Genomic DNA, 138,668 nt, shown 5'->3' on the forward strand with positions numbered 1-138,668 from the left:
GTAGCACTTGCTGTATGCTGCATTGTCTAAAATTTTAAAAATTGTTAAATGTTGAGCAGAGACTTTGGTTTTGGAAGTACTGTAGACACTTGTGTGCTAAAATATTGTTTTGAAAAGTATTGTATTTACAGTACTGATTATTGCACTTTGTCAGGTTCAGTGCATGTGTTCACTTTTACCAGCAGGTCCAATTCACTGTACTGACATCTTCAAGATATACACTATAATAGCATTTTGGCTTAACACAGGCATTAATGTGATTTGAACATTCGTGTTTTGTGTTGTAGTAACAGAAGATGGAACCACTGTCCACAAAGAAAGAAAGGTATCCGAATACTGAAAATGAAAAAAGGTGTCCAAATGCTGTGGCACAGTGCAACGCTGACGCTCCATCAGTTTTCTCTTGTCGTCTTGAGGTGGGTTTGCTTGCTTTGTTTAGTTAAAAACAGCTGCTTTAAATTACTGCATAGATAATGTGGCTAAAACAATAATTTACTAAAGTAAAGGGGTTAGCAAAGGTTGCATACAGTGATTAGAAGGCTGAGGAAAATGGGGCAGGTCTTGAGATGGGTCTGATTGGCTCAGTCCTTGATGTTGGCAGGGTTTTCACATCCCTGTCCTGTAGTAGGGCACACAGCTTGTATCGCATACTGGGTATTGTACAGTATGTTACTATGCAGAGTAGCATGCAGTATACAGTAGGGGTGGGGGGAAAAATTGATTCTTAGATGCATTGCGATGTGGACGTGGACAACTCTGAATCAATTCACAAATGTCAAAAAATGATTTTCTAAATTTTAATTGATAACGTAATGTTAACGGAACACAAAAGGTGGAACTTTGCAAAGTGCGGAAATGCAGCGTCCGGACAGTCTGTGGCGTGCACACTACACTGAAAGCTAGTGCAGGGGTCGGCAACTCTAATGTTAATAAGAGTCATTTTGTCTTTTTAACAAAAATCAAATCACCTTGGGAGCCACAACATTTTGAGTCCATTTTACCATCTTGGCTGTACATATGTCTCAGTACGTGCTAATGTCCTAGTGTATCTAAAAATGTAAACTGCTTTTCTTGCATCACCAGCTGGAAACTTTTTCACAAAAGTAAAAGAGTTTCTTGTAAAATGTCTCTCAATGTTCTACTTGTTACGAGGCTAAAGTCTGCTTCTTGTTCTCCAGCTTCTCGTTCAAATTTTCTCATTCCACCTTAAATGGTACCTGAGGTGCCAGAATGTAACTGCTGCACCATTTAATGTAAAAAGGGAAAATTCAAACAAAAAGCTGGAGAACAAGAAAATGATTTCAGTTTCAAGTGTTTTTTTTTTTAGCGTTTGACAGTTTCTCGTTACAGACTAAATGTATCAGGAAACCAGCTGAGTGATTATAAATGCAAATAAGTGTATTCGTCTCCAAATTAACGATGTTCTACAATGGATTCTACAATGGCACCAAAACTGAAGTTTCACTGAATCACTGAAGAAAACGGGTAGGACAGCTGTAATCTGCTGCGTGGACACCCATTGCCACAGGACCTTATTTCACCGTAACTGCGCATTTTATCACAGATGAGCGGCAGCCTGCATCTCATGTGCTCCAAACAAGAGCAGTGAATGAGACCCTTCCAGTTGACTTGCCACATGACTTCCATTTGATTTATTAATAAAAGATATTGGAAGTAAATTCATTATGGATCAGAACAAATACTGTACTGTAAACGTTCCAAGTTGTCACAGTGAGAAAAAAGAAATCCTGTATAGAAAAAAAATGCATCAAGATGCATCGATAATCATTTTATAATCGCATCACAGCCCTCCAAATCGTAATCGAATTGTGAGGTGCCTAGAGATTCCCTAGTATACAGTATATACTGGTCCAGTATGCAGTATACAGTACACAGTATGTTATTTCAAACACAGACAATGTTCACATAAAGCATTGAAACAGGGGAAAACATGATCTGTGTGACTTTGACTAATGACGTTGTTGGTGTCAGACAAGGTGGTTTTAGTATTTCAGAAACTTTCAGATCTTTTGGAATTTTCACAGTCCTTTCTGTAAGAAAATTAATTATACGGACAAATCAATAACTTTATTCTTCACCACATGAAATTTTAGCTTTTCCTTTTAAAATACAACTATACAAAAAACTATTTTATGTTTGTTATTTTATGTTAACTACCCCCCACATTATAAGTTCAATTCATCACTAGTTTTTATTATTGTCTCTTCATTATGCAACTGTGCCATTGTGTCTCCAATTTCACAATATATTGTGATACCCCAGCTCCTATATATATATATACATATGCATACATGTTGGCGTGGAGGGGTATGGTACCCTGCGATAGACTGGCATCCCAATGACCGCTGGGATAGGCTCCAGCACCCCCTGCCACCCAGAAGGATAATTCAGAGGATTTGAATTTGTTAATCAATCCTGGACATAGTTGGGCATTATCCATTGCTTCTTTATGGACATAAGAGAAAGTGATTGTACTCTACAAGCAGTTCATCTTGATTTTCAGCACACATTTAGCTTCAGATTGCACAACTTTTACCAGAAACGGCAAAACATGGCTTGCAAGGCAGAATCTTTCACTAAATTGAAATCTAATTTTGTTGTTTAATTAAATATATATGGCATACTGGCACACGCACAGCCAAACACAGCATACACTGAGAAAATATGAGAATTTAAATAGGTTTTTTATGTTTACATAGGATATATAGGACATAGGATTTTATGTTACGATTTGATGAGGTTACATTTTCGAAAATTAATATTGACATTTCTGTAGAATTGTTAGCCTATAACACGGACCTAAATGCTGCTAAAATGCTACAGAAAAAAATAAATTCATTTGGATGTTTGAATCGGTTCAACCAATTCATTGAAAAGAACCGGTTCAAAAGAATGATTCGTTCACGAATCGGACCTCACGGCTGGGCTGCAGACAACGCCTGTTTGTGCGAAATGCACCTGCGTTTCATAAAGCGGGCAAGGGAAGACTGTTCTTCTAATTTCAGTTGAAACAGAGGATATCATTTTAGGCCGAGACAACGGTGCCGTCGTTCCCGCTTCGCCTCCATTTGTTCGTCTTTGTATTATCTTCACAGAGGAGGCTGCCGACAGCACGGCGTGAAGATGATTTTCATGGCAGACAGATGGCTACATTTGATCCTGAGGTAGACATTTGGACACGTCCTCATGTGTCGATATTGCAGAGGAAAAGACGCGTCTGACATCTTTTCGGTTCAACCATAAGAAAGAAAAGCAGCGTAGTTGCTTGACGTTGTAGTTGTTGACGTGATTTTAATTTCAGGAGAGACAGATGAAGAGCGGCGTGGGGGAAAAAATTAAATGCCATTAAGGAAATAGATTTTCAAAAAACATTAAGGGTCTATTTCCTCTTACCAGGCGAAATACAGGCAATCAAGAGAGGCCAGGCCACTGTAGCGCTTTACAATGTGAGGATGGGAGGAAAGGTGAGCACTAGGATTCTAACAGCGGAGAGATGCTGAACTGCAGGTTGCAGGAGCACTGCTAACCTAAGGCTGTAATATTTAATTACTATCTTAAAACGTAACTCAACACGCTAAAGCAAGGCTCAAGATCTCGCACTCTACAAGTTTATTTTTTTGCAGAGCATGGTACCTGGAGCTCCGGCAGCAATGCTCCCTGCCTCTGAAGCAGCTAAAATCTACCAGACTAACTACATCAGGAACTCTCGTGCTATTGGAGTCCTGTGGGCCATTTTCACAATCTTGTTTGCTATTGTGAACGTTGTGTGCTTTATTCAGCCGTACTGGATAGGTGACGGTATCGATACCCCCCAGGCCGGTTACTTTGGCCTTTTCCATTATTGCATTGGAAATGGATTGTCCCGGGATCTGACCTGTAAAGGTAGTTTCACTGAGTTTGGCTCTATTCCTTCGGGTGCTTTCAAGGCCGCATCCTTTTTTGTCGGAACGTCCATGGTTCTTGTGCTGTCCTGTATTGGCTGTTTTGCACTATTCTTCTTCTGTAGCACTCTCACCGTTTACAAAATTTGCGGCTGGATGCAGCTTGGCTCTGGTAAGTGTTTTGACATTATTAATGCTATCAGTCATTTGTATACAAATCAGCCATTCTTTTTAGATTGTTGGTATGAGTATCACATGTCTAAAAAACATCAAATCCCACTGTTACTGACTCATGTGCATGTTGAATTTTTTACATGTGCAAGTACATTTCTGGACAGGATTTTTGTTGCATTTCACCTCTTTGACCTTTCTGGCTCTTCAATGCAAAAAACTAAGCTTGTTTAACCACAAGTTTTCCATACCATTTCCTCACTACAAGTCACTTGCAGATACATGAAGACCCAACTGTGAATTTGAAAATGTGCTTGCAATTGTTACTAATAGAAGTAAGAAAATGTGTTGCTATTGAGTTTTTTTTTCTGCCCAACATGCATATTTTTAATGACTTTCCTCATTGTAAATAAACTGATAAATACATACATACATACATACGGCTAAGCCAAACACCCAACAAAATATCTTATCATCGGATTAGCAACTAATCTGTTGTGCACACTATTATTCATTTAATTAGGAAAGAAGAGTGTGAACAAAGGGTGTATGTTTCTGGAACTAAGGTTCTGTTTAGCATCTTGTTCTAGAGAAATGCATCAGCAGGTAGAGTAGGATGGTGTGTGCTTACCAACGTGTTCATACCTTAGTTATTCACTGAGGTTATTCAAATTTGGTACAGACATACACAATAATACTGTAAAAATAAAATTTATTTATTTATAATATATTTAAAATATAAAAGATAAAAACACTTTTAAATTAAGTAACAGCACAATTATGCTGCTGCTGCTGCTGCAGCACAGACTCAAACTATTTAATTATAACTATTGCTTCACCTGTTTTTCCCCGTTTCTGTATTTTAATATTTTTCACCAATGCTGTTTGCTACCCAATGTCGACCAGAGGAGGATGGGTTCCACTTTTGAGTCTTGGTTCTTCCCAAAGTTTCTTCCTCTTGCTCTTAGGGAGTTTTTCTTCCCACTGTCGCCATTGGCTTGCTCACGGGGGCTTGGACCCAGGTTTTTTCTGTAAAGCTGCTTTGAGACAACACCTGTTGTAAAAAGCACTATATAAATAAACTTTGATTTGACTGGACAATTGCAGATCACAGGTGAAAATGAGCCACAGTATCTATGTTTATGATAGCCTAAACAAATATGTTTTAATCTGGATTTAAAAACACCTAACAAGTTGCATTTCTGATATTCTCTGGAATGCTATTAACAGCTTTAAATGTTCATAGACAAAACCTTTTCATAAAATTAAAACTTAATAGGACGCTTGTATAAACTGAATAAGACCAGAGTAACTTTCTTTTCTTGGTAAGGACACAGGCTGCTGCATTCTGAATCAGTTGGAGCCTATTTAGAGAGATAGCAAGGCAACTAGCCAGTAACATGTTACAGTAGTCTAATCTATTAGTTATAAAATCATAACCTAATTTCTCAACATCTTGTAGGGTTAGTTTCTTATCTTGGATATATTTCTCAAGTAATGAAATGTAGTATTAGAGATATTACTAATATTTTCAGCTCCCTGTCACTAAAGGTCACAGAAACAGGTATGTTAAACCCAAGGCCTGCATTCTAACATTGAGCTGTGATGTCAGCATAAGTGAGTAATTCAGCTCAGAAAATCACCGAGACGCTGCTCTGACTAGCTAGAGTGAGAAATCCCAGCTCTAGTCAACCCACAGCCAGAAATATAGCACCAAACACAGCCAGATCCACTGTAAACCTGCTAATAGTTCTCTGCTTTAGCCTTCAAATGGCAACAAAAGTTTTAAAACAACACAATTCACTCATCATAGCAATCAGCAGGACTTACCCTGTATGTCCACAGTGACTTTATGGAGGTTCAGCAAAGATTCAGTCAATAATCCAGTTCAGAAAACCATCATTCAAATCCTGCATTTACGTCCATTTTAATGTCCCATTTAAATGGCTCACTGCACATGTAAAATCTAGAAAATTTCCTTGTTTCTCAAACAGGCCCTTCACTGTTTAGTGCTGATAATCAGATATTTACAGGTAAAGATAATGGCACAAAATGCAGTTACACACTAACCATGTGCTCTGTGCATGCTTCTAAACTGACAGTGGGGGTGGGAGGGGGGTATGTGACAAAAGGCAGTGTTCTAAACCACTACAGTGAGTTCACTAAAAACTTTCACTCAAAATAACACAAACAGGCCCTAAAATACATTTTATCAGATAAATAACTGTAAATATGGCAAATGTTATTATAAAATGAGTAATATTTAGGTCCGTCTTTCATTTTACATTAAATTAGAGTCACACAAGATATGACTTGTGTGACTATATCATGTAAATACTTAATAATTGCAATTGTAATAGTAATTGACCCAAATACCAACCAATTACCCCATATTACCCTAGGGTTCTAAAGGTAAGATCTAAACAGATTGGAACTAGGTGCAGATGACAGAGCACTGTTCAAATACAGACTGGACCACTGCAGGTTTATGTCACATCATGCTCCTTGATAAAGAACTTCATTACTGCATCTAATCCCCTGTCTTTCTTCATTGTCGCAGAAAAAGATTTAAAAAGGTAAAAAGTGGTAGGCTACTATAAGTAACCCCAATAAAACTCCAATGAAAATGCACCACTAGATCAGGGGCGTACACAAGCAGGCATGGGCTTGGGTGGGCTTGGTTTGATAGATTGATACCCAGTCAAATGGAAATGTTTTCTGTGAGTGCTGTCATTGTATTATGAACAGTCAGAATCATCACACCCTCCACCTTGTTCCAGAAATTGATCCATAAACATTTTTCATGCCTGCTGTAGCAGAATCCCTTAGCTTAGAACAGTTCAATTTAGGGTTTTGAGCTTGCTGTGTTGTTTTTCCTCATCGTTGTAAATCTCAGCTGCCTGAAAACTATTGCTGTGTTGGTTGTGTTTGTGATGTTGAATCCTGAACACTGGTTGATGTGTACACAGTCTTACTATTGTTTTGTATCACTCTTGGGTGGTTGGATTAGGTTGTATGGTGACTGCACTGCTGTCAGGAATAACCTGGTGTTATGACACTATGGGACAGCGTGTTACAGAATGTATTACCTTATGTGTTACCTTATGTATTTCTGCCTGCACCACTGCATTCATGGTTCGTACAGTCATGAAAAACCAGGAAAAGTCATGGAATTTGCAATTGCAAATTCCAGGCCTCAATAAGTTTTAGAAAAATAAATAAACCCAGAAAGTTTTGGAAAAGTCATTGCTTCACAAATAACTGTATATGTGGTTAAGTTAATTGACTGAGAAATTGTATATTGGTTAAGCAATACTTTAATGTTCTGGCAGATCAGTCACGTCACTTGACATTGTTGTTCTCTGTGTGGGGTAATGTCAGACTACGACCTGAGTTACAGCTTGTACTTTGATGAAGTGTAAATTCGCACAATGCCAGAAAATGCTGATTTAATAATGTTTGGCTTAATTTGGACAAATGTAAGGCATGGCTTGAGAAAGACCAGGACGTGGGATATGTACTGTGTAGTAAAACGTTTGACATTTCGAACATGGGAGAGGCAGTGCTAGCTAGCTCTGCTAAAGAAGCTAAGCTTCAGGCTGCTGCTTCTGTACGCGAATCAACTTTTAACACCATCACCGGCTTTTTCGCCCTCTGCCCCCTGCAGTGCTTCCCTCTCATCCACCATCAAACAAGGGAACATTTCGAGTGTGTCTGTGGCCAGAAACGAAGCCCTAACTGATGAGGTACTGTGAGCGTTAGAGGTGGCTAATTCTCACTGTTCCTGCAAGTCATGTGAAGACACAAGTCAGCATTTTCAGATCATGTTCCCTGACAGCCAGGTAACTGCCAGATTAGCATACAGTAAACGGAAGTGCTCATATATTTGTACCTTTGGACTGGCTCTTTCTTATTTTAAAAAACCAACCTTGTCCAAAGTATTGAACCAAAGATTGTATGTTATGTTTTTTGATTTAAGCACTGATTGAAACACTGTTTACAGGCTAAACAGTTAGACATGCATGTCATGCATGTGGGACGGGCCTGAGGTGATTAAGACATCGGCTCAGAGTTTATGGTCAAGATATCGCTGAGATAATGAAGGGCTTTCCTTTAGATGGATGGGCCATGCGTGAATTAACAAGTGTTCGAAATACTTCAGAAGCAAGTGCTGAATGGCGGGGAAAGACGCAGATCAACATCAGTTCATGCAGGTTGCATATACTGGACAAAGCATTTAGGGATGGATGTGAACACGGACTCTCTAGCCTGTACTGGCTGTTAAAGAATTTACAACAGCAACTGGCTATAGCACTCCCATGCTTAAGTTTTGCAAGGACCCTTAAATTGATAATGTTAATGTGTCAGAAAGTGGACTGCTGCTCTGGCCACATGTCAAACACTACGTCAACATGGTAGGGAGAGGTGAACTACCCAGTCCAAAAGTGAAGTCGTTTCTGGAGGTGAACATTTGATGTGCTGTTCCTCACTTCACAGTGAAAGTGGGAATATTTAACAGCATTGCAAGATAAATCAACCCCTTCCTCACCATGTATTAAGCAGACCAATCCATGCTGCCGTTCCTCTCTGAGGACATGCACAAACTGATTAAAGGTAAGGATAAACATATTGATGGTGAAATTGCTAATGTTTTATGTTATACATTGCATAGTCAGCTATGAATGTGTAATATTCACTCATTTGATGTGTTTAACTCAAAAGAGAGATGCACTTCACCTGTTTGTAAGTTTGCTCATTGAGATAGATCAAACTGAAACATAAAATCCGCCCATTTTAATTGTTTGCAGGGCTCAATTGCAGAACAATTTCTGAATTTCCTGCAAGAGGCCACATCCACATTGAAGCTCCTCCTTTTTAGGACAGTAGTCTGCACAAAGACAAAGATTTTTAGATTGATATTGGATTTGCAGCAGAAGCCACATTAAACCAACTCAGTTCTTCAAATAAAGTTTTTACTCTTGATCACACTCCTTGAGAAGTTGCTGAAAAAGTCTCCAGTGCATCACACATTAGTGAGAAGCATGCAGTGCCTAGGCCCAAGACGCATGGCTGAATCTTAGGAGCTGTAAGTCAAATGAAAAAAAAATTCACATACTTGTTGAAGCTAAACACATGGTTGAGCCATTGTGTTATAATATCCTCAAAGAGTTTAGGGAGTTTTGTGATTCAGCTGTTCTTTAGGCTTAATTCATTAACCCCAAAACAGATTGAATGGACACCCTGCTGTATGAGACAATGGGGACAAAATCATCATTTTCCAAAGTGTGTGATGTGGTGAAGATTCTACTTGTCTCATGGACAAGTGTGGAGAAAGGATTTTCCATTAACAAAGAATTGATTGTGGAGAATCAGAAGGAGACCATGTCAGGTCTGTTGGAGGCATAACCAAGGTAGAGATCACAACAAAACTGCTCCTTTTGGCTGCGGGAGCCAGGCAGAAGTTCCATAGCTACCTGGATGAAGAGAAGAGAAGTTAAAAACAGCAAGCTGTTGACTGGAAACGGAAGGCCCTCACAGATGAGCTAGATGATTTGAAAAAGAAGAGGGCTAGGATGGAGGCTGATGTTTTCGCTCTTGAGAAATTGGCAGAGGAATATGCTGAGAAAGCAAAAGCTACAAGCAAGCTGACCTTCATCACCAAATCCAACAGTTTTTGCCAAACTGTGAAAGAAAAAAAGCATCTGTTAAAGATTGAAAAGTGTATAGATGAGAAGCTTGCAGAAATGAAAAAATAAACTGTGTGTGGATTGTTTTTAGGGGAAAGTTATCTTCTGTTAATGCTCAGTTAGGTTTATCGTAAATAGAAGGCATAGTTAGTTTAAAAGCCTTATTCCAAAAGACAGTTTATGTCTTACACTGCTGCCTTCTGAAGTAAGTGTTAGTGTTACTGGACCCTTTTTTTAACTTAATTATTTTTCAAACACTTGCCTCCCAGTCATTTATTGTTATTTGGGGCTACAGAATGGAGTTCTCAGGGTTTGACACATTCTGTAAACATCAGTTTGTCAACATTACTTAATTAATTGTTTATTTTTGTATCACACCAAATAGCTTGTCATTAATTTTACTTAAGATATACTGTAAGAAATTTTTATGTAGATTTTTATGCTTATTCTTCATGTCTACACAGATGTTTCAGAGAATGAATAGTTGTGAAAATTTGCTTCAAAGGCATGGAAAAGTCATGGAAATTTACGGGTAAATTAAATGTGTATGAATGTACTGAGAAACAACTGTATTCAAACCACTTTAAACCAGAAGATTTCAGGAAGAATTTAAAGTTTGAACTGGCATTCATTTCAGATTAGAGCTATTTTTTCCATAGGAAGTCAGAGAAGAAAACCCAAGCTGAGGTAGGTAGTCTGAAATAAGTGAGATAGAATTGCTAACAGATATGCTTTAGCTTCTAAAAAGAGTCCTTGCTTGACAACATTGCAAAATGCTTGTCTCCAACCAGCAAATTGTCTTGAAATGGGCTAGTTGTCTGTGCCGCTGTCTATCTTCCAACGGGAACTTCCATTGAAATGATATGAATTTATTGTTATTTCAAAATCAATTTTCATATCCTCTAAGAACTATGAAAATGTAAACACATTGCTAGACTAAGCCATATAAAAAAAAGTAGTAGTTCTGTCTATCGGGTGGCTTTGCAAGCTACTGTTTTTGTTGTTTATAAATTTGAAGGAGCTTGAAGGATGTGCTGGTGGATGGAAGTGGACATTTTCGAGAAAGTATCCCATGTCTTCTTTCTTGTCTGTTCATAAAGTGGGTGCTTATGAGCTACCTATGAATTAACACCACTTTCCCAACACAGCCCTTGAACTGGAGAAGCCCAAATTATTTGGAGCCGAAACACACAGAATAGTAATTATGCATGCTTTGTTAACTACTGCTGTGGTTGCTTAGGTGGAGAAGTAGGATATATATATATATATATATATATATATATATATATATATATATATATATATATATATATATATATATTATAGTCACATTTATTAGCTCCACTTACCATATAGGTGCACTATGTAGTTCTACAATTACAGACTGTAGTTTGCCCCCTTTTACCCTGTTCTTCGATTGTCAGGACCACCACAGAGCAGGAATTATTCGGGTGCTGGATCATTCTCAGTTCTGCAATGACACTGATCGGGTAGTGGTGTGTTAGTGTGTGTTATGTTAGTATGAGAGGATCAGACACAGCAGTGATGAGGGAAAGGGAGGCCCTGCCTGTTATTAGTATACTGTTCCTAATAAAGGGTTTGGTGAGTGTATATGTGGTCTTTACTGCTTTAGATGAGATAAATAATACAGTTAACAAAATATAGTTCACAAATGAATGCAAATCGGAATACATTTTTTGGTCAAAACTGTATGATCATCAAATGGCAACGGCCATGTTTCTGTGTTTTTTGATACTGAAAATTATGCCATATGTGGTAAAACAGTACTTGATATTATTTTGTCCATATCATCAACACAAGAAAATATTCTTGATGTGCTCCCTTTTTTTTCTTGTCCTCATATAAATGATGAATGGCGCAGTAGATTTGCATTTTCATCTCTGGCCTGAGGACTTCCTGCAGCATATGGAATCATTTTGCATATGGAATCATTCAGTTGGCTCAGGCACTGGTCCCCAGACATAGTTCTTTGCTTTCTCTGTGTTTCTGTCTTGAGATTTTATCTGAGACCCATAATCAAAGTGGCCTTAATGTCTGCTGTGTTGAACTGTTTTAAAGACACTTGAACCATGTAATATCTGCAGCTCCAGTGTTTAAAAAGTGAGCACATGGCTAGAGACGAACGTGAATGTCATGCTGCCAAAGCCACATAATAAATACACTGTATTATACAATAAAAAAATTAAGTCTGCCAACCAAAATATCCAGCCAACAGCAGTAGTGTTGTCAGAACCGATCACTGATGAAGGAAGTGGATAAAGTGGACAGCAAAACGGATGGTCAAACACACTGAAAAGATTGTCAGCATAGTGCAATCTTAAAGTATATATATCCATGTAGATTTGAATAAAAATATATTTAATAGATGCCATATTTGAGAGTGTGGATTGTTATGCAGTGGAAATTGTATTATTTTTATGCTGAGGTCTTCAAAAGTCTTGAAAAGCAATGAATTTGGGTGTGAACTATACTCTTTACATCAACATCCTACAAAAACAATTGCTTGAACATTGAATGAAACCCAACTATTTTTGGCCTCTTGGTCTTTTCAAAGATAATTGATGAATGCTGCCTCCTGAATTGAAGGTGATTTTGTGTTAAATGTGACTCATACTCATTCTGCCTTGTATAATTGCACACAGGATAATGCTAGTTTAGGCAGTCCATAACCTGACTTGTGGGTCCTATAACTTGGAAGCCATTTTATCGGTTGTCTGAATAAAGTTGGTGGTTCTTTCATAACCATTTTTCTGGTACAAAGGCCAGTTTTCCTCAAATCTTTTGATCATCCTGCCTGTGATCTTACACTGCACATGGCAGTGAAGGCACAGACGCATCTGGCCCTGTTATGTAAGCAGCTCTAACTGCTCACAAACTGCCTGCTTCGCCAGCAACCCCCAATCCTGCTCTACCTCACCTCAATGATAGTTCAGATAAATCATTTTAACTACATTCTGTCCCTAGATCTCATCTCATGTTATGCCATGTCCCTCATTGGAAATGCATCTTCTTTACTTATGGGACATTAATGCTGGCAGTACTGCATATCGTCACGTTTGACGATAGCATTCTGACTAAATTACTTTACACCAGGTTTGCCCTATTCCCCATATGACTTGGTCATTACTTTTTCCCCTTTTGATTTTTGACCCATCAGAATCTGAACAGCAGCAAGGAAGGAGCATATACAATATATGTAATCTCTGTAGCTCTTCCAATGACTTCAACCTATTTCTCTCTATCAGTAGAAACTTAATAATTTGGGAGCTTTGTGAATCGCCTCTGGTTCAGTGAGTCAGGAGTCCGTGTCCATCACCAGAGACTGCCATAGCCATTTCATTTCACATGTAGTTGTTTTTGTTCCAGTTTTGTTTTCTGCTATGGCTTTGGCTACAAGTGATCTTAGACTGCTGTTTGTTGGTCAGGAATCTATCTATCAATAAACTGAGGAATCCTGCCCAGAACTTTGAATTTTTGTTGCTGGTTGAATTAAGAAAAGTTAAATTAACTTTTTACATCAAAATTGTGGATATTACAGGTATTTTGTAGAGGTTTCTAGCCTGATTCTGCTGAACTTCAGCATTGGTGGCTCATGGAGGCTGGAGGCTTTTCTTCTATTGATTGATAATCTGAGGAATCCTGCCCAGAACTTTGAATTTTTCAATTGGAAGGAGTCAAATCAGCTCTTTGTATCAAGATTGTGGACATTGCAGGAATTTTCTGGAGGCTTCTGGCTCTATCCTGCTGAACTTTGGGCCTACTAGGTCTTGAAGTCGGATGATCAAAACATGCCACCTAAAACAACACTACTGAGTAGTATGTCACCATGGCTCAAGTGTGTGAATTTTTGGAACAGCAAAAAGATTTTTACAGAACTTTGCTTGAACAACAGGAAAAACGCTTAAAAACCTATGTACAGTTCGTAGTTGATTCTTCAAACAGGAAGATCTCAAGGCGGGTTAAGAAATGACTCAAAAGGAATTCAATGATTTTAAAGTTTCATGTAAAACTTGGTCCAAGAACAGTAATGAGACCAGGGCAGATCTGGACCAGTTTGCAAAAGTCTCAGACAAGATAAACTATTTGGATGGGAAGTCAAAACAACATAACATTGTTATTCATGGCATTCAAGAGACTATCAAAGAAAAGGTATCTGAGTCTGAAGAAAAAGTGATAAAGTTGTTGAGTAAAAAACTGAATCATTTGAAACTGCAGTTGGTTTGGGCTCATAGGACTGGGAAACCAGTGTCATCTTCGGGAAAGGCCCGACCCATTGTGGTCAGATTTCTGCAGTTGAAAGACAAACTTGCTTCTGGATAAAGTTAAAATCTTGAGGGGCTCGGACATCTTCATTAATAAGGACTTCCCTGAAGCTATCCGACAGCGAAGGACAGAACTGTTCCCAGCAATGTAAGCAGCTGGAGAGAGAGAGATTTTTTTTAGCTCATTAGTTCTCACCATTAGATATTTCAAAGTACTTATTTAATCACACATTCACATTATTTTTATTTACATTATGGACTGCATGAAGTGTGATTTTCAAAGCCAGGTCTTTAAGCCTTTTGATCTCTCTACAATTAACTCTAAGTCTCTAACCTGTGTAGTTTTTATAATGAAAGCCAGTTTAATGATATGTTTTTATACCTTCTAATATATACTCTACTTTTCATTTGAACATAAGATGCCTTTCCAGCAACTACAATATTTTTTTTCATTATTTATCTACACTTAAAGATGATTTTTCTGTTATCGCATTGTCAGAAACATGGCTTGCAGAGGATTCTAAAGATATCCTTAAACTTCCTAAATACAATTCGGTTCACTATGTAAGAGAAAATAGATCTGGAGTTGGAATATCTCTGTTTATTTGTGATGGCTATGCATTTAAAATTAGGGATGATCTTATTTTGAATAGGGCTGAGGTAAAATCTGTTCTCTGGTACCTTTAATGGAAAAAAAATATTGTTGGTGTTATTTATCTACCACCTGACTCTGTTATCAAAAATTTTGATGAAAGTCTGTCCAGGTCTTGATAATAATAGAACCCTTTTCAAAAATAAATTAGATACTGGGAATTTATTTAATATTTTTAATTCTAATTATTTTTTCCTCTCATTTATAAATCTACACAAGAAGATTCACTAACTCTGATTGATATTATCTTATTTAACTGTTTGAGTGAAATAATAAAATCTGGAGTCAAAGAAGAAAATATTGCACAACCAAATTATGAGAAAGTCAAATAATAAAGTTTAAAGACATGCTTGGTAATACTTCATGGGATGAAAATAATGCTGATTTTGCATATTAAAAGTTGAAGGTTATTATTCTTAGTTTCAGTGAATGTTTTCCAGCTGTCAATTTCAACAAGAAATATAGTCAAGACTTTAATAAGCCTTGGTTTACAGCTGATTTACAGAAGATGTTGAGGAAAAAAATTAATTGTACAGAAAATATACTGTAAATCCAACTCCCCTTACACATGGGCTCTATAAATCCTATAAAAATAAGTATATCCATTCTGTTAAAGCTGCAAAAAAGAAATATTTAGTGAAATATATATGAATAAAAGGTACCCAGAAGGCACCAAAATGAGGTGGAAAATAATAAGTCCGTTGTTACAAAGAGAAAAGACTACTAAAGACTTTTGTAAATATTGGTCATGAATTAGCTAACAATATTCCTGTTTGTCATGGCAATCCATTGGATTGTATTACAAGAAATTTCCTTATTATTTCGTCTTTTAAATATACTGATATCCAAGTAATAAGTGGCATAATTGATGGATTATATCTTCAACTGGTCATGACCATGTTCTGCATTTCTTGTCAAGCAGGTGAAGCAATGTTGTAGCCACTTGCTCACATTTTTTCTTTGTCTTTGAAAACATATGTTGTGCCAGAGGATTTAAAAGTTGCCAAAGTTATTCCAATGTAAAAGCGGGTGATCCATGTTGTTTTAATAATTATAGACCCCTATCCATATTTTTCAAAGATATTAGTAAAAAGGGACTATATAAAAGGATTAGATTCCATCTAGACTAATTCAGTTCTTTATAAACTCAAGTAAGTTTTTAGGAAAAATCATTCCACTTGCTCTGCTCCACCTGATTGACAAAGTTACCCTGCACTTGAAAAAAATGACCTTTCAAAAGCATTTTATGCAGTTAATCATCATATCTTATTGGAAAAGTTGCATAACTATGGTTTTCAGGGTGTTACATACAACTGGTAAAAAAATTATATCTCAAACAGAAGGTGTTTTTTTGTGTTAAGGGCTGCTATTCCAGGAAAGCTAGATTATTTTGTGAGGTTCCTCAGGGATCCGTTCTTGGACTATTATTATTCCTTGTTTATATTAATGATTTGTCTAATGTCTCAAATATTCCAATAATGTTTGCAGGTGACACAACCCTAATTGCTTCCCATTTAAATTTCAACACATTGATTAAGGATGCTAATGTTGGTTTAACTGTCTATGCTACATGGTGCAGATTAAATAAACGTACAAAATTAATACATATAAAAATAAAATTCTGAAGTATGAAGTAAGGATTTATCTAAAATTATAATTGAGTCTGTTAAGATGTCACAAGTTTCAACTGGGAACTATTGTTGATGAGAGTCTGAGTTGAAGAGAACAAATAGATAGGGTTAGCAAAAAAAAAATAAACACATTTATTGGTATTATAAGGAGGGTTGGTCATCTGGTCAACGCAAACTGTCTTCTTACTCTTTATTATAGTCTAATTCATTCTTATCTTTCAAACTGTAGTATGATTTGAGCAAGTACTTTTTCCACTACTTTCTACAAAATTTGGGTCCTCCAGAAACGTTAGGATTGCAACCTTGTCAGATTTATATATGTCATCTGCTCCTTTATTTCAGAAATTTCAGGTTCTTACTACTTATGATGTTAATATTTTCAAATAGGTTTTTATGTAAAAGATACATTCAAGTGAAGTGAATAATCCAGAGCCATTTAAAAATTATTTCACAGCGAATTCAGAGGTTCATTCATATTCAACTCGTCAATCGTTAAATCTTCATCCTCCTAAATTTCTCACTTGTAGTGGTCAATTTTCAGTAAGATTTAGGAGTACTAAAATATGGAATAGGTTTTCCAATTTGGCAAAAAATTGTTGTTCTTTAGAATATTACAAAAGATGTTTAAAAGATCATTTAATATCTGTACTGTAGTTGTTTTTCCCTATGTATTGTTGTCTATGTTTTCATTATTTATTTATTTTATGCTTATTACTTACTTATTGTTACATATTACTATTGTTCAGGAGTTAATATTGGTGTATAAATTTTCATCATTTCACAAACATATGTATCTGTAGATTTTATGTTTGTACACACAAACACCCTTGTGCACATTCACAGCACACATGTTTATAGATTTGCATATTTGTTTTGTGCATTATGCCAATATATGGGTTATTTGATGTTTATTTTGTCATTATTGTTTTGTGTATTATTTTGTATTTTCCTTAATATTGTGACATTTTGATATCATTTAGGTTTTGCCTCTTCCTGCAAAAGAAACACTATTATGTTATTTTTGTTTATTTGTGTGTATTTTAAATCATGTATAACAAAATAAAATAAACGGAGGTGAAGTGACAGTATGAAGAATTCACCCAGTGACTTCCTCAGTGACTGTCTGTAGTACCTTCAATTTTGGTCACAGATGTTCAATTTGTTTTTATTTATTTATTTATTTATTTTTTGATCTTTGGTCCACTGGTTGAGAGCTTTTATAGTTGGCTCTTCTTTTATTTTCATCCATAGATTTTTCATTGGCAAGACGTACTTGAGACATATTTGAAGTGACTGTTGATCTTACGTGGCTGTGACTGTGTAGGACAGGTGTACTCCAGGACCAAAGTTGGAAGTCACTGGTGCAGAGAATCACATGAGACCTGACAATTGAATTTTTTTTCCTGTGCATCTAGCATTGCAGTTATAAAATCGTATCTCAGTCACTATTCATGTCATCGTACCATAATACTGAGCTAGTGTTCAACTTAGCATGGCAAGAAATAAAGATCAAAAATCTAAATCAAAAATCTAAAACTAGAATTATAGCTTAATAAAATGTTAGCTTTATTTCATTTTAAATGTAGATGTGTTTGAAAAGTGCAGGGAAATCTAAAGGCCAATGATGTTTAACAGAAAACAGTGCTTACATTCTCAGAGCTTAATTCAAAAGGACAAAATAGATCAAATAAAAGTTGAGCTTACCTCAAAAGGGCAAAATGGATCAACTGAAAGGTCTAGTCATACAGACTGATCCAGGCGTTGTAGCACAGAAGCCTGGCTTAGAGACTAGAGATGACGGAGTAGTAATTTATATAAAATATTCAGCAAAAATACTAACTGTGTAACAGGACAGAATCAGTCAGACACACATGGTAAAAGTGACAAACTGCAGTTTCTAAAAAAATATTTTTAAGTCCTGTCTTTGAAAAAAAATCTTTTGTTTTAAAAGGGATATATAGTCCTCCTTCTACTTATTCTTCATCATTTGATTAATCAGCTGTTCCTTGGAGATTTTAATCAGTTGACTAATGCATCTGATCACAAATTTGTGTCAACCTCACCCACACACAACCCTCTACCCTACCAAAACAGTGGATAAAAATTATTGCCTTATTGACTTAGATTTAGTGAAGTTCACGTTACATCTGAAATTCCATTCAGTAATCTGCCTCTCAGACAGGTAACAGTGTGTCTGTCACTTGGTTTACTACAAATCAGATTTAAGGCCTGTCAATCAGGAGGTCCCACAGGGTTCAATCCTTGGTCCAGTATTAATTTATATATTAATGATCTTGCTACCTCTAATGATCCTCTGTATGCAGATGACACTATTCTGCAGCAGTAGGAAAATTTTAGTGCTTCTTCATTACCTTACAGATTGTTTATAGGCATACTCTAGTTGTAAATACAAAGAACAGAAAACTTCATTATTTCCCAATATTGATTTTAACATGGCATATACCTGAACAATAAGTTTGCGTTTAAATATTAGTTTAATGATCTAGTCAGTAAATGTAGACAAATGTTCAGATACTTGTACCAAAATAAGGATGATGGAAACAACATTTTTATCATCCTAGACTATGTTGAGGTGATCTATAGTCATAGAGTTTTTACTGAACTGGAGCAAAATGCTTTTGGCTACAATGCACCCGCTAACTGGAACACATTACAGGAATCTCTAAAGCCCTGCTTACTGGGTTCACTCGACTTGAAGCTCTAATTTCTAACCATGTCTGCTCAACCTGTAACTGTTTTATTTGATGTTAGCTCTTTTACTGTTCTATTTTATTTTACGTATTTATTTTACAATTTTATTGAATAATTTTGTTTGTAAAGATGTTTTAAGTTTTTCTTATTGTGTGTTATCTCATTTTTTAAATTACTTTTTATTTGTTTTCATTACATATTTTATTGCTGTTTTATCTTTATTTCTCATGTGAGCTTTTATTCATTTTAGTTTCTTTGTATATTTAGTCTTGTTAGTCTTGATTTGTTTTAGTTGGTTGAATTAATTTGAACTTTTTTATTCCCTATTTAACTTGCTTGGCTACGTTGTAAATGAGGGTCACTCTAAATGTGCATTCAAGTCAAAATAAAGGTTGATTGATTGATAGTGGTATTCTAGATCATGGTTCTAGCAGTAGTAATTGTGGGAGGCCCCATAAAGCTTGTCAGGTAATGCTTAGTTACCTGGCTAAAACTTTACGAAGGCAGTCTCTAGAGTTACACCCTCCGTCTTTTGCTAACTGGCACACCTATGAAGTATGCAAAACAAAAATGCAGTAACGGACATAAAATGATTTGAAAAAAGAACATGCTTTTTTTTAATCCCTGCAAATCTTGTTGTGCTCTTCTATCTTTATCAAATGCATGGTGCCATAGAGAAGGGTTAACTTCTCCTTAACCTTCAAACCTCTGTGTGAATATTTGCTGACTTTTTAATCACATACATCTGAAACTAACGCAAAACCATACATTGTCAACCAACATAGAAGCATTGCTGATTTAAATTATTTTATGGAAGAACAAACTATATAGTAATATATAGCAAAGTAATTTTACTGTTTTAAACTAGTGTGACCAGGATTTTCAGAATGTGGTGGCCTATGAACAGAAGTTTCTAAAGAAGAACACACATACCATCACTGCTGTCTGATTGACTCTAGGCTTTCAGATTTTATATATGGCATCTACTCTGAATTACCAAGGACTCTCATTTACAGAAGTCAGTATTAAAGTGATAGGTGGGCAAAAGATATTTACAAAGTTTTCTCCTTATGCAGACATGCTTGTTGTTCAAGGTCTGCTTCAACATTAGCATCTTGCAGTAGAATGTTGAAAACTGAATGCCTAAATTACACACTTCACACAGTATTTCTGTTTTCTTCAGTTCTTTCATATTACAGTTGAATCCATAATAACAGAGAAAACTCAATATGAAGAGTAAAGTTCTAATAAAATTAATACCCAGAATGCTTATATTTCAAAAATAGTGATTGAGGATTAAGTCAGATAGCTTAACATCAAATTGCTATAAAAAGATAATTACAGTATATTTCTTCTTGTTTAATAACATGGTGTCCCCAAAACACCTGAAATACCTCATAAAATAGCTTAAGATAAATCTGCAAAATTTTAATTATTCAGCTCAATTCATTAAGACTTGTGCTACAAATTCAGAATTTACAGTTTTGTTGTTGTTGTTGTTTTTTTAGCTAGACAAGTTTTTTTTTTTAATCTGTACAGCACATTTAGTTGATTGTATGTAAAAAGACCTAATTTACTTGTACTATGTGCACGTTACAAATGTTTTATTAACAAATCATTTCCATTATAGTACAGATGTATCAAAATGCTCATACTCACCAGCCACCATCATTTTACATAATTTCTGTCATCAGTTTTAAAATGTTGGTCCAAACCAACCCCAAGCAGGACATCTGAAGTCGATGGGTAAGCAAGGTGCAAAACCACTCTGAACCAGGGATGCAGGAAGTAGGGGTGCTGAGGGTGCAGTAGCACCCCATGATTTCAGGACTGCCATAGCTAAAAATAATAATACAGAGATCTGAATTTAAATAAACTAATTTGAACATAGTAAAGACTCGTTTGCTTGTTTTGGAGAGGAGTTTGTATTTTTCTATGTTTTATTTATGTATTTTCAAAATCTATAATAGTCGTGCACTGTTTAAGTTAACAATGGGGGTGTGACCAAATGCAGGATGAGGTTCAAAGAGAGGAAGTGTATGTACAGACAGAGGCCAGTTCTGAACCCAAAGCGGCCTAATACTTTTTTAACTTTAAAAAATCTTCTGATCTAATAACAACCTTTTATCAACCGTGTTAAATCTCACCATGTGACTGTGGGCATGACACAATCGGTTACCGTTTCCTGAAAATAAAGTATTAAAAAATGACAGTGCTATACATTTTTTATTGCATTCTGAGATTGAATTAAGCTTAATTTGATATAGAGGGAAAGTCCTTTGCCATGGGAAATCTCTGTAGAGTGCCGAGGGCACTAATGAATAAGTGCAGCTGAATTTGCTAACACCAAGGGACAAACAAATCCCACGATTTGTTCTCTTGTTTTTTTAATCATGTGTACGTTTTCTTTAATTTGTGATTACTTTTTTTGCACAATTAAAAAGAAAATGTGCATGATTAAAAGAAAACAGAGAACAAATTGTTAATTGTGGGAATAAATTAAGAAAACATACTCATAAATTACAGAAAATGTGAGCAAGATTAAAAGAAAATGAGAGAACAAAAACTGTGGGAAAGAATTAAGAAATTGTGGCTATGAATAAAAGAAAAAGTGTGTACAAATTGCAAAATGTCCCCTTTAAATGAACCACACATTGATTACACATGTTTGCTATGATATTCAATAACCATGTTTGGATCAATACAGTGTGTAATTGTAACGTCTGACCACTGCACTAAGGTGACCTTAGTTCATTTTATGAATTATGCATTATGAATATGAGGAATTGAAAAAAGAAGTGCTGCCTAAGGAAACATGTGGCCATGACTAGGGCAAATACCTGAATAGGAACCAGAGTCATAGGTCAAAAATAGAAACCCACAGGGAAGGTGAGGGGAAGAGCTAAAATAATCATGTGTTTGTGTGAGAGAGAGAGAGAGAGCATGGAGAAGAACTATTTTGCATATGTTTAGAATAATGCTTGTCATATTGATAAAATTCGATGTCACAATATTTCCCAAATAAAGGTTTTTGTTTTATTAGTCTAAATTTACTTAAAAATTAGACTTTTTCTTTTTTCCTCATATTTTCAGTGTCAGACACTTTTTTCATGACTTTTTAATCTACCTTTACAAAGGGTGCCAATCATTTTGGAATTGACTACATGTAATTGTTCGGTGGGATTATTATTAAATCTAACACTGTAAACACTGGTGTCATTTATTATATTTTTCACCATTTTATAAAATAATTAAATATATATATATATACACTATATTGCCAAAAGCATTCACTCACCCACCCAAATCATTGAATTCAGGTGTTCCATGGTCACAGGTGTATAAAACCAAGCACCTAGGCATGCAGACTGCTTCTACAAACATTTGTGAAAGAATGGGTCGCTCTCAGGAGCTCACTGAATTCCAGCATGGTACTGTGATAGGATGCCACCTGTGCAACCAGTCCAGTTGTGAAATTTCCTCGCTAATAAATATTCCACAGTCGACTGTCAGTGGTATTATAACAAAGTGGAAGTAATTGGGAACGACAGCAACTCAGCCACGAAGTGGTAGTCCACGTAAAATGACAGAGCGGGGTCAGCAGATGCTGAGGCGCATAGTGCGCAGAGGTCGCCAACTTTCTGCAGAGTCAATCGCTACAGACCTCCAAACTTCATGTGACCACCAGATTAGCTCAAGAAGAGCGTAGAGAGCTTCATGGAATGGGTTTCCATGGCCGAGAAGCTGCATCCAAGTCTTACATCACCAAGCGCAATGCAAAGTGTCGAATGCAGTGGTGTAAAGCGCCGCCACTGGACTCTACAGCAGTAGAGACGTGTTCTCTGTAGTGACAAATCACACTTCTCTGTCTGGCAATCCGATGGACGAGTCTGGGTTTGGCGGTTGCCAGGAGAGCGGTACTTGTCTGACTGCATTGTGCCAAGTTTAAAGTTTGGTGGAGGGGGGATTATGGTGTGGGGGTGTTTTTCAGGACTTGGGCTCGGCCTCTTAGTTCCAGAGAAAGGAACTCTTAATGCTTTAACATATTAAGAGATTCTGGACAATTTCATGCTCCCAACTTTGTACGAACAGTTTGGGGATGGCCCCTTCCTGTTCCAACATGACTGCTCACTAGTGCACAAAGCAACGTCCATAAAAACATGGATGAGCGAGTTTGGTGTTTGGAGTCCTGACCTCCACCTGATAGAACACCTTTGGGATGAATTAGAGCAGAGACTGTGAGCCAGGCCTTCTCGTCCAACATCAACGTCTGACATTATATATTTTAGATATGTATATTTCGTATACAATCTCATTTATTTATTTATTTTTTTAACTAGTGAACTGTGTCCCTCTCCTTATATCTAAAAGATCATGATCAGCCATATCAGTTTCTAACAATGCTAGTACTTTTTGTCCAAGAATATGGGAACAAATGCCCTGGATCATTGGAAAATGCTAGAGCCTGTAACACCAACCCCGTGTACATCTTACACAAGCCACACCCAAATTTAGGGTTGCTGAGTTTAAATCAAAAGGCAAAGACATGAAGATATTGTAAACTTATTTACAATGCTAGAGCCTGCAACATCAACCCTGTGTGCATCTTACACAAGCTTCACCCATATTTAGGGCTGCCGAGGCAAAAAATTACATGTAGATATTGTAAACTTATTCATGGGCCTACTTTGTACATAAATACTGTGTATCCTAAATACCTACTTTAACCTAATTTAGGTTCCTTTGGGCTTTTCAAACAATTTTAAACATTTTTTTTCAATCTGCCCCTGTCTCTGTGTACCTTCCTCTTCTTTTCTTTGTTTAGATGTAGTTCATCTTTGATTTTTAAATGTCTCTTCTTGAAGACGTTGATCATTAGTTCGGTTCATCCTTTCTACAGAAATTCTCTGTTCGCTTTTAGTGACAGTTCATCTGTTATTGAGTGGGAATGACCTTATCAACCCAGACTTAGGATTTAGCCCCACTACTTTTCAGTAGGCATCACAACCTTTTCCATCCATGACTAACATGACCTATGTTTAACAACTCTTTATGTTTAAATAAAACATTGCAATGAAGTTGATGAGTAATTGTATGGGAATGCATTGTTTTGGCACTGCCCATGACAGCTGTGTAAAAGACTTGTGGAAAATTGCATTTTAGCTTGATTCATATTTTTTCTACTGTATTATTTCTGCTGAAGCTCTGTTATGTAACATATGTGGAGTGCAGACAGAGCAGATTAGGCAGTATTGTGCTTCAGCATGACTGCTGGCAGGTGCCTTTCTGTGTTACAAGCACTTATATGCTCAGTTGAATTTAGGGGTGAGGTGGGGCATGGTTGCTGAAAACTGAAGCTTAGTTATATAGAAAAATTAAAACTTGTTGAATCTTTCTCATCAAATACTGTGATTAGACTATCCAATTGTTTGTACTGACCAAAGTATAAGCTTGATGCCTTTTAAGATTTATTTATGCAATTTTGATTAGCACAGAATTACATGAAGTAACACCGCAATAATCAGAATTTGGAACCTATTTTGGGTTATCAACTGCAATTGACAATGTAATAAGCCAGCTTCTGACAGTCTTATAATGACTTTATGTTGTGGCACATTTTCTCGGTTCCAGGGAACATGTTATAAAGCATTAAAAATGTGAGAAATGAGTGAAACTGGAGCAGTATATGCAGGTTGTGTTATAGACAGCATTTATACATTATACAAGTGGTGTCAAATCTTATCCACAAAAGAGTGGCTGCAGGTTTTCATCCCAACCAAGCAGACACACATGCGGTTCCACTTGTTTAATCAAATCTTCAAATGACTGTTCGTAGGGGCTCCTGCCCTTTGCAGATAGGATTGGACACCCAAGGATATAAGCATCTTATTTACTACTACTGGATATGCATCTTACGCAAGCTTTGATGATTAGGACCTCCCAATTTACACTGAAAGAAGAGAAATTCTGGCATTGGTACATTGGTAACTGTTGATAGGGCATACATGGGACATTACAAACAAAACACACTTTTGGGTTTGTGTTGAGCAATCTTCAATTTTTAAGCGAAGTATAAGCCGGTACTACTTCCTTGTGCAGTGCTAGATAAAATTTTAGTGCCTCTCGACAGGTCAGCTCCTTTTTTTTTATTTTTCCCAATGTTCTACCACCAGTTAGGACCCCCCCAGTCACACAACACCACCAGTGCTAGGAAGGCAAAACCTAGCACAGGCTTCCCCCGAGACCTCTGAAGTAAGTAACTACTTATTTTTGCTAACGCGACATCATGGACATTTCTTAGAAAGAATACACACACATCATCTAAATCGCTTATCCCTCTGGGTCACAGTGGGGTGCTGGAGCCTATCCCAGCTTTCATTGGGCAGAAGGCAGATTACACCTTGGACAGGTTGCCAGCCCATCACAGGGCAGACAGTCAGACACATTTACACCTAGGGGCAATTTAGCATGTCCAATTGACCTGACTGCATGTCTTTGGACTGTGGGAGGAAACCCATGCAGACAGCAGGAGAACATGCAAACTCCACACAGAAATGACCCTGTTCACCCCAGCTGGGAATCGAACCCAGGCCATTTTTGCTGTGAGGCGACAGCGCTACCCACTGCGCCAGTTTATCACTGCGGATTATAAACATTTCAGGAAACCAGCTGGATTGTTTATAAATGCACATAAGTTCATTCATCTCTAAATTATGTTCATCTTACATCTTTCTCTTTGCCTTTTCGTTGGCTACTAGCTAGTTGACTACTAGATTGTTGTCTGTGTTGCTGTGGTAACCAGCCGTCTTCGTGCAAATCTTCAGGGTGAATTAGCAGATATATGTTAACTTCAACATTTAAGACCATTTATTGTTGAAACTATGTTAGAACGATCAGCAGAGCTTTATTTCACAGCAAAACACAATTTTTTAACCTAAAAATCGAACTCTGCTGTGGAGCTGCAACAGGGCAGTAAAAGAGCCACATGCTGCAGAGCCGTGGCTTAGACAGTTGCACCATTCGGGAGTGCGACAGGTTAGCTCTTTAGACAGCACTTCATTATCATTAACAAAACTATCTGCTACAATTAAAAAGAACAACACATCAGGAATGAAGTCAACACCAAACACATTAGCACTCTTATTAGCACAGTGTTTTTTCAGCTTTGCCCTGAACCGTTCGATCTCTTCTTTGCCTCAACAGCCATGATCCAGCTCATCAGCAAATTAGTCCGTGAACTGGATTAGTTGTGTTTGCTGTGTCCTCAGCAATACATATTAAATTCTTGCCCTCTCCTGAGTATCAACACTTTCTTTGCTAAGTACCTGTCATCATCTTTCAATGTATAAAGGCTTCCTGATTTACATTGTGTCTCTACAAGGTCTTGCTGTTTTTAAGATGGTCAACCTTTTAAGTTCCTTCTCTAAACTATGGATGCAGCAGAGAGCCCACCACCAACTCAAGCCTACATTTTAAAGTTTTTTTTCCAACAACAGTTATTATAACAGCAGAGGCAAATGATCCAGCAACTGAGAACCACAGCTGAGGCATTTAGTCAGCAGCTGATCACTCTCTGCCCTCTAAACTTTACTAGGGTGTTGCTCTTCCAAGGGATTCTAAGAAGACAAGGCCCAATAGTTAAATAAAATATTTCCTCTAGTGCTCACTAAATTGCTCACATCCTTGCTACTTTTCCACAGACTCATCTAAAGTCTCTTATTACCAACCTTTAACTGAGTGAGCAGGAGACTGGGCTACAGCAATATGGCAAAAGCAGGGGGTGGAGACCTTTTAAGTGCTATGTAAGTACAACAAGCAAAAGGGATGCAAAGGGAAGCTGTTTTACAGTCCATCTGGATGTTCTACTGAAAAAATGAGGAAACATTATTTCAATAGTTTACCCTCCATGACTACCAGCTGTACACTCCACACCTAAGGTGAATGGCAAGACATGACTGTCACCTAAGGAGAGACAGCGGCAGCTACTGGCGGGTGTCTATACTGTATAGCAGGGGTATCCAATCTCACCTGCAAAGGGCTGGTGTGGTTGCAAGTTTTCATTGCAACAAAGAAAGGGCACACATGATTAGATGTTTCAAGACTGAAACAAACTGATTAAATGAGTGGAATCAGCTGTGCTCTTCTTGCATGGAATGAAAACCTGCACCCACACCGGCCCTTTTCGGATAAGATTGAACATGCCTGCTGTATAGGGTTGGGCCATCTCCATACTGACTGAAGAGCCTGTCTAACCTCAAAGAAACATTTCTTTCAACTGCCAGCTTGATAAACATCTCTGTAAATCAACAAATTTGATAGAGCCGCTCTTAGTTGGGAGAGGGTCTAAAAACAAACCTAGCTCCTACACCTGTTCATGGGACCCAAGTATATAGAATGCTTTCCCTGCTGATCATAGACTCACCACACGCTTGCCTAGCTTTTTTAAAATTTTTTAATTGTTCATTTTCAAGTTTTAACAATAACAAGGGACACAGAATTGAGGAGGGGGGGGGGAGAAAAAATAATTTAAAAATGTTATGTAGTAAAATAAATGTAAATGTAAAAAATAAAAAAAAAACTTAATTATGAAATGCAAAGAAGAAGAAAAAAAATACCCACAGTACATGTGTCTCTTTTCTACATAGTTAAGACACATAATCCAGGCTGTGCGGATGGTCAGAGGTCCATGAGTGGCTCCCACATTCTCAGAAAGATACACCCCTCGTCTTTTAAACAATGAAAGTGCCATGCTCAGCTCTTTGTTAAGACAATATGATTAAAAAATTACTCCTTGGGAGATTTGTCTCTACCTTTGTGTATGACACTGTATGTCAAGATGTGGAGTAGTCCATCAAAATTCCAGTTTTGGAAGTAGTGCCTGAGTGGATAATTGGGAGTCTCAAGAGAATTTCCAGAGGGGTTTTCAAGCTTTTCTGGAATACTGTAAATGTAAAGACTAAGCAAAATTCTTGTCAGATGTTATTCTTGAGTTATGTATTAGTTTTTGCCTTTACACATTTGCCTTGAATATATGTTGCAAACATAATTGAAATAGATCACTGTGGTGATATTATCCTCCTAGCTGCCAAAGGCTTGGCTTGTCTACTAGGACCAGGCTATTCTTGTTAATAGTGCTCTATCATTTAAATGTGCTATAGAGTCAAAGAGTAAGATAGGATTCTACTTATTCAAGCCAAATTTCAGGGTTAGATGTTATTACTATATATTTATGCACCTAACCTGGATGAGCCAGCCTTTTTTAGAGATTTAGAGTGGAGGACAAACAATATGGGAAACTATCCACTTATTTTAGGGAATGATTTTGATCAAGTTACAGATAAACAATTTTGATCAGAGCAGAGCATCTACTTCCCAGCCTCACAGGGCAGGAAAGCCTCTTAAGAAATTTTGCGATGCACTGTTAAAAATGAGAGGTCAGCTCAACTCTAAATGATATAGAAACTAATTTCATGGCTTTTTTTAGAGTTGACTCAACTTGAGGACACAACTCAAACTTCTTAGGTTAAGTTCTCTTAATTTTTTAGTTCTGCATCTCAGTAAGTAAAATGAATTTGTTTTTTATACTCAACTTCCCTACTAGCCAGGACTCTTTCCATCACCCAATACTGCTAGACAGCTTTTCCTTTTGAATTCACACTTATGGACGGCTATGGCGTTGCTGGGACTCACGATCTCCTGAGGAGTTGACTGCTTAGTCCTTTGGAGCACTCAGGAACACATGAAGCAATGTAAATTCTCAACATCAGGAGATTGTGAGTTTGATTCCCAACAATACCATAGTGGTCCACATCTGGAAGTCAAAGAGGAAAATATGCTGGAAGGCACTGTGAGATAGAATGAGTGCAAGCTAGTGGAGAAATTGAGTAAAAAAAACACAGTTTTTTTTTATCTAACTGAGATGGAGACCTAGAAACAGTAGCTGAGAGAATTTTTGACTCAACTAAGAAGTTTGAGTTTGAGCTCTGGTGTCCTCAAGTTGAGTCAACTCAAGAAAAGCCATGTAATCAGTTACTATATCATTTTAAGTTGAGCTAACCTCTCATTTTTTACAGTGTGCATTGGGATCCATAGATCTATACTGTCTCTTAAATCCTACAGCAAGAGACTATAAATTGTTCTCCTAACCTCAGCAAATTCTCTTAAATGTTAATACCTTCAGTTTTGTCATGTACATCAACAATAAAATCTCGCGAGGTGAAATCTCGAGGTGAACTCAAACTTACTTATGGATGGAGCATTTAGGACAGTGCTTAGTGCTGAGATTAGGATATAATTTGAGACTTATTTGCTTACAGCCCCATGGAAGCACTTTTGATTGGAAGGCTCTTTTGAGGAGACATATATTACAATGCTATACTTATAAGAAAGTAATAAAACAGCAAAACAGTTTGAATTAGAGCAGAAGATAAGTGTTGTGGAACCAACCTTATTCTATCACAAAAAGTGGAATTGTCTCTTTTCAGAGCCATTGGCCATAACAGATCAAAATGTAGTGCTAAGAACCTCTATAAAAGATATTAATGAGTATTTTTTTTATTTCTATACAAACCTTTACAGCACTGAATCACTGGCAAGGGAGGTAGAGATTAAGGCATTTTTTTGATAAATAAATTTATCTATTTTAACAATATAACAAAGAGAAGCTCTTAACAAAGTTATGTCTGATATTGAAATAGAAGATGTCATACACTTAACTGCTGGCAAGGCATCCAGCCCAGTTGAGTTGAGACCATTACTTGTCCAGCGTGGATGCAAAATCTTTTTTAAAATGTTTTTCTTCCCACTGCCTTATTTCAGACATTATTCTCTCTAATCCTTAAAAAGGGTAAAGACCAAAAAATTGTCAAAGGTATAGGCCAGTCTTTTTAATTGTCATGCAAATAATTTAGCAAAGAGATTAGATGAAGTGGTAGTGCCACGAGTTCAGTAAAGGCTAGCTTTTTTTGTCTTCTGTAGACAACATTAGGAAATTCATTGATATTATGAGTTACGTGTGGAATTAGCAGGAGCCCATAGCTGCCCTGTCACTGGATACTTAAAAGGTTGAGTTGTTTATTCCTGAGGCTAAAGCCCTTTGGATTTTGGTGATTTGTTGCAACGGTTGCCAGAAGCTGATTCTTTTCAGCATACTTTCATCTGGCATGTGGAACATGCAAAGGGGGCCCCCTGTCCAAGCTCTCATTTGCCCTGGCATTATAGCCACTTGCAGAGTTTCTTGGAATCAAGATTGGTTCAGTAACTCACAAATGATTTCTTTTTTCCGATGATATTTTAATATTTGTATCAAACTGAAAAAACTAGTCTAAATGCCATAAAATAGTCTTTCATTTCCATTATCTATGGCCCCAGAAAGGAATAAAATATCTGGGTGTTATATTTCCCCCAAGTTGTCAGATTTGAGTCAGTATGGAATCCCTCCCTGCCCGCTATAAATAAGTTATCGGCAAGTGGTCGCCCACTTTACCTTTTTGCTATGAGGAAAGGCCAGTGTTGTTAGGGTGACTAATAATTATGTAATCATAATATAATTGATGTAATTATGATAAATACTCAAATTCTGTCCCTTTGAAAGATTTTCATGAATTTCAGAAATTATGTAATTTGTTTTTGTGGAATGACAAACATTCTTGTTTAATTTTATATGCATTATAATAACCAGTAGATCAGGACGGGGTAGATATTCCTAATCTTTTGCTGTATCACTGTGCTTTCTGTGTAAGACACCTGTCCCAGTGGTCACTCCCTTTGAAAAAGGCCTCATCCTGGTCAAGCATAGAGAGCTGTGAATGCAGTGCCCTACTTGTTATTAATTGTCTCCTTTCTGTGCTTATCCAGAAGAATTTGAGTCACCTCATATCACATCTAGTAAATATGGGGCAGACTGTCAAGGCTAGGTGGTTTTAATTCTAAATTATGTGTTAGCAAGTTTTTAAAGTTGGAGGGAATGGTTGCAGTATGGCTTTAGAGCAGCATGTACACTCTCTGAAATCCTTTGAGAGTTTATGTCAGAAATATGGATTGCCCTCTACTCAGATTTGAAAGTATTTCCAAATCTCCAGTGTTTTGCCTGTGGGTTGGATGCTGGCCCCCTGCAGGCAAAGTATCAGGAATAACATTTGGGCTTGACCATGAAGCAGGCAAGTATTATTGCCTTTAACTACAGAGGTCTATCGAGTCATCTGTAATAAAATCATATTGTGAAAAAGATTTAAATGTTTCCTTACTAATGAGGTATGGCATATACTAAAGACATCCAAAATTATATCCAGGGAAATTAGAACTAGACTAATTTGTTTCAATTGAACTCTCTCAAAGCTAGGATTGTTGACTGTTGGAGGTGCCCTCAGGAGGGCACACTAGTTCACTTCTTGTAAGACTGCCCTGCAACTCGGGATTTAATGAAAATATAGAAACAACAGTTGATGTACAGTACCTCTGATGGCCAAGCCTATACCTATATGTGTTTTGTGATCTCGATTGCCTGTCTGGTTATGATTCTAGGTGGATCCAGACAGCTCTCATGGTAGGTAGGAAACCTCAAGTCCCTACCACATGTGAATGGTACCAGCTTGTAGACCAAGTGGCGTCCTCTGAGAATTTTCTTTCAGGCTATAAATAAACCCATTGCAAAGTTGGTTTGAAAAGATATAAACATATGTATTATTTCTTTACTGTCAGTTCTACAAGGTAGACTGATAACCTAGAAAGACAACCAACTATCCTGGCAAGCACACCATAGCAGTCTAGTTTTCATGCTCTTGTGCCTGCCTACTGGAGATTTTTGTTTGTCAATAACAACATCAGAGCCCAATATACTCTTTGGCTGTTGTAGCCCATTTTTGATACAGTCCAATATGTGGTGCATTCTGAAGTGAGATTCTGTACACTAGTTTTGAATTTGAATGTGATTGATCTGGTGGTGCCCCATTTCTTTGCTTGCATGATTCTTACCATTCTCCTTTGAGCCCTCTGATCCACAAGATGTTTTTATCCACAGGATTGCCAGTCTCTTGTAGTTTTTGGCTTTTTGCTCTATTTTTGATCAGCAGTTGTGCATGAATATCCTAGTACAAAAACCATTGGATGAATCTAGAACTGGCTACCTGGTAAAGAACCACTGCTAGAGCACTGAAACCTTTACAGAGGGTTGTCCAGGTTCTCTAACTTTAGATAAAGCCCAAAACATATGTAGTGCCCATACTGTAGCAACAGTAAATAAAGCCTGGCCCACTCCAATCATTTCCTGACATACCTTTTTAAGTCATATAATCCTAAACATGCTTTTTCAACCCATAGTTGCATACCTCTTTTCAGGTCTACGGATTCTGGCCCTGTGCTGGATGCTGAACCTTTACCATAAATGTCAAGTCAAAGTTTATTTATATAGCACTTTTTACAACAGCCGTTGTCACAAAGCTGCTTTATAGAAAAATCAGGGTCCAAGCCCCCATGAGCAAGCCAATGGCGACAGTGGCAATGAAAAACAAGAAGCAAATGAAGAAGAAGCAAGAGGAAGAAGCCTTGAGAGGAACCAAAACTCAAAAGGGGAACCCATCCTCCTCTGGCCGATACCAGACAGCAAAACAATTATACAAGAGCAATATGAAGAGAGAATAAGATTTTCTCCTTAGTAGGTGAAGCAATGGCTGTGATTAAATAGTTCAAGTCTGTGCAACAGCAGTGTCATCAGGAGGGTCAGTGGCATGCAGGTGAGGTTTGCATAGCTTTGTACAGGAGGAATCTCCATAGTGGTCAAACTGGTCCAGAAGGCAGGCAAGCAGTGGGCACCCGATCAAGGCAGATGAAGCAACAGCATCAGACTGCACAGGATGGGCAGTTGTTCGGCTCAGCAAAAAAACACAGAGACATTTAGTTCTGTTGAGAGAGACTGATTACAGCACACAGTGTTAACAGAGTGTAGCAGTGACTCCAGTCTACCCTACACACAGGTACCATCAAATATAAGGTTTGCTCAGTTTTTAAATTTCTAATAAACTTGCTTATGCTAGTAATGGACAAGCTATGTTGCTTTCCAGTGGCACTATGCTGTGGGTAACCACAGACTAGGCTATAAGTAATGGAATAATGATTTTTGTTATGTTCCTGACAGTGATGAATTTGATTTTATTTGTATTTACTTATTTTGTGAGGTCCTGAGTTTGGATACAAATTTCTGAAAGCATTTGTCTGGTATGCAGCACCTATTCTTTCCCCAAAATCTCTTTTTTGTAATCTTTTATAATCAGCCTTTTGCTAGGCTAGCAGTTGCTATTATATTGGGGCTGCTTTATGCGGGTAGCTTGATGGCAAGCATCTTGAAAAAAATAGATTTTTGAAGGGTGTGGTACAGTTAGAGAAATGAAAGAAGGTGATGAACAGTCAAAGCTTTTGAAACTCCAAAAGAAAGATATCTACTAATGAATTTTTCCTCCGTTTTCATGATTCTGTATACTTATTTTACCTCAACTCCCTTTTTCTTTCCATTTTCCTCCCATTTATCACTGTTCTGTCTTTTTTGATTAAGGTGTGTGTCTGGTGCTGGGCTGCATGATCTACCCTGATGGTTGGGATTCGGATGAAGTGAGACGGCTGTGTGGAGAGCAAACAGGCAAATATACCATAGGCGCCTGCTCTGTTCGCTGGGCCTACATCCTAGCCATCATGGGCATTCTGGACGCACTCATCCTCTCGTTCTTGGCATTTGTGCTGGGCAACAGGCAGGATGGGCTGATGGCTGAAAAACTTCTGGCTGAGAGCAAGGGTAAGAATCATTGCATATAGAAACATTATAATCTAGCATTAGAAACACCACATACATACTAGAGTGAAGACACACACTAATGGGCAGTGAGCACACTTGCCTGGAGCGGTGGGCAGCCCTGTCCGTAGCACCCGGGGAGCAGTTGGGGGTTGGGTGCCTTTCTCAAGCGCTCCTCAGCCACATACCTGTCAGCCCACGACTGCCCCATGTGTATATGTGTGTTTGTTCCTAATACAATATATACTCCGGAAATATTGGCACCCTTGCAGAATATAAATAATATACATTTATACAGAAATACAAATAAAACCAAAGGGATGTTTGTCTTTGGGGAAAAAAAAAAATGTTTATTAATATGGCTTTTAGTGTGTCCAGGATCTTTATTGTTGTCTATGACCACTTCCTGTTTCACCAAGGTATATGAGGTAACACACAGGTAAAATCCCTTTGTCATCCATCAAAATGAGTAAAACCCAAGAGCTCTTAGCTCAAATGAGAAAAAGTTGTTGAGCTGCATAGATTGGGCAATGGCTACAAAAAAAAATAGGTCAGCAGTTGATATTGTCAGTAAGCACAATGAGGGCTATAGTAAAGAAGTTTCAAAAAACTCTGAACAGTTGAAAGGAGACATATTAGACGCATATTGCAGCCACGCACAGTGAGAAGGATGCTAAACCAGTCAAAGAGAAGCCCAAAAATCATAGTTTCACAACTGCAAAGTTTAGTTGTATCTTGGGGTTTCACCATTTCAATTTCAACAGTGAGATGCCACCTCCATGACCAGGAGCTTTTTGGATTGATTCAATGAAAGAAGCCCTTCCTGAGACCAAGACACAAATCCTAGCATATGAACTTTGCCAAGCAACACTGGACTTACAACAGGAATTGTGTGTTATAGTCAAATGAGACAAAAATTGAGCTTTCTGGCCATGCACACCACTGTCATGTTTGGCAAAAAAAGAGAGAGTGATTAAGAATAGTACCTCGTACCCACAGAAAAATATGGTGGTGTCTCTTAGATGCTTTGGGGCTGTTTTGCTGCTAGTAGTCCAGGGGCTCTTGTTAAAGTCAGTGGCATAATAAATTCCATTCAATACCAGAACATTTTAGCTGAAAATCTGGTTGCCTCTGCCAGAGGGCTGAAACTGGGCCATGCTTGGTTTTGCAATGGCCATCTCAGTGTCCAGACTTGAACCCAATTGAAAATCTGTTGTCTTAACTGAAGAGGGCAGTTCACAAGAGAAATCCCAAGAATGTCAATGAGTTGGAAATGTTCTGCATGGAAGATTGGTCCAAGACCCCATCACAAGTGTTCTCCAACCTTAATAAACACTACAGAAAGAGGCGGAGTGCTGTGATATTTATGGAAACTGAATTTTTATGAAAATTTGTGTTACTAAAGGAAACTTTTTTGTTCCAGAAAAAATTTACACAATAAACACATGAGGCCCATAGCCATTTGTTTAGTATCACTTATTGTGTGTGTGTTTCTTCATATATTATGTTCTTATATTAATTTAGCTCATTTTCAAGAAGGGTGGCAATATTTCTGTATATATATATATATATATATATATATATATATGATGTAATATTACAAACCCAATTCCAGAAATGTTGGGACTATGTGTAATGGTAATAAAAACAGATAGCGGTGATTTGTAAATTCTGTTTGACTTGTGTTACATATTGTTAAATATTGTTACAAAACAATATTTTGTTCTACCTTATGATCTGAATTGTTTTTTGTAAATATACGCTGATTCTAAATTTGATGCCTGCAGCATGTTCCAAAAAATGTTCCTAATTTTAAATTGCCTCATCCGAACTTTTTTGGGAATGTGTTGCTTTCTGTATTTATTTGCATTTTACCTTCTGTCCCGTTTTTTTTGTGGAATTGAGTTTGTATGTTATATAATTGTTCATTGGATGATTTCATTTGACCCTTTATTCCTCACAGCCCAAGCTTCAAACAGCCTTGTACACATAAGTATTTCTGTACTTTCATTTTGAAAAAAGATAAAATGTCTCCATCTTTGGATATATTTCATTTATAAAGATGGTAGATGTAAACAGTTTACATGTTACATGTGTTTTGTGTTTGTAGTCCTGAGAAATGGAGGAATAAGTTTGCAAAACTAACTTTACACCAGAATGTTTTTATGGTCAAAAGAAGTCACCAACCCTCCACCTGGAGATGTTCCTGCAGGTTTCAACTCCAACCCTAAATCTAACAGACCTCATTCCGCTCATCAAGAACATTTGAAGGCAATGATTAGATGGATCAGGTTTGGTTGATCAGGGTTGGAGCTAAAGTCTGCAAGAAGACAGATCTCCAGGAGCAGGGCTGGTGACCGGTTGTCAAAGGAAAGATAAGAAATGTAGTCATTTACACAAAATTTGCATTTAGTGGATGCTGGTGATTTTATTCACAATGATTTTAAAGGTCTTTTATCTGTCTTTATTTAAGCTTTTTTTGAAAAGTAGATTTCCATTTAAAAACTGACCGCCTTAAGATTGGTGTGAAGATTTCTTTTTTTGCACTTAAAGGCTTACATTCCTTTCTCTCTCTCTCTCTCTCTCTCTCTCTCTCTCTTTGACAGAAGGTGGAACTGCCTAAAAAAAGTGAGTAGTAAAAATTCATACTTAAAACAATTTTCCAGTTATTCATTGCTAAACGAGAACAGCAATTATAACTGCAAACATTTCTTACTCCTTTCTGCTTGTCTTTTTACCCTCATAGTGTAGTAGGAAGATCATCTTTCATCTTTGCAGAAGAAAAAAGGATGGAAGGCCTGCAAATCAAGGATCCTCCCATCGTCCATCAAGTGCCCGTTACCCCTTAAGACATTGGGCCTCATTCACTAACCATTCTTTAAAAGAAATTTCTTCTTATAACCCACTTATGCAGTTTTATGACATTCACCAAGGTTTTTTTTATTTGGGATTTGTTCTTAGGTAAGTACAGAATCTACAACACTCAAGAGCATAAAGGTGCAGTCACCATGCCATGAACCTGACGTAGACTTCTTGAGGACCATCCTGAAGAACAATTTAAATAAAAAACTTATGAAGATATTGGTGAATGAGGCCCATTGTATCTACATATTTCAGACCTCTAAGAACCCTTATTCATCTATTCATTTAGCACAAGTCTATGATAATACTGACTGGAGAAAGTTTTGGAGGACCAGGAAAGAAAAGAGGGAAACATTTTATTTTTCCTTATTTGGTGACCAGAGAAAACATATATGTAGGTGATAACACACACCAAAATGTACTGAGCTTTTTAACTTTTTCATTGTGTACATTAATAGACAGTGTTCACACAGCCAAAAATACATATTAACATGCATTTGTATTTGAATGGTTCACTCTGTATCTACCTGATGGCCTCTTAACCTAGATACCCAGTCAAACACTGTGACATTATAAGGTAATTCATAAGATTAAGTATAAAAAGAATTACAACAATGCACAGGTTTTTCTTTTCGTTTAGTGTAGTACTGTTTTACTAAATGTTTTGTATTATGGTATAAACAAACCTTAGTAGTAATCACTTGGATTCAAACGTTTGACAATCCTTATTTTTAAAAAATCATTTGCCTACACTCTCAAAAGTGATGGTTCTTCAAGGGTTGTTTAGTAAAGAAAATGGTTTGAACACTTAAAGAATGCTTGCATGATTAAAGGGTTCTTCAGATTGATGAATGTGCTGTAGATGGTTCTGTATATAACCTTTTTTGAAAGGGGTTCTATATAGCACAAAAGAGTTATTCTATTGTTACAAGGTCAAGTTTGAAACAATAGAAGAACCATTTTTTATGCTATATAGGATCCCTTTCAAAAAGGTTTTATATTGAACCATCTACAGCATATTCTGCATCAATCTGAAGAACTCTTTCACTTAATCATGCAAAGGGTTCCTTGAGTGTTCATGGTTCTATATTGAACCAATTTCGTTACTAAAGAACTCTTGAAGAAACATCATTAAGTGTGTATTTATCCACTAACCATTTTAGTGTATTAAAGTTGCCAATGTTAGCAAGCACCCACAAGTATAATATTTGTTTTGTCTATTTTATTTCTGTTTAAGACTATATATGTACATTATCTGCTTGTCATTTTGCAGATACGATGTAAAAAAAAAAGAAATAGCTTTTTTAATTCAAACAGATAATAGATATCATTGCAATTATATTTCACTGTGAAATAAGTATTAACGTTTTAATGATATATATGGGAAGAAGTAGTTCTCTGAAGATGCTAATACAGGTAAGCTAACAGAAAGGTTAAGATTTACTTTTAGAAGTGTGTGATATGTATAGTGTCTACAATGTTATAATAAAGAGAGGCTTTTGGTAATACAGGAAAACTAATGCATAGTTTTCAAAATGTGAGCTTTAGCCATTTGCCAGCAAACTTGAACCAAAAGCCAAGAGTGTAGAGAGTCAGTTTTGTGAATCAATGCACCAGCCTAATCTTACTGACCAAATGAGTCTTTACATATTGGGAATTAGATTAGGACTTGAAAATCTTTTATCTGTCTGTGGTTGGATAACATTTGTTGTTAATGCACAACACTGTACATAAATCACTGATATGTCAAAGTGTGTAACTCTTATTAGAGGAAAGAAAAGATCATGCAGTTCAATAAAGGTTTTTATTCTGTACCCTCACTCAAACTGGCCTAACTGTCGTTTGCATGCATGCCAATATCACATACTGTGGCTCTAATAACTTTGAAAACTCTTTTTTTATCCAAAAACTTGGAACACAAATTAAATAGATACATTTTCTCTGTGTATTCCTTTCAATTCCAGGAAATTCTTAAACAGTTGTAGTCATCACTCGAAAAATAGTTAACCACAGTAAACTGAGTATTAACCAGTCAGTCAGTCTCAAAATTACAAGGGAAGCTGCTTTACTTCCAAATATATTAAATCAATCCTTCAGAGCCAGATTAGGTGTCCCCTTTGGTAGTAGCTGAATCGACTACAGTGACTGCTGAAGTGTAGAAATGCAGAAAAACAACTTTGGCTATATGTATCTTGAAGTTTCTCTATCCACTTCACCGAATTCTCCAGGAATCACCGTCCATTTGATCTATGGTAATAAAAACGAATGCATGTGTCTGCACATCTTGTCACCTCTTCAGGACGTGTTAGGTTTTGCATGCAGTTTATCCATCCCAAATGCAAAATTTACAGTGAAAATACAAACCTCAATCTCAGGCCTGTGTGACTAGTGCTCAGTGCTCTATCTTAAACTAATAACAACATATAGACAATAATTTCCCGTATATACATGTACAGTAACATGCAGAATAAAAATCAACTGGACCAAAAACACGGTTATTGCAGGAGACTAGGATCTTGAAGGAATGGGTCTGCCAAAAACAAAACATGCACAATTTTCCTTTTACCCCAAATCTTTAGCTTTGCACTACAGGTCCAGGTTCTACAGGCTAATCTAACCCACAAGTGAAGGAAGCTTATATGCATTCCCAAATCACCACACACTTACCTTAAATTGTGCAGAGATTTGCGAGTTCATGAGGACTTTTCAAACACACCATTACTTACTTGGGGGTGGGGGAGTACTCTTTATGGACATTGAATGTCTGAAGAGTTTGTCAATCAGTGCTCAGGCTACTCCTACCTCCATTCCCACCAGGCCCCCACTGTTGTTCCATAATGTGCCCTGAGAATTTTTTTTGGCCTGTAGTCATCTCTATAACCTAACACAACTTGTACCACTATTAAGTAGGTTCATGAGTTCATGGGTTCATGTACCAACCATGAAAACAATCCACATTATTGTATATCTGTATTTTTCCCATCCTGTTACTGTTATTATGTCCACACTGTTATATACAATTTTTTTTCTATAATTTAATGAAATCAGTAAAAATTATTCATATTTTACTAAATAATAAATAAAATCAGGTGTGTATCCGTAAAGAAATAAACTAAATATTTTTTATTTACCATTTTTACTGAAACAAAATTGCGAAAAGTACTATATTTGAAAAATCAGTTATAAGTAAAAAAAAAATAAAAAAAAACAGAGAAAAAGGACATATCCTTTAGATAATATCTGTGTTGCACAGAAGTGTAAATCATAACCCTAACTTATTTATATGCCGTTTAAAGAAAGAACATTCTCTGTCAGTCACTTCAAGCTATAATAATCCGACAATTAATGTGCTCTGTTGGATTCAGATGCAGTGACTGGATAGGCCAACTCAGTTTGAGGTGACCTTTGCTTTGTAACATTATCATGCTAGAAATTTCCGTTAGAAGATGTTAGAAGTTAGAAGAAAACATTCCCTACACCATTACACCACCTCCACCAGTCTGGACTGTTGACACAAGGCAGGTTGGATCCATGGATACATGCTGCCAGTGCCAAATTTTGACCCTACCATCTGTGTGCCTCAGCAGAAATTGAGATTCATCAGATCAGACTTGGTTTTTTCTAGACTTCAACTGTCCAGTTTTAGTGAACTTGTGCCCACTGCAGCCTAAGCTTTCTGTTCTTGGCTGACAGAATTTGAACCTAACATGATCTTCTGCTGTTGTAGCTCATCCACCTCAAGGTTCAGCACATGTATTCTGAGCTGCTTTTCTGCTCACCAAAATTGCACAGAGTGGTGAGTTCTGTCAGCTCCAACCACTCTGGCCATTCTTTGTTGACCTCTCTTATCAAAAAGGCATTTGCATCCACAGAACTGTTGCTCAATGGATGTCAACATTACAAAAATCAGTATGTGTTGTTCTTCGATAACCAATGTGTTATTTGCTGTGTACAAGATCTGATAGAACAGATCTTGTACAGAGCTCTTCTCATCCATGCTTGCACCACAAATAAAAGAGTTGAGAAATAATTACCCAGTTAACCACAAATTCATAATGTCTTAACTTTATTTCTGTCTTAAAGGAAGTAGACATTTGTTCCATTTATGAAATACACCTGACAAAGTAGAGGCAAGGTAGTGTGTGGCACTGGTACAAATGTATCAAGAACAGCGGTGTTGTTGGGGTTTTTACACTGTACATTTATAGGCCAATTTATTAAATACATTTACTGTAGAGTATTGGGTATCCATAAAATAGGGTTATTAATGGCTGCTTGGTGTACTAGTAATACCTAGTGTTGTTCTGGAATTGCTTTTGCTGTATACTCCAGCAGCACTGCTGTGTCTGATACACTCAGACCAGCGCAACACACACTAAAACACCACCACCACATCAGAGTTACTGCAGTGCTGAGAATGATCCACCACCCAAATAGTACCTGCTCTGTGAGGGTCCATGGGGGTCCTGACCACTGAAGAACAGGGTAAAAGGGGGCTAACAAAGTATGCAGAGAAACAGATGGACTACAGTCTGTAATTGTAGAACTACAAAGTGCACCTATATAGTAAGTGGAGCTGATAAAATGGACAGTGAGCATAGAAACAAGGAGGTGGTCATAATGTTATGCCTGATCAGTGTATAGTTCTCTATAGAAAAGAATGCATCGCATTCATGTTATTTGAAAACGTACCTTTTTCATTTGCCTTGTAGGTGTACAGTCAGAAATTACAGCTCATCTTTTTGTCTGCAACATTTGTGTTAGTCATTCTTTAGCCCTTCATCAGTAGTCAATATTTTTGCCTGTCAACACTATTCTTATCCAAGCAGTGACTAAGGTGTACAAAATCCCCAGCAACAGTGCTGTTTCTGATGCACATGCCAGTGCTACACACATCACTGTCACTGCTGTGCTGAGCACCCAAGTAATATGTGGTCAGCAGTGGTCCCTTTCCATTGCTGGGCGAGGAACTGATAAAATGGCCAGTGAGCATAGGTACAAGGTGTAAATCAGTATAGTTTGGCAGCCTTTTGTGCATCACATAAAATTATTTTTCATACATGTTGCTTGATAAGTGGTTACAGGACATTGTATTGTATTTTCATACAAACACAGAAAGTAAGCAAACAGCTTGCTAACAGAAAAGTCCATAGTGGGCTGCGTAATGCTGGTTTAAAAAGTGTTTAGAGACATTCAGTGGCAACTTTGATTATGGCGCGAAAAAGGTTACAGGGTTTTGCTCCCTTCATAGTGTTTATTCATAGTTGCTAATAATCTTTTGGATTAGATGAGATTAATTTACAAAAATTACCTTTACCTTTTTGAAAAGTTCTGTGCAGTCCCCACATATGCGATTGCAGCTCAAACGAAATTTCTGTAAAGCCACTATTTATTGGTTGAAAACATTATTCCTCCTGATTTTTCTTCTTTTAAGGTCTCCTGGTTATCCCCAGTAAAATGTTTGGCCAACCTAAACATAAAAATCACCTTGACTGCATCCAAGCTACACAAAGTATATATCATGTACATATCATAATGAATTAATTAGTGTACAGTGACCTAATGAATTTATTGCTAAACCAACATACTATTTAGAATGGTAGTACGGTTCTAGACAAGGCCCTTTTATTTCAGCTTGCAGATGATGATGCAATCTGACTAGCAGTTCGGTAGGCAAGTGCCTCACTACATCACAAATAATCTATATTTTGAATAATAGCGTCAGAGCAGACAGTCAGAGCAGACCGTCAGGCACCACTGCTAAGCTGTTTTGTTTTTAGCCTAGCTTTTAGCCTTTTTTTTTAGCCCAGCTTTTGTTTTTTAAATTTTTAAGCCTTTTTTTAAGTGCTAATTTTTTATCTGTCTGAGCCCCTGCACTGATTACCCTAGATTACGGACTATGGACTGCTTGTTTTATTTTATTTTAATTTACGCGTTGTTTTTTTGGCCATGCATCCCCTCAGCTTTCTAGTAAATAGTCAACTTAAATCTTTTCTAAACGAAAATTCTGTCCTGTTTAATTATCAATCTGGCTTTAGAGAAAGACACAGCACCATCTCTGCTACCACACTGGTTTTAAATGATCTCTATATGGCCATAGACAGGAAGAAGCATTGTGCTGCCATTTTTATTGACTTATCATAGGCTTTTGATACAGTTGATCACACTCTTTTTTTAAGAAACTTACAAAAGATACAAATGCTTTGATACAAATGCACTAAAATGGACCCAAAATTACCATTCAGACAGACAACAATGCATAGCACTGAGTAATTACAAATCAGATTTTTTGACTATACCCAAAGGAGTACCACAAGGTTCAATTTTGGGCCCAGTTTTATTCAATATATATATTAATGAACTTGCTGCCTCTGCCTCAGACTGCAAAGTATACCTGTATGCAGATGACACGGTTTTATACTGTTCAGCTGACTCTGTTTATGCTGCAATGAGAAAACTACAATGCTCATTTAATGTCCTTCAGATTGCTTTGTGTAAACATAAACTGGTTTTAAATGTGAAGAAAACATGCTGTTTTCCAGATCTACTAATACTGATTTTAATTCTATAAATATCACTACGCTGGCAGGATCCAACATAGAAAGTCACAGAGTATAAATACCTTGGTATATGGCTGGATGATATGCTCACTTTTAAATCCCATATTAATAAATTGGTTGGCAAATGTAGACAGAAGCTCGGTTATCTATATAGAAATAAATCCTGTTTCCCCATGTATGCAAGAAAAAGATTTGTTGAGGCAACCTTACTATCTGTCATGGACTATGGTGATGTAATTTACAAAAATGGTCTGCCCTCAAACCACTGTCTATCACTCTGCACTGAGGTTTATTACTGGAGACCCATATAACATTCATCACTGCAGACTGTATGAAAAAGTGGGTTGGCCCTCACTAGCAGCACGGCGGGAAACGCATTGGTTTATTTTTATTTATAAAACACTCTGCCACAATATATTACTTCAATGATGTCTGTAAATAATGGTATTTATCAGACTCGCTCCAGTGGTTGGATCACATGCCAGGTACCGAGGGTTTTTACTGAACTGGGAAAATCTGCTTTTAGTTACAGTGCACCAACGAGCTGGAACTCACTACAGGAAACACTAAAACTGTTGTCACTCAGTCATTTTAAATTTTTATTCTCTATCCACCTCCACTCTGCCTGCAACTGTTTTACCTGATTTTTTACCATTATTGTCTTATTTTAATTATTTTATTATTTATTTGTTTGTTTATTTATCATTATTCATATTCTTATTCTTATTTTAATTATGCTTATTTTATTATTATTTTCGTCATTTTTATTTTTTGATCTTATTCTCCTTTTATTTTATTTTGATTTGATTAACTTTTACATTTTAGCTACGTTTTAATTATTGTTTTATATTTTCTACTGTATTTTTATTATTAATGTTTCTTTTTTATACTTACCTGATTTGAGTATTTTTTATAGTAAATTTACTCGTATTATTTGATATGTTCTTACACATTATCAATCCCTTGTTCTGTATCAACTCGGCAACATTGTAAATGAGGGTCACCCTCAATGGTCTCCGAGATTAAATAAAGGTTGATTGAACTCAAGGAAAGTGTGGAGGCTTCACATGCACCTTGGCTGTCATTGGCTGGTTGTAATTCTTTTTATGAATATGCATACATGACCAGATTTAAGGTCTCCCATTGGCAGAAACCTTAAGAACGCGTTTACATGCAATTTTGTCACGACCAAATTTTATGTGTTGCTGCCAGAAAAATATCAATTTGTTATCGCGCATATTTCAACATGGTATGGCACCATTAGGCTTCAATAATCTCCACAATGACAGACGTAAACGCCACGTGCCTTTTCTCGTAACGTAACTTGACGCGGCGCTGCGTGAAGACAGACAAGGCAAACGACCAATGGCAGAGAAACGCGCATACCACGTGTACGGGCTGTAAATAGTCAAGCAGAGAGTCTTCGCCGTGTGTACAAATTTATACACGTCGCTGAATTTCGTTCAAGTAAGAAAAAGTCGTCGTTTTAGGTCGCTTTACCTTTTGCGGCTGAGCAAAGCAAACACGTTAATTGGACTGCGCTCAGTTGGAAAGGTTCACGTTGGTGATGGTAAGTGTTCTTTGCTGTTCAGCGACAAACAACTTATAATGTTGAAAGATACAGAACATATCTGATTCTCAATCCTAAAAGACAGTTTTCTGATCCTAATTTCAAATGTCAAAAATTGGTTAGTGAAATGTTTAACCATATGGAAACTGTCCTTCGCGTCGAATTGAATTGAAATGTTTTATATAACTAACTGTATTGTTGTCCACAGCAACAAAGGATTAAACCATAAAACGGGCAAGACGTTAATCCACTATGTGTTAAAGATCTCATGCTGTTCTGGGAGGTTTCTCTTTAGATCAACTGGAAACTCACAGGAACTGTTCGGAACTGTTGCATCCTCCAACTGGTGGATGTGGTGTCCTAGGCTGAACACTGTTGGTTGACTAATTTGGGGAAAGAGGCCGTGTTCACGTTAATTTAACCCTGTGAATGGGTTGCATGGTTCATTCATGGTTATAATACAAATATTCTCATCCAGGGTCCATATCGTACGTTTTGCTAACTTTTTTTCAACCTTCTAGAGGAATTGTAAAATTCCAAGTTTTAGAAAGCTTTTCTTGCCGTGGCTTATCCAAATCACTGGAACAGATCTATTGTGCAGTGTCTGTTTAATGATACAAGTGAAAATAAGGTTTTAAAAAGTAAGTAATACTGACATCACCAGTGTATATAAGGATGTTATATGTATTAGTTTATCATTGTGTGCACTTAGATGTGGAGAAACCCAAATATCACAGTGTGCTTTTTAGCATTGTGTCTCTGGGTACGTTTGGAAGCTGTTCCCATCGCTGTGGATAAGACCAAAATAAGCCCTCCAGAAGAAAATCTGGAGCCACCCAGAAGTAAGTAATGTGAAAAACAAAATCTCATGTCTGGAGTGTATCATGCAAACTGGTGCTAACATACAATAAGCATGCATGGCCCAATACAACCAATAGATTAGCAGCAAGTAGTAAATGAATTAATAATCTTCAAACACTGACCTAAATTAACCCTAAGTTCTCTCTTCCTGTAACATTGTTAATGCATCCAGCAAGATGTAATATATTTTGGTGGTTGATGGTTATGTATCATGGGCATAGAGTAAGACACAGGGGAGCCCATGATTCCACCACGAGAAGTGCTCTTTATTCAAGTGCTCCTCATACAGAAGCATGAACCCACGGGGGAGGTGACAACCAGCCATATGCCTCACCTTCACGGTAGACCAACCCCAAATACAAAAAAAAAAACACTATAAATCTGCACCCAACACAAAACAACACATAACATATCTTTACACTAACAAACAAAGACATTTAAACACACTACCTTAATTGATATGTTTAATAAAATTAATTATGTTTGTTTTTTTGTTTTTTTTCATATGCATTAGAAAACCACACTGGGTACTTGTCTACACAGAGGCTTAGAAACTGTTTGAGTAGGCTGTCAAGTTATGTTTCCTTGCAATCTAAACAGAAAAACAGATCTTTTCAAATCAAATCAAATCAAATCAGATTTATTGTCACATCACAAGAGTACAGGGACACAGGTGAGTGAAAAACTTGAGTGCGAGTTCCACAAATTATGCAGAGAACAGTATTTACACATAGATAAACAAAACTATAGATAGGATAGAAGAATAGATAAAACCAATTTAACTAAAATATATACATATAATCTTACACAATAACTTAAAAATAATAATATTGCACCGAGACATATAATATTGCACTGGGAATGTAGGGTGGGTGTAATCAACTATATACTATATATAGTAATGGATATTACAATGCTATGTGGATGTGCAAATAATCACACTAGGTGTGGAGGTAGAAGATGGTACAGTAGGTGGCAGAGTATTTAGTAAAGTGCAAGGTACAGGAAGTTAAGTGGAAGCGCAGGGGGAGAGTATTGTCTTTGGATAGGTATTCAAAGTCCAGCTATGCAAGTAAAGTGCGGGAGTACAGTGGGTGCACGTACGTGTAATGGGAAGGGTTGGGCTGGGCAGAGCAGTGATTACTGGCTGTTCAATAGCCTGGTTGCATGGGGGAAGAAGCTGTCTTTGAGCCGACTGGTTCTGGCTTTTAAGCTTCTGAGCCTCCTACCACTCGGCAGCTGAGAGAACAGACAGTGACTAGGATGGGAGGGGTCCTTCATAATCATAATCAACCTGCATTCCGCATTCATTATGGTCATTCAAAAAACAGGCTTTATTTAACCGTTTCTGCTGTCTGAACAGATCTTTGTATGTCTAACCAGGACACCGGCTTGCACTATGACCGCTACCTCAGGGAAGTCATTGATTTCCTGGAGAAGGATCCACATTTCAGAGAGAAGCTCCGTAACACAGACATGGAGGACATCAAAGTAGTGTGGCCTACATTTTTTTAGATTCTGTTTGTCTGAGGAAATAGGATTATACAAGATTAACCTCTTATTCAATGTTTTTATAAAATAGCAAGGGAAGCTTGCCAAGGAGCTGAACTTTGTCAGCCATCATGTGAGAACCAAGCTGGATGAGTTGAAGAGGCAGGAGGTGAACCGGCTGCACACCCTCATAAAAGCCAAACAAGACATTGAAGGAGGAAAAGGTACCTGAGTGAAATCAAAACACGTCATGATGTTGTGCTCAATTCATACTGGTTAAATGGATGTTTATAGTGTCATGTTTCAGTAGAATCAATGATTAACTTGTTACAAGCTATCAAAGACTGTTCATATATCACCTGCCTGGTACCCGTAATGCTATTTGACTTTCACTCTTGTGATGTTGTGTATCTGATATTAAATTTGTACATGCTTTATGTGAATGTAAGTCGCAGTGAAGCCATACTGTGAGTTTACAACTGGCTTGTGACTAACGTCTAGAGTGACTGGTTACAAACTCTTAATAAAAGAGCTTTTCACCCTGCAGAAGTGGTGATGTGGGTGTAGCACAGCAGTTAGAAGTGGGTATACTTAACAGTGCTTGTATTTACACTTTGTATTTGCACTAAGATCTCAGCAGATCAATATTCTACAAAATAAAAGGAGTGCCTCATTTAACAAGAATAAACAAATAGGCATTTGTGCAATTAGGCTATGCTCAAATTACAAGCGTTATTGCTCTATTTGGATTTTTGCTTAAATCTGCTCTTCTTGCCTTTGTGGTGAAAATTTGTGTTTTCTAAATTATCTGTAATTAGTATAAAGGCACCTATGCCGTAAAAGGTTTTGCATGCAAATATTTTGTCATCAGATCAGCTGTTACTGACATGCTGCAGACAATGAATGATGCGCCGAAGATGTATAGTGTGTGAAAAGTGAAAAAAAAAGAACTTTCCATCTGACAGTTCTCATTACAGTGTCTTAAACAGATTGAGGTTGAAAAGTGTGTGTATTTTATAGGTGGGCTCATGGGAGTGCCCATGTCAGGTGTTGCTGCTAAGTACCAACAAACTAAGTCATAAACCATTTTTTATTTTTGTTTAGGGATGGCAGTAGACCACCAAGCCTTGCTGAAACACTTCGAGCATCTGAATTACATGAACCCACACACATTTGAAGTGGATGATTTGGACCATCTCATTAAATCGGTAGGTTTTAACTAGAAAGCAGTTGTTTTTATTTGATGCTAGTAGCATGCCTAAAACTGTGTATCTAACCAAATAGAGGAGCATGTAATTGAGTATTAGGGCGGCACGGTGGCGCAGTGGGTAGCGCTGTTGCCTCACAGCAAGAATGGCCTGGGTTCGATTCCCGGCCGGGCGACCAGGGTCATTTCTGTGTGGAGTTTGCATGATCTCCCCGTGTCTGCGTGGGTTTCCTCCGGGTACTCCGGTTTCCTCCCACAGTCCAAAAACATGCAGTCAGGCCGATTGGACGTGCTAAAATTGCCCCTAGGTGTGAGTGTGTGTGTGACTGTGTATGTCTGTCTGTCTGCCCTGCGATGGACTGGCGACCTGTCCAGGGTGTATCCTGCCTTCCGCCCAATGACAGCTGGGATAGGCTCCAGCACCCCACCGCGACCCAGTAGGATAAGCGGTTTAGATGATGTATGTATGTATGTAATTGAGTACTGAAGTAAATGTGATTTAGACAAATAAAACATATAACTTCTGCACTGTGAATCACAGCATTAGGGAGGGCCTCACCTTGAGATTAGGGCTTCACTTAACATACATGTTGCACAACAAAACATGAACACATATGCATCTACACATTCTATACCTCCATACACATATTCACACGTACTCGGGGGGGGGGGAACCTAACTGAGGTAAACAATAGCAGGTTTTTCATCTTCTTATAAGAATAGGTAATTTTAATTTTAGTTGGGCTGTCATGTGTTCAGTCATATAAACATGCTTGACTTTTTGTAACCATTGAACAATCATTGGGGGATTAGGCTTCATCCAATTAATATTAATTAATTTTCTTGCAACCATCAACAAAACATGCGGTATTTAACAGTGGTACACACTCATTGGTAAACATGTGTTCGAACAAGAACAATAATGGGTCCATGGGAATATGAACTTGCAGAATTTTCTCCAACTCCGCTTTAATATTCTTCCAGAATGTCTTTATTTTTGAGCAATCCCAGAAGACGTGAGTATGATCACTGACCATACCACAGTTTCTCCAGCATTTATTGGTAGAATTAAAAAAAAAAAACACATGCAACCAGTGGGGTCCTGAAATACCTCATTTTAAGCTTCCAATCAAATTCTTTCCATGGCTGGCTCCCCACCCCCCGTGACATCTGGAACATACAGTTTCCCAAACTTCGTCCTCCACTACTGTATTCAGCTCCAATTCCCATTGTCCTTTGATATGTAAAGTGTTGTCTTGACAGTTGATCATTAGTTTTTTGTAGATATGAGAGATTCGTTTTTTTTTTTGATGCAAGGTGTAAAACAGGTTTCTATATTGGTTGGTTGTCTTTTAATAATATCCCAGTTTGTGTTTTTTGTAATATAATGTCTAATTTGTAAGTATCTAAATAAGTCACTTGATGGCGGAGCAAATTTGTCCCGGAGTTGTGAGAAAGATTTAAATATATTCCCATCAAACAATTGGTTAATTGTTTTAGACCCTTCTCCGCCTATCTTTTATACGCATTATCCCATATGGAAGGAAGAAATTCCATATTTCCTAAAATAGGCATCACCCGTGACAAAACTATAGCTCCCTTTAACTGCTTTTGAACTGAAGCACATACCTTCAATGTGCATTTAATCCATACATTATTTATTTTAATTTTTTCAAGATTGTTGATTTAAGAATGGAAGAATAGATAATGGTATTCCTGGTATAGAGTTTTGTTCAATAAAGACCTATCTATTCTCTAAGTCATTGACCATCCATGCCACCACTGCTCGAAGCTGGGCCACACAGTAGTAGAGTTTTAAGTTGGGTAAATTCAGACCTCCTTTCTCTTTTGAAGACATTAACATTTTCAATCGGATTCTTGGTCTCCTGTTTTGCCAAATAAATTTTGATATCCATTTCCCTAGCAGCTTGAATGTAGACTGTGGTACTAAAACAGGTAGAGAATGAAATAAAAAGAGTAAACTTGGTAAAATATTCATTTTCACCGACTCTATCCTGCCAAAAAGTGATAGGGGTAGTGTATCCCATCTATTTAGATCTTTTTTATTTCTTTAGTCAACTTGTCATAGTTTTAAGAGAATAGTTATGTTGTTTCAGGTGTTGAAAAATACCAAGATATCTATCCATGTTCAGACCTTCTAAAAGATACCAGATCATCTAGTTGGAAAGGCCATTCTCCAGCTATCATCATGGCTTCAGATTTATTTGTATTAACCTTAAATCCTGACACTGCACTGTATTTACTAAGGCTATGTAGGATAGGTCTTCTCGCCAGATTCTGTGAATATTTTTAGCTGTGCCGGGTAAATGCACTTGGCCTTGATGCTTTTCTGCTTTAGCTGTTTAATTACCTCCTGCACCCGCGCTCTCTTCTTTTGTAACTCCGGGGAGTACTCGTGATCAAAATAGATCGGCTGTGTTGTAGAGAACCTGTTTTTGACTCCATGCTTGTCTCAGAAATGCTTCTTTCACTGAATAGCCCACAAACTTGACTATCAGAGACCTTGGAGCAGCGGCAGGGTTTTTTGGTTTAGCTGTTAGAGATCGATGGGCTCTAGTTGAGCATTTTAATTGGATGATTGGTGAAGTTGGTGAGAGGGAGAGGTGAAGCATAATATTATTGGTTAATATTATGCATGGTGACATTACACTCAAAAGATGTAGGCAAAAATCAGAACAATTGGGTGTAAGAGAGAATTTTGTCTTTTTAATGAATTGCTCTTAAAATCACCTGGGACATGATCTAACAAGGTAAAAAAAAAAGTTAGTTTTGATTTCGGGTTGGCTTTAAAGCCTACAGTGTTAATATAGCTTTATATAGCTGAAGACTGATGAAGTCAGATTCAGAAATGTAGTAATTTTATGGAAAAAAATCATTTATGAGCATGAGTTGCAATAGATTTTTGCTTGTTCTGCCTATTCTGAGTTAACAGCAAACTTACCACTTCACAGGTTCGTTTCTCAGCTTATCATTCAAGTGTTTTATAATAATGCAAAACGTACCTGTGGCAGCAAGACATATTCTGTGAAAGCAGCCCAAAATGCCTTTTATTGGATGAAAGTCTTTTCTCAAACAATGCTAATAAACCTCATACGATGATGACCTAGCCTGGTATTCCCTGGATAAAGACATTATTAACAAATATAGATGGACATCGGTGCTTTGTCATTTGTCACAACTGTTGCTTATTACTGTCTTTTTGTAAGTAATGTAAAGCACCACAAACAAATAGTATACATCGTACACTTGATAAAATGATACATTGGATACATTGCATGCACTCTAACAAGATTCTTTTTGTATAAATAGCACTTATTTATGTTATTTATGTTCTTTATGTGTTGGTAAATTTTATGATAAAGATCATGAATAAACTGAAGATGTTCACACTTTAGTTCTTGTATCTCAAAAATGCAGCAGGCCTCAGTATGTTTATGGTGAGAAATTAGTTACTCTCTATGTCACAGAACAGCATATGACCCACTTTAACATCTCTGGGTAATTGAAGGCTACTCATGACCTGGAGAACTATGACAAGGAGCGACATGAAGAGTTTAAGAAGTATGAGATGAAGAAAGAGCATGAGAGGCGAGAGCGGTTGAAGACACTAGATAAGGAAACGCACAAAAAAGAGGAAGAACACTATGGAGAAATGAAAAAAACATGCAGACCACCCCAAAATCAACCACCCTGTAAGTCCAAAACATTGTCATTTAACCATAATACGGCCATTACAGATGCTACACTGTAAATGCATTACTATTTAACAATTAAAAAAATGTAATCATGATTAATCATAATTATATTTTATTTTTTAATCAGTGCAACAAAGTTATGTTAAGAAGTGTGGAAACAATATGCTTCATACAAATTTATGTAACTCGAACAAGAGAAAATAACCCTTGTGAGGGAGTTTCATTCACTCACCAGTAACTTAAGAGTAACCATTGCATTAGCTCCAACTCCTTGACTATGTTTGTTTTCTCTGTTTCATATAGCATGTGTATCTTAATGACAAATATGGCTCTCGAGGACAACTCCTAAGTCGTTGAATGTGATCTGAATTACGTTGCGCAGACCTTTGTCCTCCACTGTGTAAAGCATGCTGTGGCTGTCCATTTAGCAATTGCTACCGTTAATTTGCTGGAGGCCGACGCGCCAATTGTTTTTCCGCTGAGTACTGTCGAGTGTGGCCTGTTGCATATTACTAGAGCTAACACTGTTGGTGTTAGATGTGTGCTTCGCTTGCATGTGATATCATAGGCTGGATGTACTCCGGTGATAACTAAATTCTGCTCGACAGTAACTACAGAGAACCTTAGTTTTGTTGAGCACGCTGTCTGCCAAAGAAATGGAATTTCCCATTTAAGAGGCCTTTCTTCATCATTTACCGGTTCAAAGAGTATAGAGCAGCTTCCATTATAATCTGATTCACTTGAAGGCTAGCCATGTAGTCTGCCTTTACAAACATTTGTGAACGAATGGGTCGTTCTGAAGTGTTGGAGTGTGGTACTGTAATAGGATGCCACCATTGCAACAAGTCAGTTCATGAAATATCTTCCCTCCTAGATATTCCACAATCAACTGTGAGTGGTATTATTGAAAAGTAGAAGCATTTAGTAACCACAGCAACTCAGCCACAAAGTGGCAGACCACGTAGATTTACAGTGCTGAGATGCAGAGTGCATAAAAGTTGCCAACGCTCTCTGCTGACTCAATAACTGCAGCGTTCCAGACTTCCTCTGGCAATAACATCAACACAAAAACCATGTGCCAGGAGTTTTGTGGCATGGGTTTACATGACCAAACAGTCTTATGTCACCAAGCACAATGCCAAGCGTCAGATGGAGTGGTGTAGGGCATGCCGTCACTGGCATGGTTGGGTGAGTTTGGTGTGGAAGAACTTGATTGGCCCGCACAGAGCCCTGACCTCAACTCCATTGAACACCCTTGGGATAAACTAGAACGGAGATTGCAAGCCATGTCCAACATCAGTCCACAGATGCTGTAAGATCCTTCATTACAGTTGAATAAACAAGTGCACAGCATCACAGTCATCTGTTTGTTTTCACAGACCCTAATGGTGATGGCTACTTTGATGAACAAGAGTTAGAAGCACTATTTACCAAAGAGGTTTACATTTATAACCTTTACTGCCATTATGTATTATATGATAGTGTGCAAAAAGTAGAGGTGAAAGAGATGAAAAGTGTTCTCTCCCCCGACCCCTTATGTTCAGCTTGAGAAAATCTATGACCCCGCACAAGAGGAAGATGACATGGTGGAGATGGAAGAAGAGAGACTACGGATGAGGGAGCATGTTTTGAATGAGGTAAATGCTCTGAACAAAATCAGTTTGTTTATATTATATATATATAATATTTAATATTCAAGTAGTTGTAACCCCCCGTTTTCAGGTGGACACTAACAAGGACAGGCTGGTTTTGAAGAATTCATGATTGCCACATTAGAAGAATTCATGATTGCCACAAGGAGGAAAGAGTTTCTAGAACCAGATGCATGGGAGGTATGTTTTTTTCTCCCCTCTTAACAGTGTATATTTGACTGTAGTTACTTTATCAATTTACATATTGTTTAGTATTTTCTCAGTGATGGTCTTTGAAAAGAAACATGACATTTCAAATTGTGCACTTGTCTTTTTCCAGTAAAGCATACTGACACCTAAGGAAAAAGTATGATCCTCTTTTAATAACCACCCCACGGATGTAAATTCTCCAGACTCTGGAGCAGAACCCAATCTACACTGAAGAGGAGATGAGAGAGTTTGAGGAGCACCTGGCAAGAGAGGAGAAAAACCTGATGCAGAAAACAGATCACCTGCAGAAACAGAGACAGGAACTAAAGAGGCAGCAACAGCAGCTCGAGACCCAGAAACTCAAACTACTACAGGTAGGACCAACATAATGGCCCTTATTCATCAAAGTTGCGTATTGTCAAATCTGATCGTAAAATCTGCACCCGCAAATTTCACAGATAGTTTTGTTATTCATCAGCTTCAACATTAATATATATGTGCAGTCAAACTCACTTCTAGTAGAAGTATGTATACGTTTGTGATGTATTATCTGTTGATTAATAGTAATACTAATACTTGTGCACGAGGCAGTCCTTGTTTTAAAGTGGATGTATCCTTGTTTTGAAGTCTTTTTTTAATGCAATCCATTTTAAAAGATATTGCACTGTGCTTTTGCTTTATATTACTGATAGTAACTAAATAAAATACAAAACATAGCTCAACTACTGCAGTAGAAGACATTTCACATATTGACATAACATAGCTCAAGCACCCAGTGTTTTAGGCAAGGTATATCATGAAAAAAGAAAAATTCTTGAAATTGGTCTCGAATATGTTTTGGAACTAAACCTTCATATGTCATTAGGTAAGATTGGGGCATGTGTGGGCACAGTGTGGGCATGTTTCCATGCATAGAAGCGGATTCATCAGTTGCACCCAAACCTCTGTTCATTTCCATGTTGTATCAGAGAATTTTATGAGTAAAACTGACACTTAATAATGTCTTCATATTAATGATAATGTCAATAACACTACACATCATCATATTTTAATTCCAGTTACAGTCTAACGCTACCTTATATACATAATAGACACAAGTGAATGCATTGCTCAGCTAGTGAGCTGAAGAGCTTGCCAACTGATCAGGGTCAAGTAGCTGTAATACCAGTGTCCTGCTGGCCAAAAATTTGTTTGATGTAGAAAAACGGGAAGATACTGCTTTTTTTAATTAAATTTTTATTAACTTGATTTGTTATTGGTTTTAATTACATATATTCTACGTTACAAAATTAAATAAAATTTCAGTGTGAAAGACTTCATAGATATTTAATTAATTTTTAGCCATTTACCTCTGTTCACCCCCATTCATTGAGGACTCGTTCGTGGATACCCTGTAGTGTTTTGCTGGGAGGAATGAAAAGTAGCCAGACTTCTAGAGTTTCAAGAATCGGACAAGGAGCAGTTTGATTTTGATCAGGGCAGTCAAAATCTGTGCTTGATTTTTCACAAATTTTATGAATAAGGGCCAGAAATAAAGACTGAGATTGCACCGTCTAAGGGAGCTTCTACAGCAGCTCTAGTGTCTGTATGCATGGGCACTTTCCCCATTTGTGCATTTAGTCTGCTTCCCGTTTGATATCCCATTGTAGTAGAAGGAACCTCTGTTAGTCCAAACACACATCCAGATTTCTTTTTACAGGCAGTGGAACACATGGAACACATAAGAGCACAGAAAACTGAACTTCCAGCAGTGGTCAAAGGTCAGTATGTAAACAATAGTGAGTGCTTCATTATTCATTGCTTTTTTTTGGACTGTTTAAATTGTTCAAGACCTACATATTATTAATATTTCTGATTTATCGAATTAAGTAATTAGGAAATTGAAGTGGCATCATCTTAGCCTGGGGAGGCATGTTTAATCCTTTGGTTTCCCCCACCCCCTTTTTCTCCCATTACAACACAGGAAGTTCAGTTCCCGCGGCACCCCTTGAAGAAGGTGTGGGAGTACTACCAGGAAATAGTCAGTCCTTGCTTGCACATTATAAACAAGATGTCCCTACACACTCTTAGCAGCTCTGCAAAGTTTCCTTAATATTGTTAATGTGCTGTTCTGTTTGTCTGTGTAACTGGTGTCAAATATTTTCTTCCTATTTTTAAGACAAAATTAAGTTAATTCTATCTGAAACCCATTGGCCATCTTTAAAAAAAAATCATTGTTGTAAAATAATTGGATATGGAACTGAATCAAAGAACGAAAGTTGGGATGCTGTGCAAAATGTTAATAAAAATATAATGCAATGATATGCAAAGCATTTAAACCCTATATTTAATTGAAATTAGTACAAAGACAACATATCAAATGTTGAAACTGAGAAATGGTATTGTTTTTTGAAAAATATATGCCCATATATCCCCCATGGAATGGACAACTGCCTCTACCTTTGTAATTAAAATAGAGGTGCTGAGGCCCACCCTAGGAACCAGGATGTCTCAGAGATATCACCATCAGCAAATGGCATTGCTAGATTGGGGAGCTATAGATAACCAGATATGAGAGAGGCTAACCATTGCAGGTCGTTAAATGACAAAGGACTGCTCTCCACAGCCCCCACACATCACCCAAGAGAGACATACAAAATGCAAACAAGATTAATACAAAAAGGCAAGGGAAAAACAGGGAAAAGGTTTAAGAGAAGTTACAAAGTTAATAAGGAACAAATAAAGTAAAATGAAATAAAATAATATTTAACAGATGGCCATGATCTTTGGGCCTTTGGGTGACAATGCATTAAAAACAGACATGATTCTGCAGTGGAAGTCACTGCATCACGGCTCAGCAACACTTCCGAAACACTTCCATTCATCGCAGCATCCACAATTGCAAGTAAAAACTCTACCGTGCAAAAAAAAAAACATATATAAACAGGATCCAGAAATGCTTTCGACTTCCCTGAGCCCGAGTTCATTTAAGATGGACTGAGTTGAATTGGAAGGTGTCCTGTGGTCCAATAAAATTTGAGATTCTTTTTGGAAATCATGGACACCACGTCCTCTGGGCTAAAGAGGAGAGGGACCAGCCAGCTTCTTTTCAGTGCACAGTTGAAAAGACAGCATCCGAAATGGTATAGAGGTGCATTACTGTACCTCTGTAAAGGTACCATTAATGCTGAATGGTTATATACATGCTTTGGAACAACATATGCTACCATTCAGACAATGTGTTTTTCAGGGAAGGCATAGCTAATTTCAGCAAGACGATACAAAATCACATTCCCTGAACTGTTAAGCAGCTGAAATCAAGCAAGATTGAGAAAACGTGATGCAACACAGTGGTAAAAATTGCCCCTGTCCCAACTTTTTTGAAAAGTGTTGCTGGCATCAAATTTAATATGTATGCTACAATTTTTAAAAAAATAAAACAATTTCTCAGTTTCAACATTTTATATGTTATATTTGTACTATGTTCAATTACCAATAGGGTTTCAATGATTTGCACATCCTTGCATTCTGTTTTTATATACATTTTCCCAATTTTTTTGGAAATGGGGTTATACATTGGTAGTATTTAACTGAATCTCAAGCATTCTGTTGTCATAAAGATGCTTGATTTTAAATAACATTTAAACCTCATGTGAACATAGTTCCCAAAAACTGGAAGCCCATGTAAGCCCAGTTCATAATCGACATTGATACACTGAGAGAGAAAACTTTAATTATAAATGGTGTAATCTACAGTACAAAAATCATTCCATACATTTACCCATATGTGCAGCACTATGATTCTACAAGTGTTTACATTTTGTGCATCTGTGGCTCCACAGTCATCAAACTGTTACATAAACTAGTAGTAAAAAGTAAGGGAAGCAGAGGGATTGACAATGTCCATCACTGTGATGAAGCACTGATCGCAAACTAAATTCAAGAATGTGATGTAAAATATTTAAAGTCTTCAGGATTAAATACTTTTAGAAATATCTGAATAATTAATTCTGAATAATTACTCTTAACATGTTAACAATGTCATTTACAGTGGTTTGATGTGAAATGCTTTGTTCAAGCATTTAATTCCTCTAAAAACTACCTCATAGAAAGTTATTACATAAAATGGTTACCAGTGTGTTTTCTGAAGCCTGACACATTGTTTAATGATAGTTTTAAGACATTTTAACCTAAAATGTATTTTAAAAATAAATAAATAAATAAAGTGTGTGCAGTGTGTTGTAAGGCCAAACAGTACCCAAAGATTTTTTTTTTAATTTACCTATATTGTACCATTGTCAACATGTAAAACTTGTTTTCAATGCATTGCAGACATTGTGACGTCTGGTTCCTAACCTGTCATCATCACTGTAAAGAAATCAGAGTCTGCAAGTTACTAAGAAATTTTGAAACATCGATGGAATTCCCCTTTAACATGTTTTTGTTAGCGGAGTGCAATGGATGCCAAACACATGCCATGTTTGTAATCAGAATTGCCCTTTGTCATTTTCAGCAACCGGTCTACTAGGTCACCAAACAGACAACTACAATCATGAAGTACTTGACTGTGTCGAATGTATTGTTCACATAATATGTTAACCTATAAAAACAATTCTATATTATTTAAATAAAATGCCTGAATGTGTATTTTCATTATCTGCCTAAATTCAGTGTTGACACAAAGAGACATGAAAGCCCATTTATATTCAGTTGCACTCTGGAATCAGTGTTCACCAGCTTAAGTGTATGAAATTTATGAATGTGGCTTTTAGTTTTCATACTGTTTCACACTGTATTTTGCATTCATTGAAAATAATCAATTCATTAATAAAAATTAATTATTTCAACTCTTCAAACTCAAGTGCATCATTTAATGATTTAGCAGTTTTAGCAACACAAATATTAATGCTAAAAGCAATGAGCCTTTCCAGCTGTCAAGACCATTGTTCTGACTTTACATCAGGTGATAGTGAGCTGCAAATCTAGTTTCTGTCATAAGAGTCTTTGAATTGTGCCTGAAGATAATCCACATATACATTTTGTTGATTTTTGATATGATAGAAGTAAACAAAACTTATGCAGCAAACTATTAAAAAAACATTTCTGCAAATTTAACATTAAAAGAAATGGCAGTGAAGGGGAGCTGTGAAAGTCACAGAAGCTCTCCAAAAAAACTCTCTGAGCTGCTCAAATGCAGGCCTAAAAGGCAACCCAAAACCCCAATATAACAGCAAAGGACCTGCAGGAATCTTCAGCTGACAAGAAGTGGTGGTACAACGTTGCTTGCACAAACATGATCTGCATGGAAGAGTCATCATAAGGAAAACTTATCTGCAACATTATCACAGAAGTCTACGCCTCAAGTGTATAAAATAACTTGTAGATAAGCCAGAGGCATTTTGTAAATGAGTGCTATGAACTGATGACGTAAAAATGAAGATTTTTGACCACAGTCACCAAAGGTATGTTTGAAGAAAGTAAACGAAATAGCATTTGATGAAGAAAACACCCTGCTACCTGTTAAGAATGGGGGTGGATCTATAACGCTTTGGGGTTGTGTGACAGCCAAGAATATTGAATCAGAAGAGTTCTGCAAGGAAAAGTGGGTGAATATTCTTAAATAGAAAGTCTCCTAGCTGGCTATAAAAATCTGTCCTATCTACCAAAGGGGTTTAATTCAGCAAAATTAAGGAGTGGCTGAAATTTCTTTCTTTTTTAGAGCACTCAAAATTATAAAAGTGTAATATTTGAAACAAAAGCTGTGCTTTGCAGTATCCCACCTTGATGTTCTAGCCACAAGCTAATATGTCACAAACAATCTATCATGCCAGTCACAATGCAACAATGCAATACAATGCATACACTGTGATATGATGATAATCCAAGATTTTTACCATTTTACTATACTTGATCCCATTAAAAAAGGAGGCTGCCAGAGATTGTCCTTCATTACCAGTCTTGTCACTTTCCTTTCTCACCTGCAGGCCACCCTCATGGCTTTGAAAGGCAAGAGTGATGCTATCATAGTGTTCACCACAGCAGAGCTGACCTTCACAATCTCACTGGTCACTGGAGAGTAAATAGTTCCAGTTAGTCCAGAATGCAGCAGTTAGGAAGCCTACCAGAAGCAGAGGCTTTAACCATGTTAGTCTCACTTTATTATACACTATATTGACTGACAGCTAATTTACACATTGAAAAGGTACTACTAATGATTGAGTTTAACTATTTCAATACAGTATAAAATTTAAAAAATGGTAAAATGTCATTTGAAACTATCACCGGTACATCTATTACAATGGTCTGTTGATTGTTTTTCATGGAAACCAAAAAACAAGAAAACATTTAAATAGTTAATGCCTAGTGTCAGGCTGTCAGATTTTGCACATATTTTTAACTGTGCTTTTGTGTGACGTTGATATTTTGGTTTCAGGGGGCTGAAAATTAAAACATGCCATATTAGGTGGGTTGATGTATCTGATGTCTAGAACCGACTTTTTGTAAAGCTGCGTTATAAAAATTGCTCAAAAGCTCTACAAAACAGACAACATAGTACAACATTTTTGCGTATTAGAGCATGCAAGCACATTGCACATCATTCGGCTTACCTCTAATGAGTCTGTGAGCTTTGAGAAAGACATCGGACTCCAGGCCAGCGCTAAGAGCCATCTCTCGGAGCGAGAGCTCCTTACAGCGCAGAAAGAAGGACATCTGAATGGCGCGGAAGTCATTAACATCACTTTGGGCCATTCCTAAGTAAGTTGATAAAAAACAAATCATCCAAATTACCAAATTGACTTTCGCTAGGGGGAAAACAACACTCAGAAAAAAACTACAGCAATGGCATTTTCATGTTGTAAAAGGAGATGTGATTACATTATCTGTGCGCAAAGAAGCAGTGTTAAAGTCTTCCTTTAAATCCCCTGGACGGCAGGATTCGAACTGCGCAAATGACAGTCAACTTAAATAATCGACAACCATGAACTCCACTTCATAAGACATAAGACATCACAAGCAAAAGGCTGTAGAGCTACCTTTCTGTCTCTGTTGGCAAATCCAGCCAAAAAAGAAATTAAAATTAAAACCATAAAATGTAAATGCAAACCTCTTTCTGCCATTTCTTTTTCCAAACATCTGCGCAAATATCCTGCCAAAACTGAAAATGAAATGAAATACCTACATTTGCAATTTCATGAGCACGAGCCATTTGTGACAAAAATAAAAATAAATGTAAAACAGCTATTTGTCATTTCATTTTAGTCGTTATTCTGGTTTTTCATGGCCAAATCTAAAATGGAAAAGCTAATGGAGAAAGAAAATCCAAGCTTCACTTTGGTTTTGGCTTTTCTTCATGAAATGCAGAATATGTGTCAAAACTAAAATCAAAATGCAATGTTCTTATTTCTTTTTCATAACAGGCTGCATAATCTGACAAAATGAAAATGAAAATGTAAAATGGATAAATCAACAGCAAAGTGACAGTTTGTGATTCAGTTTTCGGCGTGGACGCGCTTTAAGTGTTAGAATGAAAAGGCAAATGCAAAAGAACGTCGGCGCCGCCTGCTGGACATTTACTTTACATTTTCCACTTTTCGTTTTCGTTTTCAAACTGAACAACATGCAAATATATGTTAATTAGCACTGGGTGGAAAATGTAAAGTAAATGTCCAGCAGGTGGCGCCGACGTTCGTTTGCATTTGCCTTTTCATTCTAACACTTATAGCGCGTCCACGCCGAAAACTGAATCACAAACTGTCACTTTGCTGTTGATTTATCCATTTTGCATTTTCATTTTCATTTTGTCAGATATGCAGCCTGTCGTCATGAAAAAGAAATAAGAACATTGCATTTTGATTTTAGTTTTGACACGTATTCTGCATTTCATGAAGAAAAGCCAAAACCAAAGTGACTGGATTTTCATTCTCCATTAGTTTTTTCATCTTAGATTTGGCCATGAAAAACCCAGAATAACGACTAAAATGAAATGACAAATAGCTGTTTTACATTTATTTTTATTTTTGTCACAAATGGGTCGTGCTCATGTGAAAAATGAAATTGCAAATGTAGGTATTTTATTTCATTTTCAATTTTGGCAGGATATTTTTGCAGATGTTTGGAAAAAGAAATGGCAGAAAGAGGTTTGCATTTACATTTTATGGTTTTAATTTTAATTTCTTTTTTTGGCTGGATTTGCCTCCCATATTCCATGATTTAAGTTGTCTGAATAGCACACACACACACACCTCTTTCTCATTTATTCCAGTATTTTTCAGATAAACAAACCCTATGGAGTCAAAAAATGGGCGCGTGCCAACAGTTTGCAAAGCTTTGACTGACAGCAACCAATCAGGGTTATGATTGGATAAATCAAACTCGCTTTCTGATTGGACCAGTTCAAGCTTTCCTATTGGTCCAAAAAGAAGTTCACACAATCAGAAATGTAGCTGTGTTCGTGGGTTTGTACTACCACACTGAAAAACTTCCGCTGTCATACTTGTATGGAGTCAAAAAGGGTCAAAAAGATTTTAAGCTTGTAAAACGATATTCACAAATGTACTGAAATTTGCAGTTGTGTTTGAGAAACATACACGTAATATCCAGATTCACAAATGATTTGGAATCTGCAAATATGAAACCAAAAAAAAAATAATAATAATAATAAATCAAATTCACAAATGCGTAAAAATATTTTTAATACATAGAAATGACTTTTGAATGTGTAAAAAAGATTGGCATTTGTAAATGAAATGTTGTGAAAGCGTGAATCAGTACTACTCAAATTATTTATCTTGTGCAAGACCATAAAATCACATGAAAAGTTCCAAGTGTGACAGTACCATAAATATACATACCTAGATTCCGCGTTGGGTCCAGCCAGGCACGTCAACAGCGCCACCATTTTGGGACGGTCAACATTGGGGCTGTACTGCTTTCAGTACCATTACAGAGTGGCAGTTTAAGAAAGATATTGTCCAAAATTTCAAGAATATTGCACTCAGAAAGTAGGATTGGATTATATAACGGAGGGAACGCAGCGATCCACGCTCATGTTTGTGTGATGCTTATTGTTTGTGTGACGTTTATGTGTAGATACGGCCGTGTGGTTGGTGATGCACAGAGAACCTGTTAATGTGATTGTTTTTCCTCTGGTTTTATATTAAGTTTATTTCATTTAATAGTCTATTCAGGCGATCTTAACTTTATGTAGTAGTTATTTATTTGCAATTATGGTTAATGCTTTGTAGCTAGGTAAGTTTTCCTGCTCCACCTTAAATGGTGCATCAGCCAGCTTCTTGTTCGAAATTTTCTGTTCCACCTTAATTCACTAGGGTATATTTTGGTTTTTCCATCTGAATTTAGATGACCAAATCGTTAGGCAAATTATTCAGTAACTGCATGCAATAAATGTAAATTTTTATTTTATTTATTTATTTATTTTTTGTACAAGCTCCCCTCAAATTAACAGAAAATGTGTTTTATGATTATACACATATATATATATTTATAATTTTTACAGAGCATATCACTGAAGAGACACCATCTGTTTATAGTTTATAGAAAAATAAGTCAAGTTTCAGTAGAAAAAAGTTCAGCTTCTTTTATTATTAGGGTTTAAAATTACACTACCCATCTATTTGACTGGAAAGAAGACAGTTACAGCTCTCATATGATACCCACCTTTTGAATGTAGCTTATGAACTATAAAAAGTTATTAAGAATATGACGAAGTGCGTTTTGGAACCACCGGTGGTCCCAAGAAGTTGAAAAGGTTAAATGGTACATCAGCCAGCTTCTTGTTCGAATTTTCCCATTCCACCTTACATGGTGCAGCTTCAGGCACCAGAAAGTGAATGCTGCACCATTTAAGGTGGAACGGGAAAATTCGAACAAGAAGCTGGCGAATAGGAAGCCAGCTTTAGCTTCGTCCTTCTTACTGTGTTTTGGAGGGGTTTTTTTATTTTAATGTGTATTAAGATTAGAAGTCATTCATTACATTGTAACAAAACAAATTAGGTGAAAATCGGCTGAGTAATAAGAAAGTTGTGGCCGATTTAATCCTGAGACTCGTCATCTCTCAATACAAGTGAATTTGTTCACAAACGGATCTTGACCGCTCCAGCATGGCGGATGCGCAGACGTATCGCCTCAAACAGAGATCAACAGACAACGCGGCATCTAGGCATGTATATCTATGGACAGTACACATCCATGAACACGTCTCCCTTTCTGTTTGTGTAAAGCTCTTTTTACAAGTACGGATTTTTGACCCTGTTTTGCCGGCAAACTGATGGACCAATGGGAAAGCTTGAACGGGTCCAATCAGAAAGCCAGTTTGACTTAACCAATCACAACCTTGACTGGTTGCTGTCACTCAATGCTTTGGTAAATTGTTGGTACCCGCCTCTAATGGCACCTCGACCGAGGGCATATGTGGACATATAATTATCTGATTATAGCAGTATGTTAGGTTATAGAACAAAAAACTATGGACATTTTACTTTGCAGTCAGTTATGTTAATATAATTATATTGTCATGCGGGGCCCCAACTCTGAACGAAGAAACCCCGCGAGGACGGCGGGGAGAGGAGAACCTCAAGTGAGTGGGGGGGGCGGTGCGCGAATCCCGAACACCGCCGACGTGCGCGAGTGACGACGGAGGAGGACGTCGATGACGGCCACGAGAGGCACGAAGGCGGGAAGCGATTCCTGAGCTCGGCCGCCTGGGTCGAACGAGAGGCAAAATAAAGTGGCCTAACTGCGGACCGGACTGCAAATGCCCATAGTTTTTGTTCTGTTACCTAACATTCCACCTTACCTTCCCGTTCCACCTTACATGGTTGCTGTCAGTCAAAGCTTTGCAAACTGCCGTCAAAACAGGGTCAAAAATCCGTACTTGTAAAAAGAGCTTAACACAAACAGAAAGGGAGACGTGTTCGTGGATTTGTACCGTCACACTTGGAACTTAAAACTTTTCATGTGATTTTGGCACAATGTAAATAATAGTAATGATTCACACATTCACAGCGTTTCATTTACAAATGCTAATCCTTTTTACACATATAAAAATCTGTTCTATTCATTTAAAATATTTTTTACGCATTTGTGAATTTGATTTACGTGTATTCAGTTGCCAAAACACAACTACAAATTTCAGTGCATTTGTGAATATCGTTTTACAAGCGCAAAATCTTTTGACCCTTTTTTGACTCCATACTCCTCCTCTGCTCTGCTGTGTTGTTGTCGTGCTGTCACGTGATTCAGCGGCGACGAGAGCAGACACTTCTAGGCTGCAATGACTGAGAGCATGTTAGAGAGAAAGAGGAGCGTTGTGTAGAGATATTTTATGGCTGTAAATGAAAACCTTGCAAACTGTGATGTATAATATAAGAAGGCTGCTAGCTACTGTGGCAACACCAAAACATATGAACATATGAAAAACCACGAAAAAGAGAACGCCGACCTACAAAAGAAACGAAGAGAGAGACCTAAACCCCCGGCACAGAGACAGAGGTCACTGGCAGAGTCCTTTTAAAAAGGCAACGATTATCCAAGTAGCTTATATTATTGTTTTTGAACAAAAACCTCTGACTGAAATTATTATTAATTTTTTTAAAACATTCGTTCTCCAGTAATAATTTTGTGCTCTTTGTTTATTTTACAAAAAGCCGGAGAAGTGCAATGCAATGGAGAAATTATATCTTGTTATTATTTAATTGTTCCTAAACGAAAACACAGACTGAGAGAAAGAAGAATGTACGTTTTAAAACATTCACTGTTCTCCAGTAGTAAATTTGTGCAAAATTCATGTTTGTAAATTAAGTTCATTACAGTAATAAAAAAATGCCTAAAAACCTGGCTGTCCTGGGTTTTAACATGCACATGATTAACTAATTAAAGCAAAAATCACAGAATCACTTGGTGGTCATGAAAATGTATTCAGATTTAGCATATTGATGAAAGATTCACCTCATTGACCATGACACACTGCTCTCCCCTGCATAAAAGTACGTAAACTGTTTTTATAAGTAAAAAGTATCAGTATCGCCGATACTGGCCCTATATTTACTTGGTATTGGATTGATACCAAATTTTGCAGTATCATTTTGCAGTATCGAGCGCAACTGCTGAGCAGTCCATTTGTGTTTACATAAAGGAGAGCAAACTGTCCAGTGACGTTAATGAAGCCAGGGCATTTCACTTCATAGCAGCGAATCTGTTATTCATTTATAACCTACATGAAAAAATTCCAGTTAGCCTGCTATAATGACTGTTTCTCTAAACATATTATGGGTGAAGTTAAAAAAAAATTAAGTTGCCGAAATAAATATACGGATGAGGAGATACACTGTTACAACCTCCTGAACGTCTGAAAATGTTAATCCCTAATTTTTTTTTGTCCATGATGGTTAGCACTTTAAAGGAATGTGATGGACAAATCACAATTATACAATCTTCCTCTTAGCCCAGATGAAATCATGAAGACATGATTTCTTGGGTGAAATATATTTTTATTATAAAAACCTGAGTTTGATTGCAAAAATGTTTACTTGGTTACTATGTATGCATCGTGTAAACTCCTCAGTTCACAGAAACTAAGCTGCAAAACAGCCTGTTTTGAATTCAATATGGATATGCTATCTTAACCATAAACACAGATGACCATATGTCTATTCAGCCTACAGCAGAACCACCCATTCATTTGGTGTTTAGAAATTGCCAGTTTATTAGACACACTGACCACGTTCACACGTTTTACATTCTGATGAGTTTGAGTTTCATCACTGCCCCTGAGAACAATCACACCAATTATTTCAACAGTAAAGATGGCTCTCTGTGATTTTCCAGTGTCATGGACTACATATACTGGTAAGGATTGCCTGTTATAATATCCAAATTACAGTGTATCATGCGTCTGAAATGTGCATGAAAAGGCCCTCTTTCCTATGCTTTAATTTTTACATGAAAATAATTTAGCACATCTTTAACAGGGAATACACTTAAAACATGGCATTTTTCAGAAAACTATTTTTTTTTAACATACTGAAAAACAAGTTTTTCCTTTTGTGCATTTTCATGCACACCATGCAAAAATGAAAAATCTCTTTAAAAAATGTTTTTACACCTTGCAATAAACTAGTGCAAAACTTTTAACTTAGAAGATGCTCTACAAAACATGGCTCTATTGAATTTAGCTTTTCTCTGGAGAATGGATTGGGGGATTGGTTGGGAATTCAGAAAAGGCTGCTGGTGGACTGCAAGAACACTGGCATCACCACATGAACCCTGTGAGGGTCCTGATTCCTGGCTGAAGGTTAGTGGCTGAGCCACATCCTTGAGAAAGTGGGACGGAAGCCAAATTGTGGGGGAAAACTGGAGATTGGCTAAGGTTGTTAAAAGGTGGAGGGTGAAACTGTCTATAAGGATGTGAGAAGGTTGGGCAGAAGCTATAGGGGTGGTTTGTCTGTGTGAGAGCCTTTGTCAGCAGTGTCCATTTTAATTTTATGCTCATGCTGTGCTTTATGCATATTGAGAAGAACATCTGTGTCATCATTCTTCAGGGCTTCAGCAATTTTGTATATGAAGACTTCCAACGTTTTCTCCATTTTGCTTTTTCTCTTCCTTTTGGTAAAACTTTGAGCCCCTTTTAAGGTGTTTTGAAAAGACCTTGATAATGTCAGTTTCATGAATTCAGTTTATGCTGCCATGTGTTATTCTACAAGTAATCAACTTTTTGGCAAAAACTTTGTTATTGTTGGTCATTTACCTCTAGAGCTGTTGAAGGCTGCTGTTCTTGCTGTTGACCTTACTGATTAGGATGTGCATGCAGGTCATTTCAGGACGCCAGTTCATTTACATCATTTACATGACAGATTTGAGTCACTTACCTAAACGAGTGTGAACCATCGTGTTAGAGAGGTCAGATCCAAGCAAAAAATCAGATTTGAGCAATGAGGCTTGTAATGTGAATGTAGCCCATGTGACTTTGGCCTGATAGTTGGTGCTAGGTGTGCATTTCTCTGTAACAGATTCTGGACGTTTCACCTACAACCATGTCAATGGTTTTACAGAGAACAACATGGAAAACTACCAATGCAATTAATAAACAGGTTGTGGATGAGGGATCAAAAGAGAATGACAAGACTCATGCAAGCAAACAGACAGACAGGCCATAACCAGGCAAAGCACTTCTGAATTTAGAATGTTGGGATAATGTGTCAGAATGCACTACTAATTGTACTATTGCTTGAAAGCGCTAACAGCTAAAGCCCATGTTGGGCACCAACATGGCCAAGATAAAACAAGTGCGCTATTCACTCATTTTCTTTCATGTCAGGGTTGTTGTGACTTCGGTTTTGCAACATCTGCTGACCTTTGAATTGCCTTCTGGATTCTAAGACCCATTTTCCTTTTTTCACTCAGAGGCATATCATTGCTGTCCAAAGAGAGCTATACAACAGTCCAGCTGCAAAAGGAACACAGTGATCCCAAATTAATTATATTAATTTGGATGTTTTCCATCTTGACACATTTTAAATACATTAAATGCATCTTATAAACATGAATGCCATATTGCAAAATTCATAATTCTTTATAGTTTTAATCCTTGTACATAGTAAATGCCAGAGAGCTTTCTGCTTCAAATGAACCAAAAAAGTGAGCAAACAGAGCAAATCTACTGAGAAACAGTAACTTAGTTGTGCCCATGGTAGAGATGAAACGATATTAAAATTTCATATCACGATTATCATGACCAGAATTATCACGATTATCGATATTATCGCAATATTGTTCAAAAGCGAAAGATACACAAACTGAAATTCGTTTCACCATTACTATTATTATTACTGTTGTAAATTATTATTATTACTGCTGTAATTATTATTATTATTATTATTAATTACAATAATTAGGGATTTCCCTGCATAGAGAATTAAATCTCCACCAACTCTGAGGTGGGTCTTAATGGAAAATTATTACTTCTAAGAAGTGCTGCACTCGGGGGATTTCTGTCCGAACTGCAACTGCAGCATTATTGTGCCGTTGTGGCGCTGTACCCCTAATCAATACAGTGCACCAGGAAAAACAGCCAAAATCACAGAGGAACTGCATGACCGCGCTGTGAGCTGCAGACAGTGTAGAACTCACACAGTGTGTCTTCACCTGTGGAGCTGCTTCTCTAAAAGCATTTTAAAACTAAAACATAACTTAAAATTAACATGCATCTGAGCTGCGGCAGAAACACTCCTAAAGTTTAATCTCTGAAACTCTGCTTTTCCCAAAAGCGGCACAGCGTTTACTCGCGCGAGGTCCCGTCTCAAAGCACACTATCTTCCCTATGTAGTGCACTTCGTAGATCATGAAATAGCAAATCCTTCACCCAAAGAGTGCAGGAAATGTTCGACTAAGTCATCTATAATCAACATTAACAACAGGTTACTAATTCCCTATTTAAAACTCAACTGCTTGTTAATGATGATTGTGTTTGTTTGAACAGTAGCGCACTATGTAGGGGACACAGTGATTTGAGACAGTGTTATTCTCTTCTCAGAAAGTAAACACTGCAAGCGAGAAAGGGGAGCTGTGCAGATTGAACTTTTGCAGCGTCTCGTTCCAGAGCTTGTGTGACTGTTAACTCAGAGCTCATTTTGGAGACACTGCTCAACAGAAATATGTGTTAAAGGCTTTAGTTTCGATTCACAGTTGATTCACCGATTGTTTTTCTTTTTTTTTTTTGACGCTAAAAGCTTCATTTTATATTATTAACGAACCATAAGCATAAGTTAAACCACACAGACCATGACATTCCTTCTACTTCGAAGTCCCCACAGACTTCTCCATTAAAGTTGACCTTGCATTCTCTAAAAAGTAGCGGGTGGTGGTCGCAAAGATGACTCGTAAGGTTTGATGTGTTGCCCCCTTTCGCCGCTATTTTCTTTCGGCCTGTTCTGCAGACAGGGTGGTCATCTTCAATTAACTCTCCTTCTGTATTCTTATAAAACCCAAAATATGATCAAACGTCAGACTTGGTCTTCTTAGAAGGCTGAAGTATCTCGGAATCTCTGTCACTACATTCCGCCATGTTCTCTCTTCTCTCCCACAGAGCTGCGTCTGAGAGATGATTCTGCCTTTGTTTGACTCTGTAAAGCGAGTTTTTCACACCGCGGTAATCGACCGCGGTTTTAACGGTACTTTAAAGTTCAAACGGTACTACTAACCGTCATTAATTTTACCGCGGTTTACCGTGAAACCGGTTACCGTTTCATCTCTAGCCCATGGTCAAAACAATGATTAAAAACAGACCTAGCAATTAACTGGGCTGAAAATGAGCAGTTTCCAGTATAATTACTCATTATTAATAATCTTTTAATAATGAGTAACTTTATGAAATAGGGCATTCAATGAAAATAATGGATGACAGTTCAACATGGCAATAAAACCACATGCTTTGGCTTATGACACATGACAAATAAAAATGAGAAATAGCTCAACAAGGACACCTCATGAGGATACTTTTAACAAATGGTTTATTCACTCATTGTAGAGTGTATCTTACAGTTACAGTACATGGGCCAAATGATCCAAAAAAATGAATGACCAAGTGTGCTGTCAAACATGAAAAAAAATAAATAAAAAAAGCACTTCCATTTCAGGCACAACCTTTTAAACAACCTTTTTTTTCCCCCAGCACATCCACCAATCATCCAACCATATTTAATGATTCGACTAAACCAGTCTACTCAATTCAACCATCAATCTGAAATTCTTTAGATAAAAAAATGGCTTTGGGTTATACCCATTTTTGTTACATTATATATGTATTTAGCAAAACAGGTAAGTGAGCAGTTTATACAAAAGTTACACCTTATTTCCAAATTTGTCCTTTTTATCCTTATTTTGCTTCAACTTCTTGCCTTGCCACTGGTCTTTCTTATTTGGGCCATCTAATTTTCTTTTCTTGTCACTAAAAGAAAAAATACAGATAAATAAAAACAAAAAAACGCACAGTCATTACTACAGGCAGTGTTCTTCTGAAAACATGCAGGTTGCCAGAGGTCTTTCATTTCTATCTTACCTCTTTATGCTGACGATAGCTGTGTGACCTGCTGTCTTCAGCACTTGGTCCCATTCTTCATCGTCTCCTCGGATCATGTACCTGTTTGGAGTAGTCATTACAGAAAAAGCAAATAAGAAACTGTTTTAGTTATTTAGTCCTTGGCGCATCAGCTTTATTTTGCCCTTCAACTTATAAAAACTGGTGAAGAACTGAAAGATTTTACTGCAAGAGAAATTAGAACATTACCACTGCTGCAAATAAACATTGCCAAGCCATAGGCTGTTAGTGTTAGGTGTATTTAAGAGCTCTGAGAGCCTAATTCTAAACACTGCTTTCTCTCCTGAAAATGTTCTGCTGTGGCAATTTTGGGAAAGCCATCCCTGCCATAAATTACCTAAAACAATACATGGACTGTGTTCACACTAAATGAAGTCTGAACTCTCCTACTGACAAGGTGTGGTGCAATACAGGCTATATTAATTGCTTTAGACACTTACTGGGAAAGATCCATATCCTTAATCTTTTCCATGTCCTTTTTGTGTTTCTCTTGGAACTCTTTAGCTGCCTCATCCTGAAGGCAAAGAAAAGGAGAAAACATAGAAATACCATTAATTCAAGACTTTACTTGAAACCAACAGCTACAACTTCTGAATTTACTACTACAGGAGAACAACACTTGGAGTGAATTAAGTCGACTGGTTAATTTGCCAAAATATCAGGGCTGAATTCTCAGAAGAGCTCCATACCAGATCCTCATGCAATGGCCGACTAGTTGGCTCCATGATAACGTCTTTGACGGCAACCATTTCTGCCTCAACTGCCTTCTCTTGGAGGATGTTGAAGAACTGCAGAAAAGCATAAACAAAAAAAATGATTTCTACACAGCAAAGTTTTATGCTTGCCAAGATTTAAAATCTCAGGTCTGGAAATATGAGATTAATTATCTTGTTTTAAAAGTTATCTACCAGTTTTTATCTTCAAATGTCTTTTACGCTACAATTCGTTAGGAAATCCTAAAACTGAGTTACATTAAAGTAAAACAAAAATTGTTTCAAGGTTCAGCGACACAAACTATTTAATAGCTTGATTTAAGAAATCGCACATTAGGCATGTTAAAAAAAAAAAAAATACATTTTTATTCAGTGTCAAAGACCCAACATGCTTCACCTGCCAGGAAAAGAAAGTATACTTTGATTTTGACTGTTCAAACTTAGGTGACCCTAGCTTCTTAGAGATTTAATGCCACTTTATCTGTCTGTCTTTCACTTGATGTTGTGCACCTGTACCTGATTTGGCAAGCTAGGATATCTATTTTAAGAAACTCCGAGGGTGTTCCTGGTTTCTTTCTCACTAAGCTCTACCCATTCACTTTGGTGAACTGCCCTCACCTGATGAGCAGCAGCCCCACCCCCCTCATTCTATCCCTATGAAACCCTGCGTCTCTGCCGCTTTCACCAACTGGCAGCATGAGCAGTGTTCTTTACAAAATGTGGAAGCGTGATGTGTGGTTGTTCTGATGTAAATTTGACATACTTAGACATACTGACAAGTTTAATGTTTCTAATGTTAATTTGTTATATTCACATGAAATTGTTTAGGATTTTGTAATATAGATTTCTTTAATTAGTATTTGATTGCTGATAATATGGCTTGGTTTATTTTCTGTTTTGTAGTGAATTTAAGCCATTCAGATTGTGTACATCCAGACTGTGTGAATCTCCTCTGGTTTGTGTAAAACCACAAAATTGTGAACCATCTACTTTGTTGAGCAGATTCTTCAGTAAAGAAAGATTTAAGTATCCTCTGTGTCTGTGTTTTAAACAAACACACCATAGTGTAACCTAACTTCAGAACCAATTCCATCTCAGCTAGAACATCCAGTTTTTCTTCAGTTTCCTCTGCTCGTTTTTTTCATTCCCTGTTCATTGCCTTAAAATTATGAACACAAAAAAATTAGAATTATTTGCTAATATTCAATGTATTTCACTTATTACTGTGCTGTAGCAAGTGTGATCTCAAGATCAGTAATAAGACCAAAACCAGAGTTTTCTACTTATTTCAAATGTTTTTATTACTTTTCAGAGCCTACTTATTTCTAAACTGGAACCACCTTATTTTAAGATGTCTTGTCAAGTAAAATTATCTTGCTGCATGAACAGATAATTTCACTAGTAGTATATCCTTCTCAAATTGTGTTTATTTCTTGTATTTTAGCTCATCTTTTTTGCTGTTTAATAGTGTATTTTCACCTTTGAGTCGACAGCCAACTTTACATTCAACAGTCAACCAACAACATCTTTGACTTTTAAAGTCAGCAAAAACAGGAAAAAAAAGATAAAATAAATTAGGTTGCGGCAGAGAACGTCTCGTTTTTTCAACTCTGAAAACAGTTTGCTAGCTAACTCTCCTAATTTTCCTGCTGGCTTTTGTGATTGTGAGTGAAAGAATGGATGTCTTCTCTCTCCCCGTATATCAATGTCAACATTGCCACCTAGTGAAGTAGCAATTGTTCAAAGTTTAGGGCTCTGCTGATTATACCAAATTTAGAAACAGAAGAGAATAATGATTTTTTGATCTTTTGATTCTGATAATTATCATTTTAATCACCAATGCCTAAAAACTGCTTTCTGGGTTGCTCGACATAACATACCACTTCTCAACCATGCTGCGGTTTGCAACGAGATTCATCCAAATGGGTGTGCAGCTTAGCAATGTGCAGCTGTTATGGCTTTATCACCCAACACTAATCTTGACCTCCAATTTTAAGACAAAAGGCATTAGAATTTACTTTGATTGAGGATTTGGCAAAGTAACACACTTGGCAAAGCTTGTGAGGATTTATGAAATAAACACTCAAATATTTCATAGGCCTCAAGTAAAAGCAAAGCCACATTTTGTTCTTCAGCCACAGCAATTTGTCTACAACATCAATCTGTATATTTGCATCACACCTACTTAGAGGATGACTTCATGTCTTTTTTATGTATTCCTGAAAGCTCTTGCTTTTGGTTTCAATTTGCAAAAAACGTAGTTTTGACAACAGCGGAGACATATCATTCTTATGTTATGCTTTTGCCTCACCTGTACCACCTTGCGGATGAGACGGTTGAATAGGCCCATGAGCTGAGAGCTGGGCAGCTCAATCTCCTTCTCCAGGTCATCTATAGCTTTGTGCTGCAGTCCAAGTCCCAAGAGCAGAGCCTGGAAGAGAGTGATAAAATTAAACATAGACCCAAACCCAAATGCACACTGGTGGGTGGAAACTGTTAAAGCCAAGCACACACTCACAGACTGAGCAGCAGAAAGCGAAATACTGCCCAGCTGTTTGAGGAAGAACATCCGGGCCACGACAGGGACCATGTCCATAATGAGATGATAGTCAACCATGTTCCTGGAGTACATCTCTAAACGCTTCAGATCGTATGGGGTGAACTGGGCAGCTAACTCCATGCTGGTGAGCGCTAAGATAAAGATGAAATACACAGTTATCTGGATAAACCAGAACACCAGAAAAACCAGAAAGTGTTGAAGCGAGCCATTAGGGTGCATACTTGCTGGACTGTCTTCTTTGACGTTCTTGTTCTGCAGTATGTTCAGGGCTAAAGTGGGGCTAAAACTGCTGAACTGATAGGACAGCAGAGAAAGAAACCTTCGCCGGAAATCTGCAGAATAAAACAAGAATTTTTAGATTGATTTCCACATGCAAAAGTCTGTTCTTAGATTAAATTGTCAATTCTACACTGAAAAGTGTTCAAGAACACAAATATTAGAATAAAAAGTGCAGACCCCCAAGAACTTCTACTTATTTTAGTTGAAAATCTAATCTAACATCCTGATCTACTCAAAATCTGTGTCTGAACCGAATATATACAATACACACACACACACACACACACACACACACACAACCTGCATACATTATATATCTATAAATACATACACATACATACACACACACACCCCCGATCAGGTCAGGCATAACATTATGACCACTTCTATGTTTCTACGCTAATTGTCCATTTTATCAGCTCCACTTACTATATAGGTGCACTTTGTAGTTCTACAATTACAGACTGTAGTCCATCTGTTTCTCTGCATACTTTGTTAGCCCCTTTTTACCCTGTTCAGTGGTCAGGACCCCCATGGACCCTCACAGAGCAGGTACTATTTGGGTGGTGGATCATTCTCAGCACTGCAGTAACACTGATGTGGTGGTGGTGTGTTAGTGTGTGTTGTGCTGGTCTGAGTGTATCAGACACAGCAGTGCTGCTGGAGGTTTTAAACACCTCACCTCAGTATCACTGCTAGACTGAGAGTAGTCCACCAACCAAAAATATCCAGCCAACAGTGTCCTGTGGGCAGCGTTCTGTGACCACTGATGAAGGACTAGAGGAAGCCCAACACAAACTGTGCAGCAGCAGATGAGCTATCGTCTCTGACTTTACATCTACAAGGTGGACTGACAAGGTAGGAGTGTCTAATAGAGTGGACAGTGAGTGGACACACTGTTTAAAAACTTCAGCAGCACTGCTGTGTCTGATCCACTCAGACCAGCGCAAGTTTACAGAGGATGGCTTACAGGAAGATAGATCAAGACAGGCTAAGAATAGAAACTACTGTTGAGGGTAAAAGACATACGATATACTGTGATATACTGTGATATCTGAATATTTCTTGTGGATTAAGAAAAAGATGTAACTTGATAATATATTAGTCTAACAATGTGCTTAAAACATGATTGAAAACATGAATTAAATTATAACATTCATATTTGGACCTCTATACCCAAAAACATTGCAATACAACACTATCAAATTTTCCACCCTTTGTGTGCACCCAAGTGCATAAGATAAATCAGTTCTGTAGAAATACGTGTAAGGAGACTCACCTTTCCAGAAGGCAGGCAGCCACTGTCCTGCTGAATCCTCTGTGTTCAGCTCTTTTAACATTACACAGGAGTGCTCTCCTGTCAGGTCATTCTGGAAATCAAAATAAGTTCATGTTAATCTTGCATAGCAATATTCAATGGACAGAGTTCGAAGAGACAGACACACTGCATTACAACCTCACATTTCAATGCTGTCTTATTGCTGGTAAGAAGCAGCAATGCAAATTTGCATCAAATGAATGTTGTAAAACAACAAGAATGGCTCTTTGCTTACTGGAGTTTGTCTTAAATAAACTGGAACAAAGCCAGCCTTCTTCCAGAATCTGTGAATGGAGAGAAAAGAAGCTGAGCAAAAGATGCTGGTGTATTTGTGAAAAGCTTCAAGTGTGATGCAAGTGCATAAATGGTATATATATATATGTTTGCACATGATTATATTTACTTGAGCAGTTGTGGTGTGAGACCATATGACACTCCTAAGTAGTCCAGCCTCTCTGCTGTCCTCTCATTCAGTTTCAACAAGAGGGGTGGCAGGTCTGTCCGGGGAGACACTACCTCTTCCAAAAGGCTGACAGCCTATGTACAAATACAAGGTGAATACCTTCAGAATAGCTCCGATGGGGGTGTGAATGTCTTTTTCTACAAAATTACCTTCCAAGCATATTAACAAACTGAGTTGAGAGATCTTTTTTTTAGTTCTATCCATTATACTTCAATAATTATAGTCCCAAAACCCTAAAAAAGCCACTCTCAGAGATATAGTAAAACACTCTGCGTGCACATTACCTCACTGCTGACTGAGTTAATTGTACTGGCATTTGGCTGTTCTCGCTCATCTAGGGGAGGAAACTGTCCCTCATAGTAACGCTGCAACAGCTGCAGAGCACGGCTCCCGTAACCCATCTGAGAAAGTTCATCCAGATCAAAACAAACACTTTGACTAATGGTAATGTAATGTAATTACACAGCATTTTACGTCACTTCATTTAATTTCAGTTCTGCATTACTGAAAAAAGACAAAATAAGATGGCATATGCTTACCCCCTGGTAGTCTGGGTTTACTGCAATTCGGACCACCCTTCCCCCTGAGAGGCCGCCAAACTCAGAATCTTGAAACTAAACCCACAAAACAGCACTTAAACTTAGTCTTTACTGATCAAAATTATAACAAAAATGAAATCAGAAACTGAGTAGTAACTTAGGACATAATGACTGGTGGTAAGGTTAAGATTTTCCGATACCTGCTCTGATACAGTCCAGGGGATGAGGTCCCCTGCCGCTTTCTTTCCTCTGGATAAGCTGTTGAGGATCGACTGACGGGAAATTTCACCCTCCAGACATACCTTCAAGCAAAGGTGAAACCTGATCAGTATGAGGTTTAAATTGCCTTTTGCAAGCGAATGCTAGCAAAAAGAACCCAATTCAATACCTTTAAAGCATAATTAGTCCTGGTTAGCTGAATTTACTGTAGCGCAGTATGTGAAACATTAAACAAAAATTATTGCACTTTTTAAAATGAGGCAGAACCTTATCAAACATTAGAAAACGAAATATATTGTGACTGAGTACTGTGAAAAAGCTTTCAGATATCATGATATTTTTCATGACATTTTTACTATACCATCCAACCCCTGTATCCATCAGTCTATACAACAGCCTTGCTGTTTTGGACTCTAACAATGGTTTGATTCTTACTGTACAGATGACTGAAGGTTTAAGACTATACATTCACTAGGACAATTTAATTTGGTTATCCTTTAGACTCATCCTTATGATTATAATTTAGGGCAGAAAAAGCATGTAAATTTTATAGGGACACAACAGTGAAACAGCTTTAATTCAAGGTTTCTCAATGTAGAATTGTACTTGAAGTATACTTTTAATATTTCCCCAATACAAGGTGCCAATTTGTATACCTGCAAAACTGCTAAAACTTCTGGCAAAGAATTGTGTGTTGGTGGAACAGGAGGCAAGAGACAGAAGAGATGATGAGCTGGAGCATCTGAGAGCAACTGCAGGTCATTGGGCGAATTCTGCAGAGAAACATTTACAGTCAATGCACATTTCATATGACTTTGTCCAGAAAAATTTAGGACAGAACAGTATACCCACCTTATAGTGAGACGCTACATAGAGGGCCATGAGACGCTGGAGGAAGGCCTCAGAGGCTTTATGGTAACAGAATAAAGTATCTCTGTTCACATAGTACCTGTAATAAGAGACTAAGGAAAACGACAATGATCATGCACTAAATACCTTCTACACGTTTGCTCTGTAGAATAAAGTTAGTATCTATTATTACTTGTTCATAAAGTATGTATAATCTTTGTTAGTTTTGTCCTCAAGTTAGTTTGACTTTGACAGAAGTGGTTACTTCACAATTGTTAACAGTTATTAGTTTGTAGCTGATGTGGTGTTGGTTACATATTTGTGGAGCTCTGTCACGTTGCAGCGCTGTAACGATACTGTGATTTGCGGCTTGTTTGTGAACATTTTGTTATTTGCTGTTTTTACAACAGCAGACTCTCTCACCCACACACACTTCTTCCTATTGATTAGTGTCTGTGCAGCTGCTTTTAAATTACAAATTAGGAAAGTTTACTCCTCTTCTTCTCCCCTGAGCTTTAAGGCCCGATCCCATTTCACCCCTTGCCCCTACCACTTAGCCCTTAGCCCTCTGTTTTGCGCGTTCACGTCTAGGGTTAGAGTGTCCCAATTTTTGTTGAGATAGAGGAGTAGGGCGAAGTGTTAGGGCTACATGGCCCTCCAAACGAAGGTTTATCAGAGTCTCACTCCAAACGTAGTGTTACGAGAAAGACAAACCGGCAAGATGGCTGCGCGAGCGACCAAAGAAACCCCCAAATGTAAGTATTTTCTCAGTTAAAAAATTACAATAACCACTGTATTATCTTAGTTTATTATCTGTCGTTTCAATGTATTATGGTCGTTTTCTTCATAACAGCGTAAAAAATGACTAATAACATGCTAATGTCTTGGTACCTAGCTAGCAAATTTCCCAGTCCAGCATTTCCCAGTCCAGCTCAAATAGTCCTGACGCCTGAAGCGCCAGAATGTAACTGCTGCACCATTTAAGGTGGAACGGGAAAAGTCGAACAAGCTGGTGAACAGCTGACTTCAGCTTCGTATCACCAAAGAATTAGGGGTGGATGATTATAAATAACTGTCTTATACCCCCTCTTTGAAAGCATATGATGCCCTAAATGCAGCGAGGTTGCTGAACTTTTCCCTTCTCTGCTATTACTGAAGACTAGTAGCCTCTTAGTAAAGCATATTTGAGGGTTGTCCCATTTCGGCACGATTTCAACCACTACACAAGAAAAGAAGTTGTAGCGGTGGGAGAAATGGGATTGGGCCTATGAAGCACCTCAGGATAAACCTACATAATACAGGCCTAACATTACTCATTTGTTATAATTCAGCATATTTAGTGGAATGTGTCAGCATCATAAACATTTGAAGTTGGACAGATTTACATAGAGTTGGTTATGCATGTTGGATGCATACGATGGAGGATACAGGTCACAGGTTTCAGGCAGGGGACAACCTGAGATGATGCGCGGCACACTCAGGCAGTCCAGACACAAGAGTTCATTTAGCCATTTTTCCACAGGGTCTCCTGGAGCGTAGCGGATGGACTCATGAAGAGACACCTCATGGAGAGAGCGCGCTGCAGAGTAGGGTTTACAAATTAGGAATTCGGTCACATTTGATAGCTGGTAATTATTTACTTCTCACATCTACTGGCATTGCTTATAAACATTTATGTACAACTGACTTTGAAATTGTTATTATAAAATGATTTCCAACCGTAACAACATGACATTCAGTTACTTTTGTGCATATTGTATTAAATTTTAAATTTATTATAGTTCCCTGTACTCTTTAAAAGACTATAAAACAAATAACATCTTAATTCAGTTTTTGTATTATACAACCCTGTTTCCGAAAAAGTTGGGACACTGTGCAGAATGTAAATAACAACAGAATGCAATGACGTGCAAATCATTTAAATCCTATATTTATTTGAAAATAGTACAAAGCCAACGTATAATGTTTAAACTTGTTTTTTTGAAAAATATATGCACATTTAGAATTTGATGCCAGATACAAGTTTAAAAAAAAGTTGGGACAGGCCAACTAATTAGGTGGAGAGATCTACGATGACTCCTGCAGAACACACTACCCACGATTTTGTCAAAACCCACTGGGGGCTAACTTTTTAGTTTCCAGTCACGCTAAAATTGCAGGAGTGCTAACCAGAGAATTTGTAATGAGAATTTTTTAATTGGTTCTGGTACAGACTGCATAATTCAAACATTCTGGCTCAATGTTTGCTGTTGGTGGTGCCACAACAACTCAACAAATTTGAAATTATTGTGAGAAAGTGTGCGTTTCAAACACCAGCAGATTCATAAACATTATCTGTGCCTTGCGTGCTGTGTGTTCCATTCCATGCAAAAGAAGCAGCAAAGGAATAACTACTGGCATAGCTTACAGCTTTGCAACTGTAATATCCTCCAAAGAGCATATGTTTGCTCATAAAAATAGGCTACATAGCAAATAGGACATATCTGAGCTTATCCCTACCTTCCACAAGACTTTTCTGAAAGCCAGATGTAAATACCGTTTATTTTGTGTCACTGACTAATAAGGATATTTAGGTAGTTAGATACAACCAAGTTGCCCAACATCAGGTCAGTATGATGCTGTTTTATGGTTATGCTACCTATAATACCCATGTTAAATGTGGGAATAAAACATGACTTGTTATACACACTACTAAATGTCCCAAAACCACATAAGGACAGTTCAGTGAGTTTAACAGCTGATTTCATGTGCACACTTGACAATTCCAGTGTAGACATCCACTCATTCAAAACATCAATGTCAATTCACTATTTCACTTTTTTAGAACATAAGCACAAATCAACTTTGGATATGAATCACAGGAAAAGTAGGCTTGCTTGTTTGAGAAGGAACAGGACGATGGCTTGATGTGTTGCAGAATTGCATAGCAAATCTGAACACCTTGTAGAATCACATACAATTTATAAAAGAGAAATATGCCAAAACAGCAGACACTACGCATTTCGAAATTTATTGGAAAGTAGATAGAATGACAAAGTATACATGGACTGACAAGGAAAAAGTAGTTTTGTTTACTAGATCTCCTTTTTAATCGGTTCATAAAGTTTCTTTTTTCTTTTTCATTTTTATTAATTTCATTGCTGTTTTACTTGTTCCAATTAATAAGCAATGTCCCACTTTTTATTTCTATCACTACGCACAAAATGCAACCAACATAATACCGAGCAATTCTATTCTACTAGTCACTTGTGCTTAACTAGTGGCAAATAATGCTCTATAATGGACACAAACTGTAAGTTTGTGCCTATAAGGGATGTGCCTCAGTCTGTCAGCTGTATCACTCAGCAGCGGGGTCCCGTGGCCCTATATGCTTCAACCAAGCCAGAAAAAAACTAAAACGTGCTGCTGCTGACACCATGAACGACAATAATATTTACTAAACTTTGGCAGAGTCTGACGCTCACAGATGCAGTGTGAGTTAACAAGACAAATGATTTCCGATGCGAAACAACATTCAGAGCCAGGGAAACTGCCGTGTGCTTATGTGTACATACACCACAGGTTTATCTATATACTGTTTAGTTCCGTTTTGAACTATTTTTCACAATTAAGTCATTTTACATTTACTTAAGTTGTTTAACATACTAAATATGTACAGTAAATAAACAAAAATAGGTTTTTGTATCTATTATACATAATCCTACAAATAAATGCCATCTAGTCAAGCTGAGTATGTTTTGTTTGTGACTTAGAACATTTTTTTTGGATAGTAGATACAATGAAAAAGTATATGTGGACTGATAAGGAAAAAACTTTTGTTTACTAGATCTCCTTTTGATTGATTCATTAAGTTTTATTGTTTTTATTCATTTCATTCCTGTTTTATTTGCCCCAATAATAATCCAATTCCAATGTTCCACTACTAATTTCTATCACTATGCACAAAATACCAAGCAATTCTATGGTAATAGTCACTTGTGCTTAATTGGTGGAAAACAATGCTCTATAATGGACATAAACACATTATAAGTTGTAATTTTCATGAGTGAGGCATTTCTTTATGACTAGGCCTAGGGTTGTCATTCTAAAAGGCTTTGGGTTTTTTTGGTTTCGCATTAAAGAATAGGGAAACAGAGATGGTACTGTGACAGTTTAGCTAGTACAACATACAATTTACAGTACCTGCTGCCAGCCTGGCTGTGTTGGTTGTTTTGTTTTCAGCTGAGAGACTCTGTTGGCTATCACTGCTTTGCTGCCTGAGCTGCTGAATCAGCTTGAGAGACAGGGAGCGTCCTGTGCCCTCATACCTGCACACAGATGAACAGCACACAACTTGGAAATTACTGGATGCTTACAACAAGAAATTACTATGGAAATTACTGGACGCTTATCAGTGTTATTATATTATTATATACGTTACTATAAAATAAACTACAAATACTTTGCATTTTTGGAGAAATATTTAGTTTTGACTGAATTTTTAGATTCAGTTTGTATTTGAACGATACAATGCCAGTTCGACGACATAGCAAATCCAGGCCAACTACACTAAACTGAAGCCTAGTCCCAGAAGCCACACCCGTGGCCCTTTGGTCCACAATTATGCATACACATGAGACTGTAGGGCGTTCCATGTCTCAGTTAGGTGATCAAAGGCATGCCAAGAGCACCCTCTATGCATCCCTAAGTGAAGGCCACAACGATGCAGACAGCCTCTTACACAAAATTTCTTGAGATACAGGTAAGCGCCAGAGCGGAAGGTTTTGTTTACAGCTTCAATATATCAGGAAAGGAAGATATTCAGATGTTTGTTTATCAATTTACCTTGTAACTGAGCTGCATTATGATTATAGTCTGAATAAAGCCACTGTATAAAAATGAATTACTTTTTTTTTTTTCCCTAATAAAACAATCCAAAAATGATTGCCTTGCTGCACATGGCGAGCCTGCACACTGCAAGAGTCTGTCCCAAATGCATGTGTTTAAATTTAAAGTTCTCAAGACCTCTTGCTCTATAGGTCTGCACGTCTCCAAAGAGAGGACCACAGGGTTTCGGACACCATTTGGGACCAAGCCTCCGAATCCTTGAAAATGTCACACATTTGATTTTTAGTTTTCAAGTAGTGTTGCACTGATATCATATTGGTATTGGCACCCATACTGGCACTCAGCAGTACCAGTATCGGTGACTGAGATACTGATATCTTTGATCAACAACACGAACAAGACAAATGACTTGAGAAATTCAAATGTGAAACAACATTAAGCACAGTTTTTGCAGAGCTAGAGAAACTGCTGTGTGCTTACATGTACACAACTATTTTTCACAATGAAGTCATCTTACATTTACTTAAGTTGTTTAACAAACTACATATATATTATAAATAAACAAAAATAGGTTTTCAGAAGTATCTAATATACATAATCCAACAAATAAATGCCATTCGCATCTAATATATATACCCCAACAAGTAAATGCCACCTAGTTAAGTTGAGAATGTTTTATTTGCGACTCAGAACATAGATTTTACCTAAACAAAACATTTTGAAAATGTAGTTCTATAAATACCAGGATGTATAGTTTAGTTAAGTTAGATAGAGTTAGTATTGATACCACTGCTCTGTATTGGCATAAATTTAAGGATCAAATATTGGTCTTAGTATAGGAAGGGAAAAAGTGGTATTAGTGCACCTCTAGTTCCAAATTTCAAGCCACTTGTACCTGGGATAGAAACCATCACCTCCAAATAAGATTCAGTTCAGTCTGAATGCTCACAAGTAGACTGCAAACACACACTATAAAACATGGCATACTGACCCATTGACTGTAGACGCCATGAAGATGAGATAAGGCCCGAGCAGTTTCTTCACCAGAAGCAAGGGAATAGCAGCAGCTTCATCAATGACCACCAACTCTGCCTGACCCAGCTTGACAGCATCAGCAGGATGGATGTACTGTAGATCACAGCTCAGGTCAGCATTAAAGTCACAAACAGCATACATGACAAGAGTATTGATCAATAACATTGTTTTCTGCACTGCACTATACAGACAATAAAAACAGAAATTAACAAACATAAAATACATCCAAGAGAGAAGTAAATCTACCTGAATGGTCTGTCGATGTTCCTTGAAGATGTTGACTCTGACCACAGCTTTATTGAACTCAGGGTTTAAAGACTGGATTATTTCATAATCTAGATGTTCCTGCCAAACAAATATAATTTAGTTTCCAAACAAATATATTTCCCTGACATTACAAGTTTACAGTCCAACTGTGAACAGACTATCAAGGAATACATTGTAGGTAACATAATGAGGAGAAAGCTACTGGAGCTCATCTTTCCTTTACAATCCCATGTGCTGACCATAACAAAAGTACTCTCCTACTGTTTCAAAACCACCATTGCAAAAAATCTAGAAAACCGATTTGAAAATATTGGGATAGAATAGTCGCAACAGATTAGGTTAAGAGTCGAAAGGACATACATAAATGCTAAAATTGGGAACTGAACAAGGAGTTCTTTTATTACAAAAACAGTAAATTACATATTACATATGCCCAATCTAAGTAACCTGAAATAAAAAGAAAAAAATACATCCTTTACTTTCATGTCAAAACCATCTTCGCATGTTTAATCAAAGTTGCGAGCGTGCAAAAAAAAAAAAAAATAATAATGAATTAATTAATTAATTAAAAAAAAACAACAATGCTGATGTCCCTGTACTACTGCGAGCATGGCTGATCAAGCATGGCATTTTATTGCATTTTATCATATCACTTATGTGGAAATAATAAGCCCTGTCTGTTACTTCTGAAGAGGCTAAAGTCTAGTGATTACAAATTGGGAACACATGTTGTACCTTATATTAACAAAGAGCAATTCACAGACCAATACTATGGCTTGTCAAAATGGCATGTTGGTTTGAAATGAAGATTATCACCTGATACTGAAGGGCATCAAAGCCTTTGAATATGAACTCAAACAATGTGTGCAAGTTGTCTGGGCTGGGGGATGTGACAAAGATGTTGGAATACCTGTAATAAACGAATAGAGAGATCACAGCGTTATCACAAAGTTAAGAAGAATAGCTAAAAAATCAGATGAGCTCACCCCCTATACAGAATATCCTTTAGTACATACCCAAAGGCAACAGCTCCCGCAATAGCCAGCCCCAGCGCTGCAGACTTGCCCCGGCCTCTGGCAGCAGTGAGGGCTACAGTGCTCCGTAGAGTCTTTTCTGAAATCGCTTCGATGAACTTCAGCACAGCTTTAGCCTACACTCACAATAAAATAATAAAAAAAATGGAATTCATACTCATACACACACACACTGGGTGATAAAACAATACAATAATTAGCGCAATATAACTTTCCTGGATATAAACATAAGAAATAATCAAGAAATGTTTGATATAATAGACCATTCTAACACTTCCGCAATCTAGTCCTGGTGGCGTTTTCTACTACAAGGAAAGCAACACTACTCTGTTGTCACCATGAGTGGGCGCACTTCCACGTTTTTTCACATGATTAGACAATGGACGGGGCAAAGACTAAAATGCGTTGCCAAATATCCTTTGGTGACGTCTGAAACGTGGGGTTATACGTCCCCTGTTTGAGTGAAGCAATTGGTGATCTGTTCTCCTGTGAACAAGTGTGAGTGATGAGATAATCAAAAGTACAGTGGCATAACTGTACTGGCTTAGAGTGAACTCACTTCTTTCCTTACATCCCAACAAGCTTTAGCAGCATTAAATCATGTATGCTACACACAACTACAGTGAAGTGGTCTGTGTGTTACAGTGCTCAGTCACGTTTTAGTATTAATGCATTCCAAGCTTTTTTTTTTAGCAGCTGGCTAACTTGAAGCAGCGCTCCGTCACTCACAGCACAGCCAAAATGATGCTATTGTAGTGAACTACAGTGATCAAACAAAACAAAAAAACGTACCTAAAAGAAGGGCATTGTTTTTCTGGTGCTAGAGAATCACACTGCAGTTACACTGCTTTTACACAGTGAGTATCAGATATATTGCAGTTCTTCCACCCCTCAAACTACTCCAACAGAATAGAGAAATCCAAAAGTCTGCTAACTTGCATTTTAATACTGTGATATACTCTGACATAGATGTAGTAGGAGTGATGGGAGAAAGGCAGCGCGATACATCACTGATGTACCGAGCCAGCTAATGTTTGCTGTATGTACTAAGCCAACATTGTTGAGAAACAAAATAGTTTAACACTTGTAACCAGATAGCCTAGCACTCGTCACCAGACAGCTAAAAATAATGTTTTCCTTGTAAGTTAGGAATATTACAAAAATCGCAGCTGTGCTGTGCCAGCTGGTAAAAACAGCTAATCTGGGAAATGAACCACTCAGGAGCAAAAATCAGCCTTTAAAATAGTGGTTTGACATATCATGATAAATATCGTTATCAACTTTTTTATTGTAATAACATTTTGCCCATATTGCCCAGCCCTACCGACAGGTTGTTAAGTATCCCCATTGCCGATACCGATATTGCGGTATCAGCGCCGATACAGATACTGCATTGTGCAACATTAAAAATTAGTCAAACAAATGAATCAACCACAGTTGTATTTCTAGTTCACACCTAGGCTGTGTCTAAAGTGTAACAAATATTACCCACTCAGTCTGTTTTTCAGAGATAGGTAGGTGCTTGGTCATGTTTGCTAAAGGTATAACAATAACTAACACAGAATTCAAAAATCAAAAAAATGAAATGTTTAAAACAGTGTACTGAAATTTACACCTCAGCCTCTCCTAGGGTCTTTATATCGGCACCTTCCTTCGAGATTAAGGTAGACATCTGGGTGCAACCTTTCAGAGCAAAATGGGAGGGAAGGGGCTTATGGTATAACATGCACACACCCTCAAATGACTACATTTTTTTCTTCAAGTCACCTATAAATTTTAAGGGATGCAATTTTTGAAGCTTATTTTGTTTTTTACAAAGATTTTACAAAATCTTCTGTGCATTGTTACCTGTATTTTGCGCAAACATCTGTTTGTGTTTCACTTGTACAATGGTTACTAGGCCTGGGCAACAGGGCAATACAATTGGATATCGTCGCTAATGGACAAGTAGCCTGATGGTAATGTGTTTAGAAAAGAGAACTAAACTGAAAGAGAATGAGGGAGGACTAATTTACTGTAAAACACTTTGTAAATATGTTGGGAAATTGTGGTTCACAAAGTGTGCGGGTGCGTGTTTTTTCTGTCAGAGAGAGAGAGAGAGAGAGAGAGAGAGAGAGAGAGAGAGAGAGAGAGGAGAAGAAGAAGAAGAAGAAGAAGAAGCAGTTTCCTTAAGAAGTTCTGTTAGTTCTCTCTACTACCCACTGTAATGCTTGCTTTACTTACTGCAAGGTTCTTCCTTTTTTACTTGTTTTATTTAACGTTAAGTTTAGCTTGAATGCAAAGAACCAACAAATGGCATTCTGCTCTAGAACTTCAACTTGCTTAAAACTGATTTGCTGCAGTAATACAACTAAGCAAAAAAAAAAATGCGTTTGCTGTAACATTTACTATAATTACAAGTGAAGTAGTTTTCAAAAGATTTTGGGTTACTAGGACGAGGTTAAGCACATTTTTCAGCCTAACAGAGATGGAAAGTAAAATTAAAAATAATTGTTACGGTACTTAACCACTTTACCCCTTAATAGTGCTGTTTTATTTTTTTTTTCCATTTTAAGTATAATTAACAACTCAATTCATCACTCAACTTCTAATTTAGTCTAACTAATCTTATATAAATAGCTGCTGTGTTACTTCACCATTTCCTTTTCAATTTTGTTATTTTAGAAACCCAAACTTAACACAAATCCAGAACAAGCTCTTGATTGACAGCACTTCTCAGACAATACCTAGTTCTTTTAAGCATACCTGGTCCATGGTTCTGCAGCAGTCCACTAGAACACCAACTGGTTGTGTGTCTTGCAGGGATTCTTTCAGGTCCTTCAGCTCCTGTTCTCGTGCTGACAGACCATCTTCCTGTTGGTAAGAGCCACAGATCATGAAGAATAGCTGTCCAAGTAAATGGACAAGGAACACTGTTGGAAAAACATACCTGTGTTTTAAGTGGGACAGGTTTGATGTTGGCAATGTGCTTGGAGATTGGCAGAACACTGAGTTGATCATCAATGACAACACAGGTCTTACAGGAGGAGAGGGATAAGATAAACCTGTGAAGGCAAAAATGTAACAGTGAGTTGATATTAAGCTGATGTTTTGCTTTAAGAAGATAACCCGAGACACCACTCCACTCACCTTTCATTGAACCTTCCAACAACATCCTGATGAGCCTCAGTCCGGTAGCGTGAATGGACATCCTGACAGAGATCATGGACAATCACAATCACACTTGGAGTCACAAACATTCAAAACATTTCCAACACGCAACAAGCCACTTACCATTGTCATAGTATACAGCTGCTTCAATGAGTTCACAGTCCTCAGCAAAATCACCACAATGCCTCCACCTTCCACTGTCTCAATAGTCCGAGCCAAGAGGTTGGGAGTTAGGGCCTCAAAATCCTTTAAGGAAGAACAAAAAGGAAATATACTTTAACATCAATCCAAAAAAAAAAACTGGATTTCATATAAAGAACTCAGCATCATAAACCAACCTGTAGAACACACATGCCATATGTGTTTCCCAAGATTTTGTGAGTTTCGCTGTAGTAACAGTAGCGGATGTTAGTGGCAGCAATGAAAAGTTCAAAGGGGTCATCCTGTTTAAGGTTTAGAGTGCCTGTTTTGATCTTTTTCTGCAGCTGCCGCATCCTCTTCTTGCGATTACTGCAAAATGAACCCGTTAAGACAAACGAGCTGAGAGTCAAAAGAGCACACGTTTTTTTTACATGGAAATTAAAACCATATGTACATTGTGAAACCTGTGATCATACCTGCTGAAGCCAAGCTCCTTCTTATAACACCAGAGGACTGATGGTCGTGCTCGCACAGTGGCTTTGGAGAGCATGTGGTGCAGAATAACAACCTATGGTATATTTACCACAGCTTTAACTGACAGTGTTTACACCAAGTGGGCACAGTAACCTAAAACCATCCTCAAAATATTTTGACTTGACCAAACTATTGTCTAAAGTGGATCTAAAAACAACAACAAAACAAAAAACACAAGCAAGGGTAAAGCATCTAGTCAAAAAACTCCTCAAAGTACTGAATTCCCTACAGAACTGTAGTGGAACTTCTTAGAACATCTAGAAACTAAGCGCATGGAAACGGAGGTTTGTTAAGTGTTATGCTTCTCTTTTTATGACACTTAGTCTCAAAGCTCGAAAGTGACAGGTGTGAAAAGTTTCATGACAGTCCAAAGGCTCTTGTACTTTACAAGACAAAAAGGAATTACAGTAACTCAATGTCAATGATAAACTATGGTACAAAGTGGATTTATTTCCTAATAATTTAGCAAGTAGTCATATGTTCATTCAAATCCAGTGGCGTAACTAATGGCAGTGCAGGTGGGATAGTTGCACTGGATACCTTGTATCACTACTACTTACCCTTGTCTCTTTAGTAGCTATGATAACTTCAACTACATTACTGAACTTACAGCAAATACACAACAGCAAAAGCAAATACACAGGGGAAATTACATTTAATTAGATATTTTCACACAAGTGATACCGATTACATGTAACTAGTTACTACCCACCGTTGTTCTTACCCAAATTCTAAACTGACTTAAGTTTGCAGTAACTTACCTGGTCTCTGCCGTGGTCGCCCACTATGACAAACATCGTGCGATGCTGCTGTGCGACTCCATTTTCGATCTGGACGCGAATACGATTATCGACCTTCTTCCGAACTGTCGCCATGCCTTTCAGAACCTGCTCACAGAAGAATTACCATTTAGGTCTGCTAAGCCACGGTGGACGAAGGCACAACGGTCAGATCAGAGAACTAACCAAGCTACGTTAACGAGCAATAATTTAGTTTTACAAAATTCTGTTCAGTGTTGCATTTCCCACGCTAACATGGGGCTTTAAATCATGCTGACTACACCGACAGCGACTATCATACCAGTGCACAAAAGCAAAATGACCGCATGAATAATACCTAAAGACGTTAATCGGAAAGATTTCTATAAAATCAACAAGTCCTCTAAAGCGAACATCGCGCACGCACACACCGCTACACGCACGTGGAACTACAGCGCCGTAGGAGACGTCAGTGATTCTGCGACTCAATGAGGACCCAAAAGGACCCGAGGCCATAGCTGTCCGTACAATGGCCTCTACGGTTTACCATCATTTACAACAATGTATTACAAAATTTAGGCTGCGGATTTCGACTCCATAAATAGTGCCATTGAAATGAAATGGTTAAAAAAAAATCTTTTGGTGTCCCAAAATATTTTTTGGTTTTGTATCCCTCATTATTTATTTAAAAAAGCAGGGGGGTTAGGCTTCCTTTTACGGTGTGATTTTTTCCGTCCAAAAGTTATCCATCAAAATGTCTTCCATTTAGCAACAGTTATTGCTTCATTGAAAACTGATTTTTAAACTCTACTTTACACCGCACGGCACGCCTATATGGAAGAACAGATAAATCCGCTTCCGAAATTAACGATATTTTACCAGGATTGGTTTGATAAGGGAATGTGGGCTAAAGCACACTTAAATGATGACGGTAATCCCTTAACTTACGAGGAGCTTCGCTATAATTATAGCTTCACTTGCAACCGAAAACACCACAGTTCAGTGCTTAATAGTATCCCTAATCAAGTATCGAGATTAAGTTTCTACTGTTATTTGTAAAATTCAGTCCCTTGTGGTGAGGGTCAACGTTTTAGCCATATGGTTTAACCAATTTAAAAAAATTACTTCAGATTTGTATTAAGGAAAGCCCAGAGTACATATGGAACAAGAGATATTGACATTAATCAGTCAAGGGTGACATCACAGACATACAGTAATTACATGAAAAAACATTTTAAAAAATACTTTAGAACTGAAACTATATGTAATGATGACCAAACTCACAAATAAGCCACACATGCAGTACTGTGCAAAAGTTCAGTCAAAACTAAGTACAAGTCATTCATTTTCAAGAGAGATTTTGGGGAGATTTGAGGGGGGGGGGCTTCAAAAACTGGATTTTAAAAAAATAAGATATAGAAAATGGGCCTCCTAACAACTGTGCAACACCTAATGACCTTGCTGTAAGAAAACTGAAAGCCAGTCTCCTGGAAAGAATGGAAGTTGTACTCAATAAAGGCAAAGGGCAGACACACTAAATACTGGACAAATCAGTTGTTGAGTCTTCTACTTTTTAAAAGGGTGACTCCTGGTTTTTGCACAGCACTGAAATGTTACTGCACAATTGACCTGTCACAAACTGGGCAGTCTGCAGACCTGTATTTAACTTGTTTAGGTGGCAAACTGTACATATCTAACATACTAAACACGGTCATAATTCAAACTAGGAGGAATAATACAGAGTAAATGGTTCAAATACTTTTTTTATATAAAACACTCACACACGCACGCACGCACGCACGCACACACACACACACACACACAAGACCAAGCAGAGTTACGCAACACATCTTTATTGAAACTCTCAAAGCAACATCAATATACAAATTGAAGAGTTGGGGCCTTGAAAAAAATGCTTCTTGGGACCAGACAAATTGGAGAGGAAGAAACAGTATTATGTATCACACCAGTGGGAGCAGAAATTTTGCATTTATTTTTATACAAAATAATAAATTAATGAAATATTTCAAGTTTACAGGCTAGCTTAAAACCTTGACAGTGACTCTTCAGTTTTTTTGTCATTAAAACATAGGGCCATTTTCTAGACTAAGCATAGTCCTGGACTATGCAGACCTTTCCAGTGGAATATTACTATAAACATAGTAACAAAGTGCAGGCCTAAACCTGATCTGCGGTTTTGCAGATACAGATTAAACACAGTCCTGCACCACATTAAAAGGTCACTGATGAACTGACAGTGTAATCTTAATTTGCTTACTCTGTGCCCAGAAAGTTCTCTCATTACTTTAGAAATGTGCCAATGCAGGTTTACTTTCATCAAGTGCCAGAAGGAAAAATACCACTGACAAGAATACAACGTGAGATGGAACATATGGATTTTCCATATCTGACTAAGCATTCGATGTAGCTCAAGATGTCAAGTGAGTCAAAAAGTCTTTTAGGACCTCATAGTTTGGGCATTTCCTCGTGAGACCCCTCGAGGTCCTTGTCCAGTGGAACGTTTGTAATTCTGGTGGTAGCCCTCCTGCAGAGAATAAAGGACAATTTATCATGATTCTCTTATTCTGCCAGGACCAAGGACACAAAGTAAAAAATCCATTTTACAAATCTTGTCAATTCCATCCTGATTTAAAAAAAAAAATAAAAAAATAAAAAAATTCCTTACTCTCTGGTAGTTACTATTGGAGTAGTCTCGAGTAGTACCAAACTGGGCCTGTCCATAGCCAGAATTTGGAGTGCCAGGGAAGGGTGCACGGTAACCATCATAGTTTCCTGCAAGATGTTGATTATTTAACATTTTTTTTATGATTTTTTTTTTTTAAACTGTCAGGTTTATTATACAGACACAGAGAGTGAATTCCAAGTACAAAATCCTAGACTACTCTTTAGATATTCATAGGGCAGCAATCTGTTAACAGGGATCTGTAAAACTCATATCATGACTTTCAGATTTCATCAGGATTCCATATGCCTCCATGTTTACTATAAAAGAGCTGTGATTTATAAACTCAAAAATCAATGAGGCTACACAGCTGTGCGCCATTCAGCTTACATTGCTGTCTCTGTTATACACTCATAATAATATAAAATCAAAATAATGCACATTGAAACTTGGCACCTCTGAAACCGTTGGCTGGTCCTCTATAGCCATTGATCATACCCCTGGAGTTCCGAGGCCCACCACGAGACATACCCCGACTGTTGTAAAAGGACTGTGTCTGCCGGCTGAATGTGGTGCCTTGACCCGCTGGCTGTTGAGACATGGGCTGATGGCCTGTGGAAGTGGGAAGTGACTGGTCTTGGAAAGTGCCAACCACTGCAGAAGACGAAAACAAGTGGTCAAACAATGCTGTTAATCACATACGTGACTGCATTTTCTTTGCAAAAGAACTCTACTTGTCTCTGCAGCATACATATTTCCATCCAAATGTCTGTCAAGTGCTCATGGTAGTTTGTAACCGATTATATGTAAACTTGCAAAACAGGGAGATGCATCCCCTCCCTAATACATTTTATTTCACATTACTGAGCTCAACACATTCACCTTGGCATAAGATTAGGAAAATGGAGAGCAGCTGCCATGAGACTGCAAATGTGAGGGGGAGGGAAGGGTATCCAGAAGGCATCAGATCATGAAAGTTCAGAACATCTACACAATTATTGATTCCACATTCATATCTTGTTTGCCTCGCACCCCTTGACCCCTGCCCCCCAAAAAGATGACTGCTCTTCAGCTATATTTTAGAGCAATGTGCCATATATTAAAAGCGAACATCAAAATGCAGACGTCCTACACAAAATGTGTAAAAGTGGTCACATCTGTTTTTGATAAGTACTCACCAGACTGAAGCGGTTCTGACTGCATGTCCGTCTGTTCCACAGGGTGCTGTGTCTGGCTGGTAAAACCCTGGATGTAGCTGCTCTGGTACTGGCTGGTCTGCTTAGGAGAGTCCTCATTAGCTGGTGGGACTGGTGCATTAAGATTGAAGACCTTTGAACAAAACATCAAATCAGGTAACATAAGCTATTACAAAAAGAAATGAAAGAAAGAAATGAATTTTTTTTTTTTCTTTTTTAAGAAGAATGTACATGAAGGTAAAAACTGATTCTCTTTTAGATCAGTGTGTAGTATGTACTACCAATCATGTAAAGTTTGAAGAGATGCCAGGCACTGGTAGTTCTATAAAGTTGATGGAATAATTCTATTTAATATTTATAGCATCAAGGCCACATCAAAAATTATTTTACCCACCTGTGGCCAATTTTGGGTGCAAGTAGGGTTGCAAAATTTACTGAAAGTTCAATACTTTAATACTGCAATGTGGCAAACATTTCCACAATCCTCTTTCAAACCTCAACTTAAATAACCTAGCAATATGTTGATATTGTATTTTCCCCCTACATTCCAAAAAGGATTCTTAAGAGCTACGCTATTTTTGACTGGAGAGGACCAAGTGTAGTGTGTGGCCAAGAGGACAAAATGGTCCTTCATTTAATTCAAAATTCATATTTCTTATATGATAAATGTAAGTCCTACGTCATTTCCTTTGCTACAGTGAGGTCAGTGATGACTGCATTTTTTTTTTTAACTTCAGGGTGTACATTATGTTACTAAAGTACTTAAAAAATAGCAAGTTTTATAAATATTTTTCTCTCTGTGGAACCACTTTTGCTGTTGTTCTTTGAAAAACAAGAATTTCTATAAATAAGGCACGCATGAACAATCTTTTTAAAGTTTAAAGAACCTCCACATAATGCAACAGGTTTTGGAACCACACGGCCCAGGCAAGAACTGTCCATAAACCATTACTTTTAAAGAGTCTACTAGCTAAGCAAACCTCCAAACGGGCAGAATCGTAATCAGCATAAGCTATAACGCATTATGTATTTGTTTTCAATGCGTCATGAACGTTAAGGTATATTGTAGGCCCTCTTTCTTCACTTAATCTTACCTTCAGAACTTACTGAATGAGGTCATATTTTAAACATGTAGCTATTTATTTACTATGTGAAGAGTCTATTATGTCTATGTGAAGAGAGCTTGAATTAAAAGGGGAAAAAAAATAAATAAATAAAAAAAAATCGATCTTTGATCTGTAAAAATGTGAGTATTCTTGTGTGTCCAATGCAATAAACATTTAGAATTCAGAGAGTTATAACTTTCATTTATATAATTTTTTTTCTCTATTGTTTGGTACTAAGCATCATGCTACTACACTTTGTCTCTCTGTGTCTGTTTAAAAAATCTAAACTATGGCATCATGACAACACTAGGTGTCAACCATAGTTGTGAGAGAAACACACCTGATCCGTTCAAGAAAACTCATCAAATCAAACTTATCTGAACGTGTACCTAAAAGTGTATTGTTACGGGGTTATAAAAGAAACTCCAGTGTTTTGTGGATATGTTTAGGATCTGCAAAAGGCTATGCTAAAGGCCTTAATTGCCAAAATCTGACAATTCTCTTTGCAGGACATCACCGTTTGCATAGACTGGAATGGTGCCGCATTGACATTGATGCCACTGTTGTGGAGGGGTCTGGAGTTGGGCTGGAACACCTGTGCCTGAGAAGTGGCAGAGAGAGCCGAGGAAGGAGGAGGCTGCTCCGTCAATGAAATGGAGGCCTAAACAACATAGCAGATACTTAAAGATCTCACTTGCACGCCTTCTCAGCAGACAATATGAAAACCACCGACTAGCAAGGCATGACAAGATGGCCAACTGCTTGCCTGAATAGGATCAACAGAATCTGTCTGTGGCTGAGGGTCAGTTGCATGTGATGGCTGGTACATAGGGGGTGGCGAAGAGTAGGCCTCCGGAGAGGGGGAGACAATGGATACCTAAAGCACACCAGACCCAACACACACACACACACACACACACACACACACACACACACACACACACCCCAAAAAAAAAATGGAGACAAACTAAAACCATACCACCAAGGCAGCTGTTGCATTAAAATCTGTGGCACAGTGATGCTAAATGGCAGTGCTGTGTGGTATGGAAGTCTACAGTGAGTTTCATCAGTGTCATATGTACGAACATTAGACAGCACAGAATTTTTTTAAGACAATATTAAACTTTACAAGTGAATAACATGAAATGCAAAATTTTTAGGTTTGTATTTGGAAAATCCTTATGCCATAATGGTAATTTCCACAAATGGCAAAAATGCAAAGTAGACATAGCAATGACATTTTCTTGTCAAAATTCAAGGTTCTACATACAACATTTCAGACGTTCATATAGTAGCAAACAACCAATTTCTATGTAAAGATAAAGTGGAGTAATGGCACCCTGAGCAAAAAATGGCAACACCGCCTGTGTGTGTTGTAATCTGAGCTTCTCTCTTTTTTTGTTTTCATAGCCCAGGGCTTGGCAACCCACCTTAAGAGGACCCATTTTGTCCTTTCAACAGAAATCAATCCACCTTGGGAACTACAACATTTCATGTCCATTTTAACATTTTGGCTGTTAATGTCTCAGTATGCGCTAATGTACTAGTATAGGCTAAAAAAAATAAACAAAAACCCAGACTTATTTTGCTCTGCTTTAAGCTTTAGCTCAGCTTTAGATGCTTTTCTCAGATATCCGACAGTATACTATTCTGCAAATATGGAATAATTTCTTGTGAAATGTCTTTCAGCGTTCGACTTTTTGTAAAGCTGAAGTCAGCTTCTCATGCGCCAGCTTCTTGTTCGAATTTTCCCATGATGCCTGAGGCACCAGAATGTAACTGCTGCACCATTTAAGGTGGAGCGGGAAAATTCAAATGAGAAGCCGACTTCAGCTTTGTGACTTTTTAGTATTTGATATTTTCTCGTTGCACATTAAACGTATCAGGAAACCAGCTGGAGTGCTTATACAAGCAAATAAGTCCATTCGTCTCCAAATTATCGAAGTTCGTCTTAAATCTTTCTCTTTGCCTTTTTGTTAGCTGCTAGCTAGGCAAGATTGTTGTCCGTGTTATGGTGACCAGCAGTCTACGCACTGATCTTCAGGATTTAAGGTTGGTTAATTAGCAGTTATAACTCCAGTGTTTAAAGCCATATATTTGTTAAAACTGTGTTAGAATGATCAGAAGACCTCTATTTTACTGCAATGGTAAATTATTTTATTTTTACCTATAATCTAATTCTGCTGTGGAGCCACAATAGCAGTAAAACAGACACATATTGCTGGCCCCTGTCATAGTCGGTCCGGCTGTGCATGCATGTTAGTCCTGCCCTGTGAAAACTTTGTCCCTCCCCATGTTTTTTGCCCTCCCCAACACACAGAGACAGCGACTACCCACACGGCACTGTGTATGTGAGAAAGCGGAGTGCTGTAAGAAATGTTCAGATAAAGGCGACCTTCCAAATATTCCACCACCGAAGATTCCTCAAAGCTGATGAGAGTTATGAGCTTCTGAGGGAGCACTGAAAGGAGAGATGTATTTGCTTTGCTATTTTTGCTATCTTATCATATACTGCAACTTTCAATGTCAGCAATCAATAAGTCAAGGTGAGTTTTGGAGCAGTGTAACAAAAGTATAGAAAAACTACTCCTAAACTACTCCTAAAGTGTTTCAAAATAAATTATTCTGGGACATGCTAAAAATAATTAATATATGGAAATATTTAGAAAACATTCTATTACCACCAGATTGGATATGATTTTGTCTACACTTACTTGCGTCGGTTCAGGCTGTACAGAAACTGCAGGAGGCTGTACAAGGTGGGACTCTGAATGAACTATGGGTAGAGAGAAGACAAGGCAATCTTCCAAGGGGAAAAAACAGCTGTCATCATGAAATTAGTCATGTGCTATGCGGCTGTTGTACTAACCTGATGGGCAAACCATTTGAGACATCTCCATAGTCTTAGATGGCTTCATAGGCTGTGCTGATACGATAGCTGGGTCGAGTGGCTGTACATCACAATCTAGCATGGAGTCCTGAGAAAGAACATTTCACAGGTGTGCATATTAAATCGATTCAATCGTTTTCCCTTAATTCATTTCTCTGGTCATATTAAACAAAATCCATCATATCATTTAAAAAGACATTTATTTTCCTCTAATCTCTCATTAAAACTTTGTGTTTTGACTGCCTCTAAAACATTTATATTTTCTCATATTTACTCAGGTGGGGAAAATATTATTAAACAAAAAGGCCAAAGGAAATCTTTTACCTATCGTGGGTTACACTGTTAGATTTATGTCAGTTGAGGAGCCTGCTCATCAGCTGTGCTAGCATTTGAGCTAATACTAGCTGTAGTTGGTATGAGATATTATATATTCTAATATTAGATGCTAGAGGACTCGTCATCCTCTAGATGTACCAAGGAGTAGGCTTGTTGAGGTAACATTCAAAACTGAAAAATATCTTTTCATTGTTCCTTAACTCATCACCATTAGCTTACCTAGATAAACAACTGCACTACCTCAGATGCTTCAACACAAACACATCCATGATTAGACACTCAACAAGACATCCTCGGCAACAAGCTAGCACCTCAAGCCTCTCATGCTTCATGGCAGAATAATAACAAAATGCACAGTAAATTACTCAGTGAACTGGCTCTTGTTGCAGCACTCCCATTAGTACATAGATAACTTTTGTTTCTCTCTCTGATAAAACAAAAGGTCAGTAATGGCAATGCAAGCAATCAAGATCAAGTGCAAGATCTATCTTCACACAGAATATTTTTATTGCAAATGCGATTAAAATGGTCACACTGCCCAGGCCTGTAGTGCCTCAAATACATCACAGCATCAAAAAGAAAAATGTGTTGAAAGTTTCAATTTACAATGACTAACACATGGGGCCCAAACGCAGAGAATTGTGGACTCTTTACCTGCATGAAGTTGTAGGGCCCCTGCATCTGTGCCATGAGATCCTGAACCACCTGCTTTCTGACCAAGGGGTCTGAGGAGGGTGTGGGAATCACTGAGGTCAGCAGATGGGCCTCTGGAGCAGGGGCTGTCTGAACAGGCTGTTGCAGGGAATTTGCCATCTGAAGAGTAAGAGATCACAGGCAGTTACTGCCAAGTGCGTAAAAAGCAAATAAAACAAACAAACAAACAAACAAATACACCCTTACTTTCATTTCAGCTCCCCACTCCTCTCCTTGCTCCTTCTCACAGCTGCTGTATGTGGTCTCTGGAATGAACTGTCTATTCACAAACTGAATAGAGGTAGTAAATAAATAAAAGCAAACGAATAAATGAATACATTTATTGAGGGCTAAAACACATCCTGTATCTGGATGTAATCTGAACATACACTCAAAAGAACAAACCGACTGTCAGTAGTCAGTCGCTAACTGTTAACCAGCAAGCCTAAACTCAAGGAAGCGACACATCCAAACAAAACAGAAACTTCCATATGTAAAAACTGACTGGCTGAGCCATGTTCACAGCCATTGTAAAATACTTGGTATATACACATCAACTCTGCAGAGACATTGAAAAGTATTTATAGTAGGAACCATAGAATGTAGCTGGAGGCAGGCATAAGGTAGTCTAATAAGTAAACAGTCTGAAACGGCAGACATTTCTTAAATAGTAAGTTTTTGTTTACATTCAAGATGACGATAATATCTTCAAGACCATATGACCAAATACTATAAAGTTAGTACTGCCTGGAAAATGAACTGATGGGTTACTGAAAGTTCCACCCCGTTTCAATATAGTTCCTACTACTCCCCTTAAACAGGTTATTTGTAGGTATCTGCTAGTGTTTTGAAAACATATGTTTATGAACATGAACATCTCATAAAGCCATTGTGGGCTAGGGACAACCCAATCAAAAAAGAAGAAGCTAAACTTAAAAAGAAAAGGCAAGTGTAAACATGCGGTGTGCTGACTAAACGATGATCCAATTGCTACAATCAGATCATGGTGATTGGACATAAAAGGTCCTTTTAGGCCATATAATCAAATATCATATATAGCAGCCATCTTTACAGAACTCAGCAAAATAATTCCTTGTTCAGTAAGCATGGTACGATATAATTTTGTTGTTGTTTGTGAGCAGCCAATAAAAATGTGCATTATAAGGCATTCATACATAAGGACTGCACCAAGATTCAAATCTTACCTCTGTAGTTTCCATTATAATGGGCTCTGAAGGATATCCAGTCATTTCACCTTCTGTGAGAAAAGAAAGTGAATCCAAAACAGTTCAGATACTTTTGTAGCAGATTAGGTTCTTAACATTGAAAAATATTAAATCTATTAAAAAAAATTCCTAAGAAAGTTACAAACTAGTGAAACTCAACACATAGCTCACATACACGCTGTTCCAACTCTGGAATAAAACAGTTATTTCACAAACAAATTTGATAAACAAGCCTTATTTACACCTAATTAATCTGAGAGCCCCTATTCCCCACTCAGCCCTGCCTTTCAGTCTAATTGTCTGTTTGTGAGGAGAGAACTGGGAAAACTACACACGGGCAAGATTGTGAGGCCTGATGAAAGCAATACCTACAGTACTGGTTCTCTTGTTCCCCAAGAAAGCAGCAAGTGGACCAACAGAACACACTTTAGCTTGTCTACCAGAGACATATGTGGACATATGTCCACATATGTCTCTGGTAAGCCACATATATCTACCTCTATCTACATCTATCTCTGGTAAGCCACATACATCTATATCTACATATATCTATATGTCTCCGTAAGCCACATATATCTACATGGCTTACGGAGCCCACTCACACCTAGTTCTTTGATTTTCACAATGCCTCTACCATCCTGCCTCTCCAACTGGAGAAACAAGCTCAGGGCAAAGTAGGTTAATACTGCCACAATTTCCTGGATCATGTAATATTTACAGGGCACAGTTTGTGAGCCCCCAAAACTGCTGGAGATGGTAGCTGGCAGCAATGGAGCACTGCAAGGATCTCCCTTTCTCATCACCCTCTACACATTAGTCTTCCTGTATAACACCAGCTCTTGTTCCCTGCAGAAGCACTCTGAAGACTCCTCCATTTCAGGAAGAATTCACAATGTAGTACACAAGGTTAGTAGCTGGTGGCTTTGTCTTTGGGAAGACCTGCAGATTTCCAGTGTATTGAGAGGCCTGTGAAACTAATTACCATCTGGAGGAGAATGCGGAGCTGGTGCAGTCCTACAAATACCTGAGGGTTTATCTAAATAACAGATATGTGCTGTAGTCATTCCAGCAGTACCACTTTAGGAGAAACAGAGTGTCTGAGTAAATTGATTAGAAAAAACAGCCCAGCCACAGGACCAACTGTGGACTGAGGCAGTGACAGAAGATGGCAGCAAAACTCAGCAGCTAAATGGTGTTACAAAAATTAAAAGATAGAAAAAAAGTCAAAAAGCGAGTCTTCATTCTAGAGCAACCCATGTAGAGGACGTCAAATTCAAAAAGCAGAGCTGTTGCTGCACCGCAAGGTAGTTAATGCAATTTAAGGATAACATTCAGTACATATGCCACATTGGATTTAGTTAAAAATCTGCAGTGTCAGCAAGCTAGTTGCAAACAGTGATTACGCTGGGGTGGCCTGAGCAACAACAGAGAGCACAGAGCGCACTCATGGGTAACAGAATAATTTTCTACATTTGGCATCCAAGCAATTTTTATGGTACCAAAGGAAGAAAAATTGAAAGCAACACAGAAACAATATATTTCTAGTCATGCTGGGGATGTATTTTAGTTAAAAGAAATGGACATGGTCATGCAAACACACGGTAATGCAGACGTAAACAGCCTATATATGGAGCATACCCTGACAAATTTTCAGTAGTACAGTAAATACTGAAAGAAATAAGAATGAAATAAGAATTGTTGTGTCTTTGTTTAGCAAAGCATTTCTCAAATCAGCAAAATATTAACTAACATGATTAACCATCCTAAACACAACGTCAATGAAATGGTTGACCTGTGTCTGCATGCTGCTCCTCCGTTTCAGAGGACTCCACCACAGGTGCAGGCTTCTCCTCGTCCTCAGTGCACATGCCATTCTGATGAGACTGCATTCGATCGAAATAGCCACTCTGCTGTACCCGCTCTAGCATCTCCTTCAGGGCTTTATCTGAAGGGAGAAATCGGACACCGTTGAACTCTTAACAGGCCACCAAGTCTGCATTAACACTTATCTTTCTCAATATCCATAACCAGGTGGTAAACGAACACAGTCGTGTGCAATCATCACTAACTGACTTTAGTGAGGAGTTTAGCCTAGCTTTCACACACAAAGTTTCAAATATATCCTTAAATCTGAACACTAAATTAGGAACAACAGGATTGAACTAAAGACAGGTTGGCACTTCTATAACTGTAACTTGTGAGCATTTAACCCTGCTATTCAGAATGCAGGGACAAAGTTTAGATTTATAACCCAATCTGTCTTAACACTTCTACAGCATACCAAGTCTTTACACATGACAAGTTACACCATTTCTGCAACAGCTCTGAAGCAAACACAGCAATTATTTAAGAAATGGTTCCTGATATTAACAAAACATTAAAAGAAAATAGGAAATTGATATCCACACACAAGTTGTTCCTGCAACAGCCTTGTCTTTCCCCTCCAAGAGGTCCCATAAATGCTGAGAAGCTTCTTGATACTGGTCAGTCAACCTGCAAGAGGGAGGAGAAAATCCTTTATGAACACACATTTTTTTTTTTTGTAAGGCACTACGACACTAATGGCATATAACAAGGGACAAAATGTGGACAGTGATCTGGTGGAATAAATTTTACTACACCAACCTGATGTTTTGGTCACGTTCTGGCCCCACCAGCTTGTAGAATTCATCCAGGGCAGCAAGGTTGTTGTCAGTGAACAGCGCTGGTCCATCAGCACTCTGAAGGAGTTCCTGTCGCACAGCTTCATCTCCAAGCCTATCCAAGAGAAACTGCACTTCCAGAACTTTCTTGAGCCTCACCTGTTCCGCCTCATCTCGCTGGAGTTGCTCCCGCCGTGCAGCCTTCTTTGCCACCTTCTGGATCTGTAGTACATGTCGAACTTGGTCACTTTTTTGCGACAGTCTATAGAATTCACTTAATTCATAATCATAATAAGCATGTTCTTAAAAAAAATAAAAACCTTTAATACAAGCCCACTTAGGCCCATTTGGGACAAGACTTAACAGCAGGTGTAAACTGACAGGTCTCGTGCTGCAAGTGTGTGGCTAGCAGGTATGGTTACCAGAGCTCTCTCAGAGCTCTAAACAATTTTACTTGGCCACACAGCTGTTTCTGAACATATAATTTCTCATCTCTGGCCCTTAGTACAGAACATGACTATGTGCTTTGACTCAGGGGCTATAAATATGGAAGCCTCATTGTTTTTCAGCAACATAAACTAGGTTGTTTGTGAGCAGGCAACAAACATTGCTTTAGAACTAAACATTTTACCTGCTTTAAGGGAAAAACTATAGATAGTTCCAAGTGATGCATGCAGACTAAAATCACAAGTCAAAATTACAAGCATTAGTACAATTTTGGACAAAAGATGAACGCGAAGCAGTAAATCTAAGGTTTTTTAAAAATAGAAATGAATATGTATATACGCATGAATACATATATCAGGGCTTTCAAATGTTATATAGAATATTTTTGTTACTTTCAACAACTGGTGCACACACTATACACATTTTAAGAAGCCTGCACACTTCTTAAATGTGAACCCCAGTTTCCCAATGTATTTTTCAAGATGTTTAATAGTAAACTAGTCCTCTCTAATTCTCTCAGTTCTTTTACCAAAACAGCGATTTTCATTGTCTACACATCGCCACTGGGTGACCTAATCAATGATATCTACCCTATCGCCCAGGCCTAGTGTGTGTGTGTGTGTGTGCGCGCATGTGCGTAATATGTGTAATATATTACACAGACACAGTTGTATAGAAATAGATAACATTTTTACCAAAGCAACAATATTTGAGACTTTGTTCAGCTCTTGCTGCATGCTGAAAATGCAACATTATGCTCAGTTTGGGATGATGGCTTACAGTTACTTATGCTGCACCATAAAGCTAATGGTTATCTGCTAGCTAGTATTACAGCTAGAAGGCCTGGTGAAGTTTTTTTTTTGTTATTATTATTTATTTAGCAGTACACATTTACAGCAAGAACACACAAATACAAATATTTTTAGGTAGAATGTTCCTTAAAAGTCTCCAGGGAAAAATAAATAAATAAATAAATAAATAATTTAAACAAACAACAAAAAAAAACATTAAAATCACCGTTCTTACATCTTGACTCAAAGCCAGAAAACTTTTATGCAGCTCCCGAGCAAATTCCAGGTTGTTGATGACTTCTTGGTACTTAGACAGAGCTTCCTATATTGAACAATAAACAACAAGAATTTAAAAAAATAATAAAATAAAAAGCACACTTAATGGAAACAAACTGAAAAAGCAAACAGAAAGGTTATTTTCCCACTCACCAGCTGGTCCTGATTGAGACGTTCTCCTTTATTGTTCCTTGCATGGTAATCATCCAGCTTGCTCTAACAGAATATAGACAATTAGGCCTGTTAGCCCAAAGATATATAAAATGAAATAACCGGGCATCCAGATATGTTTCAAGCCCTGTATTACAGATCTAAGATGAGCACATGGTCACATGAGATCAGCCTCACAACACTAGCTTTATAGTGACAATCTAGCAGCAGTGAAGTGAGTGGGAACAGAGTAGGAAAATGTATTGATATTCGATGTGGAGAAAAGAATAACTACACTCAGTCTTGCAAAAACTTTCACAAGGGTGCAAAACAGTAGAACATTGTCAATCCAAATATCAGAAAAATTGTTAAATGGTTACTTAACAAAATCTTACCTACCCACAGAGATCATAAATGAACAGGAATGGAAATACGCCACAATACAGCAGCCGTAACATCACACATTATTTATTCAAGAAACAAATCCACCTATTCTCAGAGCTGAAAAGATGAGGACTTGCACCTGTCAATGAACCATTCTTAGTGTGACAGACAAACATCTCAATTCTAGCGAGCTGGTCTAGGATCGTGCAAGTGTAAATGTCACTGCAACCCAGGACCTTCTCTGGCAAAAATAACGCACTAAAACGGACCTCTGTTCTATGATACATTAACATTACGGATTTAAAGCTATTTTAAACTGCTTAAATAAAAAAAGACATTTTTGGACCCACCAGCATCGTAAAAAGCAGATAAAATAGCTAACCAGGTACACTGCGAGGAGTCCAAACCGTATACTAACATTAGCTAGCAGCTAACACTGGCAGTTCAACAAAAAGGACGACAACCAGCTTAACGCATCTAACTATCCGGCAACTACATCCGTGGTTCTTTTCTCTGATTGAAGCGACATGCTGACGCGCTACTCGATTAAAAATGACCGATGTGCTTAAATAGCGAAGTACGTTTTACTCAGACCTAAACGGATAAGTGCTTGATGATAACAAGCTAGATAAGTTAGTTAGCTTCCCAAGGCTAACGTGCACAAGACCATCACAACGAAATTAAGGCCTATCTGTGACATGTATCATTGTCGAAATAATCCTCAAATTATTTCCTACCTAGTAAGGTTATTGTAGCTGAACCAACGAGAGTAATATAAATAAATAATCCCTTAATAGGATGGAAAATTAAGGCACACTGTACCAGTCATGACAAATCTTTATAAATAAACAACAAACGTCTTAAGTCATTTAAAACAACCAAAAACATTAATCTGCTACTCCCATCACCCTGAATATACTTGTCTTTGATTTTTCAAGTGTATTTCTTTGATTAAAGAGGATAAAAGCAGTGACATTCAGTTAACAGACAAAAAGAAAAATATTCTGGAAAACCCAAAAGACGCACGGACACATCAATCCATTAAATTATGCAAAACTGCCAAGTGAGGAAGCCATGGCAAGATTTTGAAGTTCGTTATTTAATTAGCAACTTATATGTCAATTCCTATGCGCAACAAAACTCTTCCCGGAATTAGAGTTTAAAGGAACTGAATGACGCCCAATGCTGGTTATTTGAGGCGCTTCAAAACAGGGAGGATTAATAAGAAATCAATACCTTTTTCTTCTCCATATTGCGGACTTTCTTCTCAATGACACCCAAAACCTGCTTCATAGCCTCTGACTGGGTCCCAGGTACTTGACTGCTTGTAATTTGGTTCAGTGATGCAGGAGCGAATCCCACTTCTGGGCTGGCAGACTTCAAAGTCCTGTTGCCATTTGTTGCCGAGGGCATCTGATCATTGAGAGCATTTTTTTTTATGAATGACTAAACGTACAAACAAAAGTAGCCTCTTCAAGTTAACTGCAGCATAATGAACAGCCAAAATAAAGTGAGTTATAAACGAACTTCAAACCATCCCGCTAAGCAGTCGCAGCAGCAGTAACAGAAAATGAGTTTCAACACGTTTAAATAAATCACTTTACCCAATACTTGTGTTTTAACCTATCTGAGGAAACTACAAGATCATCCCTGAATCAGCCAGCTAGTGGAGGTCTATTTGTCATGTATGTCTCGATAAGATTCAAGCAAAAAGCAAATGCTTTAGCCTTAGCATAATGTTAGCTCTAACAGAAAACTGGCAAGCCGGTCACTAAACTGGACATGTAGCTAACATTACATAAACATAATCGATTTGTCTCATGTATAAACTAAAACTAAGGTACTATAAACATCACTAGCCGATTGATAACGTAAATTAACGCAAAACTGCAAATTAACGAGTTAACGTTAACTTAGCTATCGCCCATCTTACCTTAACCTAGCTAGTTACTGACGTTAGCTCTAGCTTACCGAACTGTTATCACTTCATAAGGCTGTCAACAGGGTAGTACATTTACTCACCTTCGCGCTCAATATGTCCACAGGGCAGAAAAATAATCGACTAGAGAGTTTAAAATAGCCAAAACGTTGACAGTGTTGCTTTAATTCCGCCTTCAATTTGAAGAAAGACTCGCCCCGCCAGCCTCTCCGACAACTGAGACCGAGCGAGAGAAGAGCAAAAGGTTTATAATGCACGGAAAGGCCCCACTGAAGCTGCCCAGAGTCTGCCTGCTACCCAACACCACTCATGTCGGTTGCGTCCTACGACGACAATAATGCAATGGTCCTTTTTACAATTTAAATATGTATCACAGGGTCCAATACAGATATAGCTAAAATCTTATTATGGTACACAATCATGAATTTATGTACTAGCTAGTCAGGCAAAAGAAGACAACCTTATTCCCTTTTTAGCTACGAGTTCTACAGCACTGAAGCTGCATTCCATTCCACTGTGCAGTACTGTTATGTTCCCTACACACTTGAGTATAGAGGTACATCTCCCTCGTAGTACCCTGCAAAGTGTACTGCACAGGGTACTCGGACATTTTAAGAGTGCGTAAGGAGCCTAACAGTACTTCTTAGGGACCCTGTGGAATGAAATGCAGCTCAGGATTTCAGTTAAGCGAACTGCATTTGGTTTAAAAAAAAAAAAACTTAATTCGGAACGTCCTGCAGCGTCATAATCAAAAATGCATCTTCAAGAGACCTGCAATGACTGATGGGTAAGCTTTCCCGCTGCTTCCTGTGAAGTGAAAACCCGTTGTTTCATTGATGGAGTCTTTGCTTCTTTTTCTGATCTTTCAGTCAAGTTTCAATTATCACCTTCTTCGTTTTACAGATGCCTTCAAATTCGGAATTTCATGCACAATCAGACTTTCCCTCCCTGCAACCCAAAAGTACCCATGATAATTAAAGGCTTAAATTCGAGAATTTATAGGTTAATAAAATTAAAAGTGATCGCTGTCGTGCAGCTAAGGCTGTATGGAGGACCAGATTTGCCAAATTGAAAAATAAATAAAATAAAAAAAATAAATGGCTCAGTAAATTAATCAAAAAATAAAAAAACTAAATAAAGTATATATTGCTTATTGTGATTGTAATTATATACATATTTCCTTTTTCTGCAGTTATATATTTCTCAATTTATTTATTTCTGTATTATTTGTTTTATTAATGCCATTTTTATATTTTTTCCATATCTATATTTTTAACAATTGTTCGCTTTATTCTTTGATTCATGTATTCATTTATTTATTTTTTCATCAATTCATTTATTTATTTTTTCATTAATTCATTTATTTATTTCTGTATTTCTTCGTTCATATGATAATGAGGGGGCGTGTTTTTCACGTTCAGGCTTAGCAATCAAGACCAGGAGGAGAAGAGCTGATTAAACTGTTCTTTCACCAACTCCATAAAGAACTGCACGGACAGACAAACCTGCCGATAAATAACTCTCGATGGCTTCCACAGGCCATATGTGAGAAGGGCGTCCGAATGTCTGAGTGATCTGAATTTTGCAGGAAAAGACGATGAACCACCTCCTCCAAAGTTCTGAACACTACGGGGTCGACCTCTGTATCAGCAGAGGCAGCTAAATGGATTAAACTGTCCCCTCAGCCTCCAACGGAAGAGTGAATAATCCGGACTTGCATTTTCAGCCAGATTAGCCGAGACTCTCTGATCTCTGACTGTCTGCTGTTGAAAGAAGCCATTATTGTACTGTCTTGTCCTTAGTTACCGCAGAGAGAGCAAGACATGTACAATCGATCTACAGAGTCTGACATCGATCAACCAATAGGAATATTAAGACGCTGTGACATCATTGACTGACAGCCCCTTTATTAGCATAAGGACAAGGAAATACAGAAATAAATAGAGAAATAAATAAATATAGAAATTAATAGTTATGGAAATAAATTAATAAAATAAATTAATAGAAAAACAGAAAAAATGTTAATAAAGAAACATAAATAACAAAAAAATAAATAAATACACAAATTAGTGAGAAGGGTAAATTACTAAACAGACATAAATAAATGCAGGCATTAATTTATGTAAGATTTTAATTATTAATATATTAATTGTTATGTATATTTATTTATTTTTAGATTTATCATCATTATTCTTTGCAATTCTACTTCATATATTAATTTACGTCATTTATTTACGTCATTTATTTTAAATTTTATTTATTTTTCATTTTGGCAAATGTGGTCCTCCATAAGGCTGTATGGCGTCACATCAATGTCAAAACTAGAGGGCGCAAAAACACAAGGTGAAAAATATAAACCTGCAAGTTTTATCAAATCGCGGGTGTAAATATTTGTCTTGTGAGTGCATATATGTAATTAATGAGCACAAAAAGAAGTATTACGTGCGCATTTATCATTACATTGCGCTCAAAGTATCTTTTTTCATTCTCGAATGTTTTTTCCTTCTCGATTCGATTGTCCTCCTCGCACGATATGTAAATTATCTTCGACTGCTTTCTGTGCTCGAGTGAAATTTTTGCGATCGAGTTTTGACTTGGGGGTGGTATTGACAGTTTGGGGGCGGGCTCATGGCCCGTTTCTGTCCGCGAATGCTATTGGCTGATGGCTCCTGGTTGTGTGGCTGACCGCACAGCACCAAAAGCCCTTCTCCAGAAGACAAAGATGGAGGACAAAGATGAACAGCGACAGGTAGCTAAGTTATAAGCAAACTCTGGTTTATCTAAATTACAATAATATTTTAATAGTTAGTCTTAGCATCTTTAACTGTTTTAGCATCATGTTGGTAGTACTAATGTTATCAGTTTAGTTTAAACTTTGTCTGTACGAAGTGTAACGTAGCTAGCTAAGTTAACGTTAAGTGGAATTAGCAACGAAATATCGGCAACTTAAATTGTGTAAAAGGACATTTTTCCGGAAATAATTAATAGAAAAACAGAAAAAAACAGAAGAAATGTTAATATAAATAAAGCTAGCTACGCTACAGCCATAGCAGTTTGGCTTGGGTCAGCTAGCTAGGGCAGGTCAGGGATAAAACAGTATCTTTTTTACAAGACGATTTGCGTCTGAATGTCTGTTGACACAATAGCTGCCATAAAGGGGAACGCCACAAATTCTTCATGAATAAAAGACTTTGTTTACATCTCAAACATTCATACTGGTTTGATGTGAAATGCACTGTTCGAGAGAAACTTACCAACTAACCTCTGTACAGTGGTGGTGATAGGAACCAGGAGTCATGATGGCTAAAGTACAAACACAGTCTTTTTACTTATTTATTCTCCGAAACCACCAGTGGACTTACATGTGTCTTTGGAGTTTTATATGCAATGTTAATGATGCTAGTCATAAATCTGAAAAAAAAAGAGGTTCTTTGGGGACTGTTTTGCCCCATAACGCTCTGCATGTATTCCTCCACTATGAAAGGATTAAAACAAATGTATCAAAATAAGTTTTAGGCCAAAACTTTATCACACAACTACAGTAAAACAATGTCTCAGGAATCAGGCAGCATATTCATAACCATGTCATGTAATAACTTTATGTGAGGGAGCTTTAAGAGGCATTAAACTCTTAAGATGTCTGGTTCCTGGCACCACCACTGTGAACATTTCTGACACTTAGCTTCTCGAACAGAGCATTTCACACCAAACCGCTGTGAATGACTTTGTTTACATCTTTACAATTTAATTATGTGTAAGTTTTGCAAAATGGGTGGAATTACCCTTAAATGACTAATATTTGAACCAACACAGCTGGCAGCCCCTATAGAAACATGTAGTTAATTAAGTTTTAGTATATATTTTTTTCTTTTTAGCTGATTTAGCATTCATTTTCTAATGTAGTTTTCCTCTTTCTTTACAGGACACTCTGAGAAGACATGCTCTCAAGGCTGCTCTCTAAATTGGAACTGGGACTCACAAGAAAACCTATGGATTTGGATTAAATGGAATTTACATATAGGCAGTAATTGCATCTCTGTAATGCACTCTGTTGGCACATCAGTGTGCCGGGAAAGATGTTACATGCCCTGCAGGAGCTTTTTATGCTTGTGACAGACCACATTGAATGGACCAGTGGCAGACGTAATACACAAGTTAATACAGTACCTGGAGAGACGGAACGTCCCAGGTTAGACACTGAAAGAAAGTTTGGAGGAGCTCTTGGAAATTGACCTGCATCTCAAAGATGCTGCGTGTCTCAACAAGTAGTGTTTAGACGGATGCAGGAGGGCATTTCTATGGGCATCCTCTTCAGACTCTCTGGATTACATTTATTTATTGGACTCCAAAACATTGCTCACTAGGTACAACATTGTTCTGTTTGGTGCAGTAGAAACAGAACAATGTTGTACCTAGTGAGCAATGTTTTGGAGTCCAGTAAATAAATGTAATTACCTAATGTACAAGTAAAAATGAAATCCTACTTACGTTTATCCTTTTACTATCAATTAAAAGCACTAACCTGATTAGTTTGTGATTTGTGTCCACATGCCAAAGTAAAAGGAGTCCTTTCACAGAATATGTCCTGCATAGGATGCAGCCTAAGAGAGTCTGAAGAAGATGCCCATAGAGTCCACACGGTGCATTGGTGCAGCCACCCTCCTCCACTGGAGGTGGATCCCCATGGATCGCAACCTCCCCTTCACCATGCAGTGGACAGCAGTTGGCATTTTTTATATTCTGTACAACACTGCCCAGCTCCTCGTCGTTCATACTGCTATGCCATCTAGCAGAAAGGCCAAACTCCTGCATCCGTCTAAACACTACTTGTTGAGACGCAGCATCTTTGAGATGCAGGTCACAGGCAGGTCAGTTTCCAAGAGCTCCTCCAAACTTTCTTTCAGTGTCTAATCTGGGACGTTCCGTCTCTCCAGGTACTGTATTAACCTGTATATAACTTCTGCCACTGGTCCATTCAATGTGGTCTGTCACAAGCATAAAAAGCTCTTGCAGGGCATGCAATATCTTTCCCGGCACACTGATGTGCCAACAGAGTGCATTACAGAGATGCAATTACTGCCTATATGTAAATTCCATTTAATCCAAATCCATAGGTTTTCTTGTGAGTCCCAGTTCCAATTTAGAGAGCAGCCTTGAGAGCATGTCTTCTCAGAGTGTCCTGTAAAGAAAGAGGAAAACTACATTAGAAAATGAATGCTAAATCAGCTAAAAAGAAAAAAATATATACTAAAACTTAATTAACTACATGTTTCTATAGGGGCTGCCAGCTGTGTTGGTTCAAATATTAGTCATTTAAGGGTAATTCCACCCATTTTGCAAAACTTACACATAATTAAATTGTAAAGATGTAAACGAAGTCATTCACAGCGGTTTGGTGTGAAATGCTCTGTTCGAGAAGCTAAGTGTCAGAAATGTTCACAGTGGTGGTGCCAGGAACCAGACATCTTAAGAGTTTAATGCCTCTTAAAGCTCCCTCACATAAAGTTATTACATGACATGGTTATGAATATGCTGCCTGATTCCTGAGACATTGTTTTACTGTAGTTGTGTGATAAAGTTTTGGCCTAAAACTTATTTTGATACATTTGTTTTAATCCTTTCATAGTGGAGGAATACATGCAGAGCGTTATGGGGCAAAACAGTCCCCAAAGAAACTTTTTTTTTTCAGATTTATGACTAGCATCATCAACATTGCATATAAAACTCCAAAGACACATAAATAATAAATAAGAAGAAAAGAATAAATAAGTAATTAAGTAAAAAGACTGTTTGTACCTTAGCCATCATGGTTCCTATCACCACCACTGTACAGAAGTTAGTTGGTAAATTTCTCTTGAACGGTGCATTTCACATCAAACCAGTATGAATGTTTGAGATGTAAACAAAGTCTTTTCTTCATGAAGAATTTGTGGCGTTCCCCTTTATGGCAGATTATGGCAGCTATGGTGTCAACAGACATTCAGACGCATATCGTCTTGTAAAAAAGATACTGTTTTATCCCTGACCTGCCCTAGCCAGCTGACCCAAGCCAAACTGCTATGACTGTAGCGTAGCTAGCGTGATACTTCACGACACAAATCAACTATACACTGAAGCCAGTGTGGTGCCACATATTAGAGATAGGAACGTGGCATCGACAATGCAATTTCATTTCTTATTGCTGGGAAAAAAAGTCCTACACAGTTTAAGTTGCCGATATTTTGTTGCTAATTCCACTTAATGTTAACTTAGTCTGTACGAAGTGTAACGTATTTAGCTAAGTTTAAACTAAACTGATAATGTTAGCACTACCAACATGATGCTAAAACAGTTAAAGATGTTAAGCCTGACTATTAAAATATTGTAATTTAGATAAACCAGAGTTTGCTTGTAACTTAGCTACCTGTCGCCGTTCCTCTTTGTCCTCCATCTTTGTCTTGTGAAGAAGGGCTTTTGGTGCTGTGCGGTCAGCCACACAACCAGGAGCCATCAGCCAATAGCATTCGCAGACAGAAACGGGCGATGAGCCAGCTCCCAAACTGTCAAAACCACCCATTTGCCTGCCCCAAACTGTCAAAACCACCCCCAAGTCAAAACTCGAGCTCAAAAATTTCACTCGAACACAGAAAGCTACATAGTCAGGTAGGGGTCACTAACGAGAAAAAAGTGTGGGGAGGAAAATCTGTCCCCGCAGTTTAGTAATCCGTACTCTCAGTTTATAAACCGTGCCCACGGACTTGTAAACTGTACTCTCGGTTAGCAGAACTACAGACGGATTTGTAACCTGAACTGTACTGAAATGACGCTCATGCACCTGATTTCAACGTCGATTGTTCACTGGGCTATAAATAGCCAGCAATTCTTGCATAGTCAGGGTTCAACGATATTCCTTTTAACGTGCAATGTGCTCTTTGGGCTGAAACTCAATTCAGTCATCGCTGGCTGCGTGGTGGCATAATGCAGGCAAAAATGAGATCATTTTTGCCTCATTTTAAAGTGCATTCACATAATACATTTCTACAAAACACTCCAATTAAGCAGTAAGGTTAAACTGTAATTTAATGAAATGGTTAAGCTGTTGAAAACGCTGCATGTAAAAGCTACAGCACAATATCCTACCTCTTTCTAGTAATGTCTGCTTTATGTCACGTTAATGTTATTTGCTTATATTTATCTTTTCATCATGAAAGGTCGACACAGTAGTGTCGTCCAATTGTCTGCCCTCTTTCAGAAATGTCACAAAATTCTCCAGTTTCTCAAAATATCTCATAAATGTGGCCTGTACCGTAGCTGTGGGAGGTAGCATGTGCTTCACACAGTTTACAAATCTGTCGGTACAGTTTTGCTAACCGAGAGTACAGTTTACAAATCCGTCGGTACATTTTCCTAACCAAGAGTACAGTTTAGAAACTGAGAGTATGCATTACTAAACTGCGGGGACAGATTTTCCTCCTCACCATTTTGTCCTGTTAGTGACTCCTACGGGGCTCCGTAGAAAGCAGCCGAAGATAATATACATATCGTGCGAGGAGGACAATCTACGGAGCCCCGTAGGGGTCACTAACGATAAAAAATACTGAGGAGGAAAATCTTTCCCCGCAGTTTAGCAATCCGTACTCTGTTTATAAACTTTGCCCACGGATTTGTACACTGTACTCTCGATTAGCAAAACTGTACTGATGGATTTGTAAACTGTACTCTCGGTCAGCAGAACTGTACGATGGATTTGTAAACTGTACTCTTGGTCAGCAAAACTGTGATGACGGATTTGGAAACTGTACTCTCAGTCAGTAAAACTGTGCCAACAAATTTGTAAACTGTACAGATGGATTTGTAAACTGTACTCTCGGTTAGCAAAACTGTACCGATGGAGTTGTAAACTGTACCCACAGATTAGTTAGCTAGCTGCAGTACAGGTCACATTTATGAGATATTTTGAGAAAATGGAGAATTTATTGAAATTTCTGAAAGAGGGCAGGCAATTGGACGACACAACTGTGTCAACCTTTCGTGATGAAAAGATAAATACAAGCAAGTAACGTTAATGTGACATAAAGCAGACATTACCAGAAAGTAGGTAGGATATGTAATTGTGCTGTAGCTTTCACATACACTGTTATCAATGGCTTTAACATTAAATTACAGTTTAACCTTACTGCTTAATTGGTGTGTCTCGTAGAAATGTATTATGTGAATGCACTTGTTTAAAACGAGGCAAACATAATCTCGTTTTTGCCCATATCATCCCACCATGTGGCCAGCGATGACGGAATGGAGTTTCAGCCCGGAGAGCACATTGCATATTAAAAGGAATAACGTTAAACCCTAACTATGCAAGAATTGCTGGCTATTTATAATCTAGTGAACAATCGACGTTGAAATCAGGTGCATGAGTGTCATTTCAGTACAGTACAATTTTGATAACCGAGAGTACAATTTACAAGTCTGTCGGTACAGTTTATAAACTGAAAGTATGGATAAGTAAACTGCAGGGACAGATTTTCCTCCTCATAATTGTTTTCTCGTTAGTGACCCCTACCGGGCTCCGTAACTATTGAATTGAGAAGGAAAAAAAATTTGAGAATTAAAAAAAAGATGCTTTGAGCACAATGTAATGATAAATGTGCACGTAATACTTCTTTATGTGCTCACAAGTTTCACATTTGCACTCGCAAGAGGAATATTTACACCCACAAATTGTTAAAACTTGCAGGTTTATGTTTTTCACCTTGTGTTTTTGCACCCTCCAGTTTTGACATTGATGTGACGCCATACAAGTTTAGATGATAATTCATATCTGGGAAAGTGAAGTCGAGTGGCTGGTGTTAGAGGGACAGAAACCCGAAATTAAACCTGTTCTATGGTGTTTGAAGCTGTAGCTTCCTAGCTACGCTTATGCTAGCCGCCCCCTAACTCCTAGCTAGGTTAGAGAGTGTAAGTGTTGAGGTTCGATATAAGGTGGTGGGATGTGACTTCTTAAACCAATCACAAGGCTGAATGAATATTTGTGATAAGAAACATATTAAAACTAAAGCTAATATCAAAAATATAGAATATTAATTTTGCTGAAATGCTTAAGCCTTTTATGCTGCTAGAATAAAACATTCAAGAATTAATTTATTTTAATTTATTTATTTTAATTATTAAACTATTTAGTCTATCAGCCTTCAAATCTTACACTGAACAATGAAAAAAGACGGTTTGAGCACAATGTAATGATAAATGCGCACGGGGGCATTCCTCCTCACTGCAGAGACTCAGTGCATCTCCGTTCGTTCCCATAGGTACCCTTTTTACAAGAAACGGAAGTGCATAAACGCTGGATAAAACAAGTTCTGCTATGGCCTTATGGACAGTTACTAATCTTAGAAACACCGGTATTTCTAAGATAAAGACGCACACATTCCGGCAGGGGGGCGTGCCTGTGAACCAACATGTACTTCCTTCCAAGCACTCGCACTCTCAGATGCTGACAGTTTTAAGGGGGGGTAAAATGAAAACTGTTCCTGTGAAAGTGGCTGTGGCAGCAACTTTAAAGCACAAACTGCATTCAGTGAAATGCTGACACAAAGATTCTTTTCCTTCATATGACAAAGTTTATTTCTTTGTTAATTGCACAAACCCATTTTCCTCTCCTTATCATCAGCTGACAAACTACTGAAAATAAAGTAAGGCTGTTTTTGCTTCTAGCTCGAACACTTGAGTAAGCTGTACATGCTCTACTGGTCATTGTTGCTATTGTTGTTGCTTTAGCGGAAACAGTGTTACCCTAACGACTACTTCCAGAAGAAAAAATGCGGTGTGAAAAGGGCCTATTGTGATGTTTTGAAGGCAAAAGATGTCCGAAATGGAGGTTGCCATCTTGTTTGCGCTTGCGCAGTAGAGACAGGAGGCAGACTGTATGCTTGTCTAATCTCTACCCATGTTCATTGGGGACACGCCCCCCCCCTCCTCTCCCAGTGGCACGCAGGACCACAGTGACTGAACCTAACCAAAGACCTTATAGCAGACCTCTGTTCACTCAGTGGCCATCTTTGCAATGCCACCAGGCAGTCATTTCCAGATATGCAAGATCAGACTCCTCTCTCTGAATTGGGAAAGACCAAAAAACTTGAAACTAAAGGCCAAATTACTGTTTCAAAAACATTTGAAATCACAAGTAAAATCTGATAAAAACATAATAAACAGTTTGTAGCTTTCAGCTCAAATAGCTCACAAAAATGTGCTGTAACTAGCAAGCTGTTTGGCTCTTTTTCTTGAAGAGTGGGACTTTCTCTGCAATCAGAAGCCATGTTGAATGTTACAAGCTTTTCCATTCATATTTTAACCAATGATCCATCTCTTTGTTTATAATGTCTCTGACGTGACTTCATAAACCTGCACAGCAAACTCATGTCATAGAGCAACTAAGAACCAAACTATCTGTAGCTTTGTGAAACATTTTTGCTAAAGTATCTGTTTATTATGAGTATATCAGTTTTATAATTGGAAAAGCATTGGAATCTTGGCACCTGATGAACTAACGCTAGCTAGCTAATTAAGCTAGGTAAGTTAACCTTAGCTAACCTAGCTTAATTTTAATACTGGAAACATTTTCGCTAGTTAACTCTAATCAAACAATGCTAACATTATTCAGTTAGATGATTCTAAGTGTGGCTATATAGCTAAAGTAAAAAAACAGAAAGCTACCAACACACCACTGTAAGGTAGGTTAATTTCTTTAAAAATTGCTGACCTCTAAAATTTGTGGTGTTATTTTATTGTTTGCTTAGTTTATGATTTGCAAAGTATGTGTTATCTTTAAAAATCACAATAGATATGTGTTAACATAATAACAAATGTGTTAAAAAAAAACAAACATTTAAATACATTTCCATAATCTTATATTGCAGTGGGGTTTAACCATAGAAATGGGTTTGTTTGAATCATGTTGGTAGTTCAGAATATCAGCACTATCACCCTAATTACTCCCTGCTTAATATCTTACCATTTTTCTTTCAGTTAAGGTATGCTTATAGATAACAGACAATTAAGCACATCCACAAGCAAGTACGTTTGTACTTTTACCTAAGTAGATACACAGATAAAATATGTGTACTTTTACTTAAGTAGTATTTTATGTCTGCTTTTACTGAAGTACTGTACTTTGTTCACCCCTGCTTTTATGTATTTGTTATCTTTCTAATTGTTTATTGCAATAGTAATCTCCCGTTCTTTGCTTTCACACATTATGTATGCCTGATGCAAATGTGTGTATTCTGCATTAGATAGTACAAGCATCTCCATCTGCCATAAAATGTAAATCTCCTTGAATAAATAAAGGACTATTGGACTTCAGTTTAATGTAGACTTTCTCCTCCCTTATTTTTTTCTAAGAGCAAATGTATCCAGGAGGTGTGGTAGTTCATGGTAGTTATGAACTACTAAATGTATGTATAAATATAAATGGACATTTCTAACCAATTCATTGTGATGTAACGTTTCCATTTTGCATCAACAAATGCTTTGTTGATAAGTAAGCATATCCACAAAATATGTAATTTGTAGTGTCAGACCTATAATTTGTAATGTCAGACCTACATAAAATTTGTATAGTCAGATCTATATAAAATGTTATATGCTCTGTAGATTTAAATCCAAAGTGGGGCAAGCAGAGCCGGTGTATGAGGAGCCTGGCCGCTTCCTATTCCCCCGTTATAGAGTGAGTCCTCAATGAATGGAAGTAAATGGCGCTCAACGGCTAAAAACGAAAAGTTCAAATAGTTTCTAATCACTTTCCCAGAACATTTCTTTAATTTTAGAAAGTAGAAGGATGCATTTCACTACAAAAACAAAGAAATCCTACCTGTATGTTCCCTATTTTCTACAGCAAACGGGTTTTGGGCAGCAGGAGGCGGGCATTACTGCTAGGGCGTAATGATTGATTGGCGAGCGGAGCAGCTCATTGGCTCACTGACGTCATGGACATACATGAGGCGCCTTTTTAAACTCCTATAGCTCGAGTTTGAAAGCTCTTAAAAATATAACAGCGGTGTTAAAATGTTTTATGCTGTTCTGTGTTCAGGAAATGATTGTATTCCTTTACATTAAAAATGTTTAAGCATTTATAAACTATGATTTTGCTCAAATGCTCCATATCAACCCATTCATTTTTAACTCACTTGGGAGCTCCCTCTAGCGTCTGAAAAACCCTGAAGACATTGCAGAGTGGTCTACTCTCTAAAAGTTCTCTGGTGCAAGCCTAGAGTGAAGAACCTGTTACCTCTGCATCATTACCCACAGTCCGGGGGCTTCCTAATGGCCGGTAAATTCAGTTCTCTGTTTCCCCTCATTGCGCATGTTGAAATCATTACAGATTCAGCACCCTCTGCGGGGCTTAGATAGGCTTAATTTGTTCATGTTTGTACCGCTATTTCGTTCTATTCTTCGGGGTAAGCGAATTTTCACATCGTTTCTAAAATGGTATGTAGTTAAACACACGTTTTAAAGTACAAAATTTGTTGGCAGAGGTTTTAATGCTCAAACAGTAAATGGTTAATGCTAGCTTTCACTCCGTTTTCAACTGCTCCGAGTTTTAATGCGCCATTTCTAATTTAATTTCCGTACATATAGACACATTCTGTTGTTCAGACACCAGTGATTTTTTCCTATACTGAGAATACAGTGGGAACATCTTTAACAAGAGCCTGAGAAAAGTGGTTTCACGAATCTATTGTGACAAAAATATTGGGGTATGTTTAAGGGGCACAAAAGTTTGTAGAACAGACACAACACCATTGGCAAAAATTTACTGAATGTATAAACTTCGTCTCAGTGGCATTCACTTTCAAGGGAATGGTTGAGGTTCAAAGTTGTACTGCCAGCCACTAGAGAGCGTCAAACATGTTTTGGCTTCACTTTTCACCCCTGTCGGCCAGTGCACTCTTATATGCGTACGGTCTATGGGAGTGCCACACAGAATCAAATGTGTTTTCTGGTGGGTGCTGTGTATGTAACCATTAGCATGTTAGCAGTTAGCCACTTGTTTGTGTAGTTTTCTTCAGTATTTCCTGGTCCTGATTTAGCGGCACACCTAGGGGCAATTTAGCATGTCCGATCAGCCTGACTGCATGTCTTTGGACTGTGGGAGGAAACCAGAGTACCCGGAGGAAACCCACGCAGACACGGGGAGAACACGCAGACTCCACACAGAAATGACCCTGGTCGCCCGGCCGGGAATCAAACCCAGGCCATTTTTGCTGTGAGGCAACAGCGCTACCCACTGCGCCACCGTGCCGCCGCTGTAAAACATAAATTATAAATTATATTTATGTACAATCACACTCATGTTATTTCAGACTTTTCAGTAATGTTCATGGCAATGTTAACGCACTCGTTTCATAATAGCAAGCTAACATAAAGTAAATTAGACAACTTGTTGCTCTATAGTTCTCACTGTAAGGTAAGAAAAGATTTGTTTCTCTAACGTTAGCTGATTTAATGAAAGTTATTGATAACGTGAGTGCATTAATGATAACATTTGGCTTCAGACAAATTGTTTTGTAGTCAGTACAAACTGTACTGCCTAATTGAACTGTACAGCTCTACCCGTCTTTTATGTAGCCTGCCAACTAATGTAACATAATCTACGATATGATGAAAAATAGTTTCTTTGTTCATGTGCGACTTTGTTCATGTAAATTGGCTATGGATTATAGTCTGTGGCATATGCACCAAAAAGTAAAGTTACAAATAACAATCTAGACTGGATAAGATCAAGTTATTTCTTTATAAGGGGTGGAACAAACAGAAACTGATGAAAATGTGGTTTATAAAATGTATATGTATTAAAAAATAGGGTCATAAGTGTACATGAATTGAAATGTTGATTGATAGTTATTTGATCTGATAAAGTTGACTGTTATTTGATTAAAGCATTATTGATTTGATAAACTATGAACTTAATTTTAATATTCATCACCAAGATGTTTGGTGAAGGGTTGAAATAACATATTCAACTAATAAAAGGAGATTTAAAAGGGGTTTGTTGATGCGGCAGTACTGGGCTGGGGCACCAATCTTTTTTAACTTTTAAGAAGGCTAAAATCAGTAATACTGGCAATGCTGGCAGTAAAAGAAGAGCTTGTGCAGGTAAGTAGCCTTCAGAACACGCAAAAACCCATAACAAGGATATTTTTAAGTATGCAATATGTCATTAGGGACTTCGTGAAACAAAGCCCAATGCATTATTTATGTTGCGCTTGTTTATTCGATTGTCTGTTTCAATGACTGAATTTGCATGTGACTATATTTTAAAGCTGCCTAATAGGTACTGTTCATGAAGTTGATATTTCTTAGAAATGGAAAAATATGAATTATCTACAAGAGTTAACAGGAATTGTAGCTGATAAAAGGAACCTCTTGCAGCTAGTCTCTTTAAAGGAGGATAGCATTTAGTATCTGCTTCCCAGGCTAACAGGACATTGTTTACAGCAGGTATGGCACATCTGATTTAACTAATTAACTAATTAAGTTTATCATGTGCTTGGTCAGGTGTGTTATAGTAGGGAAAACACAAAAATGTGCAGAGCATGGTGTCCCTCACACTGTACTCTCCTGAAGTCAACAACCATCTCCTTTGCCTTGTTCACATTCAGATACAGGTTGTTGACTTTGGACCAGTCTGTCAGTCGCCACATCTCCTTTCTGTATGCTGACTCATCAGTCTTGCTGATTAGACTAACTACAGTAGTGTCATCAGCAAACATTATGATGTGGTTTGAGCTGTGAGCTGCCACACAGTTGTGAGTCAGCAGAGTGAACAGCTGTGGACTGAGTACACTGCCCTGGGGGGCTCCAGTGCTCAGTGTGATGGTGTTAGAGATGCTGCTTCCGATCTGGACTGACTGAGGTCTCCCAGTGAGAAAGTCCAGGATCTAGGTAAGTATTCAGTATTCCTAATCTAATCCATGCTCAGCTTTCCAATCAGATGGGACAGCATCCTTACGCAAGTGTCCTTTTTCTCATGTTGAGTATGGGCCAGATGAAGAGTGGTGGCTATGGCATCATCTGTAGAGCAGTTGGGATGATAAGACGCTGAAGACAGTGGTGACCTTGAAGCACGCTGGGATGACAGCACTGCTTAGAGAGATGCTGAAGATGTGTGTTCTCTAAACACTTGGCCTGGACTGTTGTCTGGTCTGAGTTTTTCTCATGTCAGCCGTGGTCAGACACAGGACATGGTAGTTGGGTGGAGGGGTGGTCTTTCTTGCTGCCATATTCTGTAGAAATCATAGTCACATCATCATAATACATACATAAGTTCATGTAGAAATGTGCGTAGAAGTCATTCAGCACATCTGGGAGGGAGGCATCACTGTCACAGGAGCGTGATGTTTTCCTGTAGTGGCTAAGGGCTTGAATTTCCTGCCACATGTGCCATGTGTCGCAGATATTTTGGAAGTATCTGTGAATTTCCAGGGTGTGTGTGCTCTGCACCTCTCTCATAGCTTGTGACAGTTTGTCCCTCTCTGCTCTTATGGCTGCTTTGTCACCCACTCTAAAGGTTGAATCATGGGCATTCAGCAATGTGTGCACCTCAGCAACTGAGGTGTGTGGTGATGGTCTTGGAAACAGTAACATCATCAGTGCATTTGCTGATATAGCCAATCACTAATTGATTTTAAAATTTTAAAATACAGCATAAGAAAAAAGTCCTAGCCTAAACATCTCTTCATTCAAACTTTTGACTACTGAACATGGAATAATCACTGCTCTGTTATTAGCTTATCTACAGTTTAAGGTTCACTGCCTGTTGTTGGACTGTGGGAGGAAACCCACGCAGACACGGGAAGAACATGCAAACTCTAGGTCTGGTCGCCCCGCCAGGGAATCAGGCCTAGGCCCTTCTTGCTGTGCTGTGAGGTGATGGCGCTACCCACTGCACCACCGAATGTTAGATAGAGTTTGATATATTTTAACAGACACAGAACTACTCCGGTAGACTACATGTAACAGAAAAATAGTAGACCCAGTGATGTGGGGACTTCAAAATAAGTAGAGACAAAAGTATAGGGTGTGAGAGTTTTTGGAAAACGGAGAGTAATATCCATTAGGCTTATGTAAAATATGCCATGTTATTGATTGCTTGATAACATTTTGATTGATTTATTATTGATGATGCATTCTCCATGAAGGAATATGGACCTCGAAATTTCTGAAAAGTGTGTTGCATTGTTTAATAATTACACAAAAGAAAACAGTTTCTCTGAGTACTGCACAGAAATCAAGAAAGCCTCGTTTTACATGCTGACTTAACCCCAAGAAGAAAAATTAAACAACACAGTACACCCAGAAGCAAGATTCAAATTTCAAGAAGAAATCCCTAAATACTTTGCTTTCTCAAGCTTTCTCAAAACATATATTGAACAACTATGCAGCGAAAAAGTAAACAGAATAAAATTCAAAATGTTTAGCTTTTAATTGTATCATTTAAGCAGCATTTCTTTTAAGCCTTAGCACAGACACCTGTTAGCAGTTAAATAACATTTTAGCTAAAATTTCATATTTCACAGTTTTTTTTTTTACATTATGCAGGAGTTTATTCGATTGAAGATACTCACTAAAGCATGAGTGCAGTTATGATTAGTAGAAAAAAACAGCAGGCACAGTAAAGAAATTGCAAACTGCGATTAGCATTGACTCTGCCTCAGCAGAGCCACGCTTTGCTCAGCCAATTAGACAGCGTTCTGTACGGAGCTTCATGAATGTTAAGGAGCTTTCCCCTATGTATTCTACGAAAAGAAATTGGCAACCAGAGTCAGACTATTAATATCTAACATTAGCGATAGCGATAGCTAGCTATGAATGCTGAGACTTTATAATATAATCATATAACTACATAATATATGTAATATAATTGCCCATAGTTACGAAATATTATACAAATTATGAATTATATATGAATTATGAATTATATTTCATTTATATTGGTGATTTTCTCAAACTGATTTTTATGACGAGCTGCTATATTATGAATCTGACTGTAGTTAGCTGGCTAGCTAAAATTTCTCATGCTTAAGGTTTCTCGAAGAGAAAGAACTAAGAAGGCAGAGGGAAGTAGCTTTAAGTAGTTTTTTGTATTACATAGTGAATGAGCTGTAATCTGACCTGGAGCAAAATAAAAGCTAAAATGATGGGGACGTAGACAGAAAAATGAAACTGAAGTTTTGTATTCACCAGCTTCTTATTCACATTTTCTGTTCGACCTTAAATGGAGCTGCAGTTACATTCTGGCAACTGCTACATCATTTAAGGTGGAACGGAAAAGTCGGATAAGAAGCTAACTTCAACCTAGTTCCAGAAGTATTAATAAAATAAGCCAAAGCCATGCTTGACAAACATGAACTTTTACAATTCCTTATGACAATGAATTATTCTCCTCCATGTTAGTAATTCAGTTAATGAGAGTGTAACGCTGATACACACTCCTCTTTTCAGTGTCTAGCAGTGATTTTATCTATCGAGAGTTGAAGTACCTGGAGACAAAAATTCTGTACTCCATGTAGATCATAAACCCTTTAATATAAAAACAACTCATTGAAATCAGTTGAGACATGTAAATGTTGTACTGCTTTTTACCCAGAAAAATGCACCTCCCCTGTTTACTTTTATTTATTTACAGGCATTTGCACTTGCCTGTACCAGTGTGGCAGGCGCAGTGACGTATGCAGCAATGGGCTGAAGTTGCCAATGCGGCATCTATGTATATATGTCTATGGTTTGTGAAAAGGGTGCATTTTGTCTTTTAAATGATATGACGATTTATGTGTAAACATGCAACAAGTCTTGCCAACACTGTTAAAACATTAAAACCTGCACTATTTTGGGTATGTCTGCAATGGTATAAAATTGCCTCATGTAAACGGAGGAGATAACTGTGCTATGGGTGCAACGATTAATCGACCTAGTCTACTAAAATCGAGGACCAAATTAGTTGGCAACTAATAGTCGCGATTAGTTGGTGGCGCTTACTGGAGAGTTGACAAAAGCGCAATGGTAGCCTTAAGAACAAAAAGTGTGGGAGCATTTCACGCTTAACTCTGGAAAAAGGTTGTCAGTTGCAGGGATGGGGAAATAGCTAAGTAGCCAACTGCAAATTTTTGTAGCTAATAACTGTGGCCGCTACAGTTTAAGAAATGTAGCTAATAGCTGTAGTGCCTACAAATTTTTGTGTAGCTATAGCGATAATTTTCGCTACAATTTTGCTACAAACTTCAGGCAGTCTGCGCAAAATGAGATCCATAGAACACGGCCGTTAACTGGGCTAGTGGTGATTGTGCAATCCTTGAGCTTGAGCAAACAATCATGCACTGATCACCCTATAGTAGGCTTAACTCAGGGGTCGGCAACCGAAGTGTTAAGAAAAGCTATTTTGTCCATTCAACAAAAATGAAACCACCTTATGAGCCACAACATTTTATGTCCGTTATACCATCATGGCTGAAAATATGTCTCAGTATGTGCTAATCTACTAGTATAGGCTGAAAAATATAATATAAACGAAAACACAGACTTACTTTGCTCTGCTTTAAGCTTTAGCTCAGCTGTAGCTGCTTTTCTCGCACCTCAGTCAAGAAACTTTTTGGCAAAAGCAGAGTTTCTTGTAAAACGTCTCTCAACATTCGACTGCTTTATGAGGCTGAAGTCGACTTCTCATTTGCTTTTTGGAACTTTTTGGTCGAATTTTTCCAATCCACCTTAAATGGTGCCCAAGGAATCAGATGGTACCGCTGCGCCATTTAAGGTGGAGCCGTAAAATTCAAACAAGAAGCTGGCGAAAGAGAAGCGACTTCAGCCTCGTGACTTATGTTTGACAGTTGCAGATTAAACGTATCAGGAAAGCAGCTGAAGTGATTATAAATGCAAATAAGTTTGTTCATCTCCAAAATATCGATGTTCATCTTAAATCTCTCTCTTTGCCGGTGGTGAGGTGAGGTTGTCTGCATTGCTCTGTGATCAGAAGTCTGCGCATCAGCCTTCAGCGTTGAAGGTTGGTGAATTAGCAGTTATGCGTTAACTCCAGTGTTTAAGACCATTTATTGTGAAAACTATGTTAGAATTGTGTGTTATAATGATTTTACAGCAAATCAGGATTATGTTATTTTACCTAAATCTAGTTCTGCTGTGGAGCCGCAACAGCTCTGCAGCAGTGGAGAGATTATTCAGCTGCGCAGGTCTGATTCTCACCCCAAACAGAACCAGGGTCACTGATGAGAATTTTGAGGCTAAGGTGTTGCTGAAGTTTAACAAAGGATGTCTTGTCTATACATATCTTGCTAAAATATTTAAACTGGAGCAGTTTTATTTCAACAGTTGACAATGCTTTGCACAAAATTGTTTGGTTTGTATCCAGGTATTTTTGTTGATATTTGTTAGGAAAAACCTGGAATGATTGACTTTGCCTTTATTTAGTCTAAATTTCTTTTGGATATCACACCTTTTGTCGTGTAAGTTTGATTGTTGGTTACACTTTTTGTTGATCTTTTTCAATTTTATGTTTCTTTGTGGCACATGATTAAATGCAGATTGTTTACACTATCAGTTGGGCTTGTTTGGTGTGTCAGGTGGAGACACACAAACATTCTGAAAATCGCGCTTTGAAAGTAGCTAAAAAGTAGTGCACTACTTTTCAAAAAGTAGCTAAAAATTAGCCACTACTTTTTCTAGAAAAGTAGCTAGATTTATAGCTCGATATAAATTTTGGGAAAGTAGCTACAAAGTAGCTAACTACAAATTTTCCAGTAGCTATCCCAATCCTGGTCAGTTGTGCTATTTGTAAAGCCAACCTTAGCTGGCATGGGAGCACATCCTCCATGTCTCTATCTGAAGAGGAAATACGTCAGCTCACTGGACAAAGAAGATTCTTCTCAGTAAGATAGATCTGCTAGCTAGGTAGTTAGCTAATGTCAGTGTTAAAAGCCACCATACTTTATGTTGAGCTGTAACATCTGTTCTTTTGAAATGTTCATTTGAGTACCTGTTATTCACAACGACCCTGTTCACATTCCAAATAACGTTTACAGTTTTAAACATTGCATCTTTGTGTTAACGTTGAGGCCACCAGTGTGTTCAAATTAGGTGAACAGAAGAATGTTTGTAAACTGTTTACCTTGAGTTCTCTGCTAACATTTGCAGCCACTCGCAAACCGTTTCAAAAGGTAGTTCTCCGCGAACATACAGGAGAGCTGGATGAAGGGTTACCTTTGAAAAGGAATGTTTACACAAAATCGTTTAAATGTAACTGTTAATAAAGAACAAGTTTGCCACAAACGTTCGGTACTGTTTGCCGAATTTGAACGCACCTTACGTTTACGGCTGGAGAAGTGTTGCTCATAGTTATATATACATAGATGCCGTGTTAAGTCCAGCAAGGCACATCAATGGCGTTGCCATTTTGGGGCGGTCAACATCGCTGCTGGACTGCGTTCAGTAGCAGCAGTTTAAGAAAGTTACTGTCCAAAATTTTACCATTTCAAGGATATTACACATAAAGCAGGAAAGGATTATGCAACAGAGAGAACGCAGCAATCCACACTCATGTTTGTGTGTAGATATGGCCGTGTGGTTGGTGAAGCAGTGAACCTGTTGGTGTGATTAAGGGAAAACTGATTTAATTTTGTTATATTTTTTGCTGCTACTTTACACATCCCTGAAAAAGATGTTTTATCTATCTTTTGTATTAGCAGGAAAGTTCATTAAAACAGTGAATTTTTGAACAAGGTATTCATTTTTAGTTAGCAAATGCATACAACATCGTCAAGCTAAATTTAAAGGCTGATAGCTACATAATATATTTTTTTTTATCAAATGGTCTCAGTCCTCAAACAATTGAGTACTTAATTGAGGTGTACTCCTGTCAGTTTGGAATAAAAACCTGGAACTACACAGTCCAGATAAGATTGGTAATGCATGATTTAACAATTCCTCCTTCTAGCCAATTTTTCTATGGCCTGAATGAATGGGGAAAAATCGCCTCTGTTGCGCCCTGTGGTAAATAAAATTGTTTAGAACCTAATATGTTTTGTCCTGTGTACATTTTCCTCTTGACTATTCGTTGATTCTCTGAATTACAAGGTCGTTAAAGAGTTGAATGTTGAATATCGTTACATGTAAGCTAATACTATCCATCCATCCATCCATCATCTAAACCGCTTATCCTTCTGGGTCGCGGTGGGGTGCTGGAGCCTATCCCAGCTGTCATTGGGTGGAAGGCAGGATACACCCTGGACGGGTCACCAGTCCATCGCAGGGCTAAGCTAATACTACTGCATATCAATTTCATGTCACTAAGCTACATGAAAGTAATCAAATTACAATCAAACATACTACCAGCCTTAAAACTATAAGTCTGAAGTCAGCTACTTTCATACTTTTAAGCTTCTTCTTCGCATTTTCAACTTCCGCCTTAAATGGTGCAGCAGCTGTGATTAGGTATCACAAACATTAACAAACTAAACAAAACAATACTAACCTATAGGTTCTGTAAAAGAGCAAAAATAAGGTAAAGTTACCCACCTGTCAGGCAGAAACAAAGCAACCTCCTCATTCCTTTTCATGTCTTTCACCTCTCAATAAAGCTGGTCAGCGTCTTAGGTTAATTCAGTATAGACTCAGCTTAATGTTATTTCTTACTCCTGATAGAGCAAATATAAACTGGTGAACATCCTTATCAGAAAATGTTACCAGCAAAAAACACATAATTAGGACATTTTGATAGCCTAAATCAGCTTATCAGGATGGAAGGAATAACATTAAGCTGAGTCTTTAGCCTGAGCGCAGGTAATGTTAAGCTTGCAAAGCTTGTCTAATGATGTCCATTTAGTGTGCAGTAGAATTAGCTTACATGTAGCAATATTCATATTTGACTCTTTATCTCTGATCCAGTGATATTCAAGAGAAAACTGTCCATCAGACACAACATATCAGCTTTGGGACATTTTTGATTACCACAGGATGTGACAAAGGCAATTTTTCAAAAACTCCATTTTTCTAGTAGAGAAATTCCTTTTAGACCTAGTGTTCCTTATATGGGCATAAGAGCATGGTGCCGACTACAAAATGACATGACTACAGAGGTCTATTAATCCTTTAGGGGTGGAGCCCAGTTCACAAAAACGGTTATAGATCGGAAATGCTTAGATCAATTCTCACAAAATGTGATATTTTACTAGAGCACGTGACTTTGAGAGAGCCCACCATGTTTTGTGTCAGTTAGTCATTAGGGGGCACTATAAGAGACAAAAAAACTGAAATTAAATTAAATAATTATTAAATACGTGGACTTTTTTGCATGACATGGCGCCAGCACATGAATCAATAGGTGCAACTGAGTTTTTCTTACTCAGTTGGCTATAATTAGATCAAGGATATAATAGTTATAGTAATCCCAAAAATAAAATAATTAAAAGATGGGATCAAAATTTTTAAGTGGTCCATGACATCTTTTTGCCCTCTACATTTAAATAGCCTCAAAAAGTGTCTCCATGGACTATAGGTGGCTCACCATGTAAGATGTTGCCTACCTGAACTGAAGGTGTGAGGTTCAAATCTCAGGTCTACTGCTTTGAGAAGTCTTAACAATGTCAAGTTTGTGTCCTTATAAAAGTCTATGTATTTAGTCGTTTTAAACAGTATGGCACCCTTTAGCTAATAACTCAAGGGTTGTGGGCTGCCTTTCAATCTGAGGATTTGTTGGTTTACACTTCGACTATGTGTTGGAAAGTCATACAAAAATGATGTGGGCTTATCAAAAAGATGTTTTAAAGCAGTCAAAGCTTTAGTAATTGTAAATGTGGGTAGCATGGGCTGTGTTGGCTATGTTGTGTATAAAGGCTTTATTTTTTAAATAATCAGTCAATCAATCAACGTTTATTTTGACTCAGAAGTACATTGAAGGTGACCTTCATTTACAATGTAGCAAGTTAAACAGGGATTGAAAAGATTGAAATCAACTTATCAATTATAAAATAAATGAAAATCAGCAAGTAAAGAAGATTTATAAAGAAATAACAGCTCAAAAAGGAAACAGGCATACAATAGCAATAAAATATATAATAAAAATACATTAAAAGTAGGCAAAAGAATCATCTCAGATCATAAGCAATAAGAAAACCTTTTGACATTTGACAAAAATCTAGTTATTTACTAAAATAGAACAGAAAAGAACTGACATTAAATAAAACAGCTGCAATAAAATAGTGAGAAAAAATATATAAAATAAATAAAATTAAATGAAAAGAAGAAAGGAAAAAGTTAAACTCAACTAAAACAGTTACAGGCTGTCTGAAAGTGATTAGGGACTAAAAGGTTAATACTAAGTGAGTTTTAGAGACTCTTGTAGTAAATTCCAGCTCACTGGTACCCTGTCGCTAAAACCAAATTTCCCCAGTAAACTAATGTGTGTAGGTCTTTAGTGCATTCTGTGGTAAACTAACCTAGGAAATGTCTGGCTTGCTGTAGAGTCTATTGTTCTATGGGTGGCAGCATACACCTCTATTTAAGGCTATTCATGAGAATCCAAATATTGAACACTTTAGTATTTTAAACATGTGTTGTAATTGTAGTAGACATAACATATGGTAGTGTATCTTGCCTTTCCTTATTAGAGCAGTTTGCCAGGATTGGACAGAAGGATAGCAACCAGAAATTTCAGTCCACAGTGACAGCACTGCTTAAGTAAATTTGGCTAATAGAACTGGGAGAGATGTGGTTGGCTCTTTAACAACCCTGTATGATAGTTACTTGAGCCTTGAGCTACACCCCTCCCCAAACCCCAAGCTGAAAACGGCAAAGTTAACAAGATGCTGTTATACTAATTTTCTGCTATGTGCATATACAGTGTTGCTAACTTCAGAAATTGTGGTCATCATTATTACATTGTTATTATGTTCTTTTTTTCAGTAGTACATATTGCTGTGTGCATCCCTTCATAACCATGGTTTGATAAACATTTATAATGATTACTCAAGCAAACTACAACTGACAATATTATCACTTTAACTGCACGTTATGCAGTTGAATGTCTTCAACTGAATGTCAGCTACCCAACTGGACCTTGCTCTCCACTAATTTATATACTGATAAAATGTGTCTCATAACGAAGGACTAAGTGAGTCCAGACAACATAGTTCAGCCCACTAAAGAAGGAGCCAACAATCACTGAATCTAAGATTGGACAGGAAGCAGTAGCCTGCCTATTGCTGTTTCAGAGTATGTCTGTGCTATCAGAAAGCCAACAACATGTCCAAGCTCTCTCTTTACAGGAAATGGGTCTGACTGGGTTTAATCATGCTGTAGTGGGTCACTCTCCTGCTAATTTGACTTTGGGACTAAAAATAGTATTAAAAAGTTATACCGCAAATGTCTTTTCAGCGTTTTAGGAAAAAGAAATAGCTAGCATTTACAAATAACCTTTCAATGAAAGCAGTGTGTAATACACAATATTGAAAGGATGCTTCAATCGGTCAAAGAATCTCCAAGCATCACAGCTGGAGACTTGCAGACATTAGTTAAGTCTTGGGGTCAGACTGTCTCTCAAACTACAATCAGACACCACCAACATAACCTCATGTTTTGGGAAAAAAGCCTCTGCTGTCAAGGACCATCGAACTCAAGCACCCACAGTTTGCAAGACATTACTGGAACTTTCAATGGGACCTTGTTCTATGGTCAGATGAGCCCAAAATAGAGTTTTTTATTAACAAACACCAGAGGTGGGTTTGGTATAGACACAAAAATAGCCATGCAAAAAAGTATTTCATCCCCAGTGTGAAGTATGGTGGTGGATCTGTGATGCTGTGGGGCTGTTCTTCTTTCAAAGGCCCTGGCTAAATTGTTCGGATTAGGGGTCGGCGCAGGACTGTTTTTTCAGTTCCACCCCCACCCGCTCCTACAAGATTTCATCCCGCTCCTGCCGAAAATCAGAATCATTTGTCCCATTCCTACCCACACTGTTTTGGCCCACTCCTGCATCAAGGCGAACTGACATCCAATATCTGACATGATCTATTCACAAATACATTATTCTCTGCTGAAATAACACGATAGACGTGATCATCGGGCTACTGTGAAGTAACTTCACCATACGCAAGAATTAAATCGCAAGAATGCTTATTTTTGAAGTTTTGCTGGGCTTAGTAACTACAGGCTCTGCCAACTCTGTCAGCTATAAGAATTTGCATGTTGTTCACATGATCAGTTGCTTCTCAATGCTTTAGAATGAATTCATCCATTTTAATTGCTTTACTATTATCATATATACATGCAGGATTTCTCTACATGCATATTTTGCCTGCAGTGGGCTGACTACCCGACTGCTCCTGTGAGCGATGTTGTGGTGGGTCCCGCAGGAGTGCAGACCTCTAGTTCAGATACATGATATCATGGTCTCCATCAAGTACCAGCCAATATTAAATCAAAACCTGGCTGCCTTAAACTGGCTGGTGGTTGGATCTTCCAGCAGGACAATGATTCAAAGCACACATCAAAATCAACACAAAAAATGGTTCACTGACCAAGGTTTTGCTGTGCCATCCCAGTTCTCTGTCCTAATCCCAACAGAAGACCTGTGGGATGGGCTGAAGAGGAAAGTCCACAAGTGTGGACCTCAGAATCTGAAGTCTCTGGAGAGATTCTGTATGGAGGAACGGTCTCACCTCCCTTGCCATGTCCTCTTCAGTCTCATAAAGCATCATAGTGGACTCAAAGCTGTCATCTTTGCAAAGGGAGGCTGCACAAAGTATTAAATGAAGGGGTGCCAGCAATAGTTTCTTTCCCTTTATTATTGTACTTTGAATAAAAAATAGATTTTTGTTAATATTTAGAATAAAACATCAAAAGAATAAGCAATAATGTCTATTTTTACAACCTGTTTTTCTCATGTTTACCAGGGTGCCAATATTTTTGTTGGGCACTGTAGTTTTATCTCACTGTAGTAAGATATTTCTTTAGTTACACAACAAAATTACAGTCTCCTGAATCCTAAAAAAATGTGTCTGACAATACATTAGTCAATCCAGCATCATCAAGCTTATAGATATATATAATCCACTACCTGATGTATTTGGGTTGGGGGGGGTATGGATGTGTCCAGTGCCATGGCAGGCTCCCCTAGAGACCAATATGTCAGCAAGTGCATTCTCAGAATTAGCAATATAGAAACAGAAATAACAGATTATTAAATTTTCCTGACTTGCACCAAAGACTGTGCAGTCTCAGCATATTAGAAGAACGTGGAACTAGAGTTAAAAAATAATACATACTATATTACAAATATACCTTCAACATAATACGAAGAAAATACATCAACAAATATAGTATGCAATCCTTCTGGTAAAAGACACTGGTTGTATCAGGTGTTCTTCCTTTCGTGTTGATTGTTCTTGCTGTCAGATTTTAGTTGCATGCCCCCATCATGTCAAACATGAAAAAAATACAGTTCTTGTTGTAAAAATGTTTTTTGTGCAGCTTTGGTTACTATCACATATCTGCCATGTTCTCAATTGGTACTTTTCCTGTCAAGTACCATAGTTGACAGGCAGGGCATTCTGTGGCACTTTCTCAAACGGCATCCTTCTATCATGCAGGGCCATCTGGAGTCATCCAACCAATCAGGATCCAGCAGAGTGGCAAGGCATAAAAAATAGGAAGTCAGTATGGCTCAGAATACCCCCTGCCAGGGCTCATCTGTGTTCATTTCCTGTACATCCTCTGTGTTTGCTGTGTCCAAGCCGCAGGAAGTGGTGGACGCCTCACACATTCTCAGCAGCATTATGTCACTGTAACATGAACTATGGGAACAAACCACTAAAGTGATTAATCATGAGAAAACCTGACTGTGTCCCGAGAAATGCGGTGTCCTGAGAAATCTACATTTTTCCATCATTACCCAACACTGTGAAAATAGGACTATGGTAAGAGTTTACATATTGTTTTTGTTGCCTTATGTCATCCATGTTGCTGCTAATTGATTTAGGATAGGTTTTAGGCACTCGTATCATACCTTAATTTAATTAAAGAAATTAGTTATTTCATATTGTTTCATACAGCAGCTTATTGATCCACTTATTATATCAACACAACATGTACCTTGTAACAATTCGCTGCTGTCGGAACAAAGTCTCATATCTCCAAAACGCTAACCTTATAGAGAAGGAAAAAACTTACTTTGCTTTTAATAGAACCAGACATTTTTCCAAGCCATTTTTGGCCATTTCAGTTGGTCCATTCACCATGAAATTTATACACAACATAAAGGGCATTTTCAAATTATGTGAAAAACTAAAAAATGACAAAGATGGAGATACAAGGTTTTTCTCCTACAGCAGCAAATTACTTGTTTTCTTTAAATTATAAAGTTTGAAAAAAATAAGTCATTATTTAGACAAACAGAGAAATGGGTTGGCATTTTTTCTCCTCTCCCTGCAGAAATTGGCTTGCATAAAAGTATCAATTTTTCTTGCTTTAAAACTTTTGAAACTTCACATGAATTGAAAGATACAATATATACAAAGACACTGACTGGCCACTTCATAAGTACTCCTACCTTGTTTCTGCACCCTGCGTTTTATCAGCTCCACCTACCATATTGGTGCATTTTGTAGTTCTACAATTACTGTACACTTTAGTCCATGTGTTTTTCTGCATAATTTGCTAGCCCGCATTAACCCTGTTCTTCAGTGGTCAGGACCCCCACAGCACCACCACAAAGCAAGTATTATTTGGGTGGTGGATCATTCTCATCACTGCAGTACAAATGGACAATGAGTACAGATACAATAAAGTGTACTCAATGAAGTGGCCAGTCAGTATGTATATCTACAGCACCTTGTAGATCAACTGGGTGGTTAATTCCTAGTTTAAATCTTTGTAACTCCAATTAAAAACCACATCAGGCTTGATATAAGTGGAAAACGTAGAGAGCTGTAAGCTGGCTATATGCCGCATCTGTAGCATACGACCAGCCATGTGTGGTATTTTGGTAGGGTCAGAAACGAAATGGAAAATATAAGCATAATTAACTGTTGCAGAGCAGAATCTTTCATTTGAAATCTCAGTTACTAGTTTAATCAGTGGCATGGCATAATTTTACCAACTGAGAGGGTGCTATTATTAATCACTCTTACAGTGGCCCAGTCTCCAGTCTGATGCACACAAAAGTGTGAGTTACAAACCAGGTCCATGAGGTGCCCCGCATGTAAAACTAAAATGGCTAATTAATTTATATGCACATCATTTTATGGATGTTATGCACTTAAAATGACAGCTAAAGCAGTAGACAGAGTGGAGCATATGATAAATACATGTGACCGACAGCTGGAAGTGCGTATTATCAGCATCTAAGGACATCAGTCTAGAGATAAACCCACACAAGACCAACTAAACCCCATCACAACCACCCTGTTCCACATCACAATTAGCACAGCATTCACATAATACCAGGTATATGAAATCTCCAAAATTTAGATAATGGAAGTTTTGCAAAATGATAATATATACAGACATTTACCAACACAGCTGAAAGATCATAACAACCAGAATAATCCAAATACATACATTTTCTGCAACACACTGAGGCAATATTTTTTAAGTGCTGATTCTTCTGTTTTGGTAACTGGCAGGATGGTGCCATAGAAGAAATGCCCTTGGGTTTAATGTTAGCCCACAAATTTGCATGGATTTAAATTAGCTTTTTATTTATGTCTTACCTCCAAAGTCAACTTTTTGTGCCTTAGGGACACATTTGTAAAATTCAATCCCTGCTGGAATTCCCAACATAGTTTACTGTGTGCCCCTGTTCAGTTGTGATTTGGTGGAAATCTCCCTCTACAAAAAAAACAGGCTAGTTTGACTGTGTTGGTTCTATGAGTCCATGCAATATTTTTCTAGATAACACCATGCACTAATCGTTTGCATGTTTGAAAAACTGCAGAACAGGGAGAAGCTGAATTATCCAAAAATGGTTCCACCCTTTCTAAACTTTAAGGGTAGGTACTCCAAAATGTGTGCACATCATACATTAACGTAATATCTATGCTAAATAAACAAGTTTGCCTCAACTGAGCCAAGATTGGGTTCTAGATGTTTTAAGCCTGGCTTAAGGGTGTGTACTGACCTCACCCAGCTAGCCAGCTTTAGGATTAATTTTGCTGAAATGCTGCATTTGACTCAGAAATGTTTTAAAGCATGTGAACTGAATCCTGCAGTGCTTTTCTGACTGTAACTGCCAGACACCTTTAATATCCCCTTAGGAGACGGGAGCGGTTAAGTAGTGTTGAGCTGGTTGGTTTATCTCATGGCCCAGTCCAACAGCCGACAGTTGCCTCCCTCCTTCAGTGAGCCCCAAGGCTCTGGTAGCAGATAAGAGGAGCTCTCCCCAACGACATCAGGCACAGACGAGTGTGAGAGACAGTTCAAGAGCCCACAGAGGAAAAGACATGATTAGATGTTGACTGTTTTTGCTGGTCGTAAGACAATTACAGACAATAATGTGTTAGAACACTTAGTAAGATGCGTATCACAAGACAAACACAAAAGGAACTGATGGGTGAAAGTCAAAGGTTACACTGTAATAAACTGTTTCAGAATTAACTGTACAAACTAATAACTGTACAAGGCTCAATAGGGGCACAACAAAAATGACACACTGTCAAATCTCAAACCCAAATGTTAATGAAAATCAGACATGATTCATCCAATTTTGCGGTCATGAATCACCTATTTAGAACAATCAGATATTTCAGTTTAGGATGAAAAGCTTATTGATATCACCCCAGAATACGGAATCAACTAACTAAGCAGTTAATTCAATATTGATGTTTGTCAGTGCAGGAATTACTAAGGGAAGGCATTACACAATACTACACTATGTAAATAACATTGAGTTGTGTTTTTAACCAACCTCTGGATTACACACAGTACGTCATTTTGAAGGTTTAACACTGTTGGATTATATCATATATTAAGACTATATTTAACTCAATAAATTGGGTTAAATAGAGACTTAGGGTGTCAAAAAAGATTCTTGTTGAAACATAGCAATTTGGTTTCATTTTATGCCAGAATCTCTGTGACAGTTTTATTTATTGGGAAAATGTTTATGGTTATCTTAACTTGTGAACTAAACCACTTGGCTGTGTAACTTCACCTCATCAGTGGTTGGATATCATAGTGCATAACACCTTCACCCTGAACATGGGAAACAGGGGTTTAATTTCCTGTTCAGGCAGGACCTATCACTGTTAGTCGCACTGGTTAAATGTGTAAATGTAGTAACTAGCTAGCAAATGTTGTTGCCATCTCATTCTGTCAGAGTAAAGTCTACTGATGTAGCCTACAATCATTTCATATTTCTAATCTCTGTTACTATTTTCTCATGTCTGTCTGTGCCTGTCAAGAAAAGACTGCCCATCAACATTTAAACTGTTTCATTCAAGTCTCTTAATTGTTTTGAGTGGATTTATGCGGGGTGAGATGCTAGATTCCACCTTAACTTTTTATCCTTTGTTTTAGACTGAAAGACTGGATCGTGATTATTTGGTCAGGCTTTATTTTGAAAGTCCCATACACATTGTCAACAAATACACAAACTGTTAAGAAACTATATGGTGAAGCTCATTTGATTATAAGCTGTATTATGATTAGAGTCAGGTTTAAGATTAGGCTTGGAAGATTGTAGGATAATGTTGGGGTTTAGGGTTAGGTTTAGAGTCAGAGTTAATAAAGTCTAGTACATTCAACCTAAAGGACCCACAATCTATTTTATTTGCATTTTATTATTTTTTGTGTGATTTTATTTGCCAAAATCAATTTTAATTAAGTTTTACATTACCATTTTCCAACCTTTCTTTATCCTTTTGAATTAAACAGACTTTTTTGTTGTGCCTTTAAAATTAATGTGTATATATGAGCTCTGTCCTGACAGGCTGTCATGTATTGTGCCTCTTCAAAAAGCAGTCCCAGTTGGAACACTTCTTATAACTAAAGTGCGAAAGGGCAGCGCTAAACTGGTGTAGGCTGAAAAGTCATATATATGTAAATGTGTTGGTTATCGCCACTTAACAAAAGATTTCACTACACTGTAAAAAACAGTCGGTTTCCATACATGGATTGTGTGGACTAGGGAGAGAACGATATGTTTTAAAACTTAAAAAATGTTTACATACGAAAATGACTAAAATGTGGTTTTCCATTATATAGGCCTTTTAAAGTTCCGTTGCATTAAATACATATTAAGTCAAGTGTCAATTAAAGACAAGGTGAGCATCTACAAAGTATCTACTCTCAGGACACTGATTCAAACCATACCTCCTCAAACACAAAATAGATCCACTGACCGCAGAATCAACGTTTTCCAGTGCCCCCTGACCACAGTCACATGACCTACACACCTTTGTGGACCTGTGGAGTAACCTGAAGAGGAGATTCCACAAATGAAGCACCTAGAAAAATCGCCCCATTTTACTTCTTATGCGTTCACCCACAGTATAGGAGAAGATGGGTGCTTTGTTGCCGCTCACATCTCCCAATGACACCAGTATAAGAAAAACAGAACTGCTCCTAACAAATTCTTGATAATTGTTAGATGTACTGCTGCAGGTCGATACGAAACTCAGTACTTAAACATTTTCAAGTCTCCCAATTCCACCCTCACCCACACCTTTGTTATTTGTTACAATGACTGCTTAATTAGTACACCAAGAACACAGTGTTAAATGGCACAGTTCAGTCTGAACGCGCAGGTCACGCCTCGCCTAGTGACTCGTGCTGGCTGTTGCTGACTTTCTGCGACCGGCTGAGCGCTATTTCCTCTCATTGTCGAGAGGTCGTGAGCAGGAAGACGGAAATGAAAGCAGAGAACCCAGGGGGGCTGGGCTCTTTCAAAAAATACCTGCTGTAGCGTAATAAAACGGGAAGACGCACGGCTTTGCTTGTAGCCTTAGCCTGCTGCACGAATACACAGCACCGGTGTGATCTTTAGTCGTAACTCTGGGCTTTCAGCATCCACACGACTGCAGGCGAACCACAGAGACTGAGGACTGTTTACCGAGACTTGTGACAGCTCGACATACTAAGGCAAGAGGTTCTCGCTTTAGAGCTGTAGTTCTTTACAGTCTGAACGCGGCACCCTTCTTTTAATTCGACGCCCTGGAGAGACCGGCGACAGTGG

At 37.8% G+C, this 138,668-nt stretch overlaps 3 protein-coding genes and 1 pseudogene across 7 annotated transcripts; 2 read left to right on the top strand and 2 right to left on the bottom strand.

Annotated features, from left to right (window-relative positions):
• Window positions 1-2,953: 2,953 nt before the first annotated feature.
• Window positions 2,954-37,479, top strand: LOC118801258 (LHFPL tetraspan subfamily member 3 protein-like). Of its 2 annotated transcripts, XM_036561467.1 has the most exons (4): window positions 3,648-4,074; window positions 33,584-33,820; window positions 36,424-36,445; window positions 36,564-37,479. In XM_036561467.1, exons 1-3 carry the CDS (start codon window positions 3,648-3,650, stop codon window positions 36,438-36,440), a joined length of 681 nt encoding a protein of 226 aa, XP_036417360.1. In that variant the 3' UTR covers window positions 36,441-36,445; window positions 36,564-37,479. The 2 variants fall into 2 exon arrangements, with proteins under 2 accessions (XP_036417359.1, XP_036417360.1); XM_036561466.1 differs by lacking the exons at window positions 36,424-36,445; window positions 36,564-37,479 and having other exon boundaries at window positions 2,954-4,074; window positions 33,584-33,840.
• Window positions 37,480-46,851: 9,372 nt separating this feature from the next.
• LOC118801255 lies at window positions 46,852-57,243 on the top strand (annotated as a pseudogene).
• Window positions 57,244-70,413: 13,170 nt separating this feature from the next.
• Window positions 70,414-90,189, bottom strand: nat10 (N-acetyltransferase 10). 3 transcript variants are annotated; one of them, XM_036561452.1, is made up of 28 exons: window positions 89,707-90,189; window positions 88,888-88,979; window positions 88,609-88,780; window positions 88,394-88,516; window positions 88,250-88,311; window positions 88,050-88,164; window positions 87,866-87,973; window positions 85,103-85,236; window positions 84,903-84,996; window positions 84,066-84,164; window positions 83,776-83,912; window positions 82,140-82,264; window positions 79,386-79,536; window positions 77,961-78,057; window positions 77,765-77,881; window positions 77,090-77,191; window positions 76,890-76,964; window positions 76,635-76,751; window positions 76,291-76,424; window positions 76,123-76,171; window positions 75,849-75,939; window positions 74,512-74,622; window positions 74,249-74,421; window positions 74,042-74,161; window positions 71,707-71,805; window positions 71,458-71,531; window positions 70,979-71,059; window positions 70,655-70,867 (listed from the first exon to the last, which is right to left on the bottom strand). In XM_036561452.1, the coding sequence occupies exons 1-28, from the start codon at window positions 89,818-89,820 to the stop codon at window positions 70,762-70,764; spliced, it is 3,072 nt and encodes a 1,023-aa protein (XP_036417345.1). In that variant the 5' UTR covers window positions 89,821-90,189; the 3' UTR covers window positions 70,655-70,761. The 3 variants fall into 3 exon arrangements, with proteins under 3 accessions (XP_036417342.1, XP_036417345.1, XP_036417344.1); XM_036561451.1 differs by having other exon boundaries at window positions 74,042-74,421; window positions 89,707-89,832; window positions 90,062-90,184; XM_036561449.1 differs by having other exon boundaries at window positions 70,414-70,867; window positions 74,042-74,421.
• A 1,346-nt stretch (window positions 90,190-91,535) lies between these two features.
• On the bottom strand, window positions 91,536-106,700 carry caprin1b (cell cycle associated protein 1b). 2 transcript variants are annotated; one of them, XM_036561446.1, is made up of 18 exons: window positions 106,546-106,700; window positions 105,760-105,936; window positions 104,143-104,205; window positions 103,949-104,035; window positions 102,459-102,697; window positions 102,244-102,326; window positions 101,626-101,778; window positions 99,813-99,865; window positions 98,815-98,898; window positions 98,569-98,727; window positions 97,558-97,666; window positions 97,403-97,464; window positions 95,455-95,565; window positions 95,206-95,349; window positions 93,565-93,715; window positions 92,843-93,040; window positions 92,390-92,496; window positions 91,536-92,248 (listed from the first exon to the last, which is right to left on the bottom strand). In XM_036561446.1, exons 2-18 carry the CDS (start codon window positions 105,934-105,936, stop codon window positions 92,162-92,164), a joined length of 2,067 nt encoding a protein of 688 aa, XP_036417339.1. In that variant the 5' UTR covers window positions 106,546-106,700; the 3' UTR covers window positions 91,536-92,161. The 2 variants fall into 2 exon arrangements, with proteins under 2 accessions (XP_036417339.1, XP_036417338.1); XM_036561445.1 differs by having other exon boundaries at window positions 103,940-104,035.
• Between the last annotated feature and the right edge of the window lie 31,968 nt (window positions 106,701-138,668).

Source organism: Colossoma macropomum, unplaced genomic scaffold, assembly GCF_904425465.1.
Source record: "Colossoma macropomum unplaced genomic scaffold, Colossoma_macropomum, whole genome shotgun sequence".
In the NCBI taxonomy this organism is placed as follows: domain Eukaryota; kingdom Metazoa; phylum Chordata; class Actinopteri; order Characiformes; family Serrasalmidae; genus Colossoma; species Colossoma macropomum.

What these genes read in the sequence shown, in the direction of transcription:
- LOC118801258 (XM_036561466.1), top strand. Translation starts at nt 3,648, where the DNA reads ATGGTACCTGGAGCTCCGGCAGCAATGCTCCCTGCCTCTGAAGCAGCT. An exon ending in CTGGATGCAGCTTGGCTCTG is followed by an intron (nt 4,075 to 33,583) that starts GTAAGTGTTTTG and finishes TTTTTGATTAAG; the next exon opens with GTGTGTGTCTGGTGCTGGGC.
- nat10 (XM_036561449.1), bottom strand. Translation starts at nt 89,820, where the DNA reads ATGGCGACAGTTCGGAAGAAGGTCGATAATCGTATTCGCGTCCAGATC. An exon ending in AGCTGTATACTATGACAATG is followed by an intron (nt 88,312 to 88,393) that starts GTAAGTGGCTTG and finishes GATCTCTGTCAG; the next exon opens with GATGTCCATTCACGCTACCG. An exon ending in CCTGGACTGTATCAGAGCAG is followed by an intron (nt 76,965 to 77,089) that starts GTATCGGAAAAT and finishes TTGTGGGTTTAG; the next exon opens with TTTCAAGATTCTGAGTTTGG.
- caprin1b (XM_036561445.1), bottom strand. Translation starts at nt 105,936, where the DNA reads ATGCCCTCGGCAACAAATGGCAACAGGACTTTGAAGTCTGCCAGCCCA. An exon ending in GTCTCAATCAGGACCAGCTG is followed by an intron (nt 104,036 to 104,142) that starts GTGAGTGGGAAA and finishes TGTTCAATATAG; the next exon opens with GAAGCTCTGTCTAAGTACCA. An exon ending in AGTGGGGAGCTGAAATGAAA is followed by an intron (nt 98,728 to 98,814) that starts GTAAGGGTGTAT and finishes CTTACTCTTCAG; the next exon opens with ATGGCAAATTCCCTGCAACA.